Source organism: Acomys minous (assembly GCF_964271855.1).
Source record: "Acomys minous genome assembly, chromosome: 12".
Taxonomy (NCBI): Eukaryota; Metazoa; Chordata; class Mammalia; order Rodentia; family Muridae; genus Acomys; species Acomys minous.
In genome coordinates, this window is record NC_140493.1 from 66,567,278 (window position 1) to 66,711,456 (window position 144,179).

Genomic DNA, 144,179 nt, shown 5'->3' on the forward strand with positions numbered 1-144,179 from the left:
GGAAGATGAGAGAAAATTCTAGAGGATGAACAACTTGAAGGAATGCATATAGGAATAAAACAACGTGAAGGTCATTGGAGCAGAGAGAACAGGAAAGAAGAGATGAGTCTGGAGGTTGTGGGGGAGGGAGAGGCAGATCACGGAGGCCTTTTGTGTTAACCTTGAATAACAGAGGAAATGCATATTGGGCACTAGGCACTGAGCTAAGTGCCTGTGATGCCATGAGCTGATATGTATAGTGCTATAGATTCAATCAAAATAAGACATAGCTGAAAGTGGGTAAAACCACAGAGCAATATGTATAGCCATATATATATATATATATATATATATATATATATATATATATATATATATAAACATATGATTAGAATGATATTACAGGGAACTGGAGAGATGGCTGTGTGGATAAGAGCACTGGCTGGCCTTTTAGAGGACATGGGTTTGATTCTCAGCACCCACACAGTGGCTCATAACTGTGTAATTCACTTCCAGGAGATGTGACACCCTCTTCTGGCCTCTGAGGGCATCTTGCACACATGTGATACATAAACATACATGAAGGCAAAATACTCATACACATAAACAAATTTACAGGCTCTTAAGAAGGTAAAGGCACTTATAGCCATGACTGACAACCTGAGTTTGGTCCCTGGGATCCACATGGTGGAAGGAAAGAACTCACGTCTGAAGGTTGTCCTTTGATCTTTATGTATGTGTTGTGCTTTTATGTGCACATGTGCATGCAGAGGTGTGTGTGTGTGTGTGTGTGTGTGTGTGTGTGTGCATGTGCATACACACACACACACTAAATAAGCAAATATTGTAAAAATGAAAAAAATTCACATTTAATTAGACAGCACCTATTGGGGGTATCATGGCAGTAGACAATATCACAGCGAATTAGAAATTCTGAGGACTATAAAGATTGAATTAAGAAAAATTACACTTGATAGAAATAACCAATTTGCAAATTGAAGCCATGGCAATCTAAGCTGCACATTTTACCTTTTATAATTAAAGTTTGATGGAAGAATAAAGCCTACTTGTCGTAGTTTACAACAGAAAAAAAATGGCTCAGAGAAAGTGAATGCCAAAATAAGAAAAAGCCAGAACAATAAGTGAGACAAAGAGCTCAGCAATACTTGTAGAAGCTGGTTGACAGGGCACATTTTAACTTTGACATTCAGCAAGAATATATTTTAATGACTAATTTTGGCAAGGTACAAAATAGATGTTGAGTACACTCAATATGGAACTTGAGTAAGAACACAGCTTAATGGCATTTTCCACGGATGAATAGTATCTGTGTGTGTGTTTACACTGAACACTCACTGAATCACTGACATTAATTGGTACATCTATCTGCATCTGTATCTATCCAGCTAATTTATTATTCCAGTTGTTGTTGTTGTTATTATTATGATGATGATGATGATGATGATGATGATGATGATGATGTTTGTATGGGTGTGTGCATTTGTGAAGACAAAGATCCGTGCTAATTATCTTTTTCAATTATGTTCCACCTTACTTTTTGAGATAGTCTTTCTGATTTTTGAGTTAACTGACTTGGCAAGACTGGCTGGCTGGCAAGCCTCAGGGCCCTGCTTGTCTCTACCTCCTCATACTGGGATTGCAGCTGTACTCCACTGTACCTGGCTTCTTATTTGGGTGGTGGGAACTGAACTTAGATCCTCATACTTGTATGGTGAGCACTTTACCAACTAAGCCACTCTCCAGCATCAATGTTAGTGTTTTTTTTTTAAATGTTAGTATTTTTTATATCTATATTGAATCCATAAATGTGGGTTCCTTGGGGTCTAAATCCCAGGATAAAAATGTTCCTCACATGACCTCTGTGGCTTCAGAGAGGAGAGAAGGGATGCAAGGGTCCTGTAGGGACAGGAAGAAGAGGGAGCAGGGCTCAGCCGCGGTCTTGTAAGGAGGCATCAGAGGGGAGGGGTTTTGTCATTTGAGACCCGGAAGAACTAAAAACATTTGTGATTTAGAGTTTGGGCCACAGTTCCACTAGTGCCTACTGCCTTCTGTTACTGGTCTTCACCATCTCTGGTGATTATGATCTCTGTTGGTTATGATTCTGGGTGACTGTGTTCTTTCAGAATGACAGTTGGCAGCTGCGAGCAATGTATTTCTTTAAAAAAAATTTTCACATCAAGAACAATAAATAGCCTTTTTTTTCAAGACAGGGTTTCTCTGTGTAGTCATGCCTATCCTGGACTTGCTTTCTAGATCAGGCTGGCCTTGAACTCACAGAGTTCCGCTTGCCTCTGCCTCCCCGAGCACTGAGACCACGGCATGCGCCACCACGCCCAGCAAGGGGTGTGTTTCTTGATGTATGCATGTACCACCATCACACCCCATACTCATTTCCTTTCACATCCCATCTGCAGAAACATATAAGCCGCCTATACATATCATGGTCATGGCTAGTTTATAGAATGGCTATTTAATATACTGTCATTAATTCAGATGTCAGGACTTTAAAATATCAAGTCTGTCGTTTTGTAGCACTTATGCATTGCTTGAAAACACACATTTGGTCTGTCTCGCTGTATGTTAAGTTGCATGTAGCATGTATTTCAATGTTATGTTCTGAATGTGAAAGTTAACAATATTAAGTTACCAGAACGTAATACATAAAGAACAGTACAGAAACCAAAAGCACAGCTTGTCTGCGTGAGCTACTGTGCATAGCTAATTAAAAATATATTAGAAAGACATTCATTAATTTATTTTTTCCTTTCAGAAACTGGCCTGGATGCTTACTGCTTGAGGCATGGGGCCAGGTGCTGAGGAAAAGAGCTAGAATAAGGCACAGCGCTGGTCTTGGGGATCTTACAGAGACCTAGTGGCTTGCAAGACTCTCTGTAACTGTGAGCTTGCAGGGATTTTTAGTGCAAAGTGGAGCGGATGCTTTTTGCGTTGAGTGTCAGCTTAGTTGTCTTTGCAAACGCTTCCTTTTTTTCATAATACGCAGCTTCATTCACAAACACCGGGTACACGGTACAGTCTCCATCCAGTGGGATAACCTTTCCATCAAGAGACACAAACATGGGATCTCCAGGGTGCAACGGTTGCCAATCTTGATCCTTCCAGGAGACATCAAAATACATATATTACATTTGACTTTTTCTTCTGTTTTTATTTATTTATTTTCTGTCAGGATGTAGATAACTAACATTTTCTATTTTTAAAATTCTCTATTAAAAAGAGACACAAGGGCTGGAGAGATGGCTCAGAGGTTAAGAGCACTGACTGCTCCTCCAGAGGTCCTGAGTTCAATTCCCAGCAACCACATGGTGTCTCACTGCCATCTATAATATGATCTGATGCCCTCTTCTGGCCTGCAGGTGTACATGCAGGCAGAATACTGTATACATAATAATAAAATAAATAAATCTTTAAAAAAATAAAAAATAAATAAAAAGAGATACAAAAGGGATGCACTGAGAAGTATGTGAGCCTCCTGACACGAGTGCTTCCCACCACAGGAGCCCTAGCACATCTCAGGCTTCGCTGTGCTTGCCAAGGTCCTGGCAGTTGGCTAACATGGTTCCCTGGCCAGGGCAGGGCCTGGGCCTCTGCATTCCTAACCTTTCCCAGTAGCATCAGCATCACCTGGGACTCTGTTAGAATAGTAGATTTCACCCCCTGCTGAGACCTAGTGGACACCAGTCCTCATGTGAGTCAATTGCCGGAGACTGAGGAGAGCTGCCCATAGCTTGCACTTCAGAGTCACCTGGGAGGCTGGCATCCTCTTGCACCAGTGAGAGGAGCTGGGTTTATCTCAGAAACACAAAGCTAGAATCTTCCATCTCAGGGGGGAATAGGCTTAGTATCTATTCAAAAGTATTTCCTGAGATAAGGAACCTAACAATCTCTCTTGTAGAAAACTCTCTCTCTCTCTCTCTCTCTCTCTCTCTCTCTCTCTCTCTCTCTGTGCATGCGTGCATGTGCGCATGTGTGTGTGTGTGCATGTAGGCTATTGAGAACTGACTTCAGAGTGCTGTACACACTAGCTCTACCACTGAGGTATACTTCAATCCTTTTTATCTTTTACATTGAGATAAGGTCTCATTTTTTTGCTCAGACTGTCGCTGATGTCATCTTGTGGCTACAGAAGGTCTTTTAAACTTGTGCTCCTCCTGCCTTACTCTCTCCGTGTAGCTGGTATTACAGGCTTGTGCTATTGGACCTGGCTTGAGCCATTCCTAACGGCATAGCAACTGCAGTGATCTTTCCAGACTTTTGGGACCTGACCCCGATCCAGTTGGTTACTGTCCTCAGCCTGTCTTCTCAGCCTCCCCAGGATTGCTGTTATATTTTTGAAGGATGTTACTGATGGGAATATATTTGAAGAGTCCTGTATTTGAGGCTGGTGTGGCATTGTCAGCTGGCCATCTGTTGGGCTTTCTGCCTCTCTACCACACTCTGTCTTTTAAAACCATCGCTCATGGCTCCTTTTGGTTTCTACCGCTTCCATGAAGCTCCAGGCAGGATGTGCTCTATTGGTGTGAATTTGTGGGCAGGGTGCTTTTCGAGGTGACCTGGTGGCTATTAGAGTCATTAAGGAGCAATTTGAACTGGACCAGTGATTTTCGAACATGAATACTGAAGCCAGTAGTGTCAGAGTAGCGGAGATTCTTGGCACTGATTCAGAAAGCTCTCCTTTCTGAAGGGAAATGGAGGGGGAGTGAATCTGGGGAAGGAGGAAGGTGGGGAGGAGAGGAGGGAGGGGAAACCCGTCGGGATTCTTGTGTGAGAGAAGGATCTATTTTCAATAAAAAGAAAGTTCTGCAGATAATGTGTATTAGTGGTTGAAAAGTCTTCCAGGGCCTCTTCACCTCTGGGCTCTGTGGTTCTACCCTGGCGAGTGGGTGTTGTAGTGTCTGGACCTCTCTTCTCTGCCTTTCCATTGACTTATCCAGACTTCAGCCTCCTACATCCCCCGGGAGCTCCTTCTCTCCCCCATTACTGATTAAACCAGGCAAGGTGTGGCACTGGGATTCTGAGGAGAGTCATAGGACTGTGGCAAGAATGTCCCAGAAAAACAAGTTTAGGGAGGTGTCAACTATATGCCAGCTGCAATGATTATTAGTTGGAGATCTGTGACTCATAGCTGTGTATCTATGGGACAATTCTGATTTTTCGTTTCCTTTTATGTCACTCCTTTTCCCTCCCCGCCTATCTCCTGTCTCTCTTTGTCTCTCTCTGTCTGCCTGTCTCTCTCTGGTTTTTCGAGACAGGGTTTCTCTGTGTAGCCTTGGCTGTCCTGGACTCACTTTGTAGACCAGGCTGGCCTCAAACTCAGAGAGATCCACCTGCCTCTGCTTCCTTAAGTGCTGAGATCACAGGATTGCATCACTGTGCCTGGCTCTGTCTTCTCTCTTTTGGTGATATAGCCTAGGTTGGCCTCAACTCTGTAATCTTGCTGCATCAGCTTCCCTAGTGTTGGGATTACCAGCTTGTACCACAATGCCACACTCAATGCCTATGAGAATATAAGAATATAAGGGCTCAGCTGTGACATCATGTGCCAGGGAGGGTTGATACCCATGGGGGGGGATGCTCCCTTCTCTAAGAAGGTGATGGGGGATTAGGGTGTGAGGTGGGATTGGAAGGAGAGGAGGGAGGGGGCTTTGATCAGGCTGTAAAATGATTAAATAAATTAGTGAGAGAAAACGAGGAAAGGGGGAAAACAATATAAGGGCTCAGAAATTAAAAGCTAGATTGAGGTGTGGAGACACACTACTGTAATCCTAATTTTGTGAGGCTGAGATAGGAGGGTCATGACTTTGAGCCAGGCTGGGCTACAGTGAGAAACCTTGTCTCAAAAAAACAACAAAACAAAACAAAACAAAAAAATCAAATAAAATGTATATGATTTTCTTCACTCATTGCACATAGGTAGGATTTTTCTATTCTAGAAGCCTTGTTTGGATGCCTCTCTCCCCTCATTTTGCGGTTATTATCATTTCTAGATAGCGCACTGGCTTCAGTGTTTCCAGGCTATCGCTCACATGAGAATATAGGCCACATTCATGGATGTCCCCCTAGAGCCAGCAGTGCTAGGTGTAGTGAGCACTGAGGCAGTCTGGGTGGCTCCCTGCCACAGTCTGGGATGGGTAGTGTCCCCCACGGTCCCGGTGTTAGAAGCTTGGTTCCTAGAGCAGTGCTATTAGGAAAAGATGTGGGTCTTTAGGAAGTGTCTCCTTGTGAGAAGCCCTTGGGTCACTGAGGAATCTGGAGGGGGCTGTGGTGCCGTCCTGTAGTCACTTTATGTCCCTGCTTGTGCAGTTTGCTTTATCATGTGCTTCTGCCACAGCCTCAAAGAACTGCGGCTACTCTTGGACAGGAACCTCTGGAACGGTGAGCAGAAATCAAGCTTTTTTCCTTATTAGTTGTTTGTATTAGTAATTTCATTATAGTAAGAGAAAGCAGACTAGTACATGATACTTTAAATACTAATGAATAAGCTTATGTGCACAAAATGCTGTATTATACCCCAAACTAAAATACTATTATTTTCATTATTTTTCTTTCTTCCTACCTTTATTTTTCTTCCTTCCTTCCTTCCTTTTTTTTTTTTTGAGACAGGGTTTCTCTATGTAGCCTTAGCTGTATTGCCTTGGACTCATTTTGTAGACCAGGTTGGCCTCGAACTCAGAGACCCACCTGCCTTTGCCTCTCGAGTACAGGGATTAAGGTGTGCACCACCATGCCATGTTATTTTCAATATTTCAAAGAAACAAATGTTACCTGTAGATTAGGGTGGATAACAGCAGCTATGTCTCCAGTTTCATTTCTTGGATAATCAACTTTCTCCATTATCTTATAGACTTCAATAGCACAGGGAGGAAATTCTTTTCCTATGGAGAGACATGAGATGTGCTCATTACAGCTAAAAAGTAACTTCCTAGAAAAAGGGAAGCTGATACTTTAAGAAAGGAAAAACAGCAACAAGTGAAGAGTGATGCAAGTCAGTCATGGAGGCTCATGAACGCTGAGCAGCCAAACACACCCAGGACTTACTCCTATCAGTACATTTCCCACAACTCGGTGATAGACAAGGTAGAAACAGAAGTGTTTGCTAGAACCATGAGTCAGGGCTGCTGGGCTCTCTTCTTCTGGTTTTCCCAGCTGTGTGCTTCTTTAAATTTTTAAAAAATTTTAAATTTTTAAAAATTTAATTCATTTATTCAGATTACATCTGAATTGATATCCCACCCCTTGTATCCTCCTGTTCCGCCCTTTACCCCTCTTTCACCCTATTCCCCTGCCCTACGTCTGTGACTGAGGGAGGTCTGCTCAAACTTCTGCACCATCCAAGGGCAATACTTTCAGTAAACATAGAATGCCTTCTCAGATCTAGCCATGGACAAGACATTCTCCACAGTTGAGAGGAGAGCGGGGACTGACTTGGGCATGATCTCTGGTGCCCCGTATTTGACCACTTCCCCGTGGTGGGGAGGCCTGGTGGCACTCAGAGAAAGAATAAGCAGGCTGCCAAGATGAGACTTGATAGGCTGTGACCATTTAGCTGTGTGCTCTTGAGCAACACCTTGGTGCTCTGCAGAGCTCCTCCTTCCGATCTTCAGTGACTGTTTCCTCACTAAGACGTCCAGTAAGCTATCTGGCCTCAGCATGATGGTTATTTGTCTTAACCAAGGACATTGCACATCGACAGCTCCTGAGGGGGAAGCCTTGGGATGCAGGTAGTCTGCCAGACAGTGGAGCTCAACCCTCAAAGATGATGCAAAATTGAACAACCCAGTGCCAATATTAGCAAGAGTAGTTCACTGATATAGGATGTATTCTTTAAGCAAACATTGGAACCTATGCCTGATGGAGGGCCTAGACCGTGCTGTGGTTGGAGCCCAGAGGGAATTCTTTCTTTCCTTGGAGAGGAACAGGAATGAGGAGATCTGTTGTTACTTCTAGCTGGCTTTTGTGGTGTCATACACTAGCCCAGAACTTATCAGCTTAAAGCATCTACCTCTATATTGAGCTTGTGATTCTGCAGGTTGGTGGGCAGCCCATCTGGTTCAGACTGGGTTTGGGGGATTTCTGATGGTCTTGGTGACACATGCCATGTGAGCTGGCAGGCCGCCCTGGCTGCTTGGTGATCTGTGATAGCCCCTCTCTCATGCCTGCCAATCAAGCTGTGGCTTGATTGGCTGGGGACCTTGAGTTTTCCATCCTGCACCCTTTCCTTATCTAGGAGATCAGCACAGACTGAGTCACATGATGGCCACGAGGGGTTCCCAAGAGCAGTATGAAAGAGCGCTCCAGAATGCTGGTCTTTTTCTAGCTTAAGGGGTATAAAAACAAATTACGTGGCCAAGTAAGATTCAAGGAGAGGGAAAGAAAGAACCTGGCATGATGCAGGGATAGAGAGGGGTGTTCTGTAACTACTCTTTACATTATAGGGAATGCAGACTGTGATTTGTAAACCATGTGTGATGGTTTAAATAGAAATGGCACTCAGATGTTCATATATTTGAATGCTTGCTCACTAGGGAGTGGTGCTACTTGACAGGGATTAGGAGGCGTGGCTTTGTTAGAAGGAATGTGTCAATGGAGGTGGGCCAGGCCCGTGTCTGTCTCTCTTCTTGCTGTTGCCAATGAGGATGCTGAACTGTCAGCTCCTTCTCCAGCATCATACCGGTCTTCACGCCGCCATGCTTCCCACCACAGTGATCACACCAGCCTGCATGCCGCCATGCTTCCCACCACAGTGATCACACCGGCCTGCATGCCGCCATGCTTCCCACCACAGTGATCACACCGGCCTGCATGCCACCATGCTTCCCACCACAGTGATCACACCGGCCTGCACGCCACTATGCTTCCCACCACAGTGATCACACTGGCCTGCATGCTGCCATGCTTCCCACCACAGTGATCACACCGGCCTGCATGCTGCCATGCTTCCCACCACAGTGATGACACCAGCCTGCACGCCGCCACGCTTCCCACCACAGTGATCACACCGGCCTGCACGCCGCCATGCTTCCCACCATAGTGATCACACCAGCCTGCACGCCGCCATGCTTCCCACCACAGTGATGACACCAGCCTGCATGCCGCCATGCTTCCCATCACAGTGATCACACCGGCCTGCACGCCGCCATGCTTCCCACCACAGTGATCACACCGGCCTGCACGCCGCCATGCTTCCCACCACAGTGATCACACCGGCCTGCACGCCACCATGCTTCCCACCACAGTGATCATACCGGCCTGCACGCCGCCATGCTTCCCACCACAGTGATCACACTGGCCTGCATGCTGCCATGCTTCCCACCACAGTGATCATACCGGCCTGCATGCCGCCATGCTTCCCACCACAGTGATCACACTGGCCTGCATGCTGCCATGCTTCCCACCACAGTGGTCACACCGGCCTGTGAGTCACCATGCTTCCCACCATAATGATAATGGACTAAACCTCTGAACATAAGCCTCAATTAAATGCTTTCTTTTATAAGATATGCCATGGTCACTGCATCTCTTCATAGTAATATAGTATTGACTAAGACATCACGTCATCCATCAGGTTTGCGGCTTTCCACCTGGATGCATCATTTCTGAATACTCTGTGGTTTCACATCTGGCATCTGGGGACCAGTTGTGCATATGTTCTGACCTTCCCAACTCCAGTTACATCAGACAGTACAGACCTGTCCTTAGACAAGTGTAGTGAGAACTGAGTTTTGGTTTTCATGGCTTTCTGAAGGTCAAAGAACTCCCAAAAACATAAGTTCTTGTGGCTACACAAGGTGCACATCTGAGGCTGCGGGACACTACCTGCCTCAGGCTCGAGCTGCACGTTACCCACAACATCACAGCTACGTGCTCCTCAGTGCAGCCTAATGGAAGTATATACCAAGATTGTGTCTGAGACTTTCAAAGTTTTGTTTTTTTTTTTTTTAATTTAAAGTAAACTGTCCTATAGTTGCTGTACTTCCTAGTTCCGTTGTAGATTTATGAAGTAAGTGAGCAGATGCACAGAAGGCCCACTCACCCATCACCTCACTGCTCACCATCCAGGTGTTAATTACAGACATGGTACATGAACCCACCGTTCTTGCTGACTCTAACTATAAGTTAACCTGCCCTCGCCCTCTTCTCAGCAATCATGGTTACAGCTTAGGGTGTTTTATCTTACAGCGTTTCCTATATATAGGAACACACACATGTGCATGCACACGCATATACATGTGCGCACGCAAACACTGGGCAAATGATTATAAATAAACTAATTAGCATAAAGACAGGGTTGCACTGTGTGCAGCCCAGGTTGGTCTTGAACTCATTTGCCTCCTGCTTCCTCTTCTCCAGAGCTTAGATTCTAGGCATGCACCACCACACTTAGCTTACTGTTATTATTGTTAAAGTCAATTTGTTCACTCTATGTTTTGGTCTGCTTCTTGCGTGTGTGTTGCATGTGTGTGAGTGTGTGGCTGTGTGTACCTATATGCATACATGTAAAAGCACAGCAGGATGTGGTGTGTTGTCCTTTGTCACTTGCCACCGCTATTGCTTTGAGACAGGTTTTCTCACAGAACTGGAACTGGAAGCTTGGTGTTTTGGGTAGGCTAGCTAGCCAGTGAGATCTCGGGATTCCCTGGTCTCTGTCTCACAATGCTGAGGTTACAGGCTTGTGAAGCTGTGCCTAGCTTTATATGTAGGTGTTAAGGACTCAAACTTATCCTGAAGACCAAGTATCAGTACCCACTGAGCCACCTTACTTTTTCAAAATTAACAGCTTGTTTTTTTTTTTAAATCAATGTTTTTGAAGACTTGTCCAATTTTAGTTTAGTTCTCCACAGCTGTTGAATATTTGAGTCATTTCCATTTTTTTTATTGTTGGAGATTAAGTGGTTAAGTTGTACACAGAGACAGCCCCTCATGGTTAAGCCATGCTTGTAAACACAAGGAAACAACTGCCACCCAGCACTCACCTTCGTTGAAATGGTGTATAAAATCGAGAGCATGTTTAATCATTTTTCTCATCTGGTCCAAAATATCAGCTCTCAGAACACCTTGAGGCTGAGGACCAACTTCTATACCTGTGTGCAGAGGAGACACATTACTTTTTACAAACATACGTAGCAGAATATGTTGAAAAATTAAGTATTTAAAATATAAGGGTCTAGAATCCCCATGTTATGACTGTTTAATATCATGGAAAATAATAGAGATAAATGTCAAAGTAAATACAGAACACGGAGGCCCACAGAGCTGTGCTGATGTAAGAACTCAGGGTTACCTTTCCCTTCGGTATTGTCAGAGCATTAAACACTTACTACCTAGTAAGAGATGTAGTGCAAGTGAGGCTGGCTGCAGAGAGGGGCTGTCATAGAGTTTGCGGTTACTTGAGCAGGAAGAAGCTTGTCTGTGTAGCCAGAAGTCTAGCTAACAGCATTGGGCTTAGTCATATGGCTTTTGAGCAGCATTCTTGCCTTTATTATAACAATATAACTGTATCTTACTGATAAGATGATGCAATGTTCTTCATTTTCTTTCTTTTTTCTTTCATCTGTGACTTCAGACAGAATCCAGACAGGAGGTGTAATGTCTCCTCTCTGGGTTTTCTGGAGAGTTTTTTACCCTCCTTCTATCCCCAATAAAACTGTGCCTGCACTATCATGTCTTCCCAGGGGTTGCTTAGGCAACCATCTTTACCCCTACAAAATACTCTTTCTCTAACCACGCACCTAGCCCCTTCTTCTGTCCAACTCCCCACGGAATCACCCTTCAGTTACCCCCTCTCCATTCCTTAAACTATTTGTATGTAATACTGCATACCCTCATTCCACTCTACCCAACTCATAAATTCCTTTACACGCATCTTATTTTCACCCATTTCTACTATTTCCTAATTGATTGTGTATGTACACACACACACACACACACACACACACACACACACACATATATATTTAAAATTTTTTTCAAGACATTTTCTGTGTAGCCTTGGCTGTCTTGGACTCATTTTATAGGCCAGGCTGGCCTCGAATTCATAGCAATCCACCTGCCTCTGCCTCCCAAGTGCTGGGATTACAGGTGTGCAACACTGTGCCCATCTCTCACTATATATATATTTTTACTATCTTTATGTAAATTTCTGTTGTGCTTAGTTTTCATGTATGTACAAACAGACATTTCTTTACACATGTGGCATCGTAGTTCTTGGTAAGGGATTTGTCTATGCATAAATAATTTGTACAACTGGGCCAAATATGTTTCTGGATACGACTGGGTATTGTAGGAGAAACTGTCCACCTCAAATTCATGTTTCCTTATTCTAACAGAGTTAAAATTTTGGTTGGCTATCCATAGTTCAAGGTAAAAATACTTTGTTTTCATCTCAAAAATAAGTGTTGAATAGCTTAAGCCATTTATAGTAATCCCAGCATTCTAGGGACTCAATGGCCCAAAATAAAGGATGTGTAGGGGAGACCTGCGACTCTATTTAATGACTACTGTTATATGATATTGAGGACTACAGTGGATATCTTATGACCACATTCAAGATTGTGGAACAGAAAAATAAAAGAAGACTGCTCCCTCATGATGCTGACTGCTATAATTTATATCATTATTTAATATGTTTTTTATTTAATATATATTTAAAGAATCAGAGTTGCTTTTTAAAATTTTCATTTTATTATGTTATTTGACAGTGCCCCAATTCCTCCTGGTTAAACTTCTGAGAGCTAACAAAATAAGATGCTATGATAGAATTTGAATTATAATGTTTAGGTTACCTGCGGGACAAAGTGTTGGGGAGATGGAAGTGAGATATGGTGGCTCCATGCAGAGAGCGAGGGCTACGGAGAGGTAGAGGTGGGCACTTCATGCAGAAGAATCAGTTATTAAAGTTCATTTTCTTAAGCTGAGAATATTTTTCAGACCAAAAATTAACTTTGACACAAGATCTCTTTGATCAGAGCAGAATAGTCAAGTCCACAGCACATGACCATGACACGTTCAGTATTGAAAGGAAGAAATAATGGTTTAAAACATGCTGAATCTGAAATGAGACTATGCCTAGAATGTAAGAAGATTGTGGCTCGTTACTCATCTGTGTTGGGGGCGGAGCATGAATGAACATGATCGTGAGGTTGGCTGCAGCAAACTACAAACCACTCTTTGGGATTAAATTTACCTAGAATGATTCTGTTAGGCTTGAGGCAACTTGGCATTAGAAGAGTCCTTATATTATCAGCAGCAGTTAAAATAAGTTTGTATGGGGCAACAGCCTTTCTGACTCTAACATATTGAATTAAAGTTGTTTTTCTGATCTTCAGGTTTTTATCCATTTTATCATAAATATACTCTATATAAAATATCACAATCAGAAGGAGAACCCACTAGCATTTCTAACCTATAAAGTACTTATAGCCCCTCAGGTTAGAATGTTTTAAAATTTAGCTACATTTACAAGGACCCAAATACCAGCAGATATTTGTTCTAACTCAGAAAAATGCACTGACCATAAATATGATAGACTAAGATGGATCTTGAGACTTCAGAAGTCTTATCCTTCCACTCAGTGTCAAAGGGAACCATGGTGTCTATTCTGTTTTATTATTATTATTAGTGCAGTGTTGAAGGTTGAATGAAAGGTCTCGTGCATGAGCTACACCCACAACCTTACATTGTACCATTTAGGCTCTGACTAACATTTTATCTGTCTGTCTGTCTGTCTGTCGGTCCAGCTATCTATTTTCAAGTATTAGACTAGGCAAGAACTCTATCACTGAGCTACAACCTCAGGCCAAAGCTTTGGTTTATTTAAACTATATCCTGATATTGGATATTTAGCCTAAATTATATACATGTATTTGGATATAGTTCTTTAACTATAATAATAAATTAATTACTTTAGCCATGTAACAAAAATACTATTCGAATAGTGAGAGTTATTTTTTATTTTTTTTTCTGTTTTTTGTTTTTCTTTGGTCTTGGCTGTTCTAGACTTGCTTTGTAGTCCAGGCTGGCCTCGGACTCACAGTGATCCTCCTGCCTCTGCCTCCCAAGTGCTGGGATTAAAGGCGTGCGCCAGCATGCCTGGCGAGAGTTATTTTTTTTAAAAATTCATTTTCTGTATTATTTGTCAGCTCTCCTTTAAATTACTCTTGGTCAAAACATCTGAGATCTGACAAAATAGATTTGCGTTGCATTAGCAGTTTTATTTATAGCATAGTAGATAGGTAATTTGTAGATAATTAGTTACACTAACAGTTCTCCCAGGAAACAGAATGGAGTTACCCCTTCTATAGCAGTTTACCACTACGGAGTAATTGTCTGGTTACGGTCCCGTCTTCTCACTAGACACTGAGCTCTGGGGTAGGACTGTGTGTCTTGTTCACTGCTACATGCTAAGGACCCGGCACAGTACTGCTCTCTAAGAGACGTACATGTTCCTGCAATAACAATGAGGGATTCAGAGGGGCATCCACAGAAGGTTCTATTACACTGAATTTTGGGAATGAGGAGAATGTCAGAGTAACTTGAAAGTCTCCATGTTACAGCAAAGGAAATAATACAAATAAGTCCAGAGATCTGCTCAGAGAAACTCAGGAAATCAGGTATGGCTAGGGCTTCCACATAGTTAATCTGGTGACCTGACAGAAGATTAATGGTTGTGAGGTAGTGGACATGTTCTTTATGTTAAGCTGTGTTTTCTTTACTTGAGCCACCAAGAATTATGACTTACCAACAGGGTGCTTGGCGACGGAGCGAGTGGTTGCGTATTTGAGGGAAGGGTGCTCAATGAGATACACGTAGCAGGGTAATGGCGCCAAGGAAGCCTGGACAGAATTGAAAACATCTTTCTTAGTGTGCAAGGAATGTTGTTCTCTTGGCTGCTACGGAGCCAACAGCCCCTTCAATACGCCTTATTTCACAATAAACATTAGCTAGACAGCCTCATGAAACATTTTCTCTAAAGCCCAATGTTATACCTTTGAAAAGATACAAATGAATTACATATAACATCAAATAATATTAATTTTTATTTGGCAATAAAGCAAATTATATGGGTGAACTGTACACAGACTAATATTCCTGGATGCAAACAAAAAATAGGAAATAAATGTTTCTTCTGAACACGTTTGGCTACTTTTGCTTCCAGCTTTGTTTAGATTGTTTAGCAGAATATTGGTCTTAATTCTTAAATTCTGCTACTACCTGTGGTCCATATCTCTACAAATATGGGGTGATTCCCCACACAAGTTCACCTTATTTCTATGAGAATTTGAGCCAGGCCTCTAGGTTTACTTTATTTAAATCTGAGACAGGCTCTTATTATGTAATCCTGGCTGGCCTTGAACTTACTATGTAGACTAAATTTATCTCACACTCAAGAGATCCTTCTGCCTCTGTCTCCTCAGTTCTGGGATTAAAAGTCTGTGCCACCACACCTGGAGTAGCTGCCACACCTGGACTAGCCTCTAGGCAATTTACTAACTCAGCATCCTTTGTTCTAATGCTTCTTATCAGCAGCTACTATTGTCTAGTAATCCTATTGAAATCTCGCTGCTCCTAAGGTATTGTGTCTCTCATCTTGGACCTGTTCCATCATTTTTGGCCTCTCCAGGCCATGGAGGACCCAGTGGGCCTCACTTTTGGAGCCTGTGCTGAAGTAAGTGCCTAGGACTGACACTGTTTCTCTGCTGTCCTCCACAGATCTTGGGCATGGAGTCAACCCCAGCACCGCTGCGGAGGTACAGGTGTGCTGTGGAAGCAGCTCACCGTAGAACCAGCTCTCATCACAGGGGAAAGCTTTTTATGTATGGCCAGCTTGATAGTGTCCATTAACTAGGACTTTCAGCTTCCTGGGATTTTTGAGGAAGGCTGCCAGAGCTCTGACGAATTCCTGCTGGTTAAAATCTTTTACAGTAACTCCAGGCACCCTGTGGCCTCCATGCTGCCAGCCAGGGGGAAGGGCCGTAGGCTACATCTTAAGCTAAGTGCTTTAATTACTCTAATTCATTGAAGGCATTTAGCATCCACAGGAGGTTAAGTGTTAACTATGCACATTTTATAAAGTAAGGGAAGCAAGGTTTTGGGAGATGAATATCTTGTCCAAGGTTAATGAATGAGAAAGTCAGGATTTGAATTCAGGTTTTCCTGGCTACCTGTCTCAAAGTCTTTCTGTTAAGTCTTATCAACTCCCAGGAAAGAAGAATATTTATTATATAGAAATTAGCATATAATTCAGTATTTGAGATTTTGCTGTTGTTCTAGCAATTTTTTTTTCTAGTTGTAGACACTGGATGGTGGAAGTTATCATTCTGCAGATTTCTGAGCCTCATTTTGAAGCTGAGTATAAGCCATGCTCTACAGCTCCAGAGGCTGCCAGGTGCTGTCAGGGTTGAGGTCTCAAGGCACTCGTGAAACACACTGAAGAGCAGAAGTGTGTCAGTGCACAGAAACCAAAGGGGGCCAAGGGCAATACACTAGGACACCACGTCTCTTGATCCTAGGACTTCAGTCAACAATGAGTGATCTCTATTCTAAAGCTCTGTGACTGAGACGCTTCAGTTGCATTGTTAAAAATTTTGGTATTAGTTTTATTTGGTTTTACCAAAAACTGCGTGTTTGGTGGACATCTGGATAAAATTTCTACCTTTCTAAATTCAAGTACGCACAGATGTTTTATTACTTTACTCAGTGTGTTTATTATTTTACTTTCTTTTCTCTGTTACCATTGCCTCTGTATCTTTGTACAGTATTTTATCCAGCCTCCCATCTGGCTATGGAAAACAGTCCGTTTTTCTTTGTCCTGCCTTCCTGACATCTTTCAATGACTTAAGAGTAAGAATCCTAAGATAACATAATAACGTTGAGATTACCTGAATATAGTGAAACATCTGGATCAAAAAGTCATTCCTGGAATCTTCAAGAATAAGAGTGCAACCCATGTTAGAAGTAGTGTTATGAAGGTCAAACACAACATCGTAGGAACCGTCACTGTTTTTTGGACCAAATAAGCGATTTATTTCTTGAGCCCTTCTCACTTCATATGGCAAATCCTCAGACATCTCTTTGCTGTTTTAGCAGAAAGAAAGAGGTTAACAATATCTACGGCTGTGATAACATAAATACACAACAGAAACAGTGCACAAACAGTACGCGGAAGAAACAGGTGCAAACCTTATGTGGTAAAAATCCCAGAGGGAGGCTGAGTGGTAAAGGTGCACGCCTTTAATTCCAGCACTCAGGAGGCGGAGCAGGCTGATCTCTGAGGGACAGCCGAAGCTATACACAGAGCAACCCTGTCTCGAAATACAAAAAAAAAAAAAAGAAAAAAAAACTGCAAGGGACATGAAAACTTATCTGAAACTTTGTAAATTAAAAAAGTATACTCTTCTCCATAGATCCAAGGCTGCAGTGGTGTGCTCATAAAATGTTAGGTCTATTTATGTGGCTGGTCTCAGGTAGGGCTTTGCAAACAGAATTTACCACGTGGCTTCAACCTTGAATAAAATATAGCTTTTAATTTTGTAAGCACTTCCTTGTAGCTACTGCGCAGTGCTTATTTATTATGGGGCAAGAACGTCGCCCCCACCACTATGGTTCCTGTGCAAAGAGAGAGTCAAATTCAGGTGCTCATGTCTTTACTGGGTATTTTAAATGGAAGACTGGGAAGGACTAGTGAATCAGGGACACAGTTTACAAAGGACAAGCCACAAACACAGTTACATGCATTTTCCTGGAACAAGTGTTGGTAAGTGATCACTATACTCACAAATGGGCTCCCTCTATTCTCTCTTTACCACTTACAGTTGTTATACCATTTTTAAAAAAGTGCTGAAGATTGAACCTTGAGTCTCATCTAACTGGGTAAGAGCTCTGCCACTGAACTTCGGTCTCAGCATGCTCTCCTTTTTTTTTTTTTCCATGTTCTCCTTTTTTTCTTTTCCTTTTAAAAAAAAATTTGAGACAGGCTTGCTAACTTTCTCAGGCTATCTTTGAATTTATTCTGTAGCCAAGGAGGAAGAATTGCCTCTTGCCTCAGCCTCCTAAGCAGACAGAATTACAGGCCCCAGGCTGTCTGAACAAAATTTACCATTTTATAGATGCAAGAATTCACGAAGATTTTTTTACTACTTTATTCATTGTTTTTACTATTTTGCTTCTTTGTCCAGCCTCTCAGTCTGATGTGGAATAGAACCGTGAGGATGTTCTGTACATAATAATGGTTTCAATTTATACATCTGTTATGTCTTTCAATGATACATTTTAAAATATAATTCCATATATTTCTATTACTTGGCTATTTTTTTGAAAGAGTTTGTATCAGAGTTTTAGTGCCTGGAAATCATATCTGCAGTCAAGAAGATGTATCAGCCATTTTGTGACTATGAAGGGAAAAAACCCAAACAAACAAACAAACAGAAAACATAAGGAAGAAAAAAGTGATGTGAGAAGGACAGTGGGAAGGCAGGCAAGCCCAAGGCACCGGTGACGTCAGGGAGCAACTGTAGTGGCTCTGGGCCACCTACATTTGGACATACTGTTTATGAACGAGAAACCTTTATTTGTTTAGATTGCCATTCTTGAGTTTTTGTTTGCAAGCAAATACAGTTTTTAATGTGAAATACAACATACATGCACACTCACCCACAGGCATTTACACAGTTAGCCCCTGATTAGCTCATATCAGCTCATGAGGTCACTCTAGATACTGTTTATTTCTATCTGGGTAAATGATGCCATTGCCACCCAGAGGCTCAGAGTCAAGAGTTTAAGTTTTGGAAGAGAGTGGGCACTCTGAATTCTCAAGCTTGGGTCCAGTGACCACTGCAAGAGTCCCAACGGAGCAGATATTGCGGGGCACTCACAGCCACACTGCTCTAACACTGTGCTAATACAGAAGGCTGCTTAGATCTAGTCTGGACAGGAGATTTAAAGAGGACTTCCGGTAGGGAAACGGCAGAATATTTCTATGCTTGGGCAGTCTGTGGTCACCACATGGAGAACACATGGGAACATGCCTGGCTTAAACTGGATGCATGCGGATTCTGTAAGAGGCTATCCGATCTCTCCGCAGCGGAAGGCTCGCTTTGTGGAGCTCCTCTACGTTTTTGCAGTACTAGAGAGAACCCAGGGCCTGTCCACGATAGGCAAGCGCTCTCCCATCTGAGACATATCCTCAGTCCACTTTTTAAATTATTTATTTTAAGGCAGGGTCTTGACAAGTTGCCCAGGCTGGCCTTGTCTTGCCTTGGCTTCAAGGGTAGCTGAGATTACAGACCTGTGCTGCAAGACCTGGCTGCTCTGAGGAGGTCTTGTGAAGACTGTGTGGGAGGGTTTACCACACCAGACGAGGGGGCTGGAGAACAGAGCAGGCTCAAAAGTTGCTTCTGTAAGGGACTTGTAGGCAAAGGTGCCATTGCCAAAATGAGGGATGTGGGAAAAGGTAGCAACTTAGAAGAGGGCACATAGGAGAGGCTCATTGGTTTATTTATCGAAATTTTCATAACCACCGAGAGACAGAGCTGTGTAGCCTCTGAAGTGTTAAGACTACGAAACAGAAGGTGAGCCCAGTTGAGAGTGCCGCTGCTACGGAGGAGCTATTACTGCTGTTCCTAGTAAGAAAACTCACGCTGGTCCACTTCAGGTTCTGGGGAAGTTAATATGTAGGTTACAATATTCATTCTTCAACAAATCTTAATTTTAATATATGAGGTAGATGATAGATATATTAGATGAATAAACATTAATTGTCCTGATACAATCTCAATCATGAAGATAAAAGCATTTCTGAAATTTAAGTTATGCTAATAAAATTCTTTGGCACACAAAATATCACTTCTGTGTAACTTCCTTGGAAAACAAATATTTTGTAAGGGCAAATTTTGTTTTATTTACATTTCTTTTGTTCTGTGGTAAGACTAGACCCAGGGAACTCTCTAACTCAACCTAGTATTTATCAGCACACAAGTGCACAGCCAGCCAGTCTGGCTAGCACAGGCCTATACGCCCAACTATTTGACAGTGTGAGGCAGGAGGACCAATGTTCAGTGTGAGCGCAAGGCCAGCTTGGTTAGTCTAGTAAGACCTTATCTCGAAATAAAAAAATAAAAGAGTTCAGATACATGCATAAAAGTGGCCTCACATGATCTAGTGCATTAAAACAAGGAAGCAAGCACATGAAGCCACTGGTGTCCCTCTGGGTGCCTTATGCCTTAGCCAGCAGCCTACCAACCACTGGAGGTAAAAACTATTGTGTACACAGCTTTGTACATCCACAACACCTGGCAGATGCTTAATAATATTTTTAGGTTAAATGAAATCAAAAAAGGATGCTAACTGAGAAAACACTTAAGAAATATAGACAATAGCAAATATTTTGATATGGACTAAGGCAAAAAATAGCTTGTAATTAGTAATCTAGAGTATGCTGACCACACAAACTATATGAAACTATCTGAGTCAGTTGTAACACAAATTCAGAAGGGTCAGAGGAAACGCCTTCAGCTCTCATCTTCCTCAGTGAAGACAAGCCACCACTAGAGGTGCGCCACCACAGACTGGCCTGACACGCGGGCAGTGATGCTTAGTCTTTCATTCAGCTATCTACTCCAAATGTCATAAAATTTCCTCAGCTGGAACTTTATCATAAACACATCTGCAAGGAAGTACAGTGGTGAGGTTCCTACAAAACAGTACTTTTACCAGTGTAATGACCACACAATTTTAGTTTTTGAGAATAATTTAGATTGTTATTTTTATGTGTTGCCCAAACACAAATTTAATGCAGAGGATTATTAAATTTGTATCTTTCAAGACACATGAGTCAAAAATAAAGACCTTTCTTATTTGTTGCCATATACTGAATGACATACAACAAATAAACGAAGATTCAGAGGGCCTGGTGCTTTAGGGAAAAAAACAATGGATCACATGGTTGCCAAGTTTCAGTAGTTGAATAATTTACAATACAGCATGATTAAAAGTGAAAGTGATAGTCTTCACCACAGACACTTGATGTATGGACCTCACCACTTTGTAGGAGCATTTACACGGTCTCCGACCACTGCTTTCCACCCAAATATGCTCTCACAGACATAGAACACAGGCTTACCTAAGATTTTCAAGGGTAAAGGCACGATTGAGGTCACAGTCAATGTATCTGGTGCACTTCTTCACTGCTCGTGGGTTGGCAATGAAGGGTTTCACTCCCAGCCCTTCTCTGTGAATTTCAGCGCCATTCTTTAGCCAGTGAGTAACTAGAAACACTCCTGTCAGTTCATTCCCATGAGTCCCTCCAAAGATAGCCACCCTTTTAACAGGCTCTTCAGTAGCACAAGAGGCCATTTCACCAAGTAGTCTAGTCTGATTTCTGCAATTCAGAAGAGAGGAGGTCAAAGGACGCCTTAACTGCTCAGGAAAGTTTCCAAGTTTAGAGAAGTGCAAAGTACAGAACTCTCTTGAGTTCTTCACAATTGTTCCCCAGCCTGCTAATTCTATGGACACCCCCTTCTGTGGCTCCTCCCTTTGCCATATTTGGACTAAAATATGCAGGGATCAACTAGAGATGCAGCTGTTAACGTCTAACTCCCTCGGATGGTCAGCAGATCTAAGTACAACTGTGTCGGCGTCTCCTGCTATAAAAGTTCTGCTTTCATTTCAGAATGATTGTTTATAAAATAATACCACGCTAAGCCCAATCTTCCCAAACATATCAATGTGGCTTATTCAGTGTTTATGTTTCCACTGACATTTAAAAGCATTTCTGAAGCGAGCAGGGTACTTTTCATGATCTGAAGGTGTTTGAGTCTCCTTGTGTGATCAGTCAAGGACAGATGCTCAGACCTCTGCTTCAACAGCATCCTTTTTTTTTCAGCATGCCTTTCTACAGTCAGAGGCACAAGAGGCCAGTCACATGGGTGGCACAGTGGGTAGAGTGCAGCAGGCAAAAATCTTGCTGAGTTCTATCCTGCGGAGAAAGCCAACTACTAAAAGTTGTCCTCTGACCCCACATGAGTGTCTGTGTGGGCTCTCTCTCTCTCTCTCTCTCTCTCTCTCTCTCTCTCTCTCTCTCTCTCTCTCCACACACGCACGCGCACACACACACTGAAATAAAAATTGTTCTTAAGAAGTGACTTAGAAACATCCTTCTTTCTCACGAAGTTCTTGGTAATTCTATGTTGCCTTTTTTTTTCTTTTTGGAATTTTGTCTAAATACCAAATGAAAATCAACTGTCAGCAATTGTCTTTTAAATGCCTGAAAATATCTTATAGCATAATATATACAAAAATAACAAATATGGATATATTACATGTATTTTAACTACATCACATGAGTTGTACACACACAATCTCACTTACTGGCATCAAAGACTCTCTCCTGGAATGTGTGGCTCTAAACGGGGTCTAATTCGGGGAACTTACCCAGAATAAGATGATTACATAGCTTTGGAGAAATAACTGAGCAAATCTCTTACTTGATTTCATGCTCAATTACCCAGAAAGGCAAGGCTGTTAAAGTACAGGAAATGTTATATGTGAGCCACACTAGGTTGCTTGGTACGGATTCAATAAAGCACTCATTATCATACAGGGCAGGTTTATAATGTCTCCGCACAGACTGTTATTTCATTCATAAATCCACCTTATGATTTATGAATGGGTTGGGCGGACATCCTCACTGCAAGGGTAAAGGAAAGAAACACTAAGCAGTCCAATTAAGTTTCCACAGTTCCTGAAAGAAAGCTAGGCCCGGGAGCCATGTTTCTCATTAAGGCCAGTGTTTGCCGCAGGACAACAGGGTGCCTCTCTTATTTTTGAACTCCTCTGAACTTCTAATTTTGTTCTTTCCTGAGGTTACATAAACAGCCAACACAGTGTAGAACCACAAAACACATAAACAAAATACATGATGGAAATGTAAAATGTTTTATAGTATTTAATAAGCTACCGTCTCCATTTTTAAAAAAGAGATTATAATGCAGAGATAAAACAAAGTCAAAGTCAAATCTGCATACAACGGAAATAATCTAAGACAGAGTCCCTGCAGTCTTTGGTTTTCTCTCTGCCTCAGCATACACTAAACATTTCATGATGATGAAAACCGGCGCCTGTAAAAAGAGGGTGCTCTCTTGCTCCTGTGCTTTAACGAACTGTGGTGAATTACTGCCATTCTGCCCTGTTTGTTTTCTTTCCTGTTGACCTGTGGTTTGTCCTGCCCTTTGCCCTAGTCGCTCTGGAGATGCTGCTTCAGGAACTTAGCCCTGGCAGGCACCAATGACTTGAACTTTGAGGCTTGTTTTCTGAAATTTTAACAGGTCAGCGTTTTGAAACACGCTTTCACATTTTTAAAGTTTCTGTTATGTGTCCAAATGAGTAACTTCCTGGGCGTTCCTGAGCGGCAGCAGCTCCTATACTTACCTTGCTTATGGAGTACAGTTTGTCCCCTGTAGGAAGCTGTTTTAGAAAACGAAAGCATTCCCTTAAAACTGGAGCGGCACAGGCTTTCACACTTATACCAAGAGAGTTTTAACTCCCGCTTTCCCAAAACACCAACTCTGCTTCTCAAAGCAACTGGCAAGAACTGCACATTTTTATTAGTCATTTTCTGAGAGTTCAGAGAATTAATAGGACCTTGAGTAAAATCCTTTCTAGCTGTCATCTATTGACTAATACTTAAAAAATACTTTAAAAAAGTGTTACTTCCAGCACTATAAATTTGTGTTTTTGTTTTTGCCAGGTCTTGCCACACAGCCTAGGCTGGCTTCAAACTCCTTATGTAGCTCAGACTGGCCTTGAACTTGTGAGCCTCCTGCCTCAGCCTCCTAAGTACTGAAATTACTAATTTTAAAAATAAAATTACATAGTTTAAAACAAAGGGACAAATGGCAAAGTAGAAGGATCCAGAGGGTCCTAGAAACCTACAAGTAGAACATTATGATAGGCAGATTTGGGCTCAGGGGTCCTGCTCAAACTAAGGCACCAGCCAAGGACAATACACGCAGTAAACCTTAAACCCCTACCCAGATCTAGCCAATGGACAGAACATTCTCCACAGTAGAGTGGAGAGTGGGATATTACTTTCTCACATACTCTGGTGCCTCACCTTTGACCATGTCCCCTGGAGGGGGACAGCAGGTTACTAAGAAGAGACTTGATACCCTATGAACATATACAGGGGGAGGTAATCCCCCTCAGGAAAGGTCATAGGGGAGGGGAATAAGGGGAAAATAGGAGGGAGGGAAGAATGGGAGGATACAAGGGATGGGATAACCATTGAGATGTAACAAGAATAAACTAATAAAGGAGAAAAAAACAAAAAACAAACAAACGAACAACAACAACAACAACAAAAAAAAACACACAAAAAAAACAAAGGGACAGCCAAGTTCGATATCACAGTGTGGCTAGCCAACAGACCGATGCCAGAAATTTCATAGGAGGTATTAATGTAAGCAGAGGCTGTTTCTGAAACAGTGCGCTGGAAGATGCTCTACTTTGCTTCCTGTTGCTGTGATGGTATATATATACATGGAAGGAGGGAGGGGGGTTGGGAGGGAGGGAAGGAGGGAGGGGGATGGGATGTGGGAGAGAGGAAGGAAGAGAGAGAGAGAGAGAGAGAGAGAGAGAGAGAGAGGGGGGGGGGGATTCTCTGTGTAGCTCTGTCTATCCTGGAACTTGCTCTGTAGATAAGGCTGGCCTTGAACTCAGAGACTCCTCCTGCCTCTGCCTCCCAAGTGCTGGGATTATAGGTGTGCAACACCACTGCCCAGCTCCCTGTTTCATATTTTAAAAAGTGTCTCATAGATAATGTGGTTGTTCAGGGGTGAGGCACTCGAACTGTTCTTACAGCTCTCATTTTATTCTTTCTCTGTGGCCTGATTGCTGTCATTCACCCTGACCACCATTCTAGGCAGAGATAAATGACAACAAGAAGAAAATGCGTGTATGAACTTCCATACAAGATTCCATACTGCTCATGCTTACATTCTTTACAGATGTAGCACAAGTTATTGATCTCACAAGAGCCAAAGTTGTGATTCTTTTTCTTTTCTTTTTGGTGCTGGGGATCCAACCCAGGGTTTCATACATCCTAGGCACTCACTAAGCCATACCCCATTCCTTGTCCCTTTTAAGAATGAGAAACTACTTTTTTGGGGGTGGATTATGCATTGTACACGTTTTTATATGCATATATCAAGTCAAACTCCACTTCCTTAAAGATTATTATACTCATGTCTTTGGTAAGTATTTTATCTGGAGTCATGATGAATAAGTCCTTTTCCAAATTGAAAATAATCCTATTTAAAATTTATTCCTTACTCTGTCACCCAAGGTCTGCTATAATTTAGTGGCCTACTATTCACTACCATTTATTTAGTGACAAAGAAACTACCATGGTTTTATTTCTTGTAGTGTAGACAAGTACTGATAGCCACCCCTCCATAGCAGCCCTTTTGTCCCCTTTACCTATGTTACACAGCCAGAAGACCGGACTATAGGAGGACATGGTCTTTGAGCCTTGACATCTATACTATGTACCTAGTCTATACTGTGATAAGCACCCCAAAATGGCAGCCACTGTTTGAAACAAGAATTAGCAGCTGGGTGTGGTGGTGCACACCTGTTAATTCCAGCACTCAGGGAGGCAGAGGCAGGCAGATCTCTGTGAATTCAAGGCCAGCCTAGTTTACAAACGGAGTCCAGGACAGCCAAGGCTACACAAAGAAACCCTGTCTCAAACAAACAAAATAAAACCCCACCCCCCAAACAAAAACAAACCAAACCCTTAGCTTTTATTGGGCACTTATTATGTACTGGGGCTGTTTAACATATTTTTAAATATTTTAAGGCAAGTAAGTAAATATTGTTATTGCTATTTTATCGAGGAAGGAAATACAGACACAGAAAGGATAAGTTGCTTGAAGTCACAAAGCCAAGAACTCCCCGTTTTTCCAGGCAGGAGGTTTCGGCGCTCAGAGCTCGGGTTTCCAGGGTTTCCACCCGGCCTCCTTTGTAGAGTTCCTCTGTGGCCCAGGTGCTTTTTGTTTTCCTGAACAGCGCCGGCACTGGTCCGCCTCACTGACTGCCCTCTGCCTCCGGTGGGGGCCAGTTCAAAATGGTCCTCAGCTTCCCCTCCTGGAGACTAAAACCCTGCCTGATCCATGTCACAAACGCAGTCACATTAGGCAAGACAGACCTTGCTTTGCTGCCTTGCGAATCATTCTTTTCTAGGCACCATCCAGGACACCGGCCGCATCTTAGAAAACACCTAGTGTTTAGGAAACGACCAAGGCAGAAGGGAAAGAGAGGCCATGATTTTCTGACGTAACTGGGGCTGAGCATGTCTGGGATGCGTATCTCCTTCTGCCATATCCATAACCAGAACAAGTTTCTCAATGTGGACAAAACAGCTAAAGACGCAGAGCCAAGCCTGTGCCGCCTGCTGCGCACCTCGCGAGCGACAAAACAAGCCGCTTCCGTCTTTGCAGGCTTAGAAGCGCGAGTTCCTAACTCTCGCGAGACCTTCATGCGCTTGCGCAGTCAGGGCGCGCGCGCGCGTGCTCTCACCGGCTTCCCGACTGCTTGCGGCGTCTGCGCGAAGCTTCCCGCGGTTTTTCAGAGGCGCGAAGTTCTGCGTAGCTGCCTGCTGACCGAAGGCCAGGTTAACCCGAGGGCTCTGTTTGTCCATGGTGTTCGCGCGCGCGCGGGGGTGGGGTGGGGTGGTGGTTCTAGAAGGGAGAGACCACTTGTTGACCCCCAAATGGCCCCGTGACTGGGTGTGTGAGGCGCGAGGTGGGGGTTGGAAGCGAACATGAATTCTGACAAGGAAAATACCCCCTTTCCTTCAAGGAAGGTCCCAGACAGGCCCTGTCCAGCCTCAGCCTGAGGCCATGGTCTTAGGGCAGGTTTGTCTGTGGGTTGGTTGCTACCCCTCCCCCACTCCTGTCACCCCACCTCTGCTACCCAACACCCCCCCACCCCCCGACTTCCCCCACTTCTCCACCCCCCACCCTCCACCACAGTTGCAACCGGTTCTCTTGGAGGCTGGAGTCGGAACAACAGAGTTTAGTGGTCCAGGGAAGAGGATGTTGTATTTTCCTGTAGTTGTTTGAGTCAGGCATGGTACAGCCCAGCACTTCGGTGGTAGAGATGGGAAGATTGGTAGTTTGAGACAAGTCTGAGTTGTATGAGGCTCTGTCTCGTATGCTGTGGTTTTAGGATATTTAAGGTACTTAGACTTGTAAATAATCTTTGTAAGTCCTCTTAAGCTTCTGAGTTGGTTTTGTGTTTGAGGAAAAAAAAATGACCCCATCTCTGTTGTGATTCCTAGAGTGGTAAAAAAAAAAAATTGAGTTTTCTATATTCTGTTTTCACGTTCAGGGCACACAAAGAGACAGTCCTGGGCCTCTTGTTTTTGAGTTTTACTTTTTGCAAATATTTGGACATCAATGTTTACCTGTTTGATTTGCATTGTTAGTTGTGTTTTACATCAGTTTTATTTCATTGGGCAGTGAATTTGCAGCAGAAATTATTTGGGTTTGGGTCTGGCCTTTTCATGAGCAAGTATTTATTGAATTAAATTAAGATATAAATATATTAGGAAGATAAAAATTAGAAAAATAAAATGGAAAAATGTTTCATTTGTTTTTGTAAGTTTGCCAATGCTCTAATCTCTTTCTTTTATAGCTTTGGTTCAAAATTCCCATGATGGGTCCTGAATTCTGAAATTAATTACCTAGACTGTATGAACAAATCTGTATTTATGTAGAAAACAAGATTATATCCACCCCTGTCATAACTTGTTTGAACATAGCTTGAAAAATGGGGCATGTTTTAAATTCTTTTTCATAAAGCAATTCCTAAAATGATCACATTTGAAAGTTTAACAGGCTAAAAGGTTGATATTATTGATGGATATAAGTTACAAGTTTCTTCATTTAAAGGTTTAGTCAACTTCGTTTTGTAAATGTCAAATGCTAAAAAGAAAGAGCTTTGATACTGAAGAAAATGAAGAGAAACCTAAATGAAAATGCAGCTCGAAGTACAGCAGGTATTAAACGATTTTAATTTTTTTGGGTATTTTTCACATACCACATAAAATATGCATAGTTTATAGAAACATTTTGGAAAGAATATTCAAAGAGATTAAACATTTAGTCTAGCCTCTTTTTATAGTCAAAAGATGTAAACTCATCAAGGCAAAGTATTTAGCACTACCACAGCCTGGCTGTTTTCTAATATTTTGTACTGTTTCTATTTTCCCAGTTATTAGGTAACATAAAAATAGAAGTATAAAATGATGAGAGCCAGGGAAATGATTATGATGCACATAAAGATTGTGATAATAATTTATGGTGGTTTCTATATCCTAGACATTTAGTCACAAATATTATTTATTAATGTTTGTCATCACATGTTTCCTAGATAAGGCACCAAGGCACAAAGACCTTAAATAAGTAATCTGTTGAGTGGTAGAAACAGGACTTGAACCTACAACTCTGGCTTTAGAGTCTTAATACTAGGCATCTCTAACCCGCCCCCCCCCAAAAAAAAAAGTTAAGGAAATTGCTCACATTTAATTTTGAAGTTATATTTCAAATCCTCTTTGAAGGCATAGTTAAAGTCTAGGAAGCCTGACTCAAAAACCTATATGATTCTAGTTTTTTTTTTAATTAGAGACCTTCCAGAGTTAGTATTCTTTTGCAGTATAGTGAAAGGTAGACAGTTGTAAAGTGTCAAGAGTTTCTGAACTGAGATTTAGGAACTTGAGTCTTATCTAGGTTTTTCTAGTTCTTGCTTTGAAGACCTCTTTTGACTCTGAATTCCTCTGTAGTTTTTAAAGTTTTATTCTTTTGACTGGAGAACCTGCTTTTGCTATCTGAAGGAAATGGCAGTAGCATATATTTTTACTTGGAGTGGATTCTGTCAATCTCCTAAAAGAGTGGTTCTCAACTTGTGTGTCGAGAACCCTTTGGGATTTGCATATCAGACATCCTGAATGTCAGGTATTTAAATTATAATTCATAACAGTAGCAAAATTACAGTTATGAAGGAGCAACAAAGTAATTTTATGGCTGGAGGGGTCACTACAGCCTGAGGAACTGTATTAACGGGTCACAGCATTGGAAAGGTGGAGAGCCACTGTCTGAAGACATTTCCAGAATGATCCATAGAAAAATATCATTATAGATACCTGGGGTGCTTGTTAAAATTCTAATTTTGGGTTCCAGACTAAATATTTTGAGATAAAAATGTCAACATTGGGGATTGTGCCCTTGGAACCTACATGTTAATCAGAATTCCAGAGTAAATCTTTGTCAAACTTAAGTCTGATTGCTATGATTTGAGAGGCTTGTGGTCACACTGTAAAGTATGTTTAGAGTTTTAGAAAGCATGATTCAAAGTTTCTTCTTTATTAGCTTTGATATATTCTATAAGTACTCTGCAGCTGATAAGGAAATAGACAAGCAGAAGAGGGAAACAAGGAAAAGAAAGATAGATTTGGGAAAGGTTTGGGGATAAAAACAGAGTCAGGAATTGCTTACAAGTAAGAATTAAAGTGATAAGATGGAAGAAAAGATCTTAGAGACACTGATGAGCTATTTAGGACTTCTAAGAGATCATAGGACTTCTAAGAGATCATAGAAATATCTCTGTGGTATATTAACATACAGAAGTAGACCTTAAACTGTGCATCATTACATATTATTAATGAAAATTATTCTAGAAGCAGATATGCTTTTTACCTGTTTCATACTATTTTTTTGGTATGTTCAATGAAGGCTGTTTGCCTGTGCCGTTGTTCAATCAGAAAAAGAGGAACAGACAACCATTAACTTCTAATCCACTTCAGAATGATCCAGGTATCAGTACCGTTTCAGACATTTATGGTTCCCCTCCTCTACCAACAGGTAAGAAAACAAGTAAAATAAAAATTTCAAGAGCAAAAGACTAGGATTTGTAGAAAATTACTGGGCCCCTCATTGCAGAAAGTCCCTGCTGCTTTTCACTGTCCAGTTATAGAGACTACTTGGCTCCTCCTAGGCATTCCAGCACAAGAGTTTTGAGTTGCCTTGACTACGAGAGTGGTTTAGCATTTAAATGGAGTCTTTATGTCTGGAGCCTTTGTTGTACTAAAGTAGTAACCTACATTACAAAGACTATTTTTTTCTTCAAAACATAGATAACTGTGACTTACATATTTGATAGGAAAGGGTGGCAGGGCTTGAGTTACCTCAGAAACAAGGAAAAGTGTGTATGGACTATAAGCAAGAAATGCAAAAAATAGGCTGTAACAAAGGCATAAACCCAGGAATTTCTGGTGCTCCTTTCTAGTCATTGTTTTCTGAGGACATTTTGTCTGTCTTTCTCTGTTGTCTCCCCTACTCTTTTCTGGAGTCTAAAAATTCTTAAGTTGAAACTTAACCATTGAGAAGGGGATAGGCCTTAGGAGGTACTTAATATTGAGGACTCTACCCCACGAAAGGACTAGTGGCCTAGTGTAGTGGCCTAGTGGCCTTATAAGAGGACGAAGGAGAAACATGTTTGCTGCTTCTGTCATGTGAGGACACTGAGAAAACTTATCTTTCATGTGAGAACAAGTTTCTACTAAACATCTAGTTTGTTGTCACCTTGATCGAAGATGTTTTAGTCTCCAGCACTGTCAGAAATTTCTATTCATAAATTACCCAATTTAAGATATTAGGTGATAGCCCAAGTGGTCTAAGATACTCTCATCTAGTATGCTTCTTTATAGTTTCAACCAGCACATTATGTAGGTTGCCAGTGCTGGGAGTTTGTTACATATTCTAACTCTACTTCTGAGAGATTGACTGCGTGCACACGTGTGTAATAGAGATGAGGCCATTAGGCTTGATGTCAAGGCTTCCCACCAAGCCATCTTGCTCATTGGCTCAGTGTTCACTGCTTTTTTTATTTCTGCCTGGAAGAAAGCACTGATAGGTAGACATTCTGAAATACATTTGGTACATTTTGGGCATGTATATTTAAATGTTGGAAACAAACTTTAAGATTATTAATGAATAAAATATTAAAATATTTATGTGTAGCAATACTCATACTTTAAATTTCTTTCAGTGTGCTTTCATAGACTTAGATGCAGCCATAAATTGTTTTTCTTCCACACTAGGAATTTAAAGTAAAAAGTTAACATATAACATTACCATTTTTAAAATTTGAATTTTATTATTGGTATGTGTTTGAGTGCAGGTGTATGCCTATCATGATAGTGTGTGTGTGTGTGTGTGTGTGTGTGTGTGTGTGTGTGTGTGTGTGTGTGAGAGAGAGAGAGAGAGAGAGAGAGAGAGAGAGAGAGAGGGAGAGAATATTTTGGAGTCAATTCTTTCCTTCCACTGTGAATATGTCAACATTTATCTGATTATTCACTACCACTTAAAATCTTCTTCACTATTTAAAATGTTTTGTAAGTAGTATGAATACTGATCTTGAGAAATTACAAGTGTGAGCTATTCCATGAGGAAATGTGATTTTTTTTTTTATCTTGACCTATTAGTCTGGAATACCATCAACATTCACAAGAAGAGAGTGTGGGCATAGAGAGATGGCTTAGTGGTTAAGAGGGCTTACTGGTCTTCAGAGGGCGTGAGTTTGGTTCCCAACACTCATGTCAGATGTCCTACAGATACTTTATAATTCTGACTCCAGGGGATCCTTAGGCCTCCATGAGCACCTACACTCATGTGCAGTGCACCTCCTACATACACATAATTAAAACATAAATAGAATTCTTTAAAATACAAGAGTAGCTAGAATAGAGTAGAAAACAGTGTGTATCATACATAGTAAGGATTAGATTTGATGTTAAAATTTTGTTACCTTAGCCCTGATTCTGTGTCTCTATTTGTTTCTCGTACTAGCTACTGGCTATCTAGTTACCAGTTTTGATGTATTTTTTGATATGGGGTGGAATAAAGTTTAAGAAACATTAGATTCAACTAAAGTTATATTGTCAATTACAAGGCACTATAAGGACCAGTTGTGGAAAAGAGATTAAATTACTATCTTTGCTTAAGTACAGTGGGGAAGAAAAACATCTATATTAGGCAGGCTATGATAAATTCTGCAACCAAGTGCTACTAAAGACTGTGGCTATATCTTCAACTTTTTAGAGATCCCAAATTAAATAAAAGTAAAGAATTACTCTGAAAAAATTGCCTTATTTTTATCTGTGTTCTTATACTTCTGAGATTGGGCATGGGAAGCTGTGAATCCAGATGTGACTCCTTTAAAGAAAACTATGAATACAGGGTACGTGAAAAAAATTATGATCCAATAAATGTGTGTCTGTTTGACTGATGTTAATTTCTGTATACAATTTATATTCCCAATTTGAAAACAAACTATGTTTAATAAGATTGTTTTCTTGAAAGGCAAATGCCAGCTTCTGCTTCTTATTCTCTGAGATGTCAAGATTCTGCGTCCAAATCTATTCAGCCAAATGCTGAAAGAAGCCAAAGTGCTTGGGGGTGAGTCTGCATGTATTTTCTCTTCTTTCCTTTAAAAAAATCTTTTTCCTTTCTTAGAAATACATTTTGGAAATTTCTACATTAACAACAAACCGGTATTTAAATATAATCTATGTACATTTCATGTATACTTTAAATTACACAATGTAGTACAATGTAAACATTATACAGTTGTCATTGTGTACTTAAGAAATGGCAAAGTATATGTTGGGTACAGATGTAATTTTTTCCAAATATTTTTGATCTGTAGTTTGTTTTGATTTGTGGATGTAGAATTTGTCAATACGTATGGAAGGCTTAAACTGACTTAAAAGAGTACATTTTCATATTTTTTGTATTGATTATGCCCCTTATCTTCCTCGGATCCCCATCCCCATTCCTACATAAGCTCTCCCACCTCCAGTCCTCCCCATCTCTGCCTTCATGCCACCTGTGTTCTGCTATGCTCCCTTTAAGGTACTTCCTCAACATCTCCTTTCTAGCTTCTTGGTCTCTACAGGTACTCTGAGTTAAATATATCTATCTGAAAAATTGAAGCTAAGATCCACATATTCGAGAGCATGTCATTTATCATTATGAGCTTGGATTTCTTCACTTAGTATAATAATTTCTAGTTCCATCAATTTACTGGAAAATTTTGCAATTTTATTTTATTATTTTTACAACTGAATAAAATTCCATTGTTTGCATGAATCAAATTTTAATTATTTGTTTACTGCTAATGGGCATCTAGGCCAATTCCCTTTTCTAGCTATTGTGATTAGACCTACAATGACGTAGATGAAAGAGAATCTGTAGTATGATATAGAGTCTTTTGGGTATATGCCCAAGAGTGGTATAGTTTGGTCATATGGTAGTTCTGTTATTAGATTTGAGAAGTGATACACCCATACAACAAAATAGGAGTGTATCCTACTCCAACTCTCTCCTTTAAACATGTCCCCTTTTAACTTCATGTCTTTTTTTTTTTTTTAAAGACATGGTATCTCTATGTAGTCTTAGCTGCCTTGGGGCTCACTATATAAATGAGGATGCCTCCTGCCTCTGCCTTCTCAGTGCTGGGATTAAAGATGTCTGCCACCCCACCCCTCCTCTTAAGTTATCCATTAAGTTTAGCTAATGTTGTCCCTGAGCCTAGCCTGAAGCATGGGGATCTTGTCAGTGGCATCATCAAAAAATGATTCTCATCCAGAAACTGTCAACTGCCAATATTTCCTTAGTAGAGGGTGAGGCTAGAGATGATCTACCGCATTTCATAGCATTCCTACCTTCCACAAGTTCTAAATGTGAGAGTCCTCTACGTTTAATTTCCATAGTGGAGGTACCAGTTTTTACTCTTATCAACAGTGAATAAAAGTTCCTCTTTCCCACATCCTTGTCAGGATTTGTCTCTTTATAGTAATCCTTCTGCCTGTAGTGAGGTAGAATCTCAAAGTAGTTTTAATTTGCATTTCCCTGGTGCCTAATGAACACTTTTTAAAAATGTTCATTAACCATTTCTCTTCTTTGCGAGCTCTCTGTTCAAATCTACAGCCTGCTTTCTTTTGATTGGGTTGTCTCTTGTTCAGGCTTTTGAATTCTTTGCGTATTTTAGATATCAATTCGCTGACATAAATATATCTGGCAAATATTTTCTCCTACAATGCAGACTGCCTTTTCACTTGATTGACCATGCCCTTTGCTGTATAGAAGCCATTTAATCCCATGAGGTCCCATTTGTCAGTTGTTGGCCTAATTCCTGTGCAACTATAGCTCTGTTTAGAAAGTCCTTACCTTTATCTTGTAGAAAGTGCCTCCTTTATTTTGTAGAGTTTTCCTTATTTTTCCTTCTAATACTTTCAGGTTTTATTTTGAGATCATTCATCCATGTAGCGTTGTGTGTCTCCCCACCACCCTGTGAGAGAGAAAGACCTAGTTCTTTGGTGGTTGATAAGTGTATAAAATCTACTTGATAGCAAAAGTATATCAATTTAAAGCAAAGCTCCATGGCTTCCGAATGACCCTTTTAACTACATAGAGGTTCACTGAGATGTAGATTTGGGTGTTGCAAATGCTTGCTTAAGTAGTACATTAATGTAGCTGTTTTCTGGAAATATGACTAATATGGCATGTCTTATACTCCACATATTTTATTTGACACAAAAACATTTAAAATATACTCTCAGTACTTTTAAAGTATATGGATTTTATAGTGATTGTTAATGATTTTTGTGTAATAAAAAGGGCATGTGTGAGAGGTTACATATAGAAGCATGGAGGACTCAAAGTTAGCTCTATCATAGAAAAGCTTACCGCGGCGTGGGTGATGACTCCACAGAAGCTCATCCCTGGAGTTCCCTGCCAAAGAGTCTCTTCTCTGAAACTTTTTTTTTTCTGTTTATATAACTGATAAATCTTGTGATTTTCTGGGTCTTGTTAATTTCTTTCTTTTTTGCTTTTTGTTTTTTTTGAAACAGGGTTTCTCTGTGTAACCTTGGCTTTCCTAGACTATCTGTAGACCAGGCTGCCCTCGAACTCACAGAGATCTGACTACGTCTGCCTCCCAAGTGCTGGGACTAAAGGGTGGGCCACCACGCCTGGCAGTCTTGTGAATTTCATTAGCTGCCCGAATTTTTTGAGCCTCCTCCTTCCCTTCAGGAAGGAGTGTTTCAACTCAGAGGAACTAGCTGCACAGTAGGGTGTATCAACACTTAATGGCTAGCGATAATTCTAATATTTTTCCTAGATATTAATGATATTTATGATATTTATAGTGTAAGGATTCATAATTGTGGTTTCTTTTTTGTCCTTCTTAGTGTTAAATTTATAGTTAATTTGTGAACAATATTTCTTAAACTGTACAAACCTTAGGCCTTATAAAATCTAGGCTTTTTTCTGATCACTAGATTCTCCCCCTGATGTTTTTTTAAACAAAGGGTGGGTTGTATTGATTGCCTTGTAATGTTTGTAGTATTTCTCAGGAAATTGTTTATAATTCAGAATTTGTGAGTTGAGCTAATTTTTCCTTCCCATATAATTCTTAATTGACTTGCTTAGAAAAATATACTTTTGTCTGGGTCTTATTAACATCTTGCACTGACAAGCTTTGAAAAGTAATTTAGATTAATGTGGTAAATGCTATCGCAGGTTATTTAGTAGGGCTTTTCCAAGCACAGAATATTAAATAACCTTACAGGCAAGCTGTAGCTTTTAATTTTTATTTATTTCTTTTACTTTGTAGAACTTTTCAAAATAAATGTATAAAGAATTAGGCAACTTCTGTTATATGGAGGCTTGAATATTATTATAAACAGAGATTTGTAGCACTGTCATTTGAATTGGGAGACTGATGTTCTCTGAGTTCTGAACTTGGCAGTGACTTGCTGTATAACTTTGTATGAGTTACTGCTTCCCCAAGGCTCTGCCTCTTCATCTAGAAAGAGAAGTAAGAATGTGAATGATGTGTTTGAAATTTCTTACTTCTTAGTAGCTATAAACCACAAATTGTCATATTCCTAAATAAAAAGACACAGAGAAGTATGTTTTACTTTCACAGGTACAGAGGTGACAACAGAAATGTCAGCTTGAGAACTTGGGATAAAAATGATTTCCGACCGCAGCGTAAAACAGCAAGCCCAGCAGCAAACAGTGAATTCAGTTCTTGCCCAATGAATTTGGGAGCTCAACAACACAGACAATTAGGAACACCTGAATTTCCTAACTTACCTGGACACAAAGAAACTGAAGCACTCAGACAAACATGCTTATTGAAACCGCCTGGCTCTACAGTGAAAGGCCCGGACAGAACCAGTGCACTGCAGGCATTTAAACAGAGTTTTCAAAAAAGTCCATTTAAGAAAACAGTGTTGGATGACATTCAAGGAGAAAACACTCTGAAGGTAAACATTTAAATATGAATAGCTTATTTACATGTTTAAACATGTGCAGCAAATATTTAGAAAGGTATATACATGGTATATGTAGATTAGCACAAATATTGTTTCCCATTGGAGTAGATGAGTGTTAGTTTCTGAAATGTCTTAGATCCTTTTAAAATAGTTTTTTTTTTACTGAGTTATGGTTTTTACTCTTTTAATTATTAAGGTAACACTAGTTTATCCATTTCTTGTAGAAATAATCCATACTTTTTTCTCCATTAATTAATTTATTTAATCACCTTACAGCCTTATTGCAGGCCTCTTCTTCTCTTCCCAGTCTCATCCCTCCCTCATTACCCACTCCCCTTCTCAGACAAGGGAGGCTCCTATGGATACCATTCCATCCTGGCACCTCACGTCAGGTTACAGCAGGACCAAGGGCATCCTCTCCCCCTGAGGCCAGACAAAGCAACCCAGCTAGGGGAAAGGGACCCAAAGGCAGGCAACAGAATCAGAAACAGCCCCTACTCCAATTGTTAGGGGACCCACATGAAGAGAAAGCTGCACATCTGCTACATATGTGTAGGGGGTCTAGGTCAAGCCCATGTATGCTCTTTGGTGGTTCAGTCTCTGTGAGCCTCCATGGGCCGGGGTTAGTTGACTCTGTAGGCCGTGTGGTGTCCTCTCCCTCTATCCTTCCTCCCACTTTTCCACAAGACACCCTGAGCTTGGCCTATTGTTTTGGTCTCTGCATCCTCTTCCATCCACTGCTGGGTGAAACATCTCAGAGGATGGTTATGCTAGGCTTCTGTCTGCAAGCACAGCAGAGTATCATTAATAGTGACAGGGGTTGGCTCTCTCCCATGGCATGTCTCAGGTTGGACCAGACACTGACATGCTATTCCCTCAATCTCTGCTCCGTCTTTATTCCTACACTTCTTATAAGCAAGACAGATTTTGGGTTGAAGATTTTATGGGTGGGTTGGTGTGTCCCTCCACTGGAAGTCCTGTCTGGCTTCAGGAGGTGGTGACTTCAGGCTCCATATCTCCTGCTGCTAGGAGTCTCAGTTAGGGTCACCTTTATAGGCACCCAGGAGCCTCCCCTGTCTTAGATATGCCGGCCCCCCCCCCCCCCCGCGCCCAGGTTTCCATTCTCCCTCCCTGTCCTCTCTTAGCCCCCATCCCCCAGCCCACCCGTGATCCCCACCGTGGTTACCCTCCCTACCCCTTTTCCCACCCAGTTCCCTCCCTCCATCTACTTCAGGTGTCTATTTTATTTCCCCTTTTGAGTGAGTCAAGTGTCCTCTCTTGGGCCCTCCTTGTTACTTAGCTTCTTTGGCTCTGTGGTCAATCCATACTTTTTATTTTTCATTTCTCCCCAAAACTACCAGAAACATTTTCCTGCAAAGTGCCAGATACCGTTTTTGGCTTTTTGAACCATATTGTCTTTGTTGTAGTTATTTTACTACATGACTGAACTCTGACATTATGCCTTGGGAGCAGCCACAGACTGAATGAGCATGGCTGCTGTCTAGTAAAAGTTGACAGAAACAGTGGGTTATATTTGGAGTACAGGCCGCAGTTTAATGAATTCTACTTTATAATCTGATCCTTTCTGCCTTTCTTGCCTTCTACTCCATGTTGCAAAGTGTTGTTCATCCAGGACTCTTCACCCTGGGATGGATATGATGTATACTACACTACCTTCCTGCTTTGATGTATATTCTTCTAGAGAACATGCACCTTTTCCTCAGCTGCACTTCTAATTGCTCTTTGAAATATTTCCTACATACATGATGGTTATTTTTTCTCTTGCTCCTCACTCTGAGGCCCAATGTACTGTTCTGTGAATCTTTGTGATCCGGCAGGCTGCATTATCCTACCTGCTGCCTCACCCTGGGATCCCTTGCTTGCTGGCTTCTACTAGAGGCCAGCCAATGGGAGTCGCTGGGAGAATATCAATGGGAGGTGGAGACGTTCTTCTTTCACTGTCTGTGTCCCTTCTATAAGCCTAGATTTCATAGACTTGGTAATTTTATTTTTCTCCCACTGCCCTTTCCACTACTGCTGTTAGTGTTTGGGTGCTTAAGTACTCTGTATTTGTTCTGATAATAATATGAACATCATTGTTTTTAGCAAGCAATTTGAATAAATTTTGTTTTCTAGAAATATGACTAGTGTAGCATGTACAGAGAATGATATGATGTTGTCACCTTAGTGACAGTGGTTCGCTGTGGCAGTCATCTGCAAGGGGGCACAGTTAAATCTTGCTTAGGAGGGAGAAGATGGGGAAATTAAAATAAAGTTTCATCAGGTGCTCTTCACAACCTTCACCCCTCAAAGGAAATTGTGCCCCAACTTTTGAAAGTTAGTTTTTTTTGTTTGTCTGTTTTGAGACAGGGTCTCACTGTGTTGCCCTGAGCTCACTATATACATCAGGGTGCCCTTAAACTCATAGAGATCCACCTGCCTGCCTCTGCCTTACAAGTGCTGGGATTAAAGGATGTTTTTTAAGATCTTTAAAAAAAACCCCATAAAGTATGGCTTGGTGGTTAGAGCACTGGCCACACTTCTGATGGACTTGGGTTCTCTTCCCAGCACTCACATGATGGCTCATAGCTTTCTGAAACTCCAGTTCCAGGGGATCTGAACCCTTTTCTGACTTCTGTGGGCACAAGACACACACATATGTAAACATACACACATACAAACAAAACACTTATACACATAAAACAAAATAAATCTTAAAAATACAAAGTACAAAAAAGGCAAAGTACATTTCTCTTTCAGGATGTTTACACTTGCTATTCTCTTGTTTCTCCTTAACTACTCACTTGAAATTATAAATCCAATCTCTCTTTATCCTTTCATTCTGTTATTTTTCATGCATAGATGATAACAGTTCCTGGTGTTTTATTATACATTTACATATTCACTTATTTGATGAATTCTATTTTAGATTAGAAATTATGTGAGAATAGATACATCATTGTTGTTGTTTGAGGTAGATTCTTACTATGCAGCTCCCACTACATATCCTGGAACATGCTATAGACCAGGCTGTCCTTGAATGCACAGAAATCCACCTACCTCTGCTTCCTGTATGTGCCACCATGCCTGGCTTATTTGCTTATTACCATTTCTTTAGCAGTTTTGGCACAGAGTGGATGCCCTAAAAGCACTTAAATTTTATATCAGTGTATATTAATAATACAACATAGTGGCTTTCATTATGACATTCTCATATATATGGTACTTTGATTATATTTGCATCACTCCATTAACCACATTTTCTTCCCTCTTCTTTTGTTACACTTCTAATTTATGTTTATTTTCTTCAATTTTTAAAAAGTACCTTTTAAGTGAGTGAATGATTGAATGTGTCTACAATCTGAGCTCATTAGGGACTCTTTTACTTACCTATTTATAAAGGGGCTGGCTTATTCAATGAAGGAGAAAGTTAATTGAGTAAATGAATAATATAAGCAATTCTTTGCTTATTATTATGTGTATGATCCTTGTAGGGGGACAACTGTGTGGAGGTCAGAGGACAACCTTGTGGCGTTGGTTTTCCTTTTTTACTTTTTCATGGGTTCTGGGGATCAAACCCAGGTCATCAAGCTTATATGTCAAGTGCTTTTTTTTTTTTAAACCCACTGTGCTATCTCTCTGATCCCATAATTCTCTTTTTATTTTAAGTACATTCTGGTTTTCATTCCATAATGCAGTGTGATGTAATGATTGCTTTATTTTGGGGATTTAATTGCATTGAAAACTTTTAGTTGCTCATTTTACATACTCTACACATTTTCTTATTATAAGGACCTAGATACTACATAGATCAAAGTGTATAATGAATAAAATGAAACACTTTTCTAAAGCTGTGCTTTTTCTCCAAAGGAAGCCCCCCTGCATCAGTTAAAAGAAAAAGATAATTCTTTAAGAATTATTTCTGCAGTCATTGAAAGCGTGAAGTATTGGCGTGCACAAGTGCAGAAAACGGTTCTTCTTTTTGAAGTATTGGGTAGGTCTAATAGTTCAAGAATGCTTCAGTAATGCTATATGGATATTTTGAATGTCATTAAAATACCTAGGCAATCATAACCCCCACCCGACAAATTAGAAAAGGAGATTAATGTATATTAGGGGAAATGTAGATTGGCTTCAAAATAAGAATGTCTACTACCAGAACTCAGGATATGGCTGTTTAATGAATGAATAACATCTGATAAAAATTTCTGGAGCTAAACATGAATTAAGACTTGAATTTTATAAATAGAGAAACAGCTTTGAGAGATGAACTCTTAGCTCAAGAGGAAGGACATGGGGAGATGTAGATAAAAATACAAACATGCAGTTATATAGGACGAATTAGCCTAGAGATCTAATGTTACTTATACGTGTGTGTGTGTGTGTGTGTGTGTGTGTGTGTGTGTGTGTGTGTTTGTATATTCAATGTGTTTCACAACCCCCACCCACCACATACATGAAATTAGCCCAAAAGCTAGGTAGGTGCTTTTACTCTGCCTCAAAATATAACTATGGAAGGGGAGATGCCTATAAGTTTGATTACCTAAAGTAATGAAAACATTTGTGACCTATTTGCTTTCCTTTTTATTTTTGTACATCTACATGAATATTTCATTTTAGAAAACAAAAGTTTGAACAATGTCATAAAATAGTATTAAGCTGAAGGCCTGACACTAGAATTCTAATTAAGTATTGTTTTCATTAAACTATGATACTTATTTGTTGTTATAGTGCATTTTGTTGTTATTATGGCTCTGAAATTCATCTATAGAACACACTGAAAGGATACAATTCTTCCATAAACATACCACTGTATAAGTTGAACTGAGACCTGTTATGGGATGATAATTAAATACCAGCTTTTCTTTCTAAAATTTTATATTTAACAATATTAATTTTCCCACTTCAATGTTGCTTAGGTGTCCTGGATTCAGCTGTCACGACTGGCCCACATTATTCAAAGACTTTTCTAATGAGAGATGGGAAAAATGTTCTTCCATGTGTGTTTTATGAAATTGTGAGTATTTTAAAGTGTTCATTTTCAGTGTCTATGCTAACAAAACATGAAACTACAGGCCATAGTCCCATTAAAGTAGGAATTCTGTTAGTAAAAAGAATACATAATTCATAACCATTATGGGAGGATTATTAATTTTTCCAGGAAGCAACTTGTTGAAAGTTTGTTAGAAGCTTTATCCTTGTTAAGGCCATTCTTCTATGACAAGTTACTTCTGTAGGCCTAGCTATCTTGTGAGTGACACAGAGAATCCTATTATTTGGGGGTATTTTATATTTAATTGGTCATATTATAAATTAAACATTAAACTTTAGATGGAGCAATAAATACTTTTTGATGTTTATGTTCTGAAAAACAGGATCGTGAACTTCCGAGACTGATTAGAGGCCGAGTTCACAGGTGTGTTGGACACTATGACCCAAACAAGAACATTTTCAAGTGTGTTTCTGTCAGACCAGCATCTGCTTCTGAACAAAAGACTTTCCAAGCATTTGTTACAATTGCCGATGCTGAGATGAAGTATCATACTAAAGTAATGAATGAACTGTAAATAGTGACAAAGAGAGTTACACAAGTTGCTTCTGTATAACTTGTAGTTTTCTAGTTATAAACAGAAACATTTGCTGTTATTAATTTACCACTTGCATGGTTTTATCACTCTTGTTTTTCTCTATTTCACTTCTTTTTCTGAAAATAAAACTTTTCGTATAGATTTTACCAAAACAGGATAGCTAGATTTTTAAAAAATCTGTAATTTGATTGAGCCATGCTTTACATACCAGATAAATCACCCATTTAAATAGTGTAATTTCAGTTTTTACTATGTCCACAAAGTTATGCAACTATCGCCATTATCTAGATTCACACACACACCCATCAACAGTTACTCCATTTCTTCAGCCTCTCAAGACCACTATTTTATTTTGTGTAGCTATGGATTTTTTCTGTTCTGTGCATCTCAAAGTAGAGCTAGTTTTGGTAAATGCTAAGTGACTTTTTAAAATTTCCTAAGAAGGCAAATTACTTGAAATAAAAATTTTGAGCTGATAATAAAAGGTGTTTAAAGAAATTTGTATTGATGCTGTATCTTTCTTTCTGTCCACTTTTTTTTGTAGAGAGCTGTTTTACAGAAATAAGTTTTTTCCCCCCGAAACAAGTTTATTATATATTGAATGAGGTATGAAAGGGAGTCAAAATTGAGTAAGGTTAGTGGTGAAATTTACTGGTAGTGGTTAGCAGATGGACCACAAAGTTTTCTCATACAGCAATATGTAGGGAAAGCTTTTGTGCTGTTAGCAGGATTTGCTTTATAAGTACCACATCTTACCTGAATTTTTTCTTAATGTTCTATTTTTCGGACTATATCTGTAAATCCACATTAGAATCTTTCCATGCTTCAGTAGCTTAGCATGTGAAAGGATCTCTAAAGCTGACTTACACTTCACACTTCATCTGCTGTTTACACTCTTTACTTTAGAACTACTGTGCTTGGCTGAGTAGGCTACGTATTAAGAAACATGCAGGTGCCTTAGGTGGAGACAGGCCCTGAAAGGGCCATGTGACATAAGCAGATTGTGTCCTTCTCCTTGTGAGAGCCTGCCATTGAGACCCTGCTGGGATCTACCCCAAGACTTAAAGGGAGTATGTATGAGTTGATGTTGAGATGTTCAAATGGAAGGAGGGCAGGAGGAAATGGCAAGGCCTACAGATTAGCATTAGTTTTGGTAGTCTCCTTTAACTTTTAGTCTTCTTAATTCTTCCCAGTTCTAGAAAGGCTTTAGTTACCATATTATACCACATATAATATAATACCACTTCTTGAATTAAAGTTTTAAATTTAAATAAAATTTCTATTAAACATGGATTTTTAAAAATTCAATTCTTAATATAACTTGAGAATTTATATATGAATACACCATATTTACATCATCCACTCACCTTTCTCTTCAAGTCCTCTCACCAGCCTCACTCTATTTTGGATTTCTGATCTTTTTTATTTCTGGATTATATAAAATCTTCTGAGTTCATTTAGTGTTATATGTACATGTATTTAGAGCTGACCACTTGGAATTGGATAAGTTAGCAGAGGTTTCATCCTTGGTGTGGGACCTTGTGGTCTCTCCCCCATCCCTGTGGGCATGTCAGCTGGAGTGGTCACAACTCAGGGTCTGTGTAGGCGACCACACTGTTGAGCTTCCATGGGGGCAGTGTCACTTTCACGTCTAGAAGACACTCTCCTAGCAGAATCCTGCTCCTCAGCCTCTTACAGCCCTCTCCTCCTCTCCTGTGATGTTCCCTGAACCTAATGTGTAGGGGCTGTGTTGTAGATGTGGGCACCCCAGTTTGAAAACTAATGCTTTTTATAAAATGCTGCATTTGCCAAAGTTTAAAAACCATGTTAAAATGCTCAGAAATAGATACTTAATCCACTTGTTTTTTTCCAGAGGCCTGAGAAAAAGTCTATCATGGGTGTAGGTGCTTCTCTAACGTGGGATAACACATGTGAGGACAGCCCCCAAACCATCACTATCAGGAGCAAGAAGGCTATGAGTATTGCTTTAAGTGTTATTCTGCAACTGTTAGTTTATGCAGGTCATTTAGTTACTTCACTTTATTTAGAAAATATTTTTATTTGCTGAGAATTTCATATGTTGCATTTTGAACCACATTTATTTCATTTCTCAATTCCTCTGAGATCACTAATTCCATATCCGCCCAACTTGGTGTCATTATCTTTTAAAAACCCATGGACTCCAATTTGTGTTGCTCATGTACTCTTGGCTGATTTAAATAATTAAACGTATTCCATTCCATTTAATTTTCTTCTGTTAAAATTCAGGAAAATACAAATTTAGGATTTAAATGATGTCTGCCTGCCACTGTTTTAAGTTGTAACTAGCACTCAGCAGTGACGCCTCAGCCTCTCTGGGCTGCTCTCTTCTGGCTCATCCCACTCTCTTCTCATCTGTGTGCTGTGGCACTCCCTTTTCCTTTCTGTCCTTGCTAATTCTGGATGGACTTTTACCGTCTTATTCCAGCTGCTCTCTTTCCTTGGTTTACAGGATGGAAGTTAGACAAATTGATGTGCTCTAATGCCCCCTAAAATATTTTAACAACAAGAAAAACGTCCAAACTGGAAGCATTTTTATTTTCTCCACTAATGCCGTAATAATTTGTGAGGTATTTCTCAGTTTGAAATGCTTCATTCTTCTTGCCTGTGAAGCTTAAAAGCAAAACAAACAAACAAACAAAAAAAAAAAAACAAAAAAAAAACCCAACCCAAAAAACTCTTATTTTTAGTTGCATTATCTGAGAGGGAGAAGTGAGAGGATGCCATATGAGGAAAAGGGAGACTAAGTTATAGTGCAGCTTATTGGACCACCACTAAGAGTGACCTGGACGTTAGCATCTAGCACTTAGACGTAAGGATGGGCCCATAAGCATTAATTCTGATTCTGAATGTGTGACTTTCAGTGAATGGAACCAGAAGAACCCAATGCTAGAACACAAGAAGCAGGGAAAACACACCTGAGGTAACCCTATCACACTATCTACATCAGTGGTTCTTGGCTTTGTGTGTTGCGACCCTTTGACAAACCTCTGTCTACAAAAATATTTATATTATGATTTATAACAGTATAAAATTATAGTTATGAAGTAGCAACACAAATAATTTTGTTTGTGGGTCACTACAACATGAGGAACGGTGGTAAAGGGTCGCAGTATTAGGAAGGTTGAAACACTGCTTTACATAGAGCCGGTTCAAGTCTGTAAATCTTGCCATAGCTGTGTCTGCATTAAGAGAGAACAGACGAGAGACTCTGATGCTACACAAGGAGTATGTGATAACATTTAAAAGAAAAGAACATTTTTTCAACACCCAAAGCTTCTTTAATAACAGTAAGATCCAGGCCAGGGTTAGTTTTTGTAGCCTCGGCTGGTCCTTCGGCCTCTGGCATGCTCGAACTAATGGCCCTTGGAGCGGGCATAGGGTTTAGTGTCACTGTGTGTAGTCCCTGGGACCTTGCCAAAATGCTGGTACACCTCTCAGCCCTACTGAGGACCAGACAGGAGCACGATGCCTCAGCCATTGGGAGACTCCAGGGCCAGCTGGTTGAAGGTGAGGATCTTACGCCTAGCCTTGAGGATGCTACTTCACCTGGCTGTTCACCCGCAGTGCACACACCTCAGCTTGGGCACTTCCAGGATCCTCATGTCATCTGTGACTGTCCCCACAACCATAGAAGTTTTGTTTTTTCGGCCAGGAAGCTTCATCTTTCAGATCATGTGTGACAGGGACAGAGGTGGCTGGTTGGTGCTACTCATGAATAACCGTTTCAGCACAACCTGATTGAAGGTGGAGTTGGTTCATCTGGCCAGAAACCTGTACAGCTTGACTAGCAGCCACAAGTAGATGTCCTGGCTCTTGGGCTCCTTTCATTGAATCTTTTGGTCCATGTTGTGACAAATGTCAATACCCATGATGGCGCCTCCTGCTGGCCCGGGTCCAGAAAGGAGAAACAAAATTTCTGAGCAGATGACTCATTGGCTGTATTCTAGTAGGCACTAAGACGGCTAATGAGCAAGTTGGGGCTCTTTATATCGCTGAACCAAAAGAAAAGAAAGGATATCTGCACTGCCTGAGGTAATTCAACCATAGATAACAAGGGAAATTCTTTTCTCTATACAATGAGGAAAAAGATTTTGTCTAATTTCCAGGAATTTGTTTTTTTTTTTAGACAGTTTCTCTGTGTAGTCCTGGCCCTGGCTGTTGTGGAGCTCATGGTGTAGACCAGGCTGGCCTTGAACTCACAACGATCTGCCTGCCACTATCTCCTGAGTGGTGGGATTAAAAGTGTGTACCACCACTGTCCATCTTTAATTTCTAGGAATTTTATTTATATCAGCGTCGTTCATAATTTCCCCAACTGTGAATGACTAAGATGTTCTTTGGCAGGTGAATGGATAGACTGTGGTACTACAGACAATGGAATATCATTAACAATTAAAAGGACAAGCAAATGTGAGTGTACATTACTAAGAGTGAAGCCAACCCCAGGATCTTTTTGTGTCAGCACATCAAAAGCAGCTATTCTAGCAATCCGACAAAGGCAATACCATTGAGGATACATATTCCTGAGGAATGAAGGCCGAATCTAGTTGAAATGATGAAAGGGGAACATAGGATATGTATAGAAGAGGACTTAAAAATGTCAACTGTAGTCTTATGATCAAATGGAAAAGCTGGCACTGGGAAGGAATCTATCATCTAGGGAGACTGGTTAGGATGATGGGGGTGGGGCACTGCTAAGACTTCCCTAGAGAAGTTAGAAGGTAAAATCAATTGAATAAAATACAAATCCAATTTCCTTTTTTTAATTTTGGCTGGAGGAAGAATTGAGCACAATGTGGGAGAGTCTCTTTTCTCTTATTCCTTTCCTTCCTGTGGGTCTTCATTTCTCTTACTGGAATATGTTCGTGGGGAGTTTGGTTATAATGAAAGATTTTGCTACCCTTGAAATATTCCTGAAATATGTGTTTTTCTCTATGGTAGTCAAAGACCACCAATAGCTTTTTGTCCAAAGGGCAAAGCCTAAGCTTTAATAGTCCTAAGATATTTCAGAATCTTCACAGTTAAGAGTTCTATATTGAGGCCTTTTCAACTATTCTCCCTGAATACAGGTTCCGGCATACAGGACTACTGTTGATTCCCTAGACAGATAATGAAAAAACATCTCTCAGTAATCTGCTTGCTATCTCCATGGCCCCCAAAGCGCAAAACCATGTGATTAGTAAATAATCAATCACTGCTCCAGGACTCCAAGAGAATTTGTTCTAGGGACGTCTTGAATAATTACTTTGTCTTATGTAATGAGTTCCTCCAGGAGCTAGACCCTCTGGGATGCAGAGCTTCTTAGGCCCAGGGATGCACAGGGTGAGAAGTGTGAGCAGGGATGGCAGAGACAGGTGATGACTACAGAGGCTCTTCTCCTTATGCCTATACTGAATAAATGGGGACATGATCTTGGACCAGGGCCCTGGAGTCGCACTGAGACATTCTTGGTAAGGTGACAGGAAGGTGAATGAATTGGGTCCTTTGTTTCTCTAACTGGAAAGTCTTAATATCCCAGTCTCATGAAATTCTGCAAGATAATTTTTCCAGATGTACTTTCCATCTCTGTGCTCCCAAGTCTTTCCCCACATTGTAGAAATGTTCTGATTAGACTTCTCCACCTACAATATTTTTAGTATAGGGTTCATCACTATTACTATGCAACATGTTATCACAAGATTGTATCACTTCAATATAAGGGCATCCCTCTGAGGAAGGCATTTCATACAGATTGTTTTGTTATATATTGGATTATTCAAGGGATTTTAAAAGGCCCAGATAACCCCCTTGATGAGATTACAATCATAATTATTGGGGGGCAATGTAAAAAAATCTGTATTTTAAAAAGAGAGCTATATGATTAATCTATCAAAGTGTGATCCACAGACCAGCAGAATTCCCATCACCAGATGTAAAGTGTGAACTTTTAAAATGTAGAATTTTGAGCCAGCACAAGATTTATTGATCAGAATCAGAATTTATCAGGACAGCCAGGTGTTCCAGATCTAAATGAAATTTTGTGCCATGGCCCAATCCAAGCCTTTTTTGTCATTCTTATGTGCAGTTCAGACTGAGAATGAGCAGGTACCATATGAGGAAAAGGAGGGACACCATTGTGGAGTTCCTGGAAATCAGGTGTTGATCAGTGGTGCCATCTGCAAGCAGTGTCCTTGTGCATTGTGGTTCTTCATAACAGCCTCGCTATCAGAGGGATGTCCTGTTCGTTTTTCGGGGAGATGCTGTCCTGAGATAGGTGTGTAAAACTGTGTTGATACGTTCCAGCTGCAACACTGGAAAGGCATGACTAGATGTGAATACTGTTAGTATGGATAGATTAAATAGCACTGTTAAGGTGAAAATTGCAGCCACTGGGCTCAGTGTGCCTCTCAAGGGAGGAACTTCTCATGTACCTTAACAGCCTTTTTTTTTTAAGACTCTACAAATCAGGAAAAATGTTTACTTCAAGTTTGACAAATACAAATAGCCAAATCCCTAAGTATGTAACATTTATATAACTCATGGTCATCTCATGATTCTCCCTTCTGTTTGTAGTTTGTTTTATTCATGTAATAAAATAAATGTATATGTTAAAAATTAAAAAATAGAATAAAATAAAATAAATCTCCAGCTATAAACATGAAAAAAACTTGGAAAAAAAAAGAAATCAGAAGAGCTAATGTAGAAAGCTGGTTTTGGAATATATATAACATAACAAACAAAAAAGTTTCAAGACATGGATTCCTTCAATGTCATCATCAAATAGACTACCATTAGCAAGTATTTAACAGCCTTTTTTAGTTTACCCTTTCAGCTCCGAGGCAACTGACATGTGGATTCATGGAGACCAACTGAAATGAGTCTCAAAATTACCTTTATTCATTCCTTTCTCCCCAGATCACCTATCAAATTAGTAGTTTTTACCCCACTATCAATGAATCATATAGATATTATTACTCAAGAAACATTTAGCAGATTGTATATCATAGAAATGTGTTTTTATTTAGATTTAAGAGAACTTTAACTTTTTTCTCTTAAAGATTCTTGTGACACAACATGACAGAAGGAAACCAAACTGTCAGCTCCCAGTTTCTCCTCCTGGGCCTGCCCATCCCCCAAGAGCACCAGCTCCTGTTCTATGCCTTGTTCCTGGCCATGTACCTCACCACTGTCCTGGGGAACCTCATCATCATCATCCTCATTAACCTGGACTCCCATCTCCACACACCCATGTACTTCTTTCTCAGCAACTTGTCCTTCTCTGACCTCTGCTTTTCCTCTGTCATAATGCCCAAGTTGCTGCAGAACATACAGAGCCAGGATGCATCCATCCCCTATGCAGGCTGCCTGGCACAAATGTACTTTTTCCTGTTTTTTGGAGACCTTGAGAGCTTCCTCCTTGTGGCCATGGCCTATGACCGCTATGTGGCCATCTGCTTCCCCCTTCATTACACCAGCATCATGAGCCCCAAGCTCTGTGTGAGTCTGGTGCTGCTGTCCTGGGTGCTGACCACATTCCATGCCATGCTGCACACCCTGCTCATGGCCAGACTATCTTTCTGTGAGGACAATGTGATCCCTCACTTTTTCTGTGACATGTCTGCTCTGCTGAAGCTGTCCTGCTCTGACACACATGTTAATGAGTTGGTGATATTTATCATGGGAGGCATCATTCTTGTCATTCCTTTTGTGCTCATCATTGTGTCCTATGCACGGATTGTCTCCTCCATCCTCAAGGTCCCTTCTGCTCGAGGCATCCGTAAAGCCTTCTCCACCTGTGGCTCCCACCTGTCTGTGGTGTCCCTGTTCTACGGGACAGTCATTGGTCTGTACTTGTGTCCATCAGCTAATAACTCTGCTGTGAAGGAGACTGTCATGGCCATGATGTACACAGTGGTGACTCCCATGCTGAACCCCTTCATCTACAGCCTGAGGAACAGGGAGATGAAGGGAGCACTAGGAAGAGTTATTTGTAAGAAGAGAATTCTTTTCTGCCTGTGATGGTAATGGTTGAGATTATTTATTTAGTAGCTAACTGATATCCAGATATTATTATTGAACTCTTTTTTTTTCACTAGGGAAATTTTTGCTAAAATGATATATAATTTCCCAATAATTAAAATGGTGGGTGTAGAAATGTTTAATTGGTTAAAAAGGGGTTCTCACGTGTGCTTGTAGAGTTTTCCTATTTGTTAATTCAAGGTGACCCTGAGAAGGCATATGTAAAATCTTTTAATACATGTTGTAGGCCATCATGATGGTTCAGCAGGTAAGAACACTTGCTGCTGAGCCTGATACATTAGATCAAGACCCGTATGGTGGAGAGAGAGAGAGAGAGAGAGAGTGAGAGAGAGAGAGAGAGAGAGAGAGAGAGAATCTGTTTCTGCTAGTTGCCTTCTGACCTCCATGCATACACAGGTGGGCGGCAAATAGATAAATGAAGAGTGTAAAAACTAGTTATATTTGTAGTGGTTAAAATGTTAATTTTTGTCCATAATTAAAAAAAACTCTACCTGAGAGGTAGGCAGATCTCTTTGAGTTCAAGGCCAGTCTGGTCTACAAAGCAAGTCCATGACAGTCAAGGGTACACAGAGAAACTCTGTATCGAACACACACGCGCACACACACACACACACACACACACACACACACACACACACACACCAAAACCCACCACCACACCACCAAAAATAATGAAAAACAAAATATCAAAAAATTAACAAAAAACCCCAAACAAACAAACAAAAAAATCTGACACTCTAACACATTTAAATCATGGTCTATTCTTTCATGGTGATACTTTGGCATTTCATGTCTCCTGTTTCTTGGTCTAAAATGGACCTTTAATTGATACACAAAAATTCTATTCTCCTCCCAAGAAAATGCTCACATTACCCACTCTCTTAATCTGTATTAATTATGCCTTATTTTAGATGTGTATTCTTGCCAAAAGCAACAATAAAAGGTGTGTATGGTGTGCTTGAAGCACACCAGTTGCTATCATGGGTAAACTTCCAAATCTTGATGGTATTATGCAATAATTTTCCCCTCTAAAATTCAGTTGAAGTCATAACAAGGAAGGAGTATGTTACTGACCATGAGCCTGAAAGTGACGTCAGATATCGCTATCCAGCTGGAGAAGCATAGAGATGGAGGATTACATGGAGGAGTGAGCCTCTGTGAGTGATGTACAGCCTCTGCACTTGCGTTTCCTGTTCCAGAACCTAGCTAGACAGTACAGTTCAGCTTAGATGCATAGGTAGGCAGTGAGGAATGGTCTCTTCATAGATTGCCATATGGAGGCTTAGTATGACCTTGGACTTTGGACCTTTATTTATCTGTCTTATCATACTTGTTTTAGAAACATTACATGAAATATATGTAAGGTCTATCCAGAAAGGGAAATGAATGACTAAACTATGCACATTTAACTAAAGATCATTCACTGTCCAAAATATACTCTGTAAATATTTTATCTTGAGATTATTATTTATCTTGAAGTTTTTGGACAGAGAGAAAAGAGGCCACATACACCCCAATCAGCTCCTCTTAAGGGTCATACAACTAGACTCTTAGGTAGGCTGATAGAAGGAAGAGAGTAAGCAAGCAAATAAAATCTCAAATGAAATAAGAGACTGTGGTAGTATGAATGTGAAATAGCCTGTTGGTATAATGTCCTCTATATTCTAATAAATGAAATGCCACTCTTCAGTCACCTTGGTTGGTTGTTGCCTTGAGACAGTATGCCAGATCACCCTCCCCACAGCCTGTGTTTACTTAGACTATCACAATTTCTGTTTCTTTCTAGGTTTTGTTTGCTTCCTCCCTTTGTAGGGCATTTCATAAACCAAGGCATCTATAAAATAGCATTTTAGGATGCTGAAGGCAACTTCAGTGAGTCAGTTGACCTTAAGCTATCCAATGCTCTAAGTAGTGTCTTCTTTGTTAGCCTTCAGCCTGCCTGCTCATGGAAGGACATTTAGGTAAAAGGGAAGAAATGAAAGTTTTGACATGTGGTTTATGACTGGAGTTCGGGGATGAAAAGAGAAGAGAGCTGAGGTCCCTACCTTGCTCAGAAATTCCCTCTGGGAACTACAAGCACTTGGAATCCATGGCAGGAGTCAGGGAGGAGAGAAAAAAAGAGGTGGGAAGGCATATGACAATGCTTCCTAAATCTTAATACAGCACTTGCAAACTGCATCAAGAACTCATTAAGAGTGTCAGATGGTGGGCTAGATGCTGTCTCTGTGTGAGCCAATGGGAAGAATCAGAATAAGAGAGAAATCAGACTCTATTCCAAAGAGAAAGAGAAGTAAAAGTTTTGGAAATCCACAAATTAAATGAAAGATGCCTGGGAAGTACAGAGAAATGATGCAGAGAAGTGAAACAAACACATTTTCAGCCATGCAGGCTGAGCTAGGCCCACAGGAAATGGAACCCAAAGGCACGGCAAGAGAGAGGCTGGAAGTTCTACCCTCAGGACACGTTTCACACTCCTCTCAAGTCTCAAACGCAGCTGCAGACTTTGAGGAGACAGCTGCACCCCTGGGAGACTCAGAGAACTACAAGTGGACGCTACACTGAGATTCTGTTGTTTCAAAGGAGCCGCTTCCAGAGCTTTAGATAGGGAGCAACCTCAGATCCTGGGGTCTCGTCAGCCTTCCGTGGCTCTCGGATGAGGGAAAGGCAAGTGACGCAGTCATGGAGAGCAGCAGAGAACCAGGAGTGGGCAAGCTGAAGGGAGCTGGTGTAGGAGGCTAAGCTCAGGCAGGCAACTGCACACAGGGAAGGACAGCCCTACTGTCAGTGCTGGGAGCAGGTCCCAGCAACATGTATTGGAGAAAGGGGCACATTTTCAACAAACTTTGATGGGACACCTGGATATGCACACATAGAAGAATAAAACTAGCTTCCCATTGCTCACCCTGTACAGAAGTCCATTGGAATCAATCAAAGACCTCAGCGTCAGTCTCAGCACCTTGGAAAAGCCATAGAAGGACATAACCCAAGCACTTCAAGATACAGGTGTAGGCAAAGACTTTCTGGAAAAGACCTCAAATAACCACAGAAAATAACTCAAAGAATTGGGAAGTGGGGTTACATGAAAGCAAGGAGTTTCTTTACTGCAAAGAGAATAGTATCACTATCAAGAGAAAGCCAACATAATGGGAGAAAACATTTGCCATTTATACATACGATAGAGATTAATATCTAGAACCCCAGGCCTAAATCCTCCAATAAATAGCAAACATATTAATAGACAGCTCAGAAAGAGAAAATATAAACGACCAGTAAATATTTGAAAAAGTGTTCAATGAACCTAGCCATTAGTTATTTATGGAATTTTGAAGATAATTTTGGGTCATAATTAACTGCCAATAAGTAAAACCATGAAAAAATTGAAGCACAGGCAAGGGGGACTACTGAATGCCTAAGACTGATAACTATAAAATGATTTAAGAAATTAGGATTTAAATAAAGGGTAGAGATACCATTTTTCTGGACTAGAAAACTCATGTTCATATGACTATTTGTAAACTTATTTTGAGAGTCAGCAACTTGCATTCATAACTTAGCAGAAATTATTATGTAAAAACTGATAATAAAATTTATTTGTAGAAGCAAAGGAAGTAAAAACCAAAGTCAGTTTTGGAAAAGAATAAAGCAAGAGAACCTCTGGTTTTTAGTCTTGTGATTAAGGAACAAATGATAATAAACAAGAAGTGTGTGTGAGCCTATGGACTATTTACCATAGGCAACATCCACTGTTAGGGTGCTGGGGTCAGACAGCATTACCCCATCAGACCTGTATTCTACCACTGAGCTGTGGCCTCAGGACTTGGATTTATTGAGATGGGTTTTACTATGTAGCCTAGAAGGGTTTCAAACTCACAGTGCTCCTGCCCTCACCTCACGGGTGCTGGGATTACAGATGTGAACTACAACACTGCCGTAGACAGATCCACTCTTCTACCGTCTATTGCTAGTTGAGGAAAATGGAAAGACGGTTCAACAGGCTCCAGTATTCATAACAGATGATGTTGAAAATTAAGATTTCCACAGAGCGAAGCAAAATTAAAAAATGTACTGCCACCCACCTCTCACAGATTCTATAAAGTAACATGAAAGGAGCCACAGCTCTTAGCAGTTCTCTGAGTGCTAAGGGGACTCCCGTAGTGCTTTTCTCTGCGCAGGCAGAGAACTTCATGAGCAAAATTCCAGCAGCTTGTGCGGAAGGGCTGAAGTGAACTACTGTCATGCTGCATCTTCTACAGCTAGCTGAGGCCAGCGAAGAGCTGATTCCTGCAGCTGTGGATTAAACTAGAACAGCAGGCAGAAAATGGTATGCCTAAAATATTAGTTCTCAAAAGGTGGATTAGTCTGCTGGGAAATGTAACCGTGGCTTCACTGAATTCAGGGTGGAGGCTGCCACGTAGATGCTTTCGATTCTTGTATAAACGACTGTACTGAGAGCAGTGGTGCCATTTTCTGATTGAGGTGGGTGATGTTGATTATCATAGGAAACTTGGACACTCCGTATGTAACAGAGCAGGGAATGCAGTGTCTGAAATCTTAGGAAATTCTCTGGGCACCATTTAATATTTCCATGGCCCCAAATAAATTGTTAACTTAAGCAATAACAACCAGATAAAACAACAAGGATGCAGATTCCCAAGTAGTGAAAGCATCACACCCAGCTGATGACTGCCGAGTGCAAGGGGAAGCAGCGGGGGAAGGAGTTATAAATGCCACCTATGGTTAAATACTTACTTAGAGGAACTGGAGGAACATGGCATTGGGGTGTCCAGGTGTATATGGAGAATGTTGGGATGGTGGTGGTGGATGCTGTTAGTGCTTTCCTATGGAGGCGAGGAGGTGAAAATAATGAGTGAAGTGAGAGTCTGTACTTTTGTGTGTTGACTTGAGGATGAATTGAACCTGGTCTAGGGGAATTCATCTTACATTGCCATTTGCACACTGTTGGGCCATAGAAGTCAGATTCTTATTAGCTGCGTGCTTGTATATTCTAGGGTTCTGTTCACAGGGAGTTGGCTTACAGTCTGATTACACACCAGGGGACACTTTCTCAAACATGCGTCTTTAATGACGGTACTTTGCTTCAAAACATCTAATGGCCTCGTGAGGAAAACTGTAGATAAAGTATTCATGAATTCAATATCTTCTTTGGCTCTTTCCACCATTCTTCATCACCTCCCTAAAATGCAAGCTCCATTGACACAGGACCATGGTGATGAATAAACACCAAGCCTTCAGCTTTTTTTTTTCTGTTCCTACCATTTTTCAAAGTATGTTCATGTGTGATCAGGGACTATAATTAGAAACACAGGCCTCTGGGAGAATTGTTCTAGCTAGAACTTGGATAATGACTTTTTTTTAAATGAGTTCCTCTAGGACATAGACTCCTCTGGGATGCAGAGCTCCTTAGGCGCAGGGATAAGCAGAATGAGAAAAATGAGCAAGGATGATGCTCACACAGGTGACAGCTGTGGAGACCATTGCTTCCTCTGCCTTTGGTGAGTAAATGGGAACAGGATCTTAGAGCCCTGTAGTCACCCTGAGATATTTCTGGGTAAGTTTGTGAGGCAGAGGGCGAATGAGCCGTTGTATTGATGTCCTTGCAACCTGAGGTTCTTGATTTTACTGGTTTTGTGACATTCTATGGGGGGTTTTTATGTTGTTTACTAATGAAAACATTTATTAACATTAATATACAATGTTATCTTAAAAATTGAGTTATTTAGCATGATGGCATCTCTGTGAGATAGACATAGGACACACAGGTTTTTAGCCTTTGGCTATATTACTGAAATACTTATTTCTTCAGAATACTTCAGGCAACCTCCCTCCAAAGGTTATGATCATCCCATTTATTGGGAAACAGTTCAGAAGCTTGTACACACACACAAACACACACACAAACACACACACACACGTATAATCTTTCTATTTTAAGTGTGGTCCACAGACCAGCAGAGTTATCACTAAATGTATAATCTGAACTTCTAACATGTAGAATTAGGTTTTACATCAATCCTACGATGTCAGGATTGGCATTGAGCAAAGCAATTGGATTTTTCATATGTAAAATAAGTTTTTTTTTTTAAAAAAAAGAAGCCTTCATCCTTTACTTTCCAGTGCTGGGATCGAACTTAATACCTTAGGGATGCTAGACAGGCACTCTACCATTGGGCTGCATCTCCAGCTTGAAGGGGTGCTTTATGACTCTTCTGTGCAGCCTTAACTGAGGACTGCATACGTACTGGGTGAGGGAGATGAGAAGCCCCACCACAGGAATGGCTCAAACTTATGTTCCTAGTGAGTGGCATTGTCTTTCAGGTGGTACCCCTTGATTGTGATTCATTATGTCAGCTAGATGCCAAATTGAGATTGTCCTTGTTACTCAGAAGCGCAGTATTTAGACAAGCCACATATACAAAATTTTATTGATGCTTTTCCTTATTGTAGTTCTATCACATTATGTCGAAATATATAGAAACAAGCGAGAAAGCAAGCACTATCAATGTGGCTAGACAAAACAGCAGGACAAAAGTGCTAGCATTTGAATTCAGTTATTTATCTTCTGGGCAATGCGTAGCCATTGCAGTCAGGAGCTACCAACAATTATGAATGACAACATTAGGTGTCTACACAAGAATAGGCCTGTCAACAGGCAGACATGGGTAGGGCTCTACTCCTCATCCCTGAACTATGTTGTACTGATAGATTCAGGGAAAGGGCCATCATTGTCTTTGCTTGTGTCCATACTGATGACTAGAATCTAATGTATAATTCTAATCCAGTGCTCAGACAGATGACCCTGGATAAAGTAAGTAATTTATAAAACAAAACAAAAAGTCATGAACATGTAAGAGGGACAGGTAGGAGCAAAATAGATGTTTGACAGTGGGGGGAGGCAGAAAAAAGAAAGTGGGGGTCGGGAAGAAAGTAACAAGAAAACATTATGTACATGAATCAAGTTGTCAAAGAATTAACTAAATTAATGAAAAGAACAAAAATGACATAAAAAGAAAAGAAAAGAAGTGGGGAGGAAACAATGAAGCAGGGATAAAAAAGATACAGAGAAAAACACAGAATCTAAAGGACTTCCTAGATAGCTAGAGAAATAAATATAAGAAAGCAAACTCTTAGGATTCTGTCTTGAGACTAGATTTTTAAAATTCTGGGATAGGAAAGATGGAGGGGTGGGGTGGGAAAAGGTCAGAAGGAAATAATGTCTGGTGATCTGAAGATGGCTCCGATAAGTCCAGGAGGAGCTAATTACTAAGCACTTGATGGTAGGGTAGTGAAGGTAGTTTGTGTGCACATGGACTTAAGGTGGCAACTGATACTGTGAAAGGGACCTGAAGGGTGGAGCTGAAGCATCACCAGAGAAAAGTGTCCAGAAGATGCTCCAGGAAATAGTGATATGGAATACACTGTTAGAAAAACAGCCAATTGTGGTCTGAAGAGATGGTTCAGTGGTTAAGAGTACTGGCTGTTTTACCAGAGGTCCTGAGTTCAATTCCCAGCAACCACACGATGGCTCATCTGTAATGGAATCTGATTCTCTCTTCTGGTATGCATGAAAACAGAGTACTCACATACATAAAATAAATAAATCTTAAAAAATAATTAAAAAAGAAAACAGCTAATTGTAGTTACTGGGAATGGATGGCTATAGCTTCAACGGGAGAACTGGAGACCACAGAGCTAACCCATGAGTATGTTTCAGATGGGAGAGAATCATCAATTCTGTTGCTTTTAATGCTAATGAAAAAAAAGTGTGCTGCATGGCTGGGATTTAGTCATGGTGCACTTCTGATTACAGATTCAGCTTTCAGGTATAAATATGAGATTAAATACTGTAGAACACATTCACAGATCACATGTCATAAGCATATATTTTCTTTTATTTGGATTTTAACCTTTTATTTTTCTTTAAAAGATTCTAGATGCAGGGCATCACAGAAAGGAATCAAACTGCCATCTCCCAGTTCCTCCTCCTGGGTCTGCCCATTCCCCAAGAGCACCAGCTTCTGTTCTATGCCTTGTTCCTGGCCATGTACCTCACCACTGTCCTGGGGAACCTCATCATCATCATCCTCATTCACCTGGACTCCCATCTCCACACACCCATGTACTTCTTTCTCAGCAACTTGTCCTTCTCTGACCTCTGTTTTTCCTCTGTCACAATGCCCAAGTTGTTGCAGAACATGCAGAGCCAGGACACATCCATCCCCTATGCAGGCTGCCTGGCACAAATGTACTTTTTCCTGTTTTTTGCAGACCTTGAGAGCTTCCTCCTTGTGGCCATGGCCTATGACCGCTATGTGGCCATCTGCTTCCCCCTGCATTACACCAGCATCATGAGCCCCAAGCTCTGTGTGAGTCTGGTGCTGCTGTCCTGGGTGCTGACTACATTCCATGCCATGCTGCACACCCTGCTCATGGCCAGACTATCTTTCTGTGAGGACAATGTGATCCCTCACTTTTTCTGTGACATGTCTGCTCTGCTGAAGCTGTCCTGCTCTGACACACATGTTAATGAGTTGGTGATATTTATCATGGGAGGCATCATTCTTGTCATTCCTTTTGTGCTCATCATTGTGTCCTATGCACGGATTGTCTCCTCCATCCTCAAGGTCCCTTCTGCTCGAGGCATCCGTAAAGCCTTCTCCACCTGTGGCTCCCACCTGTCTGTGGTGTCCCTGTTCTACGGGACAGTCATTGGTCTGTACTTGTGTCCATCAGCTAATAACTCTACTGTGAAGGAGACTGTCATGGCCATGATGTACACAGTGGTGACTCCCATGCTGAACCCCTTCATCTACAGCCTGAGGAACAAAGATATGAAGACGGCCATAGTTAGAGTTCTTTGCAAGCAGAAAAGTCTTTTCTGCCTATGATGGTAGCTGTTGGGTGTTTTAAAAATAATTTATTCAGCACATATGTTCACATGGATATTTGAGTATTATTGTACACACTTTCTTTCCATCATAAAACTTTCTGTTTGAATGCAAAATTTCAGGAATGTTCAGTATATAAAGTGTTTATAGAAATAGCACTAGTGTACAGAATATCTTTATATCACACAAGTTGCCATTTAAATGTTGTGTGTGCCAGATGAAGCATATCTGGCCATCCCTATAACACCTGGACCGTGTTTGCAGAGCTCAGAAGAATCTATGATTAGGGTTAAAGTATACTTATCAATATACTCTATTATCACAGACATATATGACTTTCTTAGAGTCTGATTCTGTACATAACTCATATTGTTTGAGACTGTACTCACTGCTACTACCTTGATCTTAGATAATGCTCTGAACAAAGGTTTGTAATGAGCCACAGACTTACAGCCTCATAAAACAGGACCATGCAAAGCTAGATTCTGATAACTGTAGGAAAACACAATTCTTTATAGTCATCAACTGCTCCATAAGTGATGTACCAAAAATGAATGAGTTATTCTTTTGACTGTTAGTGCAAATTCCAAATAGGGTCAGATGTTAATTTACATCTTTCTTCAAAAACTATACACCAAGTAGTTTTGTGTTATTGATGTGCATCCAGTAGCTTTCTAGGATAGTTTTCCTGACCATGGTCAGCATAATATAAAGTTATTTAATTAAAAATTTCTTAGATTACCATAATTCAGAAATAAATATCTTACCATGTCAAACTGACTTTATGTAAATACTGACATCTTGTTCTCATCCTTCTTAAAATATTGAAAATTAACCTATCATATGAAGAAGCATAAATAATATTTGAGCCAATGACTCAGAGAAGCAGTCCACAAAAGCTCATATCTGCAATGCACTGACTCATATGTATGGACACATATAACAATATATGTTCATTCTGCCAAACAAAACTTTTCATTGTTAAATAAAAATTCTTTACTTACTGCTTCTGAGGAAGTGCCCTCCCTTATCTTTCATTAACTCTCTTTTGTTTCCATGTCTGATTTGTCTTTTTCTTTCACCTGATCTGTACTAAGAATGAACTGTTTGGTTTGTGGTAACAGTTTGATATATGTTTGTTCAGGAGCTGATTCATACCAGAGCCCTACAAGCTTCTTTCTGGTTATGAAGAAGGAACTTGGAGCTGACTTACGCTCCCGGGAGACTTTCTTTCCCTCCTTGCTATTTCAAACTTATTGATACGTTTTTCAGACATGACTTGTAGTAGTCTGGATGTTGATTGTGTGGAGGAAAGAAATCTTGTAGAGGATCAAAACAAGTGGAGTTGGAGATTATCAACATTCTGTTTTGGGTTAGAATTGAATCAGTTTAAAGGCTCAAATTGTTTGAATCTGGAGATTCTCCTCAAAGTCCCCACAGCCTCAGGAATAGAGTGAGCAGCCACTTGTTATTTAGTCTTGGTTGTATCAATGTCATTGTCTAAGTCTCCAGCCTTGATCCATTTATTTTCTCATTGTTGCCTGTGATGGCGTCCAAATCATCACTTCATTCTTCTGTAATAGGTCACATTGCTGCAGTCCAGACTTCTTCCTGTTCCCAGTTTTACTCTGCCTTTAATGATGCTTTATGACAAGGAAGAAATAGAACTCTGCGTTATCTACCTACGTTTGCTCTTTGCTCTACATTTCACTTCTCAGTTTTAGTGGTCTACTGTGCAGTTGTCCTATATGCATATATATTAAAAATGGATTAAGATTTACAGGCACATGAAAAGATCAACTTTGGACTGGTACTTTCTAACATGAATTAACATTTTTCTTGAATGAGTCAAAGACTACATGTTTGACATTTTGATGCACATATGAATAACAAGTGTGGCTTGACTTGAGAAACTGAGGGAATATAAAAAAAGGAATTGAATTTGAGAATAAAATAATATTTTCTTTGAATTTATGACATATATTTTCAATCTCATGCTAGTTTTGCAATAGTATATATACAGTCAAAAAGCTAGGACAATAATAGAACTCTTAAATACATTAAAGGGGTAAAATTTCATAACCATTGGCTACTTAATGATTAAATAAAGACCATTTCAAATATTAACTGCACGTATATAATTTCCTAATTTTCTGATCGCAGCTCACTCATTTTTGTTATCTTTTCTAATAGTTATTGATATTGCCTTAAGATATGACACAAACAACACAAAACCTCACAAGGAACAGAAAGAAGACTATATCAATGAAAGATATTTGTGAAACAATGGACACTCAAGAATGCTTATAAATGACTCACAAATTGTATAAAACATCTGCCACTTGCATAACAGTTGGTAGAGTTTGGTATGCAGAAAGTAAAAAGTAAATTTACAATCCTATGAAAGACAGACAACACAGTATAAAAAGGAAAAAGGAATTAAACAAACATTTCCCTAGAGGAGTCACACAAATGGTGACTGCTAGCTTTCTGCTCAGATGGAAGGCTGTCCTGAGATTTGGGAGCCCAGGAACCACACAGCTCTGAGGAGAGAAGGCATTACAATAGAAGGGCATCCTGAGACATGGGAGCCCAGGAACCACGCAGCTATGAGAGGAAGCTTCCTCAGCAGAGGCATTGCAGCTCCCAGGGGAGGGTATTTCTCAGCTGAGCTGAGGACCTCAGGAGTTTCAGTCCTGCTCCTTCAGTGTTGCAGTTCTTTTCTTTCCTTTTTGTTTTGTTTTAGTTTTTTGAGACAGGGTTTCTCTGTGTAGCCTTGCCTGTCCTTGACTCATTTTGTAAACTGTCCTAGTCTCAAACTCACAGAGATCTGCCTGCCTCTGCCTCCTCAGCGCTGGGATTAAAAGTGTTCCCTACCATGCCAGGCTGAAAAAATTCTTTTTAAAGATTTATTGTTAACATGTTTTTGATGAAAACTTGAGGCTCCTAACACGTTTTCTATTAATAATTGGTCAATTTCTTCATTTCCTTATGCTAACGGTCCTGGCAAGCCTGTATGAGACTGCATATGGATGATATATAATGGATAGTTTCTATTTATGATTGCCTGTTGCAGTTCTGTAAATAACAAGGTTAATTCTGAATTATCAGAAATAAATTCAGAAGTTTCTATATATAAAGCAACTCTTTCTGCATATTGAAAGTCAGTACTTATATTAGAGATTCAGAAAAATCTAATACCGTAAGAATTGCATTCAACTCTGCTATTTTAACTAAAGTATATGGACTTTGACGTACTTTGCTTTTTTTGGTCTCACTTATATAGCTGCCATTCCCAACTTATTTGCATCAGTATACAATCTAAGTTTTTTCAGGAATTGGCATTCCTTTTACAATATGTTTAGTTCTATTCTATTGATCTTTCAGTTTGTTTCTATACCAGAACTATGCAGTTTTTATTACTATTGCATTGCTCTGTAGTACAGCTTGAAGTCAAGGATAGAGACATTATTGATGATGCTCTACTGTGTTTGCAGATGGCAGCTTAGCCTGGACTTCCTCTTAGAGACTCTGTTCAGTGTTAGGAGCCATATTTCTGCCCTGTGACTCAGTGAGTGCAAAGACAACCTTCTGCTAACCTTTGAGTCACCAGAACCTCTTGAGAGAATCCTTTGTGATGTTTGGATTACCTTCCACTGAGAGACAAAGAAGAGCTTTTCCGGGGACTGACTTATTTTCAGCCTGCCTGAGAAACTAGGGGAGGGGACCAGTAACAAGAGACTTGCTGTAACTTGTATATGTACTGCACTCCCTCAGATTAAAGGGGAGCCTTGATCAGACATTTGTCTTGGCCTCACCTCCACATGTGTCTGTCCTATCTCCATTCACACCCTCTCTTTTGGGTGGAACCCTGGTTTGACGTGTTTCGCGGGGTGGGACGTAAATGGCGCCCGAACACAGGACAGGGACTTGAACTCAAGAGAAAAGGTGATGAATCATCACTTTAAGAGCACTTGGCTGGAAAGACGGTAAGGTAGTGAAGGAAATAATCACAGGACAGAGTAAATCAAAGAAGTTATTTGGAGAAATGATGAAATGCATGCTTCAAACATGGGGAGTCAGGGTTGATACTAAAGCATTACTTAAGTTTCTAGATTTTTGTCCATAAAGCATGTCCATGGTTTCTAGAGAAAGAAGTGGTTGATTTAAAGATGTGGGATAGAGTTGGTAACAAATGATAAGAATATTATATTACTTAGGGACCTAGCTCTCTAGGTCTTCTAGGTGCCCGCCTTGGGTTTTTTTTTTTTTTTTCACTATGGGATTTAATTAGGATGGTCCTTGACCTCCAACTTGATAGTGACATGATAAGAGATTTTATGTCTCAAGAGAAAAGTGATACATTTTCTTTTCTGGTTGTGGAGTTGTTTAGTCCTCAGGGCAACAGAATTAGACAATATGGCACTATGGAATGGAAACATATCAAAGAATTAAAGAATGATTGTGCTCAGTGTGGGCCCACAGCTCCATTTACCATAGTTGATGCATTTATGGAAATCAATCTTATCCCTGATGATTGGAATATTCTAAGTAAGGCTTCTTTAAATGGAGGCGATTACTTGTTATGGGAAGCAAAATTTTTAGAAGAACTGCCATGATAAATGCTTCAATGGAATTTTGACATGTTAACAGGAAAAGGGCCATTTGAAGGCAATGGCAATCAAATTAATTATCCTCCTGAAGTATATGCACAATCACTGTTGCTGCGAGAGGTGCTTGGAGCAGATTGCCTGATAAAGAAGAAACTAATATCTAACATCAACCAAACTCCAAATGAGCCCTTCCAAGAGTTCGTAAACAGACTTCTTAAAGCGGCAGAAAAAAGTTTGGCAATCCTAAAGTTGGAATCCCTTTTGTAAAACAACTGGCCTTTGAAAATGCTGATGCTTATTGTCCTACTGTGATCAGGCCTTACAGGAATAAGCCTGATAGAAACCGACAGGAAGAACATTATGATGGGCGGATCTGGGCCCAGGGGTCCTGCTCACACTATGGCACCAGCCAAGGTCGATAGGGCAATACACTTCAAACCCCTACCCAGATCTAGCCAATGGACAGGACATTCTCCACAGTTGAGTGGAGAGTGGGGTATGACTTTCACATGAACTCTGGTGCCCCATATTTGACCACATCCCCTGGAGGGGGAGGCCTGGTGGCACTCAGAGGAAGGATAGCAGGCTACCAAGGAGAGACTTGATTCCCTATGAGCATATACAGGGGGAGGAGGTCCCCATCAGTCACAGTCATAGGGGAGGGGAGTAAGGGGAAAATGAGAGGGAGGGAGGAATGGGAGAATACAAGGGATGGGATAACAATTGAGATGTAATATGAATAAATTAATAAAATATTTTTAAAAAGTCCTCTCTGCTGTGGCAGAAGCTACTACTCTTAAATGTGTAAATTACCTACCACTGGGAGACTCAGAGGAACCCTGCAGACAGAGGGCTTATCAAGAGAATGCTTTCTTTATTGCCTGCCCAGAGGGGCAGGGCGTGATGGAGTCTGTACAAGAGGCTGTGTGTAAAAAGACCTTTGACATCTGTAACAACAAGGTTAACTTAAATTCTTAAGTTAGAGTCAGAGCCATTCTAAACAACAAGTGGTATAATCCAACAGGTCTCTAAAGGTACTTTTAAACTAAGGTTTTCATGTAATTATTGTCCTGTATTTCAAACTAAACTTATAAAAGATAAGATTTAAAATAATGTTTCTTTAATAAGGTATTAAAGCTGCATATGCAGGCTATATAGCTTAAGATTATACTGTAAACTCTTATCTAAAGATTTACAATTTGCTTTTTGGGTATAATGTTTAAAATTTAAGTTGAAATGCTTATTTAGAACATATGTGTGTGTATATGTGTTTGTAACACAGATGTTTTTAAATAGCAACCATGTGGACAATATGATTTGTAACCTGCCATGTGACTCTACCATCTTGAGATAGCCACATAGTATACGGCAATAAATTTGGAGCCTCTTGGTCCTCATGAGCTCTCTGCTTGTTGAGAAGGTTAGTACAGATTAACAGACTGCTGTATTTGCAGACTTTGGAAATGGGTAATACTAAGAGATACTTTTAAGTTAACAAATATTAATTTTAGAGCTATCCAATTGTTTACACTGTTAAAACTTGGGTTTCGTCTTCTAAATTTATGGTAATTATGTTGTACATTCATTCTCAAAAAGGTAAAAATCGCTGACTTAGGAATATGTTTGGCCTTATTTTCTGAACATGGCCATGTTTTGAAATTGCCTGCCAGGGCCTCTAACACCACGTGGCTGGCTCCATGTTCATTCAATGATTAAAAAGTGTAGCGCCATAGCCTCCTCCATCTTGGCTAAGGGCAGTCACATGGCTGGCAGCCAGTTTGGTTGTGTGAGAATCAAGCTTCTCTATTGAAGGCTGCCAACTGCATTCAGTTGCCTCGCTTAGCACCAAGGGCAACTCCTGCCTTTGAAGCTAGACTTTACTGTTCAGTCTTAATGACAGCGTGTGGAAAAATCAACAAGATTGCCACTCCAGCAACAAGCTGTATCTATGATTAAAAGTTTTGCTTTGATATTAGTTCAGAAATATACTTAAAGTTGTCTAATAACTGATGGAGTTTATGGTCAGCTATATCAATGGATCAGTTGCCTGATAGTTAATCAAACAATTCCAAGAAAATGATGCCTCCTCATTCCCTAGGTGGGATAGATGGTTTTTGGTTCTTCAAATCTTTATATATTGATATAAAATTAAGATTATATTCTATGGTGCCATATGGGAGTCAGGAAAGTTTCCAGCCCCTATATTTAGAGATTTTGATACTGAAATAAAGAAGCTCCAATTTAATGGTTGTCATTTTATTATTAACTGTTAAAAATAATTGAGAAGGGCAAATTGTCGGTTGCTTCATGAATGATTATATTCCTAAAATATCTTTGGCTGTACTTATGGTCATGAGTGATTGCCAGGAAGGTTATACTTTGATTACAGCATACTATGTATCAACTCTTTTAAGGTGTTGTATGTAATTTTTAAAAATGGTATGTGACTTCTTGCCAGGGACCAAACGGCCTGAGGCAGACCTCCACCCATTCAGCATTTGCAGCAAACATCCTGCTGGGCCACTCATTAGGTATGCAAGGCATCCGGCTTAACCTTGAGAAGACAGCGATCTGATCCTAAGATAACCACAGAGACATCCTGCTTTGTCTCACCTGGAAGACCCCTCCCCTTGCAAATGTTCCCGGGGCTCAACCCAGAAGATTTTGTACTTTTCCACTACTCTCCTTGCGTACCCCTGCCCTCCCTAAAGCAGGTTTTAAAAAGCCTGCCATTACCCTCAATAAATGGCTCTTGACAAGCAACTGTTCGCTTGAGCTCTACGTCTCTCTCGCCCATGTCTTTACCTACAGGTTGCGACCCCCCTCGACCCCCCAATAACTGACCAGCTGGACTGGTTGGTGGACTAGTCACATGGACTAGTTATCCTAGTTACATGGACTAGTTAAACTTCTCAAGGTTTTATTGTGCATCCTGGTGTTATAGATGGAGATTGTAAGGAGGAAATGAAAATCATGGCGTGTGTAAAGCAGGAGATGAAAATTAATGCAGGGATAGAATTGTTCAGCTGTTACTGTTTTCTTACATTAAGGGCAAAACCGCTCCAGTAGAAAGAATGGGTGCATTTGTCAGTACAGGAAAATGTATGGTCTCACAAACAATGGTATATATTCACTTATAAGTGGATATTAGCCTAACATAGATGTCCTCAGAGAGACTCCACCCAGTGGGGGATTGGGACACTGGGAATCATTGCCAGACCCTGGACAAAGAGCTGTGAGCTGTATGGAAAGGTTAAAAGATAGAAGAGAAGCACATGGCCGACGGGGTTTTTGGCCCAGATGAAGAATGTTAGTAAATATTTGGGATTATGGATTGGAGATAGCTTGATAAAACACATTAAAAGCAGATGACATGGGATTGGGACAGGGATCCTATACCTGCCCCACTATGGGAAGTAATTTAGGAGATTATCATCTGCCCTGCCCCAGGTTAACTAAGGCTACTTTTGAAATATAACAGGTATCCATGTCTTGATGGATTGCTAGGTGGTTATAAATTACTGCTGTAATAATAATTATAGGCCTAATATTAAACATTCTTAAGCCATACTGGTACTTTAACTGCAACTGGTATGTAAAGTTAAGAGCTACTATCACAAACTGATTAGGATGGTTTTGTTAGGTACTAGCTCAGTTAATCACAGGTGTTTTATAAAATAATCAGCCAATATATAGCTAGGAACAAGCAATTCAGATATACTAAAATTAGACAGATGTGGTCTTCTAGCACTTATCTGCACATTATAGATTATTATAACATTTTGTTTTATGTTTATATGATATAGGTTAGAGCAGATAGCTAAAGACAGAGAAGACTGAGCACAGACATGCTGGTCCTCAAGCTTATCAGAGGTCTGTTGAATATGACATTAAGTATATTTAAACTAATTATGACAGAGAATCCTACATCCTAGCAGTAATTCCCATGATCTTTGAGAAGATTTGCCATGCAGATGACTCAAGTCTGGATTGTGGTTTCAGGTCACTGAGCAAAACTGCTCCATAGATCAACCAATAACAGTGGACAAACTGGACACCCCCAGAAAGCCATTGTCTCACGTTGCTGAATATGAGGTGAGGTCAATATCCTCTGTGTTCTCATATCACAGAAACAGCCTCTCATCTCCTGTGCCTCCATGCCTGATGGCCAGACTGTCTCTGCCCATGGTGCCATGTTACCCCAAGAGACAACTGTCTAGGTACTAGGATATATTAGTCATTTCTGTCATTTTGATAGGTATATAATATCGCCGAGGTTACAATTTATCTTTCTCAGGTCTCTGTTTACATTGATGGCTGAGGTAATGTTAGCTGGGCAGCTAGAGGACAATTAGATCTACTGTTAGTACACTAGTCAATTCATTAGCTAGTTAAAACTCCTAGGTACTAGTCTCTTCTCTTATTTAAAAAGGCAAACAGACAACAGTCTTGCCTTGCTCACAGGCTTCATGTTAAATGGAAAACAGTTTTTAAGTGTAACTCAACTGCCTGTCTCTCTTAGTAAATAACTAGACAAATAAATATGATTTATATAAGGTCTGAAAATCTAAGAGTTTAAGTTAGATGAGTATAAAGTATTTAAGAGTTTGAGAAAGCATTTAAAAGTTGATACATGCAATGTGAGAATGTTAAAAAGTCTAAGAAACTGTTGCAAAAAGGTTCTTTAAGGTTGTCTATAAAAAATGTTTCAAGTTGATAAGAACAAATGTTTAAAAGTCTAAGAAAGTGTTTAATATTTGAGGGTCTAAGAAACTGTTTAAATGTTGGTAAGTGCAAGTTATAAAAGTTAAAAAGATCTTAAGAGAAGTTTTAAGGTACATAAGTACAAATTGCAGATTTAAAATGAGATCAGTGGTTATAATAAGGTGGTAGAATACTGGCTGCTTATTAATCAATTCCAAGCTCAAGAGTTTGATTTTCCTTTGTTGTATTCTGAATATACACTTAAGGGTGCGTCTCATCCTGCTAAAAATGAATCTGTCCAATCTCTATATGAAGTCTGAGAAAAAAAATGTTCATACTTTTATTGGGTTTTAAAGGCATAAGCTACTCTAGCTGTCTTATGGACACAGTTTTAACTTCTGTCCCTAGTCTGTATTTGTGTCAGCAGATTTTCACCTTGCTAACAGACTCCATCCAGAGCTGCTGAAATACGGACCTGCCCGAAGCTGATGTAAACCAGTCCCACAGAGATGACTGCCCCCTGTCTCTTCAACCGGATCAGCTGAACAGATGCTTTTGATAAGTGCCCCAGTGGCCTTTGATTAGCTTCTCAGCCTTTCCTGGCTCTGATAACAGCGCCCCTAATGTCAGCAGGAAGAAGTTACAGAAGAAAAGAATGACTGTGCCGTTTTTTCCCATTTTATCGGCTCAAATGCTAAGTCAAGGGCACCTCTCTGGCACGAGGGACAAATGCCTACAGGAAAATAGACTCTTAGTTCTGTTTAAACCAGTCATGTTTTGTGCCCCGTTATCAAGCAAAGATTGGGTGCCATCCAGCTAATGGTCGTGAAGGTGCAGTACCTGGCCCTACAACAAGCCGACTCAGAGAAATAAGTTTCAAGAAGACCCATGATTGGGCCTTCAGTGAACCTGTTAGAGTGGGGAATGAGATACCAGAAGAACTAAAATTGGATTTCAGGGTAACTGGGGCAAAGGTTAAGAAATAGGCCTACAGGAGATAATCTGGTCAGCTGCCAAGAGCAGCCCCACTAGAGATAGTGACTGACCTGAAGGGTCCCATCGGAGATGATAAGAGTTGATAAGAGTTTTATGACCACATTCCTTCCTGCCCACCAGAGAGAGCGTTACCTAGCAACCCACCCATCCTGTCGTGGCAGAACAAAAGATGTTGTTAAGCCATGGTTGGTCTTGGCACCCTTTTCTGCTTAAAGGACATTGAGAGGATAAAAGGACCTCAGATCACGGCATCAAGGTCACTCCTGAGACCTAGCATGTAAGGCTAACAATTTTCTAATTCAGCCTAAAAAAGTTTATCCCAAACTCCTTAACTACAACTTGTTTATAATTTTCTTGTCTCTTTTTCTTAGTTGTTAAACAAACGCTGGTAATGTTTGCTTTTTAGAGACAAAAAATTTTAAGTTACAAACCAGCCTAGTCTCCAGAGGCAAGAGATGGATTGTAAAAGTGACACTTTTTTTTTCCTGCTGTTGGCATGGCTAAGGCTTTTCAAACCGGCTGTAGCCGCAAGAGGCTGGTTTATGAAGATTTACGCTCACAAGCAACACAAACAACAACCTACTTAATTTTTTAAAGTGAAAAACGGGGAGAGGCATATATCTCCAATCTTTTGAGTCATGTTCTTTTTAATTTAAATTTTTTTTGCTGCATAATTGCAGCTTTTCAGTCCTTTTGGATTGAAACAGAGGTGGGACCATGAAGACCCGCCCAGCCACGTTTCCATGACAACAAAGATGGTGTGCTCTTCCCTGAAAGGGCCAAGAGAAACGTCATAGCCTTGACCCAGAACCACACCAAGTGGAGGAGCCAGAGTAGCCACTCAGCCGACTCAAAACAGCACAGCGGGCTCGGGACCGAGTCATGCAGCTGGGGGTCCAGGCAGTGTCCCAGGGCCTCAGCCCACAGACTCAGCGACTTCTGAGTCGACAAAAGAACCGAGTCAAACAAACCTCAGGGCCACCCAGCCTCAGACCAGTGCCCTGTGCTACAGGCTGTGGTTTGCTTCTGCCTGGTGGACTGTGGCTCCAGATTGGTGGGCGTGCACAATGCCTAAAACTGTCAGAACAAAAACTGAGAACTTTTAAATCCTAAAGCTCCCAATGGGACACCATCCTTGCAGACTTTGAGAATGTGCTTTATTACAATCGATATATGTGAATGAGCCTCCAGTAGGAGCAATATTGGCAGAGGAACAATGGTTTATGCAAAGTGGGCCTAGTGGGCTTTCCTTGATGAAAACAGAGAGCAGTTTTACCCTAAACTAAAATGCCTGCTTGCTGCAGAGTGAGGGGAGCAGAGGAGGATGAAGACTGGATGAATAGAAACATTTGTGAAGATTCGGGGGGATGTTATAAATAAATATTGTATTATTTACTGTTGACAAAGCTAAGATTTGATGGGTTTACTTTTAAGATTTCAGGAAGAGCCTTAATATCAAATATTAATCAGATGCAAATAAAGCCTTGTTCTGTTTTTACTGAAATGAAAAAAAAAAACAAAAACAAAAAAAAAACAAAACAAAAAAAACACAAAACAACAAAAAAAGAGAATGTGCTTTATAGAGACTTCCTTAAAAAAAAAAAAAGATATCTGTGATAGTTTGTGTTCATGTTCCCTATATTCTATTGAGTGATAAATTTTCTTCTTCCTCTTCTTGTATTTTGTTATTGTTTTTTCTATTGCCTTGATTAGAACTGTACAAACTGCTAATTATTGTTTATGCCTGAACTGTGTTTTGAGACAGCTGGACAGGCTGCTATGTCATTGTTAAAATTCCCCTGGACTTATGTTGCTCCTTGTGAACATTATGCAGCTAGACTTATTTGGACTTACATTTGAACATCCATCCTTGTGGACTCAACAGCACTCTATGATCTGGATCTCCCTTGGCAGATTTGGCAGGGCTTGAATCTATCTTGGCACAACTCATGGCTGCCTTAGCATTCAAAGCCGATTTGAGCACAGGTGGTTGAATTGAGCTCAAAAGGCACGCACCTTCACCCTGTGTGATATGAAGGCAAGCCAGAGACAGGTAAGGTTGAGCCTGGAAGCTTATCACCTAAGACAGGGCATGAAGGATGGAATTCATGTACCAATGACGGGTAAGATAAGTATACAACTCATTCAACCTAAGACCGGCTCAGTGAGCGCAAAGGCAACCTTCTGGTGACCTTCGAGTCACCAGAACCTGCTGGGAGAATCCTTTGTGATGTTTGGATTACCTCCCACTGAGAGAATGACTTCTTTTCAGCCTGCTTGAGAAACTAGGGGAGGGGACCTGTAACAAGAGACTTGCTGTAACTTGTATATGTACTGCACTCCCTCAGATTAAAGGGGTGCCCTGATCAGACATTTGTCTTGGCCTCACCTCCACATGTCTCTGTTCTATCTCTCTCCATTTACACCCTCTCCTTCAGGTGGAACCCTGGTTTGATGTGTTCCGCAGGACAGGGCAAGTCAGCAACAGATAAAAACAGAACCCGAGACTCACAGCCAAACATTGGTTGGAGCATGGGGGTGGGCAGAGAGAATGACCTGGAGGGAACAGGAGCACGCCACAAGAAGACCAACTGTCCCAATTAACCAGAGTCCAGAGGGGCTTGCGGAGACCAATGCATCTATCAAGGACTAGACCTAGATCTTCCACACATATATACCCAGTGGTCAGCTTAGCTTCCATGTGGGTCCCTTATCTTGGAGATAAGGGGATGAGGGAGGGGTGGAGGGGAGGGGCTGGGAGGAGATGAAGGGTTGAGAGGAGAGGAGGGAGGGGCTATTACAATTGAGATGTAAAGTGTATAACTAAATAAAATTATTTCATTATTTATTTTTATTTGTTCACTTTGCATCCTGATTGTAGTCCTCTGTCTCATTGTCTTCCAGGCCCACCCTCCCTCCATCATCCCCCCTCGCCCCTTCCCCTAAGTCCTCAGAGAGGAGGAGCCCTCCTCCCCTATCATCTGAACTCAGCCTATCAAGTCTCATCTGGACTGTCTGTATCCTCTTCCTCTGTGGCCTGGCAAGATCACCTCACCAGGGGGAAGTGATAAACTAGTGGGCACCAGAGTCCATGTCAGAAGTAGCCCTTACTCCACATATTATGAGACACACAAGGAGACTGTGCTTGTGCTGCCTCTCTACTGGATCTACTGGGTCTAGGTCCTCACCACACATGGTCCTTGGTTGGTGCATCAGTCTCTGGAGTACCCTCTCCCCTGACCTTGATTTGTTGGCTCCATTGGTCTCCTTGTAGAGGTCCTGTCTTCTCCAGGATCTTTTTATCGCTCAAATCTTCCATAACACTCTGCACTACACCTTGAAGTTTGGCTGTGGGTCTCAGCATCTGCTTAGATCCCCTGCTGGGTGGAGTCTTTCAGAGCATCTCTATGGTAGGCTCTGTCCTATTCCTTCTCTTCAACTGCTTCCAGTGACTATTCTATTTGCCCTTCTGAATGAGAATTAAACATCCTCCCTAGGGACCTTCTTGTTATTTAGACTCTTTAGGTCTGTGTATTGTAGTGTGGTTATTCTGTATTATTTGTTTAATATCTGTTTACACATGAATATACACCATGCATGTTTTTCTGGGTCTGGATTTCCTCAGTATGATCTCTTCCAGCTCCATCCATTTGCCTGAAAATTTCAAGATTTCCTTGTTTCTAATAGCTGAGTAGTATTCCATTGTGTAAATGCACCACAGTTTTTTAAAAAAATCCATTCTTCAAACTGGGAATAGGGCTTCCTCAAGACCCCGCTATTCCACTCCTTGGAATATACCCAGAAGATACTCCAGCACACAACAAGAATATTTGCTCAACCATGTTCATAGCAGCCTTATTCATAATAGCCAGTTCATGGAAACAGCCCAAGTGTCCCTCAGTAGAAGAATGGATAAAGAAACTGTGGTACATATACACTATGGAATACTACTCAGCTATTAAAAACAAGGAATTTCCAAAATTTGTGGACAAATGGATTGAACTGGAAATGATCATAATGAGTGATCTAACCTAGAAGCAGAGAGACTCAAATGGTATATGCTCACTTATAACTGGACACTAACCCAAGGGGCAGGTCCCATGAAAATCTTCACTTACCAGGAAAGTGAGACAGAGGGGAGGACATCCTATTGAGACTCTAGGTGAGAAAAATATAGGGGTTAGGGAAATAGATGGATCCAGAGGGTCCTAGAAACCTACAAGAGGAACATTATGATGGGTGAATCTGAGCCCAGGGGTTCTGCTTGATCTAAGGCACCAACATAGGGCAACACGTGCAGTCATCATCAAACAAACCTCTACCCAGATCTAGCCAAGGGACAGAACATTCTTTATAGTTAAGTGGAGACTGGGGACTGACTTTCACATGATCTCTGGTGCCCCATATTTGGCCATGTCCCTTTGTTGGGGAGGCCCAATGGCACTCAGAGGAAGAATAGCAGATTACCAAGAAGAGACTTGATACCCTAGCACCATATTCAGGGGGAGGAGGTCCCCCTTGGTCACAGTCATAGGGAAGGGGTATTGGGGTGAAAGTGGGAGGGAGGGAGGAGTGGGAGGATGCATGGGATGGGATAGAAAATGAGATGTAATAGGAATTATTTTATTTTTCAATAAAAATGTGTTAAAAAAAATAAAATCCATTCTTTGATTGAGGAACACCTAGGTTGCTTCCAGATTCTAGCCATTACAAATAAAGCTGCTATGAACATAATTGAGCAAATGTCCTTGTATGGTGGAGCATCTTTCAGGTATATGCGTAGAAGTAGTAAAGCTGGGGTTTGAGGTAGAACTATTTCCAATTTTCTGAGAAAGTGCCAGATAGATTTCCAAAGTTGTACAAGTTTGCATTCTCACCAGCAATGAAGGAGTGTTTTCCTTTCTCCACATCCTCACTAACATGTGCTGTCACTTAAGTTTTGATATTAACCATTCTGATAAGTATAAGATGGAGTCCCAGAGTCATTTTGAATCACATTTCCTTGATGACTAGGGATGTTGAACATTTCTTTAAGTGTCTCTTGGGCATTTGATATTCCTTTGTTGAGAATTTTCTGTTTAGTTCTATACCCCATTTTTAATTGGATTATTTGGCTCAGGGTGTCTAATTTCTTGAATTATTCATATATTTTAGATATTAGCCCTCTGTCAGATGTAAAGCTGGTGAATATCTTCTCCCAGTCTGTAGGCTGTAGTTTTGTTCTGTTGACACTATCCTTTTCCTTACAGAAGCCTTTCAGTTTCATGAGGTCCAATTTATTAATTGTTGATCTTAGAGCCACCTAAGCTGTTGGTATTCTGTTCAGGAAGTTGGCTCCTGTGCCAATGAGCTTAAGGCTCTTCCCCACTTTTCTTCTTTTATTTAACATTATATTAATAAAAATAAAAAATCAAAAAGAAAGTTATCTTTGTTGTTCGTATCAATTGTTGTGTGTAAATTGAAACAATAACAATAAATAGTCCAAGATATAATAACAGAAAACTGTATTTCAGTGAAGCCAAGAAGAAAATAATTTTTGTGTTGTCTAAACATTGAAGTGGCCAGGTGTGGTGGCGCACGCCTTTAATTCCAGCACTCGGGAGGCAGAGGCGGGCGGATCTCTGTGAGTTCGAGGCCAGCCTGGTCTACAAAGTGAGTCCAGGACAGCCAAGGCTAACACAGAGAGACCCTGTCTCGAAAAACCAAAAAAAAAAAAAAAAAAAAAAAAAAAAACCAAAACAAAACATTGAAGTGAAAGCAAATATCAAAATTTTGCAATTACAGATCTTCAAATTTGGAGAAATAATCTTACAAGTGGGAAGATGTACATATGAGAGTTGATGAAAGAGACATTACAGGAGCCTGATATTTTCCACAGGTATATTAGAAAATAACATTTACCTTTAAACACTTTTTATAAACAATAACTTGGTGCAATACAGCCAACTAATGAGGTTATCAAAAATAAGACTCCAAATACTAGAAAGTCATGTTATAAGAATTGTGGAAAAGCTTATTTTTGATTTAAGAAATACCAATGTAAAATGTTATCCTAACAACTGAAAATAAATAATAAATGCAAGCATGATGCTTTATCAAGAAAGCCAAAGCTAATTTTAAGGAATATAGCAAAAACTTCCAATATGTATTATAAGAAAGGAGACAAATGGTGGCCTCATAGAAGTATATTAACAAGATGTAATAGTTGCCAGATGTTAGAAAAGATGTAGGGAAAGGAGGATGAGCGGGGATGATAAATAATAGGTGTGCATCTGGGTAAGAGGAGGCCTTTCAAGTGCTGTATAGTACAGTTGGAGGACTACTGTTGGCATCAATTCATTGTTTGTTTAAAAATGACTTCGAGAGAGGCATTTGAATGTTACCTATACAAAGATACTAAACACCTGAGGTAAAGGGTACATCAGCTAGGCTGACTTGATCATCACACAATGTATGCTTGTACTGAAATCTCATACTCTGCCTCAACACTGTGCATTTATTCTGTGGCTATTTAAAAGAGATTCCTTTAGAGTAAGGAAAGGTCATGAGACAAAACTGATATGCTACTACATTTAGAAAAGTGTGAATGATGGGAATGTTTGATGTAGAAGACACAGGTCAATTGAATAGTAAGTCTCAGAAAGACTTGTACAATGAAAATGTTAAGACACTGAAAAAAAGAAATTGAGGATAGCAGAAGATGGAGAGATCCTTTTTTGCAATGCTTATGGATTGGTAGTATTAATATTATGAGCATGGCCATCTCATGAAAAGCAACTTATAGACTCAATGCAACACTAATTCTAATTATCCACAGAATGTATTATTTGTGCACTTGGGCATAGCAGTTGCATAATTATAATGCAATTATCTACAGAAACTGAAAAAAAATTCACATAGAAACACAAATTCAAGGTGATCCCAAAGAGTCAAAGATTGACTGAAAATATTACCATCCTGAATTTCAAGTTATGTTACAAAGCTATAGTAGTAAAAGCAGCTTAGCATTTACATACAAACACACATTGATTAATGAAATAAAATTGAGGAATACACTCTACAGACATCTGATTTTTTTGAATGAAGAGGTCAATAAGAAATATCAGAGAAGACAGCATCTTCAGCTCATCTGCTGGTCACACTGGATAACTACACATAGAAGACTGGAACTAGATCCTTATCTCTCAATCTGCAAAAACTCTACTCCAAATAGATCAAGGATCTAAATGTAAGAACAAAATATGAAACAGGCAAGTATTATCCTTAAAAACACAATGTGCATTAGCTGATAGCTTACTTTCATGGCCCTAGGAAAATAAAATCTAGAATCTCTGACTATTGATTTCATGCAAAGGCATGGAGCTGCAAATGACATCATTACACAAAAAATGTCAGAAACATTCACAGATCTACTTTGAAGAGGAGGTGGGGAGATTGGAAGAGGATGTGGATGAAACCCAGGAAACAGCATCTTCCAGACACAACAGGACTTACATCCATATGAACTCACAGAGATTGTGACAGTATGCACAACACCCCCACAGGTTCAAACCTGGAAAAATCCCAGTGCTGAGAAAGGGCAGTGGACACAAAGTCCCATCCCTAACCAAGAAGCTACTTGCAACTGATCCCTGCTGGGCAATGGAAAACAGTTTCCTTTAGTGGAGTGTCCCTGGGAATTTCAAACACAGCTGCCAACTAAACCCCATGCCCAGGCCTAGTTTACAAACACAAACAGACCCCATATTTTTTATTTTGTTTTGTGTTGTTGTTGTGTGCTTGTGCTTTTGGATTTGTTTTGGTATTTTTTATTTTATAGATTTTCTTAGTTTTTTTTCTTGTTCGTTTTGAATTTGGCTTTTTTTGTGCTGTTTCTCTCTCTCTCTCTCTCTCTCTCTCTCTCTCTCTCTCTCTCTCTCTCTCTCTCTTTCTCTCTCTCTCTGTATTAGAGGGTGGGGACATGAATTTGTGTGGTGGGTTGGTAGCAAGGTGAGTTGGATCTGAGAGAAATTAGGAGAGGAAATATAATATGATGTATAAAAATCACAAAATTTTCATTATGACCAAAACATATAGAAAAAACTGAAATATATATTAAAACAAAAAGGGTATGGAGTAATTAAACACAATGAATAAGGGGCTGTAGAAATGGCTCAGAGGTAAGAACTCTATTTGCTTTTCCAGACAACCCAGGTTCTCTTTCCAGCAACCACATGATGGCTCACAATAATTTGTAACTACAATGCCAGGAGATCAGATTCTGTCTTCTGTCCTCCACTGGCACTACACACAGAATGCACAGATATACATGCAAGCAAAACAGCTATACACACAAACTAAAAGTAAAGATTAAAAAATAAAACTGAATAAAATATAAGATTTGTTCAGGAAAAGCACACAGAGGGCATTAGGAGATGGAAAGCTGAGATACTGGGGTGTTAACATTGACTTAGGATTTTGGGGGGACAGTTTGAGCCATAGTTAAAGCAGAACTCAGGATAAACTGATAAAATTCTGGGGAGACTTAAGCTGTAAGAACTAGAGGTCACTAAAACAGCAGCTCTAATATATACTTTTCCAGGATCACCCAAGAAAGGCAAAATAGAAGAACAGTCAGGTTCACACACATAATCAATGCATTCAGCTGTGTACTGAGACTTCTCTTTACATTCTGGACAGTTACTGTTTTATGCTTTTAACAGAATCTTGATGGTAATGAGAAAATCTGAAATGGTATCACCACATTGGTATAGTCTTTAAACAGTTAATGAACGAAAAATTACCAAGTGCCAGTTATCACAGACAGAAGGGAATTTTCTTCTTATAAAGGACTCTTTTGAGGGCTCCTTTCATCTCCCTGTTCCTCAGACTGTAGATGAAGGGGTTCAGCATGGGAGTCACCACCGTGTACATCATGGCCATGACAGTCTCCTTCACGGTAGAGTTATTAGCTGACGGACACAAATACAGACCAATAATTGTCCCATAGAACAGGGACACCACAGACAGGTGGGAGCCACAGGTGGAGAAGACCTTGCGGATGCCTCGAGCAGAAGGGACCTTGAGGATGGAGGATACGATTCGTGCATAGGACACAATGATGAGCAGAAAGGGGATGACAATGACAAGACCTCCCATGATAAATATCACCAACTCGTTAACGTGTGTGTCAGAACAGGCCAGCTTCAGCAAAGGAGATATGTCACAGAAAAAATGGTGAATCACATTGTCCTCACAAAAGGGTAATCTGGCCAGGAGCAGGGTGTGCAGCATGGCATGGAATGTGGTCAGCACCCAGGACAGCACCACCAAACTCACACAGAGCTTGGGGCTCATGATGCTGGTGTAATGCAGGGGGAAACAGATGGCCACATAGCGGTCATAGGCCATGACCACGAGGAGGAAGCTCTCAAGGTCTGCAAAATACAGGTAAAAGTACAGTTGTGCCAGGCAGCCTGCATAGGGGATGGATGTGTCTTGGCTCTGCATGTTCTGCAGAAACTTGGGCATTGTGACAGAGGAAAAGCAGAAGTCAGAGAAGGACAAGTTGCTGAGAAAGAAGTACATGGGTGTATGGAGATGGGAGTCCAGGTGAATGAGGATGATGATGATGAGGTTCCCCAGGATGGTGGTGAGGTACATGGCCAGGAACAGGGCATAGAACAGGAGCTGGTGCTCTGGGGGGATGGGAAGGCCAAGGAGGAGGAACTGGGAGATGACAGTTTGGTTCCCTCCTGTCATAGTCTTTCTCCTGCTCCTTTCAGAGAAAAATGACATAGATCCTTAGAAATACAAATAAAAATGAACAATTTCTATGATCTTTGTCTATTATTTTTTTAAAGCAATTGATCTCATAACCGTAATAATAAACCTATAATCTCTGTAATCACTGATGACAGTTTAAAAACCTTCTTACATGTTTTAGTATGTTACCATTTCATAAACATATTTAGCTATTTGCTTCTGGGACACAACATACATTAGGTTTTGTCTTACCTGTCTGAATACCCTAGGCAACTGCAATATGCTCCTTTCTCTTAGTGTCTCTTGCATGTTGATCATCCTCATGATTCTGAGACTTTATTTGTTTCAAATAATTCCATGTGTATGTATTTGACCATATCGGTAGCTTAAATTGCCATCTAAACCTCGGCTGTGAAAGAGAACGTAACCTTCAGAACTTTATCTCGTTGCTTAGCAATGATCATCTCTTGGATACATCACAGGCATGCCAAGTGCAGCAGATCCAACAGATACTCGTGATTCCACCTTGCCTTTTCCCAGCTTGATGTCGTCCTACTCTCAGTTTTGTCAGATGACATTTAGGTACTGAAAAATTCAATGTCTGCAAGTCCTTGGTCCCATCAAAAATCTGTCAATTTCTCTTCTTAGCATTGCCAATCTAGCAAAGCCTGGAGCTGCTTTCCAACCTTCTGCATCATCCAGCCATTGCCTCAAGACGACATTCCCAGAGAAGGATGGCAACTAGATGCTGCCAGGAATGTAATTACAAGATTGCTAAAGTTTAGATCATTAGATTTTGAGGAAATTAATGTGATGAGCTTCAGGAAATCAGTTAAATGACTTAACATTATTAACATTTCTCTTATTCAAGCCAATTTCCAATAGGATCCGATGCTCTTACTGTGTTGGCAAATTAGGTATTACCTGATCTGTGTGCTCCTCTTCTCTGATGTTGGCTTTAAAATCACAATTTCTTACTTCCTGCTCACACTTGCTTTCTCACTTGCCTATACTTGCCTCTCTTTTTTTAGCCCATCACCTACATTACCCCCACTTATATTTCATACATATTACATGCCACTTAACCCCGTTTAAATTTTATACATATTACATGCCACTTATCCCCATTTATCTTTAGTACATATTACATACTGCTTGCAATTCCAAAATTTCCACACTAGATTGAGATCTGTTACCATGCTCTCATGGAAGCCTATGGTCCAATGCTCCTGATTAGGATTCATGTGGACTTCCTGACAGCCTGTGCACTACATACAGGAGAGACCATTTTGTCCTTCATCTTGCTGCAGGGCAACACATGCCTGAAGCTTGTGTGTGGCTGTGCTTCAGCCTGAGACAGATTCCTTAAATATTAAACGTTTCAGACCAGCACTAAATTAGAACCAATACCCAAACAAAATCTTTCCCAAGGACAGGTGTGGTGCACATGCCTTTATTACCAGTGCTCTGGAAACAGAAGCAGGTAGACTATTGTGAGCTTGAGGCCAGTTTGGCCTATATAGAGTTCCAGGACAACCATGATAAGAGCATGATGGTGTGTCAAAACACACTTTCCCAAATTCATAATTACTAGATTTGATCATTTAGCTAATGATCTAATTTTGACATTTGTCAATGTGAATAATGCTATTGATAAAAACAAAGGGATATATCTAATGTACTGTGTCCAATAATGCTAATGACTCAAAATGAATTTTTTGTGCTTCATTCTACAAGAATTCATGTCATGACTAACTTAATTGTGAATTGGGTTGGGCTCTGGCACAGATTTTGGTGAAATACTAATTCTAACGTTAAGAACGTAGTTTTCAATGTCATTAGTTTTTAGAACAGCAGACTTAAAGAAAAAAATACCCCCTTAATGTGATGAGCCTCATGGAGTCAGTTGAAAGTAATGAAAAAAATTCAGTTTCCGGAGTAAAAATTCAGCCTCCAGACTTCCTTGTGTTCAGGTGTGCAACCTCTACTCAGTCTAAGGACTCATCTGCTGACTGGTCTTGCAGACATTTGTCAGTTCTCAATATGATGTGGGCTTGAAACAACTTACCCAGACCAACACACACACACACACACACACACACACACACACACACACACACTCATACACACACCACTAAAGTGGAGAAAAAGCCTTAGGGAGTATTGGAAGGTATTCCTTGAAGCTTTTTCACTGAGTTCACTGTTGAGATCTTCACCCCACAATGGTATTTAATGAAGCCGAGTTCACAGATGGTACATGTGGACATTGCATGTTGGCATCATAGAAGTAACATGGAAAATCATGCATTATAACATAAGATTTCATGTTGTGATTAACATGAATGGACTAGGCTATGGTACTGATTTTGTGAAATAGTAATTCCAATGGTGCGCTCAAATTAGTTTTTGATGTCAGTAGCATTTAGGACAGTAGACTATAAATAGTTTCTCAAATTTCTACTTCCCTTGTAAATGAAAGGGACCCATGTAGTCTAGAAATATACACGGAGGTCACAAACCTCACCTGCAGGTGCTGCCCTCAGTGATCCAGTGAGCTTTGTATCTTCCTCAACCATTAAACCAGTAATTCTCAACCAGGGCAGCAACAGATATCCCTTACAAGACAGTGTGTTTTGCATTAAATAGAAACCACCTGGAATTCTGTGAAAAATGGATTCTTGTTCTGTAGCTCAGATTCTAGACTATGAATGAAACAGCAGGCAATGACGCCTGGGTGCTGGAGTAGGCAGTACTTACATTATCACTAAGAATATAGACTGGAGAGTCCGCAGATGAACTTAGTGTTTTTAATGGTAGGCCTGCTTAAAGTTTATTAACGCACCATACAAAGTCAAAGGAAGTCATTATTGTCATAGGGATGCTGTACTGGTAGGGTGTAATCTTAGAAGAATAATTCCACAGAAATTAATAAAAGGAACGATGCCATAAATAAAATAATTTAAATGATAACCATTAATTCAAACACACCCAGCATGAGGCAAATTCTATGATGAGAGAGAGCTATGACAAGAAAAGTTATTATTATACCAGAAAAATCTTAGTATAGAAGATCATACCCTGCAGGATATTGAAACCCATGGATTGGAAGGACACTAAGACAATAGGCTATTTACCTACCTGCCAACAAATGCAGAATATTTGAAGGTGACACACAGTCCCTGGGATAATATTAGGCTTCCCTTTCCTCATTATGGTCACAGTAAATAATAGTTTCTAGTCAACATCTAGGTCTGCATCACCCCTTTCCTATCTGTCCTTTAGTCATCTCTGTGCTTAAGAGGCACTGTATCCCAGAGGATTCCAGATCCTGAAGTACTCATTAGTGTAATTATCCAGGGTCTTTCTAGGACGGATTACAATCATTGACCATGTGCTACTGCACTTCAAGGGAAGGCGAAGAAGAAGAGAGAAACATAGGTAGATGCCTATTCATAACTTGTTCAGAGGATGAGCTGCATATCCACGTTGCTGAAGCCTGTCTTTTGAGGAATAATTAGAGACTAAACTTAGTAAGTTAAAGAATCATGTGAATATGAAAATGAACAGAAGCCATTAGTTGCTCTTAGATAGAACATCACCAGGAAAAACATGTACTTTGGAAAGGGTCCCAAGTAGCTTTCTCTGAGTAAAACATAAGTCTGTATAAACAGCCCACAAGATATAAAAACACACTAACAAGGATCAGAATTTATGTCTCAACTTCCTATGCCTGTCAATGTATGTTAAGGATAGGAATAAAAACAATGTTTGATGAATTCCTTAAGATCGTGTTTATCTTTCTTAAGGCCAAGGTATAAGAAGCCTAGATACTACCTCCAATCAGTTGTTCGTGGCTCCTAATCTTTATGGGAAAATTCTTAATGTCTTCTATCATCATTACCCCAACTACTTTCTCTATCTGCGTGAGTATATCCTAGTATCATGTTGTACATGCCTCCATTGTGTCCACGACCATTGTTGACAGTTATAATCCTACCTTCTCTATCTCTCCCTTGTATTTGATAATCATCAGCTGAATGAGGTTCTGTGCACAGTTATAGAAAGCACATTTTCATTCCTAGAGAACTTGGGTCTTCGTTGGCCTGGACTGGGTTGATGTAGATGATGTCAACATTTATTTTGGGACATTGAGCTATTAAAGATGCTAAAACATTTCCCCAGGAGTTCAGACACAGTAATGCTTGCTCTGTGTATGAAGCTTGCTTCCCATTGGGTATCAGCATCAAGCACATCAGTCAGAGAGTAACACCAAGGGTTCTCAGATAATGGTCTACACAGTGCTCCAAGTGGCTGGGTGGTAGGGTCAGTGAAACTGGTGCTATAACTTTGAACAGAAAAACACATATGAGGAAATGTACTTTTCACCTTTGTAAAGTGTACAATTACTTGCATATTCATAGCTGTGCAACCATTCAACAATCATTTTATAGTATTTAAACATTTTAACATAATTTTTAAATTTTATTTTATTAATTTATTCTTATTACATCTCAATGGTTATCCCATCCCTTGTATCCTCCCATTCCTCCCTCCCTCCCTCCTTCTCATTTTCCCCTTACTCCCCTCCCCTATGACTGTGATTGAGGGTGACCTCCTCCCTCTTTATATGCTCATAGGGTATCAAGTCTCTTCTTGGTAGCCTGCTGTCCTTCCTCTGAGTGCCACCAGGTCTCCCCCTCCTGGGGGTGTGGTAAAATATGAGGCACCAGAGTTCATGTGAAACTCATACCCCACTCTCCACTCAACTGTGGAGAATGTTCTGTCCATTGGCTAGATCTGGGTAGGGGTTTGAAGTTTACGACCTGTATTGTTCTGGCTGGAGCCATAGTTTGAGCGGGACCCCTGGGTCCATTTCTGCCTATCATAATGTTCTTCTTGTAGGTTTCTAGGACCCTCTGGATCCTTCTACTTTGCTATTCTCCCATGCTTCTCTCATCTAGAGTCCCAATAGGATGTCCTCCCTGCTGTCCCATTTTCCTGGTAAGTGAAGATTTTCATGGGACCTGCCCCTTGGGCTAGTATGCAGATATAAGTGAGTGTATACCATTTGACTCATTCTGCTTCTGGGTTAACTCACTCATTATGATCATTTCTAGTTCAATCCATTTGTCCGCAAATTTTGAGAATTCCTTGTTTTTAATAGCTGAGTAGTATTCCATAGTGTATATGTACCACAGTTTCTTTATCCATTCTTCTACTCAGGGACACTTAGGCTGTTTCCATGTTCTGGCTATTATGAATAAGGCTGCTATGAACATGGTTGAGCAAATGTTCTTGTTGTGTGCTGGAGCATCTTCTGGGTATATTCCAAGGAGTAGAATAGCTGAGTCTTGAGGAAGCCCTATTCCCATTTTTCTGAGATAGCACCAGATAGATTTCCAAAGTGGCTGTACTAGTTTGCATTCCCACCAGCAATGAAGGAGTGTTTCTCTCTCTCCACATCCTCGCCAGCATGTGGTGTCACTTGAATTTTTGATCTTAGACATCCTGATGGGTGTAAGATGGAATCTCACAATTGTTTTGGTTTGCATTTCCCTGATGACTAAGGAGATTGAGCATTTCTTTAAGTGTTCTCAGCAAATTCTCTGTTGGGAAATCTGTTTAGTTCCAATCCCCATTTCTCAATTGGGTTATTTGGTTTGGTGGTGTTTAATTTCTTGAGTTCTTTATATATTTTGGATATTAGACCTTTGTCAGATGTAGGGTTCGTGAAGATCTTTTCCCAGTTGGTTGGCTGTTGCTTTGTTCTCTTGACAGTGTCTCCTGCCTTACAGAAGCTTGTCAGCCTCATGAGGTCTCATTTATTAATTATTGACATTAAGGCCTGGGATGTTGGTGTTCTGTTCAGGAAGTTTTCTCCTGTGCCAATGTGTTCCAGGCTCTTCCCTACTTTTTCTTCTAAATGACTTAGTGTCTCTGGTGTTATGTTGAGGTCTTTGATCCACTTAGATTTGAGTTTTGTGCATGGTGACAAATATGGGTCCAGTTGCATTTTTTAACACATAGACATCCAGTTAGACCAGCACCATTTGTTGAAGATGCTATCCTTTTTCCATTGGATGGATTTGGCTTCTTTGTCAAAAATCAAGTGATCATATGTGTCTGGATTCATATCTGGGTCTTCAATCTGATTCCACTGATCAACCAGTCTGGTGCTGTGCCAGTACCATGCTGTTTAATTACTGTTGCTTTATAGTACAGCTTTAGATCAGGTATGGAGATTCCTCTGGAGGATCTTTTATTGTACAAGATTGTTTTCGCTATTCTGGGTTGTTTTTCCATATGAAGTTCAGAATTGAACTTTCAATGTCTTTAAAAAATTGTGTAGGTATTTTGATTGCATTGAATCTGTAAATTGCTTTTGGTAAGATGTCCATTTTCACTATGTTAATTCTCCCGATCCATAAGCAAGGAAGATTATCCCATCTTCTCATGTCATCTTCAATCTCTTTCTTAAGAATTTTGAAATTTTTTTCAAACAAGTCCTTCACTTGCTTGGTAGAGTAACTCCTAAATATTTTATATTGCTTGTGGCTAATGTGAAGGGTGTGGCTTTCCTAATTTCTTCCTCTGCAAGCTTGTCATTTGTGTATAGGAAGGCTACAAACTTTTTTGAGTTAATTTTGTATCCAGCCAATTTGCTGAAGGTGTTTATCAGCTGTAGGAGTTCTTTGGTGGAATTTGAGGATCACTTATGTAGACTATCATATCATCTGAAAATAGAGATAATTTGACTTCTTTCTTTCCTATTTGGATACCCTTGATCTCCTTTTGTTGTCTTATTGCTCTGGCTAGAACTTCGAGTGCTATATTGAAGAGATATGGAGAGAGTGGGCAGCCTTGCCTTGTTCCCTATTTTAGAGGAATTTCCTTGAGTATCTCACCATTTAATTTGATTTTGGCTATTGGTTTGCTGTATATAGCCTTTATTATGTTGAGGAAAGTGCCTTGTATCCCTAATCTCTCCAAAACTTTTAACATGAATGGGTGTTGGATTTTATCAAATGCTTTCTCTGCATCTAAGGAGATGATCATGTGGTTTTTTATTTTCAGCTTGTTTATATGGTGGGTTACATTGGTGGATTTCCATATATTAAACCATCCCTGCATGCCTGGAATGAAGTCTACTTGGTCATGATGAATGCTATCTTTGATGTGTTCTTGTATTCGTTTTGCAAGTATTTTATTGAGTATTTTTGCATCGATGTTCATAAGAGAAATTGGTCTGAAATTCTCTTTCTTTGTTGGGTCTTTATGAGGTTTAGGTATCAATGTGATGATGGCTTCATAGAATGAATTTGGTAATGTTCCATCCATTTCTATCTTTTGGAGTAGATTGAAGAGTATCGGTATTAGCACACCCTTGAAGATCTGGTAAGATTCTGCATTAAAACTATCTGGCCCTGGGCTTTTTTTTGGGTGGGAGACTATCAATGATTGCTTCTATTTCTGTAGGGGAAATGGGATTATTTAGTTTGTGTGGGAATGATTAAGCTTTGTCACAGGTGGAAGCAGTCTTGGCGGGCTTTACCCTTGGGGCACCCCATGAATACCTTGTGACAGACTGAATGGAGCCATCCTGGGCCTGGATTTCAGGAAGCAGACCTGGGAACCCTAACTGGGCTATTGTTTTTCTAATTTACTCTCAACAGGAGAAGGAGACTGCCCTTTCCATGTGACTCAGGCAGGTGGGGAGGAGAGAACAACAAGTTCAGCCCGCCTGGAGTGCGTGTGGAGCAGCAACCAGGCCGGACCAGCACACGGGCCAGAGAGACACCAAAGGACCCGTCCCGTGGAATGGATACCGGAAGATTCATTCTTTTGTCCCTTTAACCTCTTTTCCTTTTTGTGTAAGCTAGTTGGGTTGTATAATAAAGTTTAATTGTTAAGAAAAAGAGCCAACAAGCTTGTTTATCTGTTTTTCACTCAATTTTGGCAAGTGAAATTGATCAAGAAAATGTCCATTTCCCTTAGATTTTCAAATTTTGTGGCATATGTGCCTTCAAAGTAGGATCTTATGATTCTTTGTATTTCTTCAGTGTCTGTTGTTATGTCTCCCTTTTCATTTCTGATTTTGTTGATTTCAATACTGTCTCTCTGCTTTTTAGTTAGTTTGGCTAATGGTTTGTCTATCTTTTTGATTTTCTCAAAGAACCAGCTCTTGGTTTTGTTGATTCTTTGGACTGTTTTCTTAGTTTCTAATTTATTAATTTCAGCCCTGAGTTTGATTATTTCCAGATGTCTTCTCCTCTTGGGTGTTTCTGCTTCTTTTTTTTCTAGGGCTTCTAGCTGTGTCGTTAAGTTGCTTATGTGTGATGTTTCCAATTTCTTTTTAAAGGCACTTAGAGCTATGAATTCTCCTCTTAGCACTGCTTTCAATGTATCCCACAAATTTGGGTATGTTGTTCCTTCATTTTCATTGAATTTCAGGAAGTCTTTAATTTCTTTCTTTATTTCTTTCCTGACCCAGGTGTCATTTAGCAGAGAGTTGTTTAGTTTCCACATATGTGTAGGCTTTTTGTTATTTCTGTTGTTGTTGAATTGCAGCCTAAGACCATGGTGTTCTGATAGGATACAGGGTATTATTTCAATCCTCTTGCATCTGTTGAAGCTTGCTTTGTCAACTACAATGTGATCAATTTTGTAGACGATTCCATGGGTTGCAGAGAAGAAGGTATATTCTTTCTTGTTTGGGTGAAAGGTTCTATAGATATCTGTTGGATCCATTTGACCCATGGCATTGGTTAATGATGTTATTTCTCGGCTTAGTTTCTGTTTCAATGACTTGTCCTTCAGTGAAAGTGGGGTGTTGAAGTCTCCCACGATTGTTGTGTGGGGATCAATGTGTGGTTTAAGCCTTTTTTGCAGATCTTTTACAAATGTGGGTGCCCTTTTATTGGGAGCATAGATATTCAGAATTGTGATGTCGTCTTGGTTGACTTTACCTTTGATGATCATGAAGTGTCTGTCCTCATCCCTTTTGATTAATTTTGGTTGAAAGTCTATTTTATTCTATATTAAAATGGCTACGCCTGCTTGCTTCTTGTGACCATTTGCTTGGAATATTTTTTTCCAACCTTTTATCCTGAGGTAATGCCTATCATTATGGGTGAGATGTGTTTCCTGAATGCAGAAGAATGTTGGATCCTGTTTATGCACCCATTCAGTTAGTCTGTGTCTTTTTATTGGAGAATTGAGACCATTGATGTTGAGAGATATTAATGACCAGTTACTGTTAAGAGTCTTAATTTTGATGTTGGTTCCAGTCGAGCGTTTGTGTAGTTGTGTTTTTGCCATGGTATAGTTATCTATTTCCTGAGTAGTTTTTGGTTGTAGCTTGACCCTTTGGGATGGAGTTTTCCTTCTAGTACCTTCTGTAAAGCTGGATTTGTGGATAGGTACTGTTTGAATTTGTTTTTGTCATGGAATATTTTGTTTTATCCATCAATGGTTATTGATAGTTTTGCTGGGTAAAGTAGTCTGGCCTGGCATCTGTGGTCTCTTAGGGTTTGCAGGATCTCTGTGCAGGCCCTTCTGGCTTTTATGGTCTCTGCTGAGAACTCGGGTGTAATTCTGATAGGTTTGCCATTAAATGTTATTTGGCCCTTTTCCCTTGCAGCTTTTAATATTTTTCTTTGTTCTGTATACTTTGTGTTTTGATTATTATGTGACGGGCTGTTTTTCTTTTCTGGTCAATTCTATTTGGTGTTCTGTATGCCTCTTGTATGTTAATAGGCATCTCTTTCTTTAGATTGGGGAAGTTTTCTTCTATGATTTTGTTGAGAATAATTTCTGGGCCTTTGAGTCTGATATCTTCTCTTTCTTCAATGCCTATTATCCTCAGATTTCTTCTTTTCATGTTGCCCTTTATTTCTTGGATGTTTTGTGTCAGGATTTTTCCAGATTTATCATTTTCTTTAATGGATTGCTTCAAGATCTATGATTGTATTTTCTAGTCCTGAGATTCATTCCTCCATCTCTTGGATTCTGTTAGAAAAGCTTGCCTCTGTGTTGTTCGCCTTCTTCTCTGAGGTCTCACGTTCCCATTTTTCTTTTGTGTGTTTATCAATGAATCCATTTTCATCTTCATATCTTGAACTGATTTTTTTTTTATTTGACTGTTTGTATATTCCTGAGTTTCTTCCATTGCTGCTTTATAGGCCTTCAGAGCTTGAACTGTTTTTTCTTGATTTCCTTCATCTGGTTGTTTGTATTTTCCTGAAAAAATTTCCAGTGCCTCTCTAACTGGCTTCTCTTATGTCTCTCACCTGTTTGGCTGTGTCTTCCTGCATCTGATTACGAGTTTTATTTGCTTCCTCCATTATCATCCGCATTACTAAGAATTTGAGGTAATTTTCTTGTATTTCCATTGTGTTTGAATTCTCTGGGTTGTTTTCTTTGGGATAGCTGAAATCTGGAGATGCCATATTGTTTTGGTTTTTTTGCATATGCTTTTACACTGTCCTTTAGACATCTTGCCATCTCTGTTTTTGTTGGGTAGCTTCCAGAGTTGGGTGGAGGGAGTCTGATGATAGATTCACCTGTTTTCTCATGATTTCCCTAGGCCAGAAGCTCTGATGCTTCACTGGTGTGGATGGCAGGAGGCTAGCCCTGTCATTTTGGACTCTCACAGCCAGTGATCCTCGGCTTTCCTGTACTGTGGGTCCTGCTATTGTTCTGTGTCTCTGAACGTGCATTGGGTCAGGCCAAAGTGTCCAGAGTTTTCTGGGTCCCTTTGTAGCACAGAAGCTCTCCAGGGCATGAACTAGGTCAGGTACAGGTGGTCTGATGGCCACTCTACTTCCTGTCTTCCTGAGAATTCCTTAGTCCTGGAGCTTTGGTGCTCTGCTGGTCTGTGGTTCCTGGTAGCATTTCAAGACCCAGACTGCTTGCACAGTCTAGGTTAGTGTCACAGGGCCCAAACCATCCACACCCTGAGTCCAGTTCATGTCTCTCGGCCCAAATGGGTCTCAGGGTGTATTCTATGCACTTAGTCCAGTTAGCGCTGAGTCCAACCAGGGTCTTGGGCCCAGAGCACACAATGAGCGCACCGATTTCAGTTAGAGTCTCAGGATCCAAACTTCCTACCAAGTCCAGTCAGAGTCTCAGGGCTGGGACTGCTCACCAAGACCAGCCAGGGACTCTGGGCTGAACCCACGCACTGAGCTCAGCTAGGTTCTCTGGGGCCAACCTGCCTGGCAAGCTCAGCTAGAGTCTCTGGGCCCAATCTGTCCACCAAGTGCAGTTAGGGACTCTGGCCCCAAACCGCACGCCAAGCTTAGCTAGAGTCTCAGGGGTGGAGTTGCACACCAAGCTCAGCCAGGGACTTTGAACCCACACTGTGCGCTGAATTCAGCCTTGGACTCTGGGCCTAAACTGCACGGAGAGTCCAGCCAGAGTCTCAGGGCCGCAATGCCCACAAAGTTCAGCTAGAGTCTCTGGGCCCAACCTGCCGGCCAAGTCCAGCTAGGGACTCTGGGCTGAATCTGTGCGCTGAGCTCAGCCTGCTTCACAGCAGCAGAACTGTGTGCTGAGCTGAGCTTGGATCTCTGGGGCTGAATTGTATGCTGAGTCCAGTTTGGGTCTCAGGGCGTGAGCTGTGCGCTAAGTTGAGCTTGGGTCACAGAGCTCAAACCATGCAGGGAGGCCCAAATCTTGCCCCGAGTCCCCTCTCCGGCAGCAACACCCAGCAGCCACCACACCAATTGCATCCAGCAGAGGGCTCAGAGCTGCAAACCTCAGCCACCGCCACCACCGCCACAGATGCTGCTGCTGCCGCCGCTCTGGTCTGAGAAAATCCGAGCTCCTCCTGTGTGGAGGGGCACACACGTCCTCTGTACCCTGGTCCCTTCCAACCATGGAGGACTCCTTCTGCAGTGTTGTGGGGACCTCAGTGTTCCTGGTTCAGAATTCTGTGCAATTCCCTGAATTGTTTACTGGAGCTTCTAAACACAGTCCACATGGCTTGGGTCCCCCCAACATTTTAATTTTTATTTCATATACATTGGTGTTTTGCCTGCATGTATGTCTGTGTGATGATGACAGATCCCTTGTACTGGAATTATAGACAGTTGTGAGCTGTCACGTGAGTAATGAGAATTGAACCCAGGTCCTCTGAGAGAGCATCCAATGCTCTTAACCACTGAGCCACCTCTCCAGTCCCACAATAATTTTTAAAACTTACTTATCACCTCTCAGATCTCCTGAAGTTATTCACACATTTTGCATTAATTGCTTGTCTTGTTGCTGTGGCAAACTACCTGACAATGGCAACTTAAGGAAGAAAGGGATAATTTTGGCTGATAACTCGTCATGGTAGCAGGACCAGGAGGTGCATCATGTTCAGAGTCAGGAAGCTGAGTGATGAACACTTGTGCTCACCATACTTTCTCTTTTTCATTTAGTCTAAAACCCCAGACTATGGAAGGTCTTTGTCCACATTTAGGGTAGGTCTTCTTACCTTAGCTAGCCTGGCTAGATAATGTCTCACAGACAGGCTTTGAGATTTATTTCCATGGTGATTCTAGACCCTGTAACTTGACAGTTAAGAGTAACCGACACTTAGTTACCCTCTACTTCCCCTACTTTGCCTACCCTGACTCAGGCATGGGCAATTCCAGTCTATTGCATGTCTTTATGGATTTTCTTGACTTTGACATTTTGCATATGCACAGTCATACAATGTATTATATTTGTTTCCCTTCAGTTAGTGTGGCAGTTTGGATGAAATGAGCCCCATGGATTCATAGGGAGTAGCATTATTGGAGATGTGGTCTTGCTTCAGTACGTGTGGGTTTATTGGAGGAAGTATGTAACTGGGGTTGGACTTTGCATTCCCAGGGGTTTAAGCCAGGCCAAAGGCTCTCTCTTTTCCTCCTGCCTGTCAATTCAGATGTAGAACACTAACCTACCTCTCCAGCACCATGTCTGCCTGCATGCTACATGCTTTCTGCCATGATAGTGTACTAAATCTCTAAGCCTGCAAGGCAGCCTCAATTAAATGCTTTTCCTTATAAGAGATGACATAGTCATGGTGTGTCTTCATATCAATAGAAACTGTAAGACAGTTAATCATGCTCAAGGCACATGCATGTGTCGATAGCTCAACTACTTTTAATACTGAGTGGTGTTTCATGGCTATATCATGTTTAATTTGTGCAACCATCAATTGATAGCTCTTTGTATGTTGGAATTGCTATTAATAGTTCTCTTTTGCATATTAATATAAAAGTTTGATTTGAATATAGCAGTTCTTTTATGATATACCTAGGAATAGAATTTAGGTGATAGAACAATAATTCTATGTTTTAATTTTTTGAGGAGTCAGCAAATCTTTTATCCAGGACCATATCACATCTTAACAAGTAATATTTGTGAGTTCTAGATTATTCATATTTTCATTAACATTTATTTTTCATTAAAAGAAAATCAAAAGCCAGGTATAGTAGTAATCCCAGCACTGGGAGACCGAGACAGAGGCAGGCAAAGTCTGTGATTGTAGGCTAGGTTGGTCTACATAGTGAGTTCCAGAATAAAGTTACATAGTGAGGCTCTGTCTCAAAAAGAAAAAGGAAAAAAAGAAAAAGAAAAAACAAAAGAAAGAACAAAAGAGAGAAAGAAAGAAAGAAAAACAAAGACAAACCTTGGACCACATGATTCTGCATCAGCCTGATCACAAGTAAGTTTATGTGCAACAAATACATAGCCCACATTATGCAAAATGAGGAAGAACTAAAAGTATTTTCTTTAACATCAGGAAAAAGAAAAAAGCCCTTTGCACTCTTTTGAAGTCTTAGTTAAATAAATAAGCCAAAAGAAGGGCAAAGGTGCTCAAAGCCAGTAAGCTGGTTTTCCTGGTCAATGATTGCAACCCAAGCCATCAGGAGGAGGGAAGGAAGAGTTGCCCCGATCTCTAGGTCACTCTGGTGAACACAGTGAGTTCCAGGCCTATGTAGAAACCTTAGGCCTTGTTTTATCTTTCTCTTGTACACACCCACCCACCCACATGTATGCAAGCATGCATGCACACACACACACACACTCACACACACTCACACACACACATACACACACACACACACAAATAAAAAGGTGATGCAAACAAACAAAAGAAATAAAATTGCCTGTATTTGCAGAGGACACAGTTCTATACTTACAAGTCTCCAAGACTTCATCAGAAAAACTCTGCGATCTCATAAACATTTTCAACAAAGTAGCAGGATACAAAAATCAACAAGCAAAAACCAGTACCCCTTCCACTATACTAATATGAATTTGACAAGGGAAATAAGGAATAGGATTACCTTTTCAACAGCTTTAAGAAAAAAAGCAGGAATAATTTGTCTTAGACAGGGTTTCTATTGCTGTGGTAAAATACCATGACCAAAAACAACCTGGAGAAGAAGAGATGTATTTGATATTAAAGTCTGTGGTCACATGGGTCGCTGAGGGAAGTCAGGGCAGGAACTCAAGGCAGGAACTTGGGGTCAGGAATAGAAGCCTTGGAGGAGTGCTGCCTACTCATGGCTGGCTTAGCCTGATTTCTTATACAGCTAAAGACAGCCTGCCTAGGCATGGCAGTGTCCACAGTGAGCTGAGCACTCTCATATCAGTCATTAATCAAGAAAATGTTCCTGACTCTTGGCCACAGGCTACTTTGGTGAAGGCATGTGCTCAATGGAGGTTCCTTCTCAGTTGACCCAGGTTTGTGTAGAGATGACATAAACCTAAACAAGTACAAAACTTAATTTAGGGCATTAAAGCTCTCTAAGATGAAATACTTCACTGATGGATTGTGACTTGGAAGCCAAAGAAGTCCTTTATTCCTCTCATTTGCTCTTATGATTGGTAATGGTGGTTGTCTCTGCAACAGAGGTGAAACTAAACCACTAGATACCAACAGCCATTTAATGTTTAACAAAAGTGTCAATACAGATGATCTCTTCAACAAATGTAACCAGGAAAACTGGATATTGACACACAGAATAATGAGACTAGTTTTCTATCTCTCATCTTGCATAAAAATCAATTCAAAATGGATCAAATATCTCCATGTAAGACCAGGAACTGCTACTACTTCTGGAATATGTAGATATGACTTTAAGATACAGGAATAATCAAGGGTTTAATGAAAAAAAAAGAAGCCTCTTTAACACAAAAAATAAGCCCCTAAATTGATGAATGGAATTATAGACATGTACACAGCAAAGAAAATAGTCATCAAAGTGAAGATTCAACCTGTGCAATGGGAAAAACCATCCTTACCATCTACATCTAACAGGGATTAATATGTAAAACATAAATAGCTACATAATTTAAATAGGACCCCAAATAATCTAGTTTTGATACATGATCCACTTTCTTAAATGGACGGTTCTCAAAAAAGAAATATGAATAGCCAGTGAATATTTGAAAATGGATTGACCATCCCTAGCTGTTAGGGAAATGCAAATCAAAACTGCTTTGAGATATCATCTATTAAAATCAGATTAGCTATCATCAACAAATAACAGTGAATGCTGATAGAATGTAGGGAATACTCAAACAGCCTGAGTTTTTAATCTGTAATGAAAATCAGTATGGGGCTCGCCAAACCACTAAAAATACAACTACTATGTCATCCAGCTCCATCTAAAAGGACTAAGTCAGCATTCAACAGAGATGCTAGCTGATCTTCATTCACAATATCTAGAAAGTAGGACCAACCTAGAGGTCAATAAACAGATGAAATAATAGAGAAATTGTATCTGTGCACAATTATATTCCAACTACTAAGTAACATAAAGCCATTTTCAGAAAAATGGCTAAAACTGAGATCACCATGTTAGGCAAAACAAACCAGAATCTGAAAGGTATTTACCTCATGTCTTTTCTTATATGTGTAACATTAAGTGTGCTATGTATTTATGCACACACATTTGCATATTCAGATGGTGGTATGGTTATTCCTCATTGATTTTAGCCAGATTAACAGTCAAAATTGGTAGTAAAACCTAGATCAGAAGTGCTGGCTGGGAAGGCATGGTTGTTAATGAGATCATACTCATTAAAAGGAAACCAAACATTTTACACTGGAACAATAGGTGTGTGTTCGGAGCCAGCCCAGGGTCATTCAAGGCTAAAAGAATTTACTGGCTATGGAAAGATACTGATGCCCCGTTCCAAAGCTAACTTCCTCCTTTCAGCCTCTGTATAACTTCCTCCTTTCAGCCTCTGCAGATGTTGTTTAGCAGGTTAGCTAACTTCCTCCTTTCACCCCCTGCAGATGTTATTTAGCAGGTTAGCTTGGGACTTTCTGAGAGATAGTTAGCTAAGATAAGATAGAAATTGCTCCGAGATAAACCACAGGATTTTCCCCTGATGGTATCATCTGGAGGCATTCTTGCCCCCCCCCCCCACTGCTTAGTTCCTGCCTCCACCCCATATAAACTTTTGCTTTTGCTTCAATAAACAGACCTTGATAGGAACTCTACTTGGTCTCGCCTCTTTCTTTCTCTTCCCATCTCTCAGATATGGCTCCCCTCGCGACCCCGTAATTACTGGTCCTGCTGGACGGGACAGGTGTGATGTTTTGAGTGCATCTCATAAGTTTTTAAGACCCTGTCTGACATAGGGTGTAAAATTATGGGCTCATTTGAAATATTTTCCTTTGAGTAGAGATCTTCTGAAGGAACTGCATACAAAGGGACCACATAGAGAAGTGCTTCCTAAAGATTAGTCACTCAGAAACACGGTGCTCATGGTATCATTAGCTCAAAAGTATTTGAGTATTCACTGAAGTAACGGTTTACCTTGGTGTAATGCTGATTTTGCAACTCAGTAGAATGTTCTAGTTATGAGGTCATAGGAAGATCATAAAAGTTAGATCACGTATGTCAGGGTCAGAGTGTCTAATGAGAGAAGGATGCCTGAAGCTATAAGAATGACTCCTAAGCTCCAAGAGAAACCCCAGGGAATGTTAGATTTGCCAGGAACACTAACCAAAGAAAGCCACCGGCAACAAAGGCAGCCATGGAGAGAAAGGACTTGTGTGCTGAAAACAGCAGGGCGTATGGTAGGGTTTCCTAAACTCATTAGGGCTCACTCACAATCTGATGAGCCCTGGGTGCTTGAGAAGAAGTTTCAGCATTGCTGGCCTTACTGAGTTTTGGCCTTGTCTTGGTAGAAATCTTTCTATGTTCCAGTTCCTTGCTTTTGGAGTGGGAAGTTTACTCTGCATCACTTTCTGTTGAAAGGATATAACAACCTGTGCATTATTTTTTAAAAGAGGTTCACAGCTAACCTTCTTTCCAGGCCTAGAGCACATGGAATTTAAGTTTTTGAACTATCTTGAAGCATGTTAAGACTGCAGGGACTATGTCAATTGAACTGAATGCATTTTGCTTTTTGGGAAGACATAGGGATCTTGAGAGATTGAATTTTGTATTTTGAGTTTGTTTGGAGGTTATAGCAGGGGAGCGCAGCTACTCGTATACCCTTGACCGAAAACTGATCCTCCTCTATTCGGGGAAGGTCGTCCTCTTCAAATGAGCATGCAGCTTCGAGAGGGACACACATGGAGCGGTGAGGGAGGAAGGGGACACCCGCCTAGCCAGCCAGATCAGCCGAATCAACCCTGGTGATCAATGGAGTGACATGTCGCAGCCAGATCGCCCTCACATCCGAATTTTGTATTTTGAAATGGTGCATTTGGGATCCCTGGTTGACAGGGCTGGATTTGTGATAGGTAACCTTGCCAATTTAATTAGATTGAGACATGCCTTGGAGAAAGTTGGAGAGATGGCTTAGTGGTTAAAAGTGTGTGGTGCCTCTCCAGATGACATATTTGGTTCTAAGCACCCACGTCAGGTGGCTGTTCACTACTGCCTGCAACTCCAGTTCTAGGCTCTGATGACCTTTTCTAGACATTTCAGACCTGCATGCATGTGTACGTGTACACACACATGCATGCACACACACACACACATACACACACACACACACGATCTTTAAAAGATGTTTTAGCTTTGAATTTAGGCATCTAAAATATGGCTAGTGTAGTAGTTCACTAAATAGGAGAGTTTTTACCTTTAAGGTAAAGGCTAAAAAAGTTAAAAAAATTATTGGTTCTTTGTGAATTTCATATCATGCAGCACAAAGCCCACTCATTTCCTTGTCCCTTTGTGTCCACTGTCTACCCTTGTAACCTCCTCACAAAAAAGAAAATAAAAAATAAACAAAAACCCCAAAACATCTCATCAGGGATGCTACACGGTGTCACAATGTGTCCCACAGTATATTCTTTTGACCAAACAGCTTACTTGTATATGTTCATTGCAATGGGTCATTGGTGTGGTTCGAGGTCTCTGGCTCCTGCTACACTATTAGTACTGGAGCCTCATAGGGGCTCCTCTTGGATATCCTGTTGTTGCCTTGTGTCATGGAGATCCTGAAACTTTGCATCTGCAGGACTAGCCCCTTCACATGATCCAGCAATTTATAAATAGGTAGGTGTTGGGGATGGGACAACTCAAATCCCTGTATCTGTGCTTGGGTGCTAGCTGAGTTAGTTAGCCCACCAGCTCTCCCACATGCACACCACCAGGGTCAGCTTTTCCAGCACCTCCCTGGCTAGCTCATGGAATGCTTCAAACTGAAGGAGGCAGGGCCATCTTTCCTGCCTTCATGCCCTCTGGCCAGTTCTACTGTGCTGCCTAGACGTGATGCAAAGCTAGCTATCCTTAGTGCTGCAGCCAATGTGGACCAGGGCCAGCTCTGCACAGCCCTTGGACATCAACATGGTCCCAGGTGTCAGACCAGGGATATCCACACGGCCTTTGGTGGACATTGGATATCAACACAGACTCCTGCTGTTGCATGGCCACAGACCCAGACATGTCCCTCAGTAACTGGGACTTCTCCATGGCCTCAGGTGACACAGCAGACTACCTCACATCAGGCTGTTCTTCATCATCCTCACATTTCCATTTTCTCCTGTCTTCATAGTGTCCAAACAATTCTGCTTCTCTTTTTCTCTCATGTCTTCACCAGATACTTGCTCATTGTAGTGGCTCTCCCAGTGGGCAGGCCAAGTACAGATCGGTGTCTGGGTATCTTCCTAAGAGATTTTTTACGTTTAAGATAAGGCCTGAAATTTCTTTTTTAAAAAATATATTTTATTAATTTATTCATATTACATCTAAATTGTTATCCTATCCCTTGTATCTTCCCATTCCTCCCTTCCTCCCACTTTCCCCTTACTGCCCTCCCCTATGACTGTGACTGAGGGGCACCTCTTCCCCCTGTATATGCTCATAGGGTATCAAGTCTTTTCTTGGTAGCCTGCTATCCTTCCTCTGAGTGCCACCAGGCCTCCCCATCCAGGGGACGTTGTCAAATATGGGGCATCAAAGTTCATGTGACCCACTCTCCCCCCAACTCTTCACTCAATTGTGATGAATGTCCTGTCCATTGGGTAGATCTGAGTAGGAATTCGAAGTTTAGTGCATGTATTGTCCTTGGCTGGTGCCATAGCTTATGAAGGACCCCTGGGCCCAGATCTGTCCATCATAATGTTCTTCTTGTAGGTTTCTAGGACCCTCTGGATCCTTCTATTTCCCCATTCTCCCATGCTTCTCTCATCTAGAGTCCCAATAGGATGTCCTCCCCTCTGTCCCACTTTCCTGATAAGTGAAGACATTCATAGGACATGCCCCTTGGGCTAGTGTGCTGATATAAGTGAGTATATACCATTTGACTCTTTGTGCTTCTGGGTTAACTCACTCATTATGATCATTTCTAGTTCAATCCATTTCAGGAATTCCTTGTTTTTAATAGCTAAGTAGTATTCCATGGTGTAAATGTGCCACAGTTTCTTTATCCATTCTTCTACTGAGGGACACTTAAGGCCTGACATTTCTTTAGCCATATTCCCAGTAATAGGATTCTGGTTATATGAGAGTTCTGTTTTTCATTTTCAAGGGATCTCCACAGTGGTAGTGCTTAATAAATTTTTTTATTCCTATCAACAATTTTCAAGTTTTCCCTTTTCTTTACAACCTCACAAGCACTTATTATCTGTAGTCCTTTTAAAAGTAGCCATTGTTTTTGGGGTGAGATGACAATTATTGTGGATTTCATTTGAACTTCATATGTTGAGAACTATTGTTGGATACTCACTGGTATTCTAGAGAATTGTTTTCTTAGGTCAGTTTCCACTTTTTAAATCATGTTAATATGTCCCTGTTGATTTGGAGGAAGCATATGATGATGAGGTACATAATATATATATATTTCAATGTGTTGCACAAAGTTCAACTGTTAAGCTACTTCTTTTCTGTAAGAAGCTTTTAAACATTATACAATTAGAATTTTCTCCTTTTGTTTTTATTTCTATACTTTCAATTTCTTTGGCAAAAGAATATCCTTCATTCCAATGTTCTAAGCACTTCCTGTGGTTTTTTTTGTAATAATCTGCTAGTTTCAGGTCTTATATTTAGGTCTACAATTCATTTGGAGATGACTTTTAAAACCAGAGTTAGAGGTTGAATGATTTATTAGATATTGCTGTCATAAGATGCCTGGTATAAACATTAAGAGGGAGAAACATTAATTTTGGCTCACAGTTTTAGAGACTTTAACTCATCATGGTGGGTAAGGTGTGCCTAAGACAATCAGTTCACAAGGTGAAGTCCAGCAACTAGATAAAAAGAACTACAGGAAACAGTCATAGCAGATACAGCTTCAAATGACACAACCATGCTGAACTATGGAATGGGACTCCATTTTCCACTGTTCACCATGCCCCTGTGACAGTATATCATGAGTTTATCGAGGTTGCTATCCATTGGGTCATAGGCTTTATGATCTAACAATCTCTAGAAAGGTCCCCACAAACACACAGGGTATAACCCATACAAAAAGCACAACGAGACACTGTCCTTTCTAGCAACACAAATGGAAGCAGAGATAGTTACATTAATGAGAAAATCCAGGTATGATAAGATGGGTGTCATGTGACTTCACTTTTAGCCGGAACTTTAAAATGTTTATCTAGTAGAAGTTGGGGGTTGGATAACTGTAGAAGCCATGGATGGGGGAGGCTGATCAACAAGCTCTAAGGAGCAGATATGGACAAAAACTTCAGGTATATTATTGCAAATTAGGTACATTTATGTGCTTTTTATCTTAAAAGACAAGAATGATCTTGTTAGTTTTTATCATGAAACAATGAATATCTTACATCATGATCTCATATTACTTGATTTTAAGCATCAGAAAATGTATGTGCACATTAACACATGATACAGTAGCTCACTAGTATGTACAACTTAATGCTTTTATCAATTCAAAATAAAAATAAAAGCAAAATATTTTTAGTGGGAGACATTCTTTATAAAGTCATTGTATATATACCGTTTTATTGTAACCTGTGTCCCTCTCCTAGAGGCACTAAGCACAATTTTCATTGCTATTGACTACAGGCTCCATTTTCAAGATTGTAGTGATTAATTTAAATATTAAGTTATAATTTTATTTCTGCTAATTATGTTCTACTAAGTCACTGACATTTTGGAAATTTATGTATGCCAACAACAAATAATCAGTGAAAAAAGATACTTGATAACAATATTCAAAGTAAAAAACAAAGTGCAAAATAATATGTACTATGATCTAGTTTTGTAGATAATAGGACATTAAGCAACTGGGAGAGAGATGACATCATATCAAGAAATGGGATAAATGACAAATCATACAGAATACAGTATTTAACATTGTATAAATGTTGAATATTGAACTGCCTAAGGAAACTTAGGCAGAGACTTCCACTGAGGAGATACATAGAATAGTGAGGACCTTGGAGGAAAAATAACTTTCAATGAAGATGTGCATTTCAGCAAAGCATCTGCAATGGTGAAAGAAGTATTTGTATGGCACAGTCCAAGGGACAACAAAAGGAACAAATGGACCAAAATTTAAATCCTGGCTTATATCATGTGACACTAAGAAATAAAAAAAAAATCTACTCCTTTTTTAAAGTGGGAGAAACTGGAAAGAAATTGAAGAATCAGACAGGTTTCTGTATTATTGGGATTCGCCCATAGACAATGGTAATAGGAGAAGGTGTTGAAATCCAGGTCTTAGCCAGTAAAACAGGGATATAAGATAAATTAAATGTATATATTAGCAAAGGAAAATATCAGTGTAGTGTGATTTATCTTGTGTGTCAGCTCCTTTAAAGGAATTCCAGTTGTTAGAATTTAAGAATTCTTGGCTGTTAGAACTGGTTGGCCCTAAGACCTTCAGTGATGGTTGCCTTATAGATTTCTGGGAACAGGATAGGATATAGAAAAAGCCAGCTAAAGCTGAGAGAGGGGGTGGCTATCAGAGTGAGAAGAGAAGGCCATTGATAGAGAAGACATTGTTAGGAGATAGTTGAGCCAGGAGAAGTTGATCTGAGTAGATAGGCTAGAACACTTGGTATAGATTGGTGAGCCTAGTATTGAGAAAACTGGGAGAAGAGACTGTTTAAGCACACTGTTGGACAACTAAGGGAGGAACAAGTGGGATAAACATTTGAAGGAGCTGTGCTGTGACCTGGGAGGAGGGATGGCATAGAGTTAAGAGAACTGGCTACTGTTCTTAGAAATCTAGCTATTTTACAAAACGGATGAGAGGTATAATGAAAAAATTAACTGTGTTTGCCTCTAGTCCTTTCCCTGTTTTTTTTGAAAATAATGATACCTTGGAAAATAATAGAAAAATGATGTAAACAAACAAAAAAGAAATAAATGAAACAGGTAATTAAAGAATAAGTACATGCCAAAGTTTGTGAACAACCAACAACAACAAATCCACAAAACAACAACAACAACAACAACAACAACAACAACAACAACAACAACAACAGCAACAGCAAGAAGGCAGGAAGGATAGGAAGTTCAGGTATTTGGATATTGCTGAGACCGAGTCGAAGGCTAGAGATGTTAAAATTTGGGCAAACTGCAAAGTCCTAGAATAACTTTATATCAGAAAGTACAGGAATCCAGCATAGTAGTATGACTATACTATAACTCTTCAGGACTACATAGGAAGACAAAGAGAAAGGTGAATCAGGTTTCCAAGACGCACTCTCCATGTTAAGCTACTTAGCTAAATTTCTTAATGTAATGGAGAATTAGTAAGACTCATGAGCATGGTGGGCTTCCATGGTGGGAAAGTTCTACAAAATGTACTAATGTTCACAGGATGAAATTGTGTTAAATTTCCAAGTTTTATTATTACAGGTTTAGTTGAATTTTCTTTTTGCAAAAGATTCTTTCCAGAGCCCCTTTTATGTCTCTGTTCCTCAGGCTGTAGATGAATGGGTTCAGCATGGGAGTCACCACAGTGTACATCAAAGACATGACAGTGTCTTTCACAGTAGAATTATTATTTGAAGGACATAAGTACAGACCAATGACTGTTCCATAGAACAGTGACACTACAGACAGGTGGGATCCACAGGTAGAGAAGGCTTTATAGATGCCTTGAGAAGAGGGGACCTTGAGAATGGAAGACACAATTCTTACATAGGACATGATAATGAGTGCAAATGGAAGGACAAGAAAGATGCTGACCACAATAAATATCACCACCTCATTAACATGTGTGTCAGAGCAGGACAGCTTTAGCAGAGCAGACATGTCACAGAAAAAGTGAGGGATGACATTGTTTTCACAGAAAGACAACCTGGCCATGAGCAGGGTGTGCAGCATGGCATGGAACGTGGTCAGCACCCAGGACAGCACCACCAGACTCACACAGAGCTTGGGGCTCATGATGCTGTTATAATGGAGGGGGAAGCAGATGGCCACATAGCGGTCATAGGCCATGGCCACAAGGAGGAAGTTGCTAAGGTCTCCAAAAAACAGAAAGAAGTATATTTGAGCCAGGCAGCCTGCATAGGGGATGGATGGCACTTGACTCTGCATGTTCTGTAGCAACTTGGGCATTGTGACAGAGGAAAAGCAGAGGTCAGAGAAGGACAAGTTGCTGAGAAACAAATACATGGGTGTGTGGAGATGGGAGTCCAGTATAATAAGGATGGTAATAATAAGGTTTCCTAAGACTGTGGTGATGTACATGACCAGGAACAGCACATAGAACAGGTGTTTGCGCTCTGTGGGGATGGGCAGGCCCAGGAGGAGAAACTGGGAGACAACAGTTTGGTTCATTTCTGTCATGCTGTCTATGGTACCTTTAAAAGAGAATATGACATTAGCTTTTAAAATAAATGTGATCATGTCTTCTTGCTAATCATCTGTTACATGTTCAATAGTATCAATTCTCTAATCATCACAACCATTGCATTTATACTCCAAATGCTATATTTAAAATACTCATGAGTGAATAGGTTTTTCCCTTATGCTTCAGTGTTTCATCACTTCATAAAAATTTTAAGTATTTGATTATGAGACACACAATTAATTGTTTTTTCACTTATCTGAATGATTTGTCACCATTATTTTATGAACATTAAACACTACTTTTCTCCTTTTCTATCAGTATCTCACATGGCATTGTCTCTGAAAGATGTTTTGTAAGGCAAATTCTTTCAAAATTTTACATATCCAACATAAAATCAGTCACACTAAAGTTGTTAGAAAAAAAAGTGTGGAAGAGCCTTGAACTCATTGGCACAATAGACAAGTTCCTGAACAGAACACCAATAGCTCAGGCTCAAAGATCCACAATTAATAAATGGAACCTCATGAAACTGAAAATCTTCTGTAATGAAACAGACACTGCCAACACAACAAAATGTCAGCATCCAGACTGGGAAAGGATCTTCACCAGCCTTACATACGACAAAAGACTAATATCCAACATATATGAAAAATTCAAGGAATTAAACACCACCAAACTAAATAACCCAATTAAAAGTGGGGGTGCAGAACTAAACAGAATTCTCAACAAAGAAATATTGAATGTCTAAGAAACACTTAAAGATGTCTCTAATAATCAGAGAAATGCAAATCAAAATGACTCTGAGATTTCATCTTACACCTATCAGTATGTCTAAAATAAAAATTCAAGCAACAGCACATGCTGGCAAGGATTTGGACAAAAGGGAAGAACACTCCTCCACTGCTGATGGGAGTCCAAACTTGTACAAACACTTTGGAAATTAATCTGGTGCTTTCTCAGAGGATTGGGAATAGTTCTACCTCATACCCAGCTATCACACTCATTGGCCTATTCCTGAAAGATGTTCCACCATACCACAAGGATATTTGCTCAACTATGTTCATAGCAGGTTTCTTCATATTAGCTAGAATCTGGAAACAACTTAGATGTCCCTTAAATGAAGAATGGATAAAGAAACTGTGGTACACTACAGAGATCCTCTCAGCTATTAAAAACAAGGAAATATTGAAAAATTCAGACAAATGGATGGAACTATTAAAGATCATCTTGAGTGAGGTAACTCAGACCCAGAAAGACATGCATGGTATTTACTCACTTATATGTGGATATTAGCCCAACATGGATCTCCTTTGATTCCACCCAGTGGATCCCCAATGACAGATAGTGGGACTCTAAACTGTACTCTGTGAGGAATGTTGAGAGTTGTAGGGATGAGTGAGGAGATGGAAGGACTGGGAGGGGTCAGGAACTCCACACGGAGACCATCAAGACTGGAGGTTCTGGACACAGGAGACTCCACAACCTGATGCACCAGCCAAGTTCAATGAGACAGAGTACCTAGACCTCCCTTCAGATGTAGCCAATGGCCAGCTCATTCTCCAAGTTGGGAGCAAGGATACTGTCACTGAATCTCTGACATGCACTCTGGTGCCATGATTTGATCACTGCCCCTTAGCAGGAGGGCCTTGCAGGCCTACAGAGGAAGAGCATGCCAGTTATCCTCATGAGACCTGATAGGCTGTGGCCAGACCGTGGGTTAGGAAGACCACTCATGTCAGATGTGTAGGGGAGGGAAATAGGGCAGAAGAGGGAGGGACAATGGGAACGGGAAGCAAGGGGATAGCGATCAGGATGTAATGTGTGAATAAATTATAATAAAGTAATTTTTAAAGGTATAAACTCATGACAAGTGTCAGATTACCAATGAATATGGACTCTCTTTACCTATAGATTGTGTGTTGCATTGCTGATTATCTTATGTTGTGTACTGTGGGAATACAAAGTTCACCAGATTCTAAATGCATCTTTGTGATGTTGCACAGCTCTCTCCTGATCTCCTACACCCATGCTTTTATAGTTCAGTAAAAATAATTCTAGATCATATCACAAATATGAATGTCAATGAATTCATTTATTTATTTTACCTCCAATCTAAGATGTCTGATAAATTCTCCTCTGTGTTCACTTACTGCTCCTCCATGGCTTGGCACAACACCATATTCATAGAACAATGTAACATCTTCAGTCTCCTGGAACATCAAAGCAGTTGTTTCATTTCCATTATTATTCATGCTGTCAAACCCTTCATCAACATGTGTCATCTGTACAGTTGCATACTGAGATGGTAATCTTTTGGGTTTTTTCTGATTATGGCTACATGGGATTATCATTGCTCTTAAGAAAAAGGCATGTCTTTAGCATTCACACACCTTACATTTTTATTCTATTCTGCAGTAAAGTCTTGTTGGAAGTTATAGTATCTTGTCCCCAGTTTTGAAAATGTGCTTTCCCTCATTACTATCAATCACTATCTGTTATCTGTGATTTCTTTACTTGGCATATTCCTTAGGCATATAAGAAGATGCTTAATCAGACCTTGTACACATGATGAGACTGGGAGACACCTGCTACTAATATTCCCAAGAAGCTCAGACTGTCTCCATTGCACCCAATTCCTCCAATCACTGGTTTATAGCTGATTTTACACCAGATTGCAAACTCATGCAGAAGGACTCTTTTCTGTCTTCATCTTGCAGCAGGGCCAATACCTGACATAAGGCTTGGTTGCAACCAGTGTTTCCTGAATATATCCTGGCTATGTTTCAGCCTGAAACTGATTCATTTAGTGCTAAAGGCATAAACTTTTTATTTCAACTAGAATAAATACTCTTTAAAATATTTTCAGGATATAAACAATTTAGCATTAAAACATGACAATGTGTAATAAATTTCAGACAAAGTTTTGTATTTACAAAAATATGTAGGAAGGTCAGATGTGCAATTTTCTCTGTAATGTTGGTGACTAAAAATAAAATCTTTACGCTTCAGTTCCAAAAGTGTCATTGAAGTTGATGTAGAAAAATGAATGTGATGATTATTTCTATAAATTGCTGAAAATATAAAAAGAAGGATGTACTTGTTTCAAAATTTCTGGGGCTTTCCCTTCAACATTCAGTCAATTATATCTGGCTCATTAGATGCATCAACTTTGATATCTGATAGTGGGTTTTGAGATATGTCAGTTTTAATGTTTCTCTAAAGTTTCAACATTGTTAATATTTTAGTTGAAATATTTGAATAAAGAGTATTATCATCCATACTTTAGTGAGACTCATACAATATATTGAAGGATATCAGAAAAAGTGTACTCTCTTGAAAAATGTTACCTCCAGAATGCTTTGGTGGACTTACAACTTAAACTTCTAATATTTTGAGACTCCACTCTACTGACTGCCACTGCAGATACTGGATTTATCCAGACAAATACATTCCCCTGTTATATTTCTTCCTGAAAACCTCCTCTAACAATACAAAACGTGTCTCAATTCTGACAAAGGAAGCAGAAGGGGCTTCTTAAGAGAAGTGGAAGGGCTTAGACTGTAGCTCAATGTTACAGTTATGCTTATCATGTCCAAAGTACTGCATTTGAATCTAGCATCAAACAATCAAAGAAGCAAAAACACCCCCCCCCACACACAACAAGCAAACAAAAATGAGAGTTTGCTTGAGAGAGAAAGAGAAGGACAGAGGAAGAGAGAGAAATAAAAAGGGAGAGACATTAAGAGCCAGAGAGTCAGAGTCACAGACTATATGAGTCAAAATCAAATGCTTCATCTTGTTGGTGATATTTATGGAATTTATTGTTTGCATATTTGAGTGTTTCAAAGGCAAGAGATACATAGGAAAGAAAATGACACAATTTCTGACACTCTTCATGCTCTGTAAATGTCTGGGGCCTGTGTCTTGTATAGCAGCATGTGGAGTAATCAGAAACCAGAGACTTCACCTAAAGTTGTCATTACTGATGACCTAATGACTTTGTATCTTTTTCAGCTGTCAAATATACAACTTTAGATCTGGACAGCACAGGAGAGTTTCTTATGAGAGCATTTCTAACATTAAATATGCAAAAAACTCTTCACATAATAGTATAGACATAGGAGGAACAGCACCAGAGGTTTTGAGACAAGTACATGTTTCATTTTATTTTTACAATAATGCATAAAATAATGATCACACTTCTTTTCTCACATCAACTTTAGTGACATTCTCTGAACTGAAGCATAAGGAAATCATTTTCAGTCACCAATATTACAAGATCCTGTGACTCACTCACATAATTTTCATAAGTTCATAATTTCTTGTCTGAAATTGATTACAGACACTGCTTGTGTTTCTGTAGTTCAGATTCTACATGACAAACATGAACACAGATGATGTCAGTAGCATGGCCAATGGACTGCATTTAGGAAAATTGCATCCATTACTATTAATCATATATGTTTTTGAGCTCTGTCAGATATATTTAATTATGATCTTAGACATTTCATCTTGTTTATAGGTTATTAGGTGAAGCCGTATTAAAGAAGACTTAAGAAACACGGGAGGTATGTTAAGGCTGACTTAGGATCCAGCATGCTGTGCATATCACTACATAACTGTAGTCCCAGCACTTGAGAGGTTGAGGGCATAAGATTCCTTTGAGCTCAAAGCACGCTTAGGCTACAAAGTGAGTCTCTTTCTCAAAAACCTGAAGAAACAATTGTGTTGCAATGATTTGGTCTTTGACAAATTTGCATAAGCTGTAATATAAAGAAGTATCGCAATACTAAAGAGATTAAAAATGATGTCTAACAGCAGGTTACTGAGAAGAGACTTGATACCCTATGAGCATATACAGGGGGAGGTAATCCCCCTCAGGAACAGTCATAGGGGAGGGGAATAAGGGGAAAATGGGAGGGAGGGAAGAATGGGAGGATACAAGGTATGGGATAACCATTGAGATATTACAAGAATAAATTAATAAAAAATAAAAATTAAAAAAATGGTGTCTAAGCAACAAAATACTTCAACAATAGCAAAGTCTTTAGAGAGAAAAGATAAGAATGAATAGTTTTATCATACCTGAAAACTTGTCCCATATAACATCATAAGTCAATACCTCCAGGTTAGAAGAACTGTAAGGAAATAGCTCATCTTTACTCAGAGTGCAGAGGGTGATTTCCAAGTCCTGATAAAAGATACTGCTCTCCTTTATCCACTTCAGAAACAGTGTGTAAGAAGTTAGTCTTCATTCCCTAAGTCTGCACCTCTGATTCTTTCATATCTACCTATAGCCACCCCTGAACCTAAGAGGCTTTGCATCCCAGAGGAGTCCAGTAACTCATTAAAGAAAGTAATTGCTGGGGACCTCTGTAGGACCAGTTTTCCCAGAGTCCTACAGTGGTGACTGATTATCACCACCCCATAACACATTATTATACTTAAGGGATGGTGGAGCTGGAGAGAAACTTATGAATGGTTGCTTTTGATTTTCTTTTTCATGTGGTTAAAGCCTACTCTTTGTGGAGTGGACAGGGGGTCCTGTTTACCAAAAAGTAATCAGACAACATTGATTGACAATACATTAGAGATAGAAGCCATAGTGTCTTTTAATGACACATAGGTTGAAAATGTTCCTATGTAGCAACCAGTCTGCTGGTATATCTTGGCCTCCCGTAAATCAGGCTTTTTGAGGAATAGTCATGTCGCTAGGGTGGATCAGGCTTTTGTGAGCATGTTCCTCTATCTACCAAAATGTTAAATATAGGAATAAGACAAAAGTTGAACTGTCCCAGACCTTGTTTAATTCTTAGTCTAATATATGAATGAAAAACCCAGGTTCCTACTCCACTTGATTACTCACTTTTTATTCTTACTTCTTGAGAAAAGTATTAGTAATACTGTACCACCAACTTCCAAAACATTCTTTGTAGGCTTCATTTTATGTTTTAAATCCATGTCTTATGCCCCTGTTAATGGTCCTGTAGCCATAGATTTCTTTTAGTAGGCTGTATGTATGTATGTATGTCTGTACATATGTATGTATGTACATGTGTGTATATATACATACACACATATACATACACATATATGTATATATTACAACAATAAAGTAGAGGTAATGAATTTGAGAGGAAATTGAGGAAAGTGAGAGGAGTTGGAAAAGGAGAAGAAAAGCCAAAATGATGTAATTATAATATTGATGTATGAAAATTTCACAAAGTATTTTGATTTAAAATAATAAAAGTTGGTTTTCCAAGATAGTGGCACTGAACAAGCACTGTATTTGATCTACAGGATGGTGACTAGGGACCTGGATGGGAGCTACAGACCACAAGACCTGGAGAACCCTCAGTGAGAGGGGTCCACACAGTGAAGACCACATGCAGGTCAGCTTTGCATCATCCAATGGCTCACAGAGGATGGGAACCTAGTCCCCAGAGTCTGGACCCAAATCCGCCTATGAACAGTACCTGTGCTCTATAGCACAAACTCTATAGTACAACCTCTGTAGTACAAACCAGTTTATGGGGCTGAACTCTGGGCTGTGAAGCACTGGAGCTCCTGGACTGGGGAAATCTCAGGAAAATGTGTGCATCTTATCTCTGCCCTAACCCCCCGGGCCACCCCCCTCCACCCCCACCCTGCACCAGTCCACAGAAAGCCCCAGGTGTCACAGGGGGCCCAGGCGACTGTGGTCAAGTCATCCATCCAAAGCTGCTCAATCTGAATGGGACCAGGCAGAAACCTAGCGATCTGCCCAGCAGACTCATTCTGCACAATTTGGCAGATTTTACTTGCCCTAGCCAGCCTCCTCAGCCTAGCAGGGCCTCTCAGGCTCACAAGAGAGGCTGGGAAGGTCTGAGGGGATAGAGCAGAAAACTATCCAGCAGTCCCAACCCAGTGGGAGTTCCCATGCAACCAAATGAGCTTGAGGCACCTAGTGACCTTCCCCAGTGGACTGTTCCTGCACATTTGGACAGAATGTACCAGGCTTAGCCAGACGCTATGGCCCAGCAGGGCCTTCCAATGCCCTTGAGAGAGGCTGGGAAGGTCTGAGGGGACAGGGCAGAAAACTAACCAGCCTTCTCAACCCAGTGGGAGTTTCATGTGCTTATACAGGAGTGAGCCACCACAGTTATGCAGTCAGAATGGGGCCAGGCAGAAATCTAGAGGCCTGCCCCAGTGGACTGTTCCTGCACATTTGGGCAGAACTGACCTGGCTTAGCCAATCTCCATAGCCCAGCAGGGCACCTCATGCTCTTGGGAGAGGCTAAACCAGTCTAAGAGGATAGGGCAGAAATTTAGCCAACCAACAACAACCAGAAGGCAATATCTGCTCCATCCCTGGTAGGCAGAACCTAGGCCTCACTGCCTGGATGGCCAGGCAGAAACCTAAATAACTACTAGAAGCCAGCAGGGGTTCAGGCTCTCTAAGGTGATCTGAGCCTGAGACTCAAAGCCTCAATGCCTCAGGGCAGGGTATTTAAAGCCCAGCAAAAGACAGGATAACCACAACTGGCTCTACCTACAATACCTTGATCTGATCCTGGGGCTGCAGAGCACCAGCACCTACGTCTGCTGACCTAGTGGGGGAGCCCAGGGTAGGGAGCAAAGTCTCCTGGAGCTGAAACCAGGTCACCTGCCTGTTCCAGGAAGAGTTCCCTGATCTCCACAGGCAAGGGCTCTCAACCTACAGTCACTCACCAACAAACCACTCTCAATGACTAGTGAAGGACATCAGAAGCTATCTTCCAACATCAGAGACAGCAAGATGACTACAGATCAGTATAAAAACACAAACAACTACCACAACCCTCCTTTGGAGTCTGTGTGACAAATGCTGTTGTACACCCTGAGGCAACGACCCCTGCCCAGGGAGAGCTTCCTGGAATGGTCTGATGTTCCTGCCAGGAGTAATTGATTGCAGCCTTCTTTTTTCTCATTGTGTTGGCATATTCTGTCTCTATTCTTTCTTCTAATTTTACTCCCAATACTAGGACTTTTCAAACATGACTACATTGCTATGAAACTCCCTAACATGGGACTGCAGCCAGGAATTGTTCAGGCCCAGAGTTTACCATCAAGTTCTCCTCCACTTAGTAAAAGAAACATAAACATGGCTAACAATTATTCATTAGTTAATAATTTATATTATGGCTTACAAAGAAATAAAGTGTTTCAGAAAGCCCCAGATAGTGGTACTCAGATATTAGAAAGGAGAACTAAGAAAAAACTATCTTGGCACACAGGTGTTGGGCATAAGTTCTGTTAATGAAAGAACATTGACCATTGACAAAGAGAGCACATGCATACTGATACAAAGCCAATAACTTAAGAATGATGATGTTTTTACTGTGTATTCTGTACTCTGTATTGTTTTATTTCAAGTCGGTAATTAAAAAAATGACAACACCATTACTTTGCATTCTGTGCTTTGTACTGTGTATGTCTGATTGCTTCACTGACTTCCTTGAATCTACTCCATGGAAAATGTAACCACAACACACTCCCTGTTTCAAAAATTGTGTATAAAAATCTAGACTGCTTGCCTGCAAAATACACTCAGATCTAAACTCTCCCCTGGGTTGGTCTGTTTGTCACTTAGCTAAATCCTTGTGAACCCACACTTCAAGAACTCCTGTTCCCAAAGACCTATAGCTGACTGAGATGGTCCATGGAAAACAACAAAAGCCAAAACAATATGGCATCTTCAGATCCCAGATAGTACAAAGAAATCAACCCTGAGAACTCAAACACAATTGAAACACAAGAAAATGGCCTCAAATACTTACTAATGAAGATGATAATGGAGGAAATGAATAATCCATAAACAAATGCAGAAATATGCAGCCAAACAGGTTGAAGACATTAAAGAGTCCTATAGAGAGGCACTGGAAGAAATTCAGGAAAAAACAATCAGATGAAAGAAATCAATAAAACATTTCAAGTTCTGAAGGCCCATAGAGAGACACTGGAAGAAACTTAGGAAAATACAAGCCATCAGATGAAGGAAATGAATAAAACAGTTCAAGATCTGAAGATGAAAATGGAAACAATGATAAAGGTATAGAAGAAAGACAGGAATGAGAGAACTTAGAAAAGAAAGCAAGTAATACAGAGGCAAGCCTCTCGAACAGAATTCAAGAGATGGAGGAACGAATCTCAGGACTAGAAGATACAATTATAGAACTTGAAGCATCCATAAAAGAAGATGCTAACTCTGAAAAATTCCTGACACAAAACATTCAAGAAATCAAGGACATCATGAAAGGATGAAACCTGAGGATAGTAGGCATTGAGAAAAGAGGAGATGCCTGACTCCAAGGCCCAGAAAATATTTTCAACAAAATCATAGAAGAATATTGCCCCAATTTAAAGAAGGAGATGCATATAAATATAAAGATGCCTACAGAACACCAAATAGAATGGACCAGAAAAGAAAATCCTCCCATCACATAATCAAAACACAAAATGTACAGAACAAAGAAAAAATATTAAAAGCAGCAAGGGAAAAAGGCCAAGTAACATATAGTGGCAAACCTATCAGAATTATATCTGCCTTCTCTGCAGAGACCATAAAAGCCAGAGGGCCTGGGCAGAGGTCCTGAAAACCCTAAGAGACCACAGATGCCAGTCTAGACTACTATACCCAGCAAAACTTTTAATAACCATTGATGGAGAAAACAAGATATTCCTTCACAAAAACAAATTCAAACAGTATCTATCCACAAACCTGACCCTACAGAAATTACTAGAAGGAGAATTCCAACCCAAAGTGGCAAACTACAACCAAAATAATACAGGAGAGGGGATCCAAGATGGCGGCGAGCAGTGTGGACCATGTTTGGAAGCTCCAGTGAAAAATTCAGGGAATTGCACAGATTTCTGAGCCAGGAACACCAAGGTCCCCACACCATGGCAGCAGAAGTGCTCCGCGGTTCGGAGGGACCAGGGTGTGGAGGACCTGCTTGCCCCCTGCACATGGGAGGAGCTCGGACTTTCTTGGATCAGAGCAGCAGCGGCAGAGACAGCAGTGTCACCAGTGGCACCAGCCGCACAAGTGGCAGTGGCTGAGGTTTGCAGCTCAAAGCCTTCCAGTGGAGGTGATTGGTGTGGTGGATGGTGGGAGTTGCTTCGGGAGAGGGGAGTCTGGACAGGATTTGAGTTACGTGGTGCCTTGAGACCCAAACTGGACTCGGCAGACAGTTCAACTGCAGAGTCCTGGGTTTGCTCAGTGAGCTGTGCCGTGGAGACACTGGCTCAGCTCAGCACGCAATTCTGCCCGAGGCACAGCTCCCCTGCTGTGACACAAGCTGGGCGGAGTGCTCAGTTCCACCCTAGGTGCTTGCTCAGTGCAGCTGCAGTTCTCCTGCTGTGACGCAGGCAGGGTGGAGCGCTCACTTCCACCCTAGGCATGAACTCAGCGAACCCACAGTTTTCCTGCTGTGACACAAGCAGGGCGGAGCGCTCAGTTCCACCCTAGGCGCTTGCTCAGTGCAGTCGCAGTTCTCCTGCTGTGGCAGACAGTTCAGGCCCTGAGAATCTAGCTGAACTCGACGCGTGGTTCGGGCCCAAGAGCCCTGGTTGGACTTGGCAGGGGACCCAAAAGGATGTGGATACCTTGGCCTGAAGCAACGCTCATTCAGAGACCCAGAACAATTGGAGGACCCACAGCAAAGGGGAGCTGAGGATCACTGGCTGTGAGAGCCCAAAACGACAGGGCTAACCTCCTGCCATCCACACCAGTGAAGTAACAGGGCTTCCAGCCTATGGAAATCGTGAGAAAACAAGTGAATCTATCATCAGACTCCCTCCACTCAACTCTGGAAGTTACCCAACAAAAACAGAGACGGCAAGATGTCTAAAAGACAGTATAAAAGCATACGAAAAAAACCCAAAAACAATATGACGTCTCCAGTTTCCAGCTATCCCAAAGAAAACAACTCAAAGAACTCAAATACAACGGAAACACAAGAAATTGTCCTCAAATCCTTGGTAATGAGAATGATAATGGAGGAAACAAATAAAATTTAAAATCAGATGCAGGAAGACGCAGCCAAGAAGGTGCGTGACATAAAAGAAGCACATAGAGTGGAACTGGAAAATTTTCAGGAAAATGTAAACAACCAGATGAAATAAATAAATAAAATGGTTCAAGATCTGAAGACCTATAAAGCGACAATGGAAGAAGCTCAGGAATATACAAAAAATCAGATGAAAGAAATCAAAAAATCTGTTCAAGATATGAAGATGAAAATGGATTCAATGATAAACACACAGACAGAAGAAAAATGAGAACATGAGACCTCAGAGAAGAAGGTGAATGACACAGTGCTGAGCTTTTCTAACAGAATCCAAGAGATGGAAGAACGAATCTCAGGTCTGGAAGATACAATCACAGATCTTGAAGCAACCATTAAAGAAAATGATAAATCTGGAAAACTCCTGACACAAAACATTCAAGAAATTAAGGACACCATGAAAAGAAGAAATCTGAGGATAATAGGCATTGAAGAAAGAGAAGATATCAGACTCCAAGGCCCAGAAACTATTCTCAACAAAATCATAGAAGAAAACTTCCCCAATCTAAAGAAAGAGATGCCTATAAACATACAAGAGGCATACAGAACACCAAATAGAATTGACCAGAAAAGAAAAACTGCCCGTCACATAATAATCAAAACACAAAGATTACAGGACAAAGAAAAAATATTAAAAGCTGCAAGAGAAAAGGGCCAAATAAGATTTAATGGCAAACCTATCAGAATTACACCCGACTTCTCAGTAGAGACCATCAAAGCCAGAAGGGCCTGCACAGAGATCCTGCAAACCCTAAGAGACCACAGATGCCAGGCCAGACTACTTTACCCAGCAAAACTATCAATAACCATTGATGGATAAAACAAAATATTCCATGACAAAAACAAATTCAAACAGTACCTATCCACAAATCCAGCTTTACAGAAGGTACTAGAAGGAAAACTCCATCCCAAAGGGTCAAGCTACAACCAAAAACTACTCAGGAAATAGATAACTATACCATGGCAAAAACACAACTACACAAACGCTCGACTGGAACCAACATCAAAATTAAGACTCTTAACAGTAACTGGTCATTAATATCTCTCAACATCAATGGTCTCAATTCTCCAATAAAAAGACACAGACTAACTGAATGGGTGCATAAACAGGATCCAACATTCTTCTGCATTCAAGAAACACATCTCACCCATAATGATAGGCATTACCTCAGGATAAAAGGTTGGAAAAAAATATTCCAAGCAAATGGTCACAAGAAGCAAGCAGGTGTAGCCATCTTAATATCGAACAAAATAGACTTTCAACCAAAATCAAGCAAAAGGGATGAGGATGGACACTTCATGCTCATCAAAGGTAAAGTCAACCAAGATGACATCACAATTCTGAATATCTATGCTCCCAATAAAAGGGCACCCACATTTGTAAAAGATCTGCTAAAAAGGCTTAAACCACATATCGATCCCCACACAATAATAGTGGGAGACTTCAACACCCCACTCTCACTGAAAGACAAGTCATTGAAACAGAAACTAAGCCGAGAAATAACATCATTAACCAATGCCATGGGTCAAATGGATCCAACAGATATCTATAGAACCTTTCACCCAAACAAGAAAGAATATACCTTCTTCTCTGCACCCCAGGGAACCTTCTACCAAATTGATCACATCGTAGTTCACAAAGAAAGCCTCAACAGATACAAGAGGATTGAAATAATACCTTGTATCCTATCAGATCATCATGGGCTTAGGCTGCAATTCAACAACAACAGAAATAACAAAAAGCCTACACATATGTGGAAACTAAACAACTCTCTGCTAAATGACACCTGGGTCAGGGAAGAAATAAAGAAAGAAATCAAGGAGTTTCTGAAATTTAATGAAAATGAAGGAACAACATACCCAAACTTGTAGGATACATTGAAAGCAGTGCTAAGAGGAAAATTCATAGCACTAAGTGCCTTTAAAAAGAAATTAGAAGCATCACACATAAACACCTTAACGACACAACTGGAAGCCCTAGAAAAAAAAGAAGTAGAAACACCCAAAAGGAGTAGACATCTGGAAATAATCAAACTCAGGGGTGAAATTAACAAATTAGAAACCAAGAAAACAGTCCAAAGAATCAACAAAACCAAGAGCTGGTTCTTTGAGAAAATCAACAAGACTGACAGACCATTAGCCAAACTAACTAAAAGGCAGAGAGACAGTATTGAAATCAACAAAATCAGAAATGAAAAGGGAGACATAACAACAGACAGCGAAGAAATACAACGAATCATAAAATCCTACTTTGAAGGCATATATGCCACAAAATTTGAAAATCTAAGGGAAATAGATGATTTTCTTGATCAATTTCACTTGCCAAAGTTGAGCGAAGAACAGATAAACAAGCTAAATAGTCCCATTTCCCCTACAGACATTGAAGCAATCATTGATATTCTCCCAACCAAAAAAAAAAAAAAAAAAAAAGCCCAGAGCCGGATGGTTTCAGTGCAGAATTCTACCAGACCTTCAAGGGCGAGCTACTACCAATACTCTTCAAGCTACTCCAAAAGAAACATTACCAAATTCATTCTATGAGGCCATAGTCTCATTGATACCTAAACCTCACAAAGACTCAACAAAGAAAGAGAATTTCAGACCAGTTTCTCTTATGAACATCGATGCAAAAATACTAAATAAAATACTTGCAAAACGAATACAAGAATACATCAAAGATATCATTCAACATGACCAAGAAGGCTTCATTCCAGGCATGCAGGGATGGTTTAATATACGGAAATCCATCAATGTAATTCACCATATAAACAAACTGAAAATAAAAAACCACATGATCATCTCTTTAGATGCAGAGAAAGCATTTGATAAAATCCAACACCCATTCATATTTAAAGTTTTAGAGAGATCGGGAATACAAGGCACTTTCCTCAACATAATAAAGGCTATATATAGGAAGCCAATAGCCAAAATCAAAGTAAATGGTGAGATACTCAAGGAAATTCCTCTAAAATCAGGAAGAAGACAAGGCTGCCCACTCTCTCCATATCTCTTCAATATAGTACTCGAAGTTCTAGCCAGAGCAATAAGACAACAAAAGGAGATCAAGGGTATTCAAATGGGAAAGGAGGAAGTCAAATTATCCCTACTTGCAGATGATATGATAGTCTACATAAGTGACCCTCAACATTCCACCAGAGAACTCCTACAGCTGATAAACACCTTCAGCAAATTGGCTGGATACAATATTAACTCAAAAAAGTCTGTAGCCTTCCTATACACAAATGACAAGCTTGCAGAGGAAGGAATAAGGAAAACTACACCCTTCACATTAGCCACAAGCAATATAAAATACTTAGGAGTTACTCTAACTAAGCAAGTGAAGGACTTGTTTGAAAAAAATTTCAAAACTCTAAAGAAAGCGATTGAAGATGACATGAGAAGATGGAATGATCTTCCTTGCTCATGGGTCGGGAGCATTAGCATAGTAAAAGTGACCATCCTATCAAAAGCAATCTACAGATTCAATGCAATCCCTATCAAAATACCTACACAATTTTTTAAAGACATTGAAAGTTCAATTCTGAACTTCATATGGAAAAACAAAAAATCCAGAATAGCTAAAACAATCTTGTATAATAACAGGTGCTTTGGAGGAGTCTCCATACCTGATCTCAAACTGTACTATAAAGCAATAGTAATTAAAACAGCATGGTACTGGCACAGCAACAGGCTGGTTGATCAGTGGAATCGAATAGAAGACCCAGATATGAATCCACACACATATGGTCACTTGATTTTTGACAAAGAAGCCAAATCCATTCGATGGAAAAAGGATAGCATCTTCAACAAATGGTCCTGATCTAACTGGATGTCTATGTGTAAAAAAATGCAACTGGACCAATATTTGTCACCTTGTACAAAACTCAAATCCAAGTGGATTAAAGTGGATTAAAGTCAACATAAAACCAGAGACACTAAGTCATATAGAAGAAAAAGGGGGGAAGAGCCTGGAACATATTGGCACAGGAGACAATTTCCTGAACAGAACACCAACAGCCAGACATTAATGTCAACAATTAATAAATGGGACCTCATGAGGCTGAGAAGCTTCTGTAAGGCAGAATACACTGTCAAGAGAACAAAGCGACAGCCTACAGACTGGGAAAAGATCTTACCAACCCTACATCTGACAAAGGTCTAATATCCAAAATATTTAAAGAACTCAAGAATTTAAACACCACCAAACCAAATAACCCAATTGAGAAATGCGGCTTGGAACTAAACAGAGAATTCTCAACAGAGGAATATCAAATGGCTGAGAAACACTTAAAGAAATGCTCAACCTCCTTAATCATCAGGGAAATGCAAATCAAAACAACTCTGAGATTCCATCTTACACCATCTTGTCACTTGATTCTTGACAAAGAAGCCAAATCCATTCGATAGAAAAAGGATAGCATCTTCAACAAATGGTGGTGATCTAACTGGATGTCTATGTGTAAAAAAATGCAACTGGACCCATATTTGTCACCTTGCACAAAACTCAAATCCAAGTGGATTAAAGACCTCAACATATATGACTTTCTCACATACTCTGGTTCCTCACCTTTGATCATGTCCCCTGGAGGGGGAGACCTGGTGGCACTCAGAGGAAGGACAGAAGGTTACCATGAAGAGACTTAATACCCTATGAGCATATGCAGGGGGAGGTAATCCCCCTCAGGAACAGTCATAGGGGAGGGAAATAAGGGGAAAATGGGAGGGAAGGAAGAATGGGAGGATACAAGGGATGGGATAACCATTGAGATGTAACAAGAATAAATTAATAAAATAAGAAAAAAACCCCATAAAACCAGAGACACTAAGTCACTTAGAAGAAAAAGTGGGGAAGAGCCTGGAACATATTGGCACAGGAGACAACTTCTTGAACAGAACACCAACGGCCCAGGCATTAATGTCAACAATTAATAAATGGGACCTCATGAGGCTGAGAAGCTTCTGTATGGCAGGAGACACTGTCAAGAGAACAAAGCGACAGCCTACAGAATGGGAAAAGATCTTCACCAACCCTATATCTGACAAAGGATGAATACTTTCTTAGGTCCTGATAACAAGTTTGACAAATGCCACATCTTAATGTAGTTAGGAAGATATTTTCAATATTAATGTTTTAAAGTCATAGAACTAGCAAATCGTTTTCATCACATGACAATTCTCATGAAATAAGTTGAAGGATATAAAAGAAAATGTGGTATCAAGTCTCTTCTTGGTAACCTGCTGTCCTTCCTCTGGGTGCCACCAGGTCTCTCCCTCCAGGGAAAATGGTCAAATATGAGGCACCAGAGTACGTGAGAAAATCATATCCAACTCTCCACTCTACTATGGAGAATGTTCTGACCATTGGCTAGATCTGGGTAGGGGTTTAAAGTTTACAGACTGTATTGTCCTTGGCTGGTGCCTTAGTTTGAGTGGGACCCCTGGGCCCAAATCTGCCTATCATAATATTCTACTTGTAGGTTTCTAGGACCCTCTGGATCCTTCTACTTTGCCATTCTCCCATGCTTGCTTGTTTCATCTAGAGTCCCAATAGGATGTCCTCCCCACTGACCCAGTTTCCTGGTACTTGAAGGCTTTCATGGGACATGCCCCTTGGAGCATATACAGGGGGAGGAAATCTCCCTCAGGAACTGTCGTATGGGAGGGGAATAAGGGGAAAATGGGAGGGAGGGAAGAATGGGAGGAGACAAAGGATGGGATATCCATTGAGATGTAACAAGAACAAATTAATAAAATAATATATATCTTGGAAAAAAAGAAAATGTGCGTGTCTTCTGAAGAAAAATTCTGTCTCTAGACTGCTGTGGATTTAAGAATTCAGCTTTTACTCTTCCTAGAGGCTCTCAAGGCTCCCTCTCCAGATATTTGACCCCCAATTGTGAACATTATGCCAATATTATGAAAGGATGAGATATATAGAGAAAACCACAACCCATTTTCCCAAATTCTGCTTCCTCTGTGGATGATAGGCCAGCTGGGGTAGCATGTGCTGGTAATCCCATTGCGCCTGTGGAAGATGAGAGGTGAAGGTAAGAGAATCCTTAGGAGACTGAGGCCAGGTAGACTGGCACATACTATGGCAAACAATAACACCTTCTGTATTGTGAACTGTGTATGATTTCTGATATCCTATGACCTCTACAGATACAGAGACAGAGAGACAAACAGAGATAGAAACAGAGACACACAGAGGGAAAGAGAGAGAGGGAGAGAGAGAGGGAGAGAGAGAGAGAGAGAGAGAGAGAGAGAGAGAGAGAGAGAGAGAGAGAGAGAGAGAAGATTTACATAGCTGGTTCCTGTGTAGTATGCCCTAAAACTTGGGGTACTGAGGGTGAAGATCACCATGAATTTGGGATCAACCCAGGACACAGTGAGTCTCTCCCAACAGAAATCAAAGTAACTACAGAATTGAATTCCGTTTCCGAGACCTGTTATTAGCTTGAAATGAAATGGTTTGGGAGAATAGTTGAAGAAAGAGTGATTCTAAGGAATGTTATAGATTCTAAATGTTGATCACAAAACAAATACTTTAACTATATGACAATAATGTAATTCCTAGAGATGGCAAAGATGAATATTATCATACCCAAAAGGCTGTCCTGTGACTATGCAACTGGGAAGAAAAAGAAAATACTCTCAAGTGTGGAAGGATAGCTCATTCTCCTGATAATTTACCTTGAATGGCCAAGGGTGACTCCTAAATCTTAATAAAAGATCCTGATCTTCTTATTCACGCTATGCAAAGGAAACCACCAGCTCTGCCCTCTCCTCCAGTGTCGAGACCACATTTCACACATCTCTTCTGCTATGCATTCCTACAATAGAGACTCTGAGTCCCAGAGGAGTCCAGGTACTGCAGTAACTCATTAAAGACCTTAATTATCCAAGGCCTCTATAGAATCAGTTCTCTCAGTGTCCTACAGAGGTGGCTGATAATAGCCACCGATCACAGTGGGGATGGTGGAGTGGCAGAGAAACTCTTGGATGAATCAACTTGTTTCTTTGGTGTTGCCTATTCTTTGTGGTGTGAAGAGGAGAGTTTGAACAGTTGCTAAAGTTAATCAGAATTCACATAATGAAAGAGGGACATGATTAAAAAAAACATGACCACTTTACAGCATGATAACAAGTTCCTCCCCCCTCACCACCAAGTCCCACTCTCATGTCCTTCCCCACATTCCCCCTTATCTTCTCTTCAGAGAACATAATATTTTACAAGTGGCTTTTAAAGGCACACCATTTGGAAAGGTTGTGCTTGGCAGTCTTTAATATGTTGTAACTCCTGTAAACAATCCATTAAAGGAATGAGTATGCTACTGGTATAGATCAGACTTCTATGACCTTACTTTATACACAGGCTAATATGTGTTTATGATAAAAATATGTGAAAAGGACACTTTCCAGGATCATGCTTTGTTGTTAAGGAAGAAAATGAAGCCCACATTCCTATTTGATTAGATAACTTCAGGCTCATTACTTCTAAGAAAAATCTTTTTTTCTTCATTAACTTATTTACTTGTTCATTTTACAATCCCAATCACAACTCCACCCTCTCCTCTCCCTTCAGTCCCACCATCCCACCCCAGTACCAACCCACCCTGGCACATCAAGACAAGGCAGCTCTGCTATGAAAATGGGATCCAGAGGAAGGCAACAGTCCAAGTCAGAGACAACGCCTTCTCCAGTTGTTAGGGGACCCACTGAAGACCAATCAGCCCATCAGCTTCATATGTTTATGAGGCTTAGGAGTCCATGCATGTTCTTTGGTTGGTGGTTCAGTCTCTATGAGCCCCCATGGGCCCAGGTTAGTTGGCTATGTAGGTCTTCTGTGGTGTCCTTGACCTCTCCAGCTTCCTCAATCCATCCCCTAGCTCTTCCATAATACCCCCTGAATTCTATCTAATGTTTGGCTGTGAAATATCATAATGGCATGTATCACCCATCTTCCCAGATGCTCTCTAAATTTGTTATGTTAGTGCCTAGTGCCAGAGTCTCTGTCACTGTTATATAGAGGCAACAGATTTTGTTTTTCACTCACCAGTTACTAAACATGGCAGTCATCAGTTATATGAAATTTATATGTTGTGTTATAATGCAAGTTTTGAGGGAATCTGCCTCTCTTTTATTCTTATGTTATTGTGACTATATAGGCCTTACTAACATTTACTTCTGGACATGCACATGCTTCTGTTTTAGTTTTGTATAGTAAGCACATTTTCCTTGGTCAGAAGCATCAACAACTCAGGGACAATGGCACCTCTATTCCAGTGGTCACTAGAATGACCCTTTCACAGGGGTTTCATAAAATCAACAGAAAACACAGATATATACATTATGATTCATAACTGTAAAAATTACATGTATGAAGTAGCAGTGAAAATAATGTTAAGGATGAGGGGGGGTCACCACAACATGAGAAACTGTATTCAGGAGTCACATCATTAGGGATGTTGAGAACCACTGCTCTATTCTCTGTATATTGGTTTAGGTAAGAACCTAAAGTTCTCCTAGCTTTTTCAACTTCCAATTTAGCAAAACTTTGTGTTATGTCCTTTACTAGAGCCATCCCTGAGAATTCTACTATTCACTACTATGAAATGTATAGTCATACAGTTTGTTGTACACTAACGTATGCAGTTATCACACAATTATTTTCTTCAAACAAACGTCTGTGCCATTCATTGCTACTGTCCATTTTCTCCAGAATAACCTCATGCAGCCAGAGGAACCCATTCTACCTTATGTATTTTTCTATCTTTGGTATTTAAATAAATTGAACCATATAACATACAGTTTCCCATTTTTCATTTTATGATGTTTTTCAAGTTACAAGTATATAGAAGTACACATCAATATTTCAATTATTTTTATCATTGATTTGCATTTTCTTGCATTTTATGCAACATTTCCCCCTAGTCATCAGTCAATGGCTCTTTCCATTTTGTGAAAATTATATATTGTATTGCTATAGATATTCACACTCAACTGCTTGTTTGAATATTATTGTAATTGTAGGTAGATAACTAGGAGTAGACTTTCTGGCCCCTGTGGTAGCAATCATATGTTGAACATTCTAAAAATTGCTTTCATGTATTCTTTGACAATTTTATATAATGTACTTTAATCACATTCTTCCCTTCTATCAATCTCTTGAAGATCCTTTCCCAACTCTGTACCCACCCAAGCTCATGTTTCTTCTCTTTCTTAATGAAAGCAAGCAAAAAAACAAAACAAAACAAAACAAAAACAAAAAACCAACCCAAAACCCAAACAAACAAATAAAAAAAGAATTAGCTAACTACCAGTGAAAACCCCCAAAAAGAATAGAGTCTGGTTTGTGTTGGCAAACTCCTCCTAACCGTGGGTCCTACCCTTGAGTGTGGTTGATATTCATTATCACTCCATTAAAACAACTGAGTTTCCCTCTCCTAGAAACATTCAACTGCAAATAGCTTCTAGGCTAGGCCTAGTCTGTCTTGTGCAGTCTTGTATGTGTAGTCACAGTTTCAGTGAATTCACACAAGCATCTGACATGCTGGGTCTAGAAAACAAACACTGTTTCCTTATATTCATCCACCACGTTTGGCTTTTAAACATGTTCTGACCCCTTATTTGAATCAACCCTGGGAGGGGTGTGATACAGACATCCCATAGAGGACTGAGCACTCCAAAGTCTCTCACTCTCTTCATCTCCTCTAGTTGTGTGTCTCTTTATTAATTTCTATCTTCTGCAAGAAGGAGAAGCCTCCTTGATGAGGTTTTAACTATGCACTGATCCCCGGGTATAGCCATACACCATTAAAAGTCATTTTATTGCTATGTTCACTAAGCAAAATATATTAGTGGGCTCTCCCTTAATGCCCATGACATCTAGTTTTGGGTTCTTGCTCTAATTAAAGTCATGAATGTAGGTTCTGTCTCATAAATCATTCAGTAATGGACACTCCCATAATATTCATGGTGCAATTGCACCAGCAGGCCTATCTTAAATGCAGGTGGTTATTGTAGCTCACACAGTGTGTGTGAATTAATGATTATTTTCCTGCCCTGGTAGAGTGTAGAGCACCTTCCAGTACTTGGATGTTGGCCAGCGGTGGTGAAGCCTCCAGTTGAGTACTAGGTAGATTTCTCTAGTTTTATGACATAAGCATGCAGTGTGTTCCACAACGAGTCTTAATGTCAAGTTGAGGAGAGTAATCACCAGCATCATTGGCAGCAGCCTGTACTACTTGGGTAGTGTGTTTATGGGAGCCCATTTGGCCAAGGACTCAAAAAGACATATAACTAATTTCTGGTACTTTTTTTTTCATATGGTGTCTAGTTGGAGTATTGTGCCCCCCAATACAAGTAATTACATTTAAACTCCTTTTATACATTTAATATATTTTGGAAACTTCCACAGTAGTATGTTTTGATGTGGCTTTTCAAAAAGCTATTGGTGTTGGTTATTCCACCCCTATTTTTTCCTGTGTCATCTCCTCACCTACTCTATTTAATCCTCATGTTCTAACCCCTTTATCCCTTTATAACACTATATTATATCTTCACTTCCTTAGAAGATCATCTATTAAGATTTATTTCTTTATAATAGTCATTATTTTTCCTTTACATTTATCTATCTTATGAATGTTTAACCAGATTCTATGTATGTGCCCCACCGAGTTCAGAAAAGGGCACCAGAGACCTTGGAACTGGAGTTATTGATTGTGAGCCACCATGTGAGTACTAGGAATAAAATCTAGTTTTTTTGCAAGAGCAACACGTGCTCCCAACTGCTGAGCCACCTCTTCAGTTCCTAATAATAGTCATTCTTACTTGGAAAAGCAAAAGTCTCAAAGCAGTTTTAGTTTGTATTTATTTGTTTATCTTGTTTACTTCTTCATTTAAAATAATTATTTATTATTGGAGAATTTAAAATGCATATATGATGTATTTTTATTGTATCCATCCCACATTACCCAAATGTCCTCTTCTTTTTTATTCCCACTGAGTATATTGCTGCTCATATGTGAACCAGTGTCAGTGTATTCAGTGAAGCATCGGTAATCTTCCAGGGGGCATGGACCAGAAAAAACTGGCCCACCCTTACCTAGAAACCATTAGCTACCAGTAGCTCCTCAGCTAGAAGTGGGTTCTCATGTGTCTTTCCCTTCCATTTTGTCCACAGAAACTTAGCTGTTTTGAGGTCAAGAGTGTAATGTCCCTGATACCCAAAAAACAAAAACAAAAACAAAAACAAAAACAAAAAACCCACTCTTCTGCTTCAGTCCTCCTCCTCCTCATTTTCTGGCTCCAACTTTCTGCTCACTCTCCTGTAATATTTCCTGAGCCTTGGGGAAAGGGAGTATGATACAGATATCTCAATTATAGCTAAACTCACTGCAATCATTTATTCTCTACACATTGACATATTGTAAGTCCCTGTACGAAACTCTGACCCCTAAACCAAGACGTGTTTCTGTTAAAGGCTGAGAGATGCACTCATGAATCCATGAGTATTATGGTAAGCATTTATGAGACGGTTTGGTACTACATCCATTTAGCAAAATCATAGTTTTAGGTTCTGCCCTAAAACCTATGGCTTCTCCATTTATAGGTTCTTGTCAAGGATTAAAGTATCAGGCTTGAATTCCTTCCTATGCAGTGGACCTTAAATCCAAGCAGAAAGCTGTTGGTTACCTCCGCAGCCTTCTGTCACTGTTTCACAAATGCCACATCTTGCTACATGGATCACTCATGTAGCTTTCAGGGTTCATAGTTGGCTTTTCCTCCCCAAAAGGCGACATGTCCCCTTCTGGCACCACACAAATTAGCCAGCAGGGAGGGAACTTCCAGGCCGGTATCAGTTTTATCTCTCCATTTTCCATGACCAGAGCATGCAGTGTATTCAGCAATAATCGTAGAATCAAGTTCTGTTAGGCAACCAACAGTCGTGATAACAATCTGTGTTGCTTTGGGAGTCATTGTGAACCCCCGATCAACAACTGGAAGGAAGGTATCTCATGTGGGCTTCTTGTTTATTAGTTCATGACATTCAGAGATAGCATTATCCTCATATTTTGAGTCATTCAAATTAAACTGTCTATCCCATGCATATAATATAAGTTACATAAATATGATGCATATGGCATATTAGAATAATAGTTCACCATAATTTTTAGTATGTCCTTAGAGTTGGTTATCACTCTCTCCACCTAACCCTCTGGTTTATACTCCAGTCCCCTTCTACACTTAATGCTTCTCCATTGTTCCCCCTTCCCTCTTTATACCACCTGTGCTCTACTATTCACCTCCACTGAGCTTCTCCCCTCAACCCTATGGCCATTTTCTGCATTCTTGCCTTCTATAGGTACTTAAGTTAAATATACAAATCTAAAGATTTGACGTTAGCTTCTCAAAGTAAGAGAAAGCCTGCAGAGTTTATTTGGTTTATATTATTATAATTTTTCAAATCAGATCCATTTACCTGTAAATTTCATTTTTCTTTATGTAGCAACATGGAAGTACAGGTAAAGGTTTCCTAAATAGGACTCTATTTGCTCAGGAATTGATGCTAACAGCTGACAAATGGAGCCTATGAAACTAAAAGGCTTCTGATAAAGACTGAAAAGACTTCTGACTAAAGAATCAGTCAATTTAGTGAAGGAGAAGATAGAGTAAGAGAAAATCTTATCTAAAACCCTCAAGAACTTTAAAATCAAAGTATCAAACAGTCAAATCTAAATTGGTCTTTAGATCTAAACAGAGTTCTTTAAAAAAAAATCTCTTAACTTACACTTCTCTCATCTCATACAATACAACCTGACTGCAGCCTCCCTCCCTCTACTCCTCCCCCTCTATTACTCCCTGTCTTATGCCCTCCCAAATCCACTGCTCTTTTGTTTCCCTTCAGAAAAGAGTAGATCGTCCAGGAATATCAACTGAACACAGCATAACAAGATGCAGTAAGACTAGGCACAAACCTTCATATCAAGGCTGGAAGAGGCAACCAAGTAGGAGGGAAAGAGTTCCAGGAGCAGGCAAAAGAATCAGAGACACCCCTCCCATTGTTAGGAGTCCCACAAAGCCCCAAGCTAAACAACCACAGCATGTGTGCAGAGGAGCTAGCACAGACCCGTACAGGCTCCATGACTACCACTGCAGTCTCTGTGAGCCCCTATGAGTCCTGCTTAGTTGATTCTGTGGACTGTATTGTCCTGATGTCCTAGCTCTGCCCTGACTACCCCTGGCCTCTATAATTCTTCCTCTCCTTATGTGGTGTTCCTTAAGCTCTGCCTAATATTTGGATGTGGGTCTCTGCATCTGATCCCATCAGGTGCCGATAGTTTTAAAAATTAGTCACCATATGGCTTTAAAAAGTAGTTCAACATCCTTTGCAATCAGACATATGAAAATCAAAATGACTCTGAGATTTCACCTTACCCTAGGCAGAATTACTAAAATTAAGAAATAAATAATAACAAATGCTGGTGAAGATGTGAGAAAAGAGGAACTCTTATAATAGGATTGAGGGAATAAAAGACTGATGCACCCACTGTGGAAATTAGTATGATCATGCCTAAAAAGGCTAGAAAAAATATATACTATTTCAACAAGTCATTCTACTTCTGGCCACATACTTGGAGAACTCTGTCTTACTCTAATAATACTTATCTATCCATCTTTATTGATGCTGCATTCACAATATCTGGGAAATGGAAACAGCCTAGATGAATGAATAATAAAAATGTGACACATTATTCTGCACAATCTGTTCAGGCTATTTGTGTGCTACCGTAGTCTCTATGAGTTCATATGTGCATCAATCTTGTGGTGTTTAGGAAACACTGTTTCCTTGGAGTCACTCATCACCAGTGCCTCTTACAATCCTCCCATTTCCTTTTACAAATCATTCCTGAGCTCTGAGTATTGTTGAAGATGCTATTTTTTCCAGTGTGTATTTTTGGCTTCCCTGTAAGAAATCAGGTGTTCTAAGTGTATACACTTATGTGTGGCTCTTTTATTCAATGCACTAACTTCATGCACTGTGAGAAAGCATGACCTAGTTGCCACTCTTCTACATATGGATATTTAGTTTTCCTGGTACAATTTGTAGGAGAGATTGTCTTTTTCTCTAATATGAATTTTAGATCTTGCTCTGTCTTTCATTGTTATTGACCATATGATATATTGTGTATTTAAAAATTAGAGTTTTGTTATGTAGAGGAAAGTGATTTAATTTATATGTTAGTATTCTCCTTTATCACTGATAATTTGTTTATACTATGCAAAAGTGAGATTTTAAGTTTATCTATGACAAGAACTGGTGCGAACTTTACAACCACATAGAGAATAATACACCAGGAGAAATATTTAGTAGAAAAAGGCACAATATAAATGTCATATGAATCATTGTCTACTTTTAGGAATAGCTGTGCACCTTGAGAAGTGGTTACTCAGGTAATTGGGTAGGAGGTGATATCATAAATCAGAGCATGAAAGGAGAAAAAGAAGACGCAATGGAACTTAGTGCTCGTATTATGTATGTCCTTGTGTGTGTGTTAGGATCAAAGTGCTCACAGAGCCTTACATGATGATGTGTCCCGGACAGACATGCAGAACAGCTGAGAGTTCTGGAGGAGCTGTTTTTCTTCATTGCTGCTGGGAGTGTGAACTCGTACAACCACTATGGAAATCAATGTGGTGGTTCCTCAGAGATTTTGCAATTGATTTACCTCAAGTCCCAGCTATACCACTCCTGGGCATATACTCAAGGGACTCTCCATCATAACACAAGGACATCTGCTCAATGATATTCACAGAAGCTTTCTTCATAATAGTCAGAAACTGGAAATAAAAATGGAGTATTGATCAGCTGTTAAAAATGAAAATAATTTGCAGGCAAATAGATAGAATTGTAAAAAAAATCATCCTGAGTGAGGCAATGTAGACCCAGAAAGACAAACATGGAATGTATTCACTTATAAATGGATATTAGCTGTTAAGTAGAGGAAAATCACATTACAATCCACAGACCCAAAGAGGCTAAGTAACAGAATGGACTCTAGGGTGGACACACTGATCTACCTGAGAAGAGGAAATAGGATAGATTTTGCAGATGGACTGATGGCAAATAGGGATGGGAACAGGAGGGAGCAGGTGGGCGAGGGATGGTGGAGAGAGTAAGTGGAAAGACAACTAGAATGAGGGGCAATTGGAGGAGTGACGTTGAAACCTAGTGCAATAGAAACTTCCTGAAACCTATGAGGGTGACCGTAGTGAGGACCTCTAGTAATGGAGGATATGGAGTTCGAACTAGACATCTTTTGCAACCAGGCAAAGCTCCTAGTCATGGGACTGGGAGACCAGCCCAGCCACAGCCACAATCCCTACACCAGTTCTGCCTACAAGATGTGCTGGAGAAATGGTGGCTTAGAGCCTTTGGGAGTGGCCAATTGATGACTGGTATAACTTGAGTCTCTAGTGACTGAGAGGGAGCCCATGCCTGACATGCTCTGGCATCCCAGAATGGCCAGAACCAGAAGCTGGATAGATCAGAGGCCTAGGGTAGAACCAAACACAACTGACCAAAAAAAAAAAAAAGTCAATGAAGTTATTTCTAACGATATACTGTTATACTCATGGATTGATGCATAGCCCAATCATCATTAGAAGGGTTTCTCTGGCAGCTGATGGGAGCTAATTCAGATTAGGTGGTGCTCAGGGCACCCTTCAGAAGAGGGGGAGGAAGGACTGTAGGATCCAGTAGGGTAGAGGACACCAGGAAAACAGTGTCCTCTACATATGGCCTACAGAAACAACTAAGCAGGACTCACATGGACTCACAGAGACTGAAGTAGCGTTCATAGAACCTGTGTAGGGCTGCACTAAGCCCTCTGCATACACGCTGTGGTTGTTTAGCTTGGGGATTCTGTAGGACTCTTAACAGTGGTGGAGGGGGTGTCTTTGACTCTTATGCCTGCCCATGGGACCCCTTCCCTTCTCCTGAGATGCCTCATCCAGAATTGATATGAGGGGTTGTGTCTAGTTTTATTGCATCTTGTTAATATTGTGTTTGGTTGGTATCCTTGGGAGATCTGCTCCTTTCTGAAGGGAAATGGAGGATCAGTGAATCTGGGAAAGAGGGGAGATTGGAGGAGGCATGAAAAGAGTTAAGAAAGGGGAGGCTGCAGTTGGGATGTATTGCATAAGAAAAGAAATTTAAAAAGAGAAAAAAGCAAAAGATAACAGAATTAACATAGGATCATGTTATATCATTTACTCATATTTAAAAAGCATACTGCAGTCAACATAGAAATTTGTATAAAATGACAAAATCTTGTTATAACAAGAATGTCAGGAATGAGATTTATTAAAACAGTTACTGTTACCTGACGATTTTCTAGAATCACATGTGCAAGGCCAAGGATGGCATTACTGAGTCACTGAGGTCCCCTTCTCTAACTGAACTACTTTTCAAAACTCTGGTTTGCAAATAGAAATATTATGTAATAATAGGTTCATAAATGTGGCTCTTATTGCAGTGATACATTTTGTAATATTTGTATCAATATATTTTCTAGTTAAATTTAGGTAAGACTCTTAGTGTTGTCATTATAAAGAGATTTTCTTATTGCAAAGGACTCTTATCAGGGCCTCTTTCATGTCTCTGTTCCTCAGGCTGTAGATAAAGGGATTTAGCATTGGAGTTACCACTGTGCACATCATGGCCATGATAGTCTCCTTCACAGTAGAGTTATTAGCTGATGGACATAAGTACAGACCAAAAATTGTCCCATAGAACAGGGACACCACAGACAGGTGGGAGCCACAGGTGGAGAAGACCTTGTGTATAACCCGAGTAGAAGATAACTTTAAGATGGAGGAGACAATTTGTACATAGGACACAACAATGAGAAAGAATGGGACAACACTAACAAACCCTCCTAAGATAAGTATCATAAGTTCATTAATGTAAATGTCAGAGCAAGCCAACTTGAGCAGGGCAGATATGTCACAGAAAAAGTGGGGGATCACGTTGTCCTCACAGAATGTCAACTTAGCCAAGAGTAGGGTGTGCAATAGGGAATACATCACAGTAAGTGCCCAGGACAGCAGCACTAGACTCACACAGAGCTTGTGGCTCATGATGCGGGAGTAATGGAGCGGGAAGCAGATGGCCACATAGCGATCATAGGCCATGACCACAAGGAGGAAGCTTTCAATGTCTCCAAAAACCAATATAAAATACATTTGTGTCAGACAACCCACATAGGAAATGGATATGTCCTGGCTCTGCATGTTCTGCAGCAACTTGGGCATTGTGACAGAGGAAAAGCAGAGGTCAGAGAAGGACAAGTTGCTGAGAAAGAAGTACATGGGCGTGTGGAGATGGGAGTCCAGGTGAATGAGGATGATGATGATGAGGTTTCCCAGGATGGTGGTGAGGTACATGGCCAGGAACAGGACATAGAACAGGTGCTGGTGTTCTGGGGGGATGGGCAAGCCCAGCAGGAGGAACTGGGAGATGACAGTTCTGTTGTTCATTATTGTTCCTCCTTTCCACTATCCTAATGATAAAATATCAGGTTTTATTAAATTTTAAAACAAAACAAACATATATCTAGGATATATATTCTACTACAATGGATCTGACAGTCATTGTAGTAATTTTAATATCAAACTCCAAATGTCTATAATCATTTTAATCATTAGTAATTTTTCTCAACTTCTCTTTAATAGGGTTCTCTCTCCTATCCTTTCCTGGAGAGTTTTGTCTATGCTATTTATATTGTATAAAAAATTGACTAACTCTTCTCTCTCTACTACATGATCATCCAGGGCAACTGTTTGTTCACTTGTGATTTGCTCTGTGTTATTTTGTATATTGGTGTTTTTGAAGAATTTGATTAAACCTTATCATCATGATTTTATATAAACCTCAAGAAAGACGCACATGCTCCAATGCCTTAGATTACCATTTGAAACTCAGACATGCATGTCCATGTAACATACAAATTTTTGTTCCACTGTTAGTGAGTCATCTTCCATCCATTGCATGTATGACAGATATCAGAAGCTAAAAGCTTCATGGTGTCACCTTATTGTCTCCCAAAGCATTCCTTGTTCTCTTACCTCTCCAGCCTGCCGTGGTATAGTTAAAAAGAAGAATGAGGCTCATGTTAGAAATCTGTGAACCTGAAAAACTGTCTTGCATACCACCAGAAATTCCTGTGGATTGACAGCAAGACACCTGCTTACTGTCCTGACTGTACCCAGCTCTGCTGAGGCTGAGTCACAGTTTCTGGTCCAGGATCTTGCAGGTGCAGGATCTAGCATCCTCTGTCCTCATCAACTATCTTCTCCATCCCTACTCACATCTTCTGCTGCCATCCTGAAGCTTATGAACTCTGCATCTCAGAGGAGTCTGCGTCCTGTGTAACTCATTAAGGACATAGTAATTACCCAGGACCTTTCCAGGACCAATTTACTCTCTGCTGGAGACCAGTTATAGCCACTGATCACTTCTTAACACATGTAGGGGAAGGCAGAATTAATAAAACAATAAACAAAACAAATAAACAAATAGAAAAAACAGAGCCAAAAGACACGGGAAGATGAAAACTCATTGTCTGTTCAGGTAATGAACAGGCTTCTGTTAGCTGGCACCCACTTTATTATGACAAATTCTAGCTGCTATGCAGATATTCTATAAATGTCATTAAAATCTTTAGGCTTTGAATAAATAACTAACACTTGAACATATAGGGAGCATCATGCAATGAGATGAAGGCATTAGCAGGTAAAGTTCATTAGGGAGAATGTTTGCATCTTCTGCCTTAGATTGAAGTCTGTACCATCCACTCTTCTCAGAGACTCCAGTGTTTTAGACAGTTCTTTAAATGTTCCTCTTGTCATTCTTTATCACTGGGCAGTCTGTAACCTGAGCCATATGCATGGGCACACACACACATGCACCCCCCGACATATACACTCACAAATGTGTTATTCTGTCATTACAGAAACAGTGGCTAGTGATGTCTCCTGAGAAAATAGGAGAAACATCAAGAGGTCTGTGCAACTTTCTCGGAAATGATACACCGAAGTCTGACTGTTTGCAGCTTCACAAGCTGGCATGTTTCATGCAGCTGACTTCAGAGTTTGCACACTTAGACATTGTGGATTATCATTATGGAGGAAAAACCATGTAGGAAAAAATTCATGCACCATTTAAAAAGTTGCTCTCCTTATGTATACAAGACTTGCCCTAAGCATGCAACTCTCCTGTCTCCAAGTCCCCTGCACTGGAATGACAGGCATGTGCTATCATGCCCAGTTTCTGCTTCTTTTGTAAGTGAGCTGTACCTTTGTGTTCTGTAGGAATGTGTACAAAGATCAGAATCCAAAGATTTCACTATCAGTTGCTACCCCTGATGACTCTAATGGACTTCATAACCTTTTTAACATGTTAAGCCCACAGCTTTCAGATTAAGCAGCAAGTAAAATCACAAGGACAATGTTTCTAACATTTGGTGCCCCTGCATATCACCTTGGATTCTGTAGAATTGGTGACTTTGATTGAATAATTGTTATTGTACATTAAATTTCCAAGAACACCTACATGATATCGATGTCACCCTTGATGGACTGCCCTTAGGAGTCATCATATACAATACCAGTAAAACAGAAATCTGAACTTGTGTAGATAAAATTAATCATCTTAGGTAGGATACTAGTTCAGAGTTTGTTAAATCCCCACAGGTTAATGTATAGTAAAAACAAACAAACAAACAAACAAACCCTTCATCATGACAGCACTGAGCTCTACCTCACAGTTTTTCTTGTGCTTAAGTGGTATGATGCTGAGAAAGAATTACATAATAAGCAATTCTAATGAACCCATCAATATGCCAGGGATTACATGATGACCATGGAACAAATAGTTGGGCAGTGGAACACTCTCTCATTGCTGGTGAGAATGAAAACTTGTACAAACATTTTGGAATGCAATTTGGCAGTTTCTCAGGAAATTGAGATTAGATCACCTCAAGTCCTAGCTATAGCACTCCTAAGCATATACAGCAAAGATGCCCCACCATACTACAAGGACACTTGCTCAACTATGTTCACAGTAGCTTTATTTGTAATATCCAGAAACTGGAAACAACATGGATGTTACTAAACTGAAGAATGAACAAAGAATGTGAGGAACATTTACACAATGGATTACTACTCAGCTATTAAAAACAATGACATCATGAAATTTATAGGTGAATGGATGGAAGGAACTATGAAGATCATTCTGAGTGAGGTAACCCAGACCCAGAAAGACATTCAAGGTATTTTTTCACTTATAAGTGGCTACTAGTCATAAAGTATAGAATAACCATGCTACAATACAGTCCTAAAGATACCAATTAACAAGGGAGGATCATTGAATCTAACTAAGAAAAGGAAATAGATTAGACATTGGGAGTAGATGGAGGGAAGGGAGTGAGTGGGGGAGAGGGTGTGGATGGGAACACAAGGGATCAGGTAGGGGGAGGAATGAAGGAGAGAGTACTGGAGAGACAAGTAGAAGGGGGACATCTCTGGGACCAGATAGAAACCCAGGACAATGGAAAGTGCCAGGAATCTGAGAATGACCCTAGGTAAGACTCCTTGCAATAGGGGATATTGAGCCCGAAACAGCCATCTCCTGTAACCAGGCAAGACTTCCAATGAAGGGAATGGTGCACCAACCCAGACACCAAACTTAAGACCCACAATTTGTCCTGCCTACAAGATGCACAGGGGAAAATGATGAAGCAAAGATTTAGAGAATGGTCAACTAATGACTAACCCAGCTCAAGACCCTTGCCATTAGAGCAAGCCCACCTCTCATGTTATTCATGATAAGTCTGTTATACTTGCAGATAGAGCCTACCATAACTGTCATCAGAGAGGGTTCAACCAGTGATGGATGGAAACAGATTCAGAGACCCACACCCTAACATTAAGTGGAGCTTGAGGAATCCCATAGAAGAAGGAGAGGGAGGATTGAAGATATCATAGGGGTCAAGGACACCACAATAAATTCTACAGAATCAACTAATCTGTCCCCACTGGCACTTATAGAGACTGAACCACCAACTAGAGAGCATGCATGGGGCTGACCTAGGTACTCTGCACACATGTAAAAGCTGTGCAGCTGGCTCTTATTGTTGGACTCCTAACAGTGAGAGCAGTGCCTGACTTGGGATCCCTTTTTCCTGTCTAGCCTTAAAAGGAGAAAATGCTCATGGTCCTACTGCAATTTTGTGTGTCAAGGTTGTTTAACATCCACTGGAGACCTCCCTTTCCTAGGAAGAAAGGGAGGAGGTAATGGGATAGGAAGGGATTCAGAGTAGAGGAGGGAGGGCAAACTGTTATCAGGATATAAAATAAATGAATCATCATCATCACATATAAAACATAACATCTATATAATATAATATATTATATAAAAATATAAATATGTTATATAAAAATACAACATCTGTAAAATATAACAGTACCAAGCCAAACTAAAATAAACCTTCCCCTGCCACACACACACAAACAAAACAAAACAAAACAAAACAAAACAAAACTTGCACAGTATGGTGAAGTCTTGAGAGACATGGAAAAGAATGTTATCACACCAGAAAAGCTATCCTGTATCACATGAGAAATTCCACTGATTGGGACCAAGACACCTGCTTGTTTCCTGAGTGTAGCCAGCTCTGTTGAGGTGAGTCACAGTTTCTGGTTCAGGGTCCTTTTCACCTTTATTTTATTTTCAGACATTGGAATAGCAGCCTCTGTCCTCATCATCTACATGAACCATACCTACTCACATCCTCTGCTGCCATCACTGGCTCTTAGGTGCCCTGCATCCCAGAGGAGTCCAGATCCTCTGTAGCTCATTAAAGCCATAGTAATTACCCAAGACCTTTCCAGGACCAATTTACCAGAGGGATCTCTAGAGGAGACCTATTATAGCACCAATCACTCCTTTCTACACTTAGGAAAACTAGAATTTAAAGAAAAACAGCAAACAAAACCAATAAACAAATGGCAAAAATAGAGCCCCCAAACATTGAAAGATGCATACCCTAAACTCGTTCATGTAATGAACAGGCTTCTGTTGACTGAAGCCCAATTTGTTGGAGAGGAAAGTGAAGATATGCAGCTGGAAATCAGCCTCATGTTATCAAGACAAATTCTGAATGTTAATGACTTAAGGTGACTCACACAACAAAAATTCATACAAGAAGCCATCAGTTGTTTCATATTTTGGTGGTGAGCCTAGCCTTTAATTCTCCAGCCCACCCAACAGTAGATTTTAAGCAGATGAAACCATGCAAACCCACACACATAGGGAAGCCATGCAAGGACAGCAACCCAATTCTACATGACTGACTGCCTCCACGAGAACTTAGTGTAGATATACAACTTTCTTGAAAGTTTCAATTTCATCATATAACATTCTATGTGTACTGATATGTGAAAAGGGCATGACTATGGCAAACAGATGGCCTGTTTATTACTTTCTTGAGCCAATAGAAAAGCTGTTTTTGTCCCCATGTCTGTTCACTCATTTTGTCTTCTTACTTTTCTCTGAAAACATTGATTGTAGCTAATACCACTATTACACAACCTCTCTCCACATGTGTGAGATTATGTTACAATTCCATTTTCTGTGAGTTCTCCATTGATCACAAGGTCATAGATGGCATTTATTTATTTATTTGCTGTACATGGACTTTATTTATTTACAATATACTACACACAGCAAAAATAGCTATGAAACAATCTGGAAAGTGATATATAAAAGTTATTTTAAAAATATTTGGTGGCATTTATAATTCCTTCCTTCTGAATAATTTCCTAAACTTGGCAGTCATCAACTGGGTGAAATCAGTACATAATGAAATATAAACTTTCAACCCAAAAGAATCTTGAACCATGTTGGTCTAATCTTCATTGGGCCTTAGAGTTGATTAACTTTTATCCTTCTGTGTGGAAATAGCAAGTATGGGTGTATAGTCAGGATTTTAGGCATGGTGCTGCCTGCTCTCATTGTGGAGAACCACATTTTGCTTGATAACTAACTAGTTTCAATTACTCCAAGAAGAATGATGCGTGTACTCTCTGTGTTTTGGTTGACATGAGAAACAAAATGTCTGGATGTTAGGATTAATTTCCAATTAAGTCATCTCTATGAACTGTGATGTTCAGTTACATAAGTATAATTAAATAGCCTTAGCATTTTCAGTGTCATCCAAGCACTCTACAATGCATATTAGAATCCTTATTTCCCCCACAGAATTCCCGAGCCCACTCACACACACTCTCACCTCCAACTATCCACAGACATCTCAATCTACCTTCTGTTCTAACAGATTTTTCTGTTCTTGACGTTTCATGTGAGTGTAAGCTCTTCATGGCTGGCTCCTCTCTATGAGCATGTTTTCAAGGTATGTCTGTGTAGTTCTGTATCCAACAATTGATTTTTTTATTGCCAAATAATATTACTTTGTACAGATATGCCATGGTTATTTCCTTAGTAACTGGATAAAGGGCCATTCCACTTTGGGGTAATGATAAGTAGCACTTCTCTGAATTTCAATAGACAATCATTTGTTTGAATCATTTATGTAGGTATGTGACTGGTCATATGGTACTTCTCTATTAAAAGGGTGTTTCCCCTTTAAATTTTTAGCTTACTTGAAATTACAAGCTATTCTCAGTTATATTAGACTACAAGGTAGTTGGACTCTTTGTGGCATTTTCATTTATACTTAGCTATTAACCATCTGCACAGTGCCTTCTTTACCTCTCTTACTGCCTCCTGACTTCTGCCTTAACCCTGATGAAACTCAGTATTTTCCCTTACATTTCCATAACACATGCATTTCTTTTAAATTTCTCTCTTAAGGTCTCCCATTTCCCCTCTCATGAATTATCTAGTGTTCCGTCACCTATACATATTCCCACATACATACCAATATATTAAAATTATTAATGGGGCTGGGGAGATGCCTCAGTGTTTAAGAGTACTTGCTGATCTTGCAAAGGATCCAATGTTGTAGTTCACAATCATCTGTAATTCCAATTCTAGAAGATCTAATACCTTCTTCTAGCCTCTGTGGTCATTGGACAGGCATGTATTGCAATTTTTACATATGTATAGAGAAAACACTTATGTAAATTTTTTATTTTTCAAATTAGTGATTTGAATCATGCTGGTTTAAGAAAGTTGTGGTTACACATTCTTCTCTAAGATCTGACTTCACTAACCCCAGGTAGTTGGCTCCATGGACGCATCTACAATACATCTCCTGCACTTGAACAAAATCTACTCTATATAGGTACATATTTTCATTTTTCATTCATCAGCTATAGACATTTGAGATGATTCAATTTCCTTGGTATGGCAAGCAGAGCATCAGGAAACACAGGCATGCAAGTATCCTTGAAGAGACCATGAGTGATTATAACACATGAGTGGGAGTGCTAGATAATATAATACTTGTCTTTTAGGTTTTATTAAGAAACACCCATACTTATCTATATTGGCTGCAACTGTTTACACTCTCTTCTACAGTTAATAAGAGATCCTTGCCAATGTTTGGCGACATTTGTTTTTGATGATGGTCTTTCTTAACTGGATTAGAATGGAGTCTCAAGCTAGTTTTAATTTTAATCACCATGGTGGTGAGGGATGTTGAATACTATAGATTGGCTATTTGCCTGTCTTCTTTTGAGAACTCTACACATAGTTCTTTTGGCCCATTTTTTGGGGTTTATGGTTTTCCTGTTCTGTATATATTTTAGTTCTTTGTGTATTCTGGATATAAATTGTCTGTCAGATGTCTACCTGTCAAAAATTTCCTCACATCCTGAAAGACGTTTTTTGTTTGTTTTTATCCATGTAACCATTTCCTTTGTTGTGCTAAAAAATGGGAGCAAGTTTCATTTTTCCACATGTAAATATTCACTTTTCCAGCACCATTTGTTACAGGCTCTGCTCTGTCCAGTGAGCAGTTTTTGGAGGCTTTGTCAAACATTATGTGGCTGTATCTTCAGGGCTTTATGCCTGGATGTTTGTTCTGTTCCACGATGCTATTATTGCTCCTATGACTCTGAAATATAATGGGAAATCAGGTATAGTAATACCTTCAATTGTATTCTTTATTATTATTTTGAAGTACTCACTGATTTTTTGGATATCCAAGATCTTCTGCTTTCATATGAATATTAATTTTTTTCTAACAGTTAAGAGTGCCAGCATATTTTGTAGGAATTGAATGGAATCTGTATACTGCTATTGGTGAGTCATCCATTTCACAATATTAATTCTTTCAACTCATGATCACAGGAAGTCTTTCCACCTACTTATGTCTTTTTGCAGGTTCTCTTTTCAGCCTTCTAAAGTTGTGATAGAGATATTTGATAGCATTGTTTATTTTTTCACTTGACTTTTTAGGGAATTTTGTGCACGAGTAATGTATTTATGTTATTTCCATCTCCCCTCCTCTCTCTAATTCCTTCCATGTTTCCCTATTGCATTTCAAATTCATAAGCAATTATTTACTATTCTCTCTCTCTGTCTCTGTCTGTCTGTCTCTGTCTCTCTCTCATGCACACACACATACACACACACACACACAGATACACACAGACACACACACACAGAGTGAGAGAGAGAGCGAGAGAGTGAGAGAGCGAGAGAACGAGAGAGAGAGAGAGAGAGAGAGAGAGAGAGAGAGAGAGAGAGAGAGAGAGAAGCATACTACAGTGAATTTATTTAGTGTTTCTAGTCACAATTGTGTACACAATGACCTTGACTGTCTCCTCCACAGAATTTTTTTTACCCAATTTATGTAAGTACAGATCAACAACTGTCCCATAGAAGAGTGACTGTTGGCTATTCATGCCAACTCAAGCGACAGGGAAAGCCCTCCCTGTTGTCGACAACCTTTTTAAACTCTGAAAGCTTTTAAACCCTCAAGGCAGGAAAGTGGCCAGGTGTCAAAGCCATTCTATTTGGGGAAATTCAGTAGCATGTGAGATTTTGGGAATGCAACAAAATATTTTGCAAATTCTGTACTGCAATGTACCTTAGAGTTGCTTCTAGCCTTTGACAACTCTTCTTTTCTGTGCTTCTTCATCTCTTCAAAATCTGGCATGGTATGAACCCTCACTTTCTGGGTATTTACCCACTCTGATTGAACAAACCTCCTGTGGGATCTGTATGAAGATTCACTGCTATTCAGATGAACTGATGTTTCATAATTCCTAGTAATGATTTTTATAGTATCCTTGATTTGATTCAGCTAATTTTAGAAGTTAAAAATTGATAGAAAGCTTATAGCTGCAATAAATACTTTTGTGGACCTGCAGGTGCCTCCCTAGGAGTCAGGCTTGAGACAGATTTGTGGTTTCAGATAAACTTTCACTCTAGAAATGTCACAATGAATCCTGATATGTATCTTAAGTTTATACAAGTTGGTTTGAACTTCCCATGAACTCAGAAAATAATTGGACTACCAAGAGATGTGTATTAGGTACAAATATTAATATAAAAAATACAAACTGTTTTATTGTTATTCCTCATGTTTTGTCTATTCATTACATAAAATACTGTTCTTTTAAACCTACTTTGTATCTTGGAATGTAAGACTAGATAAAGAAATTTTTAGCTTAGTACAGAAACATGTAATCACTAATAATATTCCCTTCATTTTTTCCATTGTAATGGTTTTGTCTGTCTCTTTGATAAATCCTTTTTACTGTGAGGTAACTCTCTGACTTAGAGAGCATTTGCTCAGGAATAAGAACTGTAACCAGGACAATAAAGTTTGTTTGCACCATTTTGACTCAATCCCCCCCTCATGTGTGTGTGTGTGTGTGTGTGTGTGTGTGTGTGTGTGTGTGTGTGTCTGTGTGTCTGTGTGTCTGTGTGTGTGTGTGAGAGAGAAACAGAGAGAGACAGAGAGACAGAGAGAGAGACAGAGAGAGACAGAGACAGAGACAGAGAGACAGAGAGACAGAGAGATAGAGAGATATGTTCTCTCCCTCTCTTTCTTTTCTCTTCTTGATTCTTAAATAAGTTAGTAAACCCAGGGCTTTACCATCAGCCTTCTAAGACAAGCTGGCCAAGTCAGGCAGGAAGCCTTTTTTTCAATCTCCTACAATTTTTGTCTAGAAGCCACTTTTTGCAGCCCTGGGTGCTGAGGAAGAAAAAAAGGGACTATTTAAAACTTCCTCAGCACCACAGTCAGCCCTGAGGATGCCTCCACTGTGTCTACTTCTCTCAGTCCTCTGTCATAATCTGAGCCATCAGCTTGGATGACTAATAGATAAAGTGGACATTGGTTCTGATGTCCTGTCCCAAGATTAACCCTAGATGCCAAGTCTATTCCCTTGCAGTCAGGCCCCCACCTGCAGTCCCAGCAGTCAAATCCTGTCCACCAGACTTCTCTAATGGACCTAATAGTCATTTTCCTAATGACTGTAAACATCATTCCCAACACTTAGATGGGTGTTGTCCCAGATTTAGTCCTATAAGAAAAAAACATCCCACCAATTTCTGAACAGGAAAACCCACCAATCTCTGAAATCCCTCAAGCTCAGGATTAAAAATCCCACCAATCATCACCCAAGAAATCTTTGCCTTGGAAATCTCTGCCCCCTAAGAAATCCTGTGTAAGATCTGCCTACTGTTTAGGTGTCTGCTGTCTTTTTCTAGCTGTAGAGGCAGCCACTTATGGATTCACCTCTCTACACCCTACATTCATCCTTCCCAATAAATCTCTTTTCTGAGCTATGGTGCCTGCCATGGTTCTCTCATCAGAAGAATCCAAGAAGCAAGGAAGTGAAGAAGGGATGATGCAAAGAAGTGGAACAGGGCTCCTAAGATAAGCTGACCAAGTCAGCTCCTCAGCCCAGCTGGGGATACCAACCCCTGGGAGCTGCAATGCTGAAGAAGAGTAATAGTGAAGCAGACCTGTTACATGGTAACGCTCTAGATCAGCCAGGTATATCCTCTCTCAGGGCTGCAATGCCTCTGATGATGAGGCTTCCTCTCAGAGCTGTGTGGTTCCTGGGATCCCATGTCTCAGGATACTCTTCCATTGAGACATGGTCCCAACTCAGAGTGTTGTGGGTCCTGATTCCAGAGTCCAGGACCTTCCCATCTGTCAGGAATGCCAACAGTGGCACCACAGACAGATGGAACACTGAGAATAAAGGAGACAATCCTTGCAGAGGACATAACAATGGGTAGGAATGGCATAATAATGATGAGCCCTCCCATGATAAATATCATCAACTCATTAACATGAATGTCTGAGCAAGGCAGCTTTGGAAGAGCAGGTAAGTCATAGAAAACATGGGGAATCACAGTGTTCTCACAGAAAGGCAGTCTTGCCATGAACATGGGATGTGGTCAGCATCCACAATGGCAGCCATAGACTAGCACAGGCCTTGGGGCTCATGATGCTCATGTTATGAAGGGGGATGCAAATGGCTGCCACATAGTGATCATAGGCCATGACTCCATGTCTCCAAAAACAATATAAAGTACATTTTTTGTCAGACAGTCCATATAGGAGATGTATGGGTTTTGGCTGTGCATGTTCTACAGCAACTTGGGCATTGTGACAGAGGAAAAGCAGAGGTCAGAGAAGGACAAATTGCTGAGAAAGAAGTACATGGGTGTGTGGAGATGGGAGTCCAGGTGAATGAGGATGATGATGATGAGGTTCCCCAGGACAGTGGTGAGGTACATGGCCAGGAACAGGACATAGAACAGGAGCTGGTGGTCTGGGGGAATGGGCAGACCCAGGAGGAGCTACTCTGAGACCAAATTTAGTTGTTTCCAGTCAATATCTCCTTTAATGAATTTAAGAAAAAAAGATTTCACAAACTCCCAATGCTTGAGCCTGTATGAGATCATAGATAAACTACACTCTTATGTTTCATTCGTTTACTTTAGAAAGAAATAATTTTCAAAGACTTTTTAAATTATTTGCTTTAATGTGGCATAGAATAACTTTGGTCCATTTATTTCCTTTGTTGTCTTTGGTGGGTGATGACGTACAAACCCAACCTTCTAAACTCTGTTGACAACTCTCTGCAGCATCCATCTCTATTGACCAATAAAAATAGATACAGTTTGTGACATACATGATGTGTTTCATGCTCTACAGTAATTGATCTTACTCTCATCAAAGTAGCTGTAATATATACATACAAATGTGTTGTCATTATAGCCATGGCAGTTTTGTTATAATGTTGCTTTACTATGTTCTATTATTCTACTATTGTCTAATCACTTCTAATTGCTTCTGATTGCAAAATGCTTTGGAATTTATCATTTCTACTCACTTGCTTATTATAAGCGCCTGTAGTTCCCTCCATCTCGGATTCTTTTTCTTTTTAAAATTATGTTTATTTTTTAACATATTCATTTATATTATTGCACATGAATAAAATAAATGACATACATCAGAAAAGAACCATAAGAAAATCAGGAATTATATAAATGTTACATTCATAGTGATTTGGCTATTTGTATTTGGCAAACTTGAAATAAACATCTTTTCTACCTTGGTGGGACTAAAGTTCTGAATGAAAATTAATATCTATCATATTTCATCTCTATTCATTTTATTATGTTTCTATTTTAATGTACATATTTATATTATTACACATGAATAACATAAACTTCATACAGGACAAAGAACCATGAGACAATTAGGAATTACATAAATGTTACATTCATAACAATTGGGCTATTTGTATTTGGCAAACTTGAAGTAAACATCTTT

General features: G+C 40.1%; 7 protein-coding genes across 13 annotated transcripts; 3 read left to right on the plus strand and 4 right to left on the minus strand.

Moving 5' to 3' along the window:
* Positions 1–823: 823 nt before the first annotated feature.
* On the minus strand, positions 824–21,497 carry ASPA (aspartoacylase). Of its 2 annotated transcripts, XM_084749866.1 has the most exons (6): positions 21,134–21,496; positions 16,896–17,091; positions 14,756–14,849; positions 10,992–11,099; positions 6,784–6,893; positions 824–3,113 (listed from the first exon to the last, which is right to left on the minus strand). In XM_084749866.1, exons 1-6 carry the CDS (start codon positions 21,364–21,366, stop codon positions 2,916–2,918), a joined length of 939 nt encoding a protein of 312 aa, XP_084605992.1. In that variant the 5' UTR covers positions 21,367–21,496; the 3' UTR covers positions 824–2,915. The 2 variants fall into 2 exon arrangements, with proteins under 2 accessions (XP_084605992.1, XP_084605993.1); XM_084749867.1 differs by lacking the exon at positions 10,992–11,099 and having other exon boundaries at positions 21,134–21,497.
* A 1,575-nt stretch (positions 21,498–23,072) lies between these two features.
* On the plus strand, positions 23,073–42,485 carry SPATA22 (spermatogenesis associated 22). 6 transcript variants are annotated; one of them, XM_084749853.1, is made up of 9 exons: positions 23,073–23,336; positions 27,966–28,072; positions 29,805–29,933; positions 32,250–32,310; positions 32,433–32,528; positions 36,064–36,406; positions 40,286–40,409; positions 41,335–41,432; positions 41,791–42,485. In XM_084749853.1, exons 2-9 carry the CDS (start codon positions 28,030–28,032, stop codon positions 41,980–41,982), a joined length of 1,086 nt encoding a protein of 361 aa, XP_084605979.1. In that variant the 5' UTR covers positions 23,073–23,336; positions 27,966–28,029; the 3' UTR covers positions 41,983–42,485. The 6 variants fall into 6 exon arrangements, with proteins under 6 accessions (XP_084605979.1, XP_084605978.1, XP_084605983.1 ...); XM_084749852.1 differs by lacking the exon at positions 23,073–23,336 and adding an exon at positions 26,562–26,683; XM_084749857.1 differs by lacking the exon at positions 23,073–23,336 and adding an exon at positions 26,562–26,683 and having other exon boundaries at positions 29,805–29,885.
* Positions 42,486–48,180: 5,695 nt separating this feature from the next.
* On the plus strand, positions 48,181–50,063 carry LOC311579368 (olfactory receptor 1468-like). The gene is made up of 2 exons (XM_084749864.1): positions 48,181–48,298; positions 49,083–50,063. Exon 2 carries the CDS (start codon positions 49,099–49,101, stop codon positions 50,041–50,043), a length of 945 nt encoding a protein of 314 aa, XP_084605990.1. The 5' UTR covers positions 48,181–48,298; positions 49,083–49,098; the 3' UTR covers positions 50,044–50,063.
* A 7,953-nt stretch (positions 50,064–58,016) lies between these two features.
* LOC311579361 (olfactory receptor 1468) lies at positions 58,017–59,012 on the plus strand (the record flags this gene model as incomplete). Its single annotated transcript, XM_084749858.1, has 1 exon — positions 58,017–59,012. The coding sequence occupies one exon, from the start codon at positions 58,017–58,019 to the stop codon at positions 58,968–58,970; it is 954 nt and encodes a 317-aa protein (XP_084605984.1). The 3' UTR covers positions 58,971–59,012.
* A 19,067-nt stretch (positions 59,013–78,079) lies between these two features.
* On the minus strand, positions 78,080–79,024 carry LOC311579367 (olfactory receptor 1468-like; the record flags this gene model as incomplete). Its single annotated transcript, XM_084749863.1, has 1 exon — positions 78,080–79,024. One exon carries the CDS (start codon positions 79,022–79,024, stop codon positions 78,080–78,082), a length of 945 nt encoding a protein of 314 aa, XP_084605989.1.
* A 23,282-nt stretch (positions 79,025–102,306) lies between these two features.
* On the minus strand, positions 102,307–103,251 carry LOC311579366 (olfactory receptor 1; the record flags this gene model as incomplete). Its single annotated transcript, XM_084749862.1, has 1 exon — positions 102,307–103,251. One exon carries the CDS (start codon positions 103,249–103,251, stop codon positions 102,307–102,309), a length of 945 nt encoding a protein of 314 aa, XP_084605988.1.
* Positions 103,252–130,953: 27,702 nt separating this feature from the next.
* On the minus strand, positions 130,954–131,886 carry LOC311579376 (olfactory receptor 1468-like; the record flags this gene model as incomplete). The annotated part of the gene is made up of 1 exon (XM_084749873.1): positions 130,954–131,886. The coding sequence occupies one exon, from the start codon at positions 131,884–131,886 to the stop codon at positions 130,954–130,956; it is 933 nt and encodes a 310-aa protein (XP_084605999.1).
* Between the last annotated feature and the right edge of the window lie 12,293 nt (positions 131,887–144,179).

Bases quoted from the DNA above. Each gene is read 5' to 3' on its own strand.
- ASPA (XM_084749866.1), bottom strand. From the start codon at position 21,366: ATGGCCTCTTGTGCTACTGAAGAGCCTGTTAAAAGGGTGGCTATCTTT. The intron at 17,092-21,133 runs GTAAGCCTGTGT...CTGCTAAAACAG, and splicing joins TTTACCCTTGAAAATCTTAG to CAAAGAGATGTCTGAGGATT. The intron at 14,850-16,895 runs GTAATCTCAACG...AATTCTGTCCAG, and splicing joins AGATGTTTCACTATATTCAG to GCTTCCTTGGCGCCATTACC.
- SPATA22 (XM_084749853.1), top strand. From the start codon at position 28,030: ATGAAGAGAAACCTAAATGAAAATGCAGCTCGAAGTACAGCAG. The intron at 29,934-32,249 runs GTAAGAAAACAA...TATACTTCTGAG, and splicing joins TTCCCCTCCTCTACCAACAG to ATTGGGCATGGGAAGCTGTG. The intron at 32,529-36,063 runs GTGAGTCTGCAT...TTACTTTCACAG, and splicing joins AGAAGCCAAAGTGCTTGGGG to GTACAGAGGTGACAACAGAA.
- LOC311579368 (XM_084749864.1), top strand. From the start codon at position 49,099: ATGACAGAAGGAAACCAAACTGTCAGCTCCCAGTTTCTCCTCCTGGGC.